This window comes from Dipodomys merriami, unplaced genomic scaffold (genome assembly GCF_024711535.1).
Source record: "Dipodomys merriami isolate MVZ:Mamm:240054 unplaced genomic scaffold, mDipMer1.0.p SCAF_2, whole genome shotgun sequence".
Classification (NCBI taxonomy): domain Eukaryota; kingdom Metazoa; phylum Chordata; class Mammalia; order Rodentia; family Heteromyidae; genus Dipodomys; species Dipodomys merriami.
Genome location: NW_027203381.1, coordinates 13,688,462 through 13,832,640, shown reverse-complemented (window position 1 = coordinate 13,832,640; position 144,179 = coordinate 13,688,462).

The window sequence follows — 144,179 nt, the reverse complement described above, 5'->3', positions numbered from 1 at the left end:
ATCTCAAGAGACAGATGACTGATAGGCACAGATTTATACCAATCATATGGAGGTACGAGTGGCTAATTGGTAACATAAAAGAGGGATTCAAATTAGTAGTCCAGGTAGGTAAAGTAAACCATTGCAGTATGCCATGCATTTTTTCATACAGATACATATATACATATACATAGATAAACAAATACACATAGCCACACACACCACAAAAAGCTCATGACACAGATAGGATCACTCCTCGTGTTCCACACAAGGAAATACAAGCCTAAAGGTTTCAGTCACTTACTGGAGACGCAGAGCTCAGAACAGATGGAGCCAAAGTTGAAAGTAAGAGTTTGCAGCTATTTCAACGTTAGTCATTCCTTCAAGGTCAGTGATTCTCAAACAGAGGTTCCCCAGCCAGTCAAATCAGCACCTCCTAGGAGTTTGTTAGAAACACACCTGCATCTCATCAGAAGTTCTGGAGGGATGCCCTCAATCTGTGTTCAGAATCCTTCTGGTGGTGCTGAAGAACATTCAAGTTTGAGAATCATGGCTGTAGGAAACAAATTATTATTATGTAGTTAGGGACATCTCAGATCCAGTTCTTCTAATCCTGGGGAGATCCAAACTCTAAATTCCCCTCTAAACGTGTTCAGCTGAATAAATAGGTGTTCTGTCAACACATGTCCACACAGGAAATGAGGAAGGATGTGGGGTAACACATACCTTCTACCTTATGCTTGATCCAAAATTATAGGCAACAATTTCGTCCCTCTACCCCCACCTCTTTTTGGAGAAAGATGGCATGGTTTCTCTTTTTGCTTCAGTCAGTTCTTCTAAGGAAATGTGGTTAGAAATGATTTTTTCCCTCCACCCAGAATAATGGCTCATGCCTATAATTCTTGCTACCCAGGAGGTGGAGATTAGGAAGATTGTAGTTCTGGCTCAGCCCTGTTAAAGGTTAGCAAGACCTCAGCTTAACAACAACAACAACAACAAGCTGGGCATGGTTGTATGCACCTATAATCTCAGCTGCTCAGGAGGGCTTAGGTAGGAAGATCACAGTTCCAGGTCTGCCGCAAGCAAAAATGTGAGTCCCTGCCTAAAACAACTAAAGGTAAAAAGAGCTGAGGCAGGACTCAAGTGGTAGAACCCTTGCCTAGCAAGCACAAGACCAGTTCCAACTCCACTATTATCAGAGAGAGAGAGAGAGAGAGAATTTCTTTCCCCAAATCTAAGCCTAATTCTCAGCTCAGAATCAGGACTCAAAAAAATCATTTTGAAACTACCTTTATTCTTTCAATATTTTATCCCAGACACCAGCTAGAATTTTGTCCATGTGTGTATGTGTGTATGTGGGGTGTCTGAAATTGATACTAGAGCTCTATAACTCAGCAATATTTCTATGTATAGGATTATTTTGTCAACTGAAGTTTGAAAAATGAAAGTAACACTTTCCTTCCAAATAACAGGTGATATTTATAACTTAAGCAGGGTAAATATTTTTCTAGGTGATAAAAAAATTGTAGGCTAGAAATAAGGCAATAATCAGACTTGATCCTGATTAAAATCATATTTGTTCAATCATGCTCGCTCTTCTGGTGGATGGATGACAATTGAAATGCCGGCGAATATTTATCTACTGTAACAATTATGTTAAATTAATTCATAATGTTCGCTCAATAATGTTGTTTGCATATACTCCTATTGCTAGGAAAGTGCTACCTGATTCATTTTCTGCACATCAAAATCCAGTAACTTGATATAATTATATTATCCTCTGTAGATATGCTGATGGGGGCTCTCCGGCACATCTCGGAGGAAGGGGAGATGAGAACAGTGGGTGACATCACTTACCATATGTTCAGCAATACCTCCAGCTCAGAAACACAATGGGCAGCGGTGAGTGTGTTTACGCCAGATCCCTTCAGTGTTAGAGATAGGCTGCACTGTCGATTCATGTTGTATTCATTTCCTACAAATTATATTTTCTCTTCAGCTTTTCTACAAGGAAAATAAGAAATGCACAAGTGTACCAGACTTCGTTTCCCTCTTCCAGGGAAATGTGTAAACCAATGGAAGCATTTTGTATGTGAAGTGTAGTAGGGATTTCTCCCAAGTTCCGAGGCCAGCAGATTGGAAAAGCAACAGCCTCCATTGTTCAGTCTGCAAAGAGATCTGCCCAAGGATGAACAGGACAAAGCTTGAGGGGATTCTGTTCCCAGGATTTGATCCCTAATTCTAGTCTGTCAAGGAACTTTCTTTTTGGTGGTACTGGGGTTTGAACCCGAAACCTTATGCTTGCGAGACAAAAGCTCTACTGTTTAAATTACACCTGTAGCTCTTTTTGCTTTGGTTGCTTTTGAAGACAGGGTCTCACTTTGTTCTTTTCTTTCTAGGACCACGATCCTCCTATTTATATATCCTGCCATATCTGGATGACAGGTGCTTACCACCATGCCCAGCCTTTTCTTTTAAAATAGGGTCCTATGAACTTTATACTAGGGCTAGCCTCAAACTATGATCCTTTGTATCTCAGCCTTCTTCTGTCAAGGAAATTTTTATGCCACTGTTCACAAGTTCCACTTGCTAGCTGGAATAATTATGTCATTTCGTGATGTAGGCCTCCAATTAATATTGAAAAGGCTGCTGCTCTCATTTTATCTAGTGTCATATTCATAAGAATTTAAAATTTGCTAATTTGATTTTTTAGATTAATTCAATGAAAGAAAATGTTGCAGCAACAAAGAATGTGACATCATCTTCAGATATGTAGGTTGTGTATATATTTCAGTTCTGTTTTCTCTAGGTGAGTACTGTTTCTCTGCCCAGCTTTTCATTCAAGGGATGACTCCTAACACCTGTGAACATATGGGCTTAGCCCTGCAAATGCTGATAAAAACCACATTATCTGTCTGCTTCACTGTTAATCTATGAAGGAAGCCGTGCACCACTCTCTGCCCTACCGTACCCTTAATGGAAAATCAGCAGGGCTGTTCACAAAATTTCCTAGACCACAAAACGGTCATATTAATCCCAGCACTTTAAACAATTTCTCAAGATTCACTTTCTTCTCCTTGACAACGATGTTACAGATTTCTGATATACTGATATACTGATATTCTGAGGGGTTAAAGCCTATGGCTTACCAGTGCTGCAGTTTATTAAATAATCACATTGAAGCACCCACCACCTTTAACTCCAGTTGTCTTAAAATGGTACAATGCAAGGAGAAAATTAGACCCTTTTACTATCTTGCCACAATGTTTTTGAGGTGTATGTTATCACATACCAAGATAACACCTTGCAAATAAATGGATCTTGAGTATGTTTTAGAGGAAGTCATTGACCTAAGTAGTCTCTATCATGACCAGGCTGTTTGAAGAATTTTGCAATTAAAAAGATATTAATAACACATTTACTTTTGTTTCTACAAAATGCTGTTTTGTGCCGGGCCCCGGTGGCTCACACCTGTAATCCTAGCTACTCAGGAAGCTGAGATATGAGGATCATGGTTCAAAGTCAGCCCGGGCAGGAAACTCCGTGAGACTCTTATTTCCAATAAACCACTAGAAAATCAGAAGTGGTGCTGTGGCGCAAGCGGTAGAGTGCTCGCCTTGAGCTGAAGAGCCCAGGGACAGCGCCCAAGCCCAGAGTTCAAGCCTCAAGACCGACCAAAAAAAAAAAAAAATACTGTTTTGTAATTGACTCAAGGTATTTCTCACAAAATTGTGTGTGTATGTGTGTGTGTATGTGTGTGTGTGTGTGTGTGTGTGTGTGTGTGTGTGTGTGTGTGTGTGTGTGTGTATAATTTATTTTTGTCAGTTGTAGGGCTTGAACTCAGGGCCTAGTCACTCTCTCTGAGCTTTTGCACTCAAAGCTAGCCCTCTACCATTTGGAGCCACAGCTCAGCTTCTGGTATTCTGGTGATTAGTTGGTGATAAGAGTATCTCTGACTTTCCTGCCTGGGGCTGATTTTGAACCATGATCCTTAGATCTCTGCCTCCTTAGTAGCAAAGATTACAGGCATGTGCCACCAGCACCTAGAAAAATTGTATATTTTTACAGACCGTTTAGGGAATGACATCTCTGTGCTACAGACAATGGGCGTGGTGATGGCGTGGTGATGGCTGAGTCAGTGTCCTGCCTACAACAAAGCAGTTGCCTTTTACAGTATCAGCTCTGGAGGACAGGCATCTGTCTCACTGACAGCCTGCAACTTGCTTTCAATGATTACTTGTAGTTGTCAAACCAATAAAATAAAGGCTGAGGTAGAATCAGAGGAGCAGACATGAGTGTATGCAAATGCTAGCAGCTAGATGCGAAGAGGAAAGATGAGCCTTGTGTTTGTACCTCCATTCCTATGTGGAAGCCTAACGTGATGTGACTGGAGGTGGTGCCTTGTGAGGTAGCTACATGTTAAAAGTGCAGGCCTCTCCATTGGATTTGGTGTCCTTGCAGCAGAGACCAGGCAACACTCTAGCTAGTTTCCCAACACAGTAGACCACAGAAAGAATATCTACAAACCTGGAAGAGGCTCTCATCTGAAACCAGACCAAAAGCTGGGCGTATAATATTACCTACTCAGAAGGCTGAGACCCAGTGGACCTTTATTCAGGGCCAGCTCAAGCAGACAAGTCCAACAGATTCTATCTCTAATATAAGCAGCAAAAAGCCACGCTGCTACTTTTATGAGATGGACTATCTTTTCATATGATTAGGAGACATTTTTAGGTCCTTTGTATGTGAATCATCTATTTGGGCTTATTTTTCAGGGGGATTTTTCCTTGAATTAAAAAAAAAAGTTCATTGTAAAAAAAAGGCAAGCTGGACACATGGCTCAGGTGGTAGAGCATCAACCAAGTAAGAAAAACTGAGCAAGCATGTAGTAATGATTTCAAATTGAGTACTGACACTCTTCCCCCGAAAAAAAATAACAAAATAAAAGCTAAAAGATGCTGCATCAGTCACTCTTGCTGTTGGACGTCCCAACTTGGAACCTCTAGAATTCTGCAGGGGGGATTTGTTGTGCAGCACCTTCTGCAATAATTTACTACAACAGTCAGAACTAAGATGGTGGGAGAATGCTGTGCTAAGTATGGACAAGAGAAACAATGCCAGCATCAGCCTTATGGTCCAAATGAAGCCACGGTGGCTGGCTGGGAAAAACCATACTCAGTATGGAAGGAAAGTCAGGAGGAAAGTCTAGAGGTTGGTTCCCATGGAAGTTCTTGAGGCAGCGGTCTGGGAATTTCTTCACCACATATACACTGAGAACTCATTTTCTGAGGGGCGTTTGCTGGATACTTGATAGATTCAGAGATGTGTGATGATGCTCTCCAGGAACTTTTCAGGCTTTGTGGGAAGCTGAGGCAGGTTCAGAATGGCTGAAACAAATATGCATATGGCTTGTTGGCTGCTTATCAGTTATACAGATGAAGGACATTGTTGGAAGCCCCATACCTGTGAAGAGTCTGATGATTAAGCTGATGTTTAAGGAAGTCTGAGGCCCTGAGTTCAAACCCCCTGTTACATGTGAAAAAGAAGAAAAGAAAAAAAAAAGAGTGAGAAGTTTAAAACACAAATGTAGCAAAGGGCTACAGTAACATGCTCTGTAAAGACCCTAAAGACATAGAGTGCCTTACTAATTCTCTTCTAGCTCCACAGTCCTCTTTGCTTTTCTCCTAGTACATCAGGCTTCCCCAGGGCCTTTGCTCTGGCTGTTTACTCTGTTTTACACATGTTTCCCAGGTATCTGCAGTACTTAGTTCTTCCTTCTATCAGGTCATTTCTCTAAGATCATGTCCCCAGAAAATCTTCCTTAATCCTTTGTCTGTTTCTTCATCTAGTGTCACCTAGAACAGAGACTAGTATACACATTTTTTAAAATGGAAAAAAAAGGAAATTGTCTCAAGAATAGTACCTCTACGGTAGGTACCAAAATATTGACCAGTACATTCACAGAAACCTATTCCATCTTTGAAAACATGCAAGCAAATACATTCATATAAGAGCAATGGTCAGAGATGGAGTTTTTCCCATTTCCTGGGCCTCATCTCCCTGTGTAGATGGTATTCTGCTAGGGTCTTTCTCTCCATGTTTCATTCCTGCAGGTTTCTTTGATTAAAATTTGAATGACATTACTGAGCATGCTCATTTGCTCTCAAAATCTTCTTTGCCTTGGCAGATGCCATAGGACACCAGCATCTGGTCTACTTGTTCACACACTCAGCTGAAGTTAGACCCTCTCTGTCCAACGCTAGCCATAACAGAGTGGATATCTCTGCTCATTCATGACTGAAGTACTGGGGAACTTTATGGACATCTCACCTAAAACCGTATTTTCTCACCATCTGTTTATTGCTTGGGTCTGCTTTTACATTGGGATTATATTGAATCTGTAGATAAATGTAGGCCAAATGAACACCATAATGAATCTTTGACAGATAGATTTTATTGGAAATGTTCTTCAATTTTCAGTGTAGAGTTGTTGTGAAATTTTGTGATAAATTTATCCATTTATATCAGATTACTAATTTTAAATTTTGAATTGTTCCTGTTAGTGCTTGGAAATGTCACTGGTTTCTGCATAAATTATCTTCTGTATTGCAACCTGGAAAATTTCTTTCCTACTTGCTTTTCCTTTTTTTTTTGATAGATGCCTTCATCTTTGCTATAGAGGTGATCATGTCTTCTGAGAAGAATTTTATTTCTTTACTCCCAGTTTTAATGATTTTTATTCCTTTCTTAGCTTTATTATAATGTTAGTGTCATTGGCTATGATATTAAATGGAAAATTGAATAGAAATGGTGAGATGGGGCATTTTTACTCTGTTACTCATTTGAGAGAAAAACATGCAGTTTTTCACCATTGAATATGATATGAATCGAAGCCTTTTTCATAAATTCCTCATGAGATTATGGAATTTTTTTGAATATTTCCAGTTTATCAAGAGTTTTCTCTGGAAATTAATGTTGATACTTGTCAACATCAAATGAGTTTTCTTTAAACTTTTGTCTGGCTATGGTTAATACAATTGATTTTATATTAAAAACAATGATATAAACCAGACTTGAATTCTAGGGATAAACCCCACGTGATCATGATATATTGTACATTTTTATGTATTGGGCTAAAATTTGTTTAAAATGTCTACATCTGTGTTCTCAAAGGATATTGGTTTTCTTTTCTTGTATTTTTTCATCTTTTATTGCAAAATCAACCTTCTCAACAAAAATGTAGGTGCATATTAAAATATTATTAACTAAAACAACAATGTTGTACAATAGATCCCTCAAGCTTCTCTTCTCTAACTGAAACTTTGTACTTATTAAACATCAAATCCTTCCTTTCCTCTTCTCATATACTGGGAAAGCATTCTGTTTCTGTAAATTTGATTATTTTAGATCCCTCATTTAAGTGAGATTATAAAGTATTTGTCCTCTATGGCTGGCTTGTTTCAATTTAGAAAGTTCACCAGGGCATTTCCTTTTTATTTCTTTCTTCATAATACTCAAGTTTGAACTCAAGGCTTTGCTAAGTTTGAACACAAGGCTAAGCCAGTACTCTGTTGTTCAAACCATGCCTCTTATACTTTCTGCTTTTCTCTTTTCTAAGATAGGCTCTTGCCTTTTCAAGGTTAACCTGGACTGATGATGTCTCTAAATCTCAGTTTTCCAAGTAGCTAATATTTCAGCTAATATGACAGACTCAATCCATTGGCACCTAAAGCACTTTTTTTTTTTTACTGGTTAAATAATATACATTATAGCTCTATTCCAAAAATCTATTTGTCCATCGGTGGCCATTTAGATTGTTTCTATGTCTTGTGGACGTGGAAATGTAGATTTACCTTGATCTTAATTTTAATTTTTTTGGTACATAACCACAAGTAGGTTGCTAGATTATTTGGTGATTCTATTGTTTTACTATATTTTGAGGAAATTACATACTATTTTTCTTGGTAGCTACATCAATTTATAAACCAACCAAGAGTTTCTAAGAGTTCTAATTTCTCCATACTCTTCCCAGCACTTTAAAAATCAGTAATCATCACAACAGGTGTGAAATAATGTTCCTGTTTGCATTTCACTGGTGATTAGTCTTGCTGAGAATCTTTCCACATCTTTCTTGTGTTGTGCGTCTTTTTTATAGGCATGTCCATTCAATTCCCTTGGTCATTTTGTTTTGTTTTGGATTTTTTGCTACTGTTGACAGTATTTTTTGCATATTTTGGATGTGAACTCCTTATCAAATGTTTTCTTTTGTTCAGTGTTAGATTTCCCCTTTATTTTGTGGACTCTTTCCTTTTTTCATCAGAAGCTTTTGAATCTTTTTTTTTTTCTAACTCAACATGTCAGTATAAAACATTTTACTTTGATGTGGGTCTACTTGTCTAATTTTCCATTTGCTGCTTATGCTTGTATTTCACAACTCTTGGCTAGGACTCAATGTTTGAAGCATTTCCTCTATTTTCTTCCAGGAGAATTGTAGCTTCCAGGTCTTACAAACAAATATCTAATCTACATAGAGCTCAACTTTTTCTGAATGGTATAACGTAAAGGTCCAGTTTATTCTTTACATGTAGCTATTCAATTTTCCCAATACTACTACTTGAAGAGATCATTAATTCTTTACTGTGCTTTCTTGAAATACTTATTCAAGGTGAGATGACTATATGCAACATGCATTTTTTCTTATTCCATTGGTCTCTTTTTAAATTTTTAAATTTTTTATTTTTTTGTTGGTCATGGGGTTGGAACTCTGGGCCTGGGTGCTGTCCCTGAGCTCTTCAGCTCAAGGTGAGTGCTCTACCACTTGATCCATAGTGCCACTTCTGGTTTTCCTGGTGGTTTCTTGGAGATAAAAGTCTCCAGGACTTTCCTGCCTGAACTGGCTTTGAACTGCAATCCTCACATCTCAGCCTCCTTAGTAGTTAGGATTATAGCCACCAGCACCCTGCTTGGTCTCCTTTTATAAATATGCATTCATACCAGTAGTATGTTGTTTCAACTACGATAGTTTGTAGTATATATTGAAATGAGATAGTCAGATGATCTCAACTCATCTTTTCTCAAAATTTCTTTGACTATTGAAATAATTTTGTGGTTCCGTAGGAATTCTAAGGTTTTTCTTTCAATATCTGTTAAGAAAAAAAGTGCCATTGGAATTTTGAGTTGACTCAGTGGAACACTTTGAATACCTTGGACATGTTAATAATGTTGAGGTTTTTAATCCATGAACATAGGATTTTTCCCATATATTTATAATCTTTTTTAACCCAATGTTTCACAGTATTCATTGTGTAAGTCCTTCATCTCTGGTTAAATTTATTCTTAACCATTTTATTCCTTTAAAGCTATTGTGATAGTTTTTTAAAATTTTATTTTATTTTATTTGTGAACATACTGTATAGAGGGGTTACAATTACATGGGCAGGATAATGCGTACATTTCTTACCAAGCATTGCAGCCTCCTCCTTTGTTTACCCTTCACATCCCTTCCCAGCTTCCCCCCTCCCCCCCCAATCCCAATCCTTCTCCTTCCCCCCCTACCCTCCCCCACAGACGTTGTAAAGCTCGTTTTGGACGTGACAACTTGTACTTCTCATTGTTGCAACAGGTCCACCTGTATCCTTAAACAACTGGTTTTTCCCCATCTCCTCCACAAGTTCTACTGACATCAAATATAGTGAAAGCAGGGGTTATAATGTGGGGGAGGGACATACAAAGCAACAAAGAGATAATCTTATAAATGCGTTAGAAACACATGCCTGAAAGAAAAAAACATTAAAATACATATCTAAGGGTTCATTTTCCTGACCTCACATTATCTGACCTTTTCCGCTTGACTCATACATATACTAGATATTGCAAATAAGGGAAACCATGGGACCTATGTTTCTTTGGGCCTGGCTTACTTCACTTAATATAATTTTTTCCAAGTTTTTCCATTTCCTAACAAATGGGGCAATGTCATTCTTTCTGATGGAGGCATAGAATTCCATTGTGTATATATACCACATTTTCTTGATCCATTCATTTACTGAGGGGCATCTGAGTTGGTTCCATATCTTAGCTATGGTAAATAATGCTGCAATAAACATTGTTGTGCTGGTAGCTTTAGTGTGGTCTTATTTGTGAACATTTGGGTAAATGCCCAAAAGTGGGATTGCTGGGTCATAGGGGAATTCTATGTGAAGTCTTTTGAGGAACCTCCATACTGCTTTCCAAAGTGGTTGAACAAGTTTACATTCCCACCAACAATGAAGTAAGGTTCCTTTCTGTCCACATCCCCTCCAGTATCTGTTGTTGTTAGAGTTCTTGATTTTTGCCATTCTAACTGGGGTGAGGTGATATCTCAATGTTGTTTTGATTTGCATTTCTTTTATGGCTAGGGATGTTGAACATTTCTTCATGTGTCTATTGGCCATCCTTCTTTCTTCTTCAGAGAAGTTTCTCTTTAAGTCTTTCGCCCACTTATTTATTGGGCAGTTGTTTCTTTGAGGATTTGTTGTTGGGTGGTTTAATTTTTTGAGTTCCAAGTATATTTTAGATATGAGACCCTTGTCCGTTGTATGGCTAGTAAAGATCTTCTCCCAATCGGTGGGCTTTCTATTGATCTTGCTAGCTATGTCATTTGCCCTGCAGAAGCTCTGCAACTTTATGCAATCCCATTTGTCCAACCTTTCTTTGATTTGTTGTGTTTCCGGGTCTCTATTCAAAAAATTTCGGCCTGAGCCAAGGAGACCTAGGGTTTCTCCTATTCCATCCTGTAATGTTTTCAGAGTGTCTGCTTTGAGTTCAAGGTCTTTGATCCATTTGGAGTTGATTCTGGTGCAGGGTGATATATAAGGGTCTAGCTTTAGTTTTCTACATGTAGTTAACCAATTTTGCCAGCACCATTTACTGAAGAGGCTGTCTTTCTTCCATTCTATTGTTTTAGCTCCCTTATCAAAGATTAGATGGCTATAGGTCTGTAGGTTCATTTCTGGGTTTTCAATTCTATTCCATTGGTCCTGAGGTCTGTTCTTATGCCAATACCAAGCTGTTTTGATTACTATGGCTTTATAATAGAGTTTGAAATTTGGTATTGATATTCCTCCAGCAGTGTTCTTTCCGTTGAGGAGCGTTTTTGCTATTCGGGGTCTTTTGTTGTTCCATATGAATTTTTGGATTGCCTCTTCTATTTCCTTGAAGAATGAGGTTGGAATTTTGATAGGTATTGCGTTGAATTTGTAGATAGCCTTGGGAAGTATTGCCATTTTCACGATGTTAATCTTTCCAATCCAGGAGCATGGGAGGCTTTGCCGTTTTTTAAGTTCTGTGTTGATTTCCTTTTTCAAGATTTTAAAGTTTTCATCATAGAGGTCCTTCACTTCTTTAGTTAAGTTAATTCCTAGGTATTTTATTTTTTGAGGGGCTATTACAAATGGAGTTGCTTTCCTAATTTCAGCCACACTTTTCTCATTGTTGGCATACAGAAAATCCATTGATTTTTGGGGGTTAATTTTATAACCTGCTACTTTGCCAAAGTTTTGAATCAGCTTGAGTAATTTGGGAGTGGAGTCTATGGGATTCTTTAAATACAAGATCATGTCATCTGCAAAGAGGGAGAGTTTTATTTCTTCTTTCCCTATTTGGATCCCCTTTATGTCTGCATCTTGTCTTATTGCTGTAGCTAGGCATTCTAATACTAGATTGAAGAGAAGTGGAGAGAGTGGGCATCCTTGTCTTGTTGCTGAGTTAAGAGGAAATGGCTTTAGTTTTTCACCATTGAGTATAAAGCTGGCTGTAGGTTTGTCATATACAGCCTTTATTGTATTGAGGAATGTTCCATGGATTCCTAATTTTTCCAAAACCTTCATCATGAAGGGGTCTTGGATCTTGTCGAATGCTTTTTCTGCATCTATTGAGATAACCATGTGGTTCTTATTCTTGCTCCTGTTGATGTGATGAATAATATTAATTGATTTGTGTATATTGAACCAGCTTTGCATCCCTGAAATGAATCCTGTTTGATCGTGGTGTATGATTTTTTGGATGAATTGTGTGATAGTTTTTTTTAAATTTCCCTTATTATAACCTATTTCTGAATGTTGATTTTATATCCTCCCCTTCCCTGGATTTGGAAACATCTAATAGAAGGTGAGTGTGAAGCTGAGATGGGGAAAAGAGGAAAATCTACTCAGACATGTTGTGAAGCAAGTTGGCTGTTACAAAAGAAAGTCATGGATTTTCAGACCTAGAAGTTCACAAAGTCTTAGTTTGGCATCTGGGTAAGCTAAGTTTTAGTTCATAATACATTCCTTTCAACTGCCTGTTTTTGTGATAAATGCACACTATTTTGTCAATTAAAAAAATGAAAACAGGGACTGGAAAGGTGTTTCAGTGGTAGAGTGCTTGCCTTGCATCATGAGGCCCGGGGTTCGATTCCTGAGCACCACATAAGCAGAAAAAGCTGGAAGTGGGGCTGAGGTTCAAGTAGTAGAGCGCTAGTCTACAGCTGAAGAGCTGAGGGACAGTGCTCAGGCCCAGAGTTGTTAATTGAAGATAAGAATCTCACAGACTTTCTTGCCCAGGATGGCTCTAAACTGTGATCCTCAGGTCTCAGCCTCCTGAGAAGCTAGGATTATAGGCATGAGCCACCAGCGCCTGGCTCCAAAGATATTCTTTTGGGAAATTATGATCTCCCTGTACCTTTAGATATGACACTATTAGTAACTGACCTGGGTCTCTTCCCCTTTACACTAAATATATATTAGTGATAACTACAAAAATGAGTCCCTTAGCTTTGGCAGTTATGGCAATATTGTTCATAGAAATAATGTGTATAAAATATTAAGAATTCAATTTTGGCTGTGGGATATGTTCATAAAAAGAGATACACGTAAAAAGATAACTATACATGTCTTTATTGCATTCAAATTATCTTAGAGTTGAAGTATGCATTTTATAGCATCACAAATTTATATGAATGCAAAACTGCATGCTGTTAAATGTTAGACATTCTGATTTTTATGTTGATTATGTGATTGAAATTACATGACTGATAATAATTTGGTTCTGGATCGATTATTTCTTTCAAAGTGAATTCATCATTTCCCTGACTGTGTCTGATCCTTGGATCCTTGGGGGTAAATTTCAGTCCAGCACGTGGGAATTTAGCTACGTGGGTCCCATTAGTGTGAATCGGAGTTTTGCAGTTAAATCCACGAGCTGAGCAGTTGCTCTTTAATGTTATTTTAATATTTAATGGTTATTGCAAGGCTGTCAAGCTGGGACTGTTTCAATGTGAGAGATTTCCAGAACTTATGAGGGAGATTTTAAACATCTATTCAAAGCATACTGCAATGTCCTTCGTTATTAGAGGAACATTCTTTAGGGGAGAATCAGCTGAATTCAAAAGAGTTTCTCTTTCATTGTGGCAAAATTGAGTGTAAGATCATCTATTTCTTATTTTTATAGATGATTCATTAAATTGCTTTCGCAAAATAAATTAGATACTAATTTTGTGAGATTTTAGTGGGATATTGGATGAAAGCAGAAATAATGTACATTTTGGTTCTGTGCTTTTGTTGTTGTTTATGCATAGACATCAGTGGGTTTTATGATTCATTGTTGAAAAGCTGATTCGCGTTCTTGACTTTCTTTAAAATTCTGTATGTAGAATGTATAGAGGGGCTTGTATGGGAAGAAACGTCTATGAGAATCAGCAGTCTATAGCATAGATCTCTTTATTTACTCATCCAAGGGGAGTCTGTCACGTCATGCCCCACAATTTGCATGCCTTCTTCTAGGAATGCAGTCTTTGGAAGGTCAGGATAGGCTGTAGTCCTATAGAGGAGAGGAAGCAGCTGGCCTTCAGTCCTCCATATTCTAATGGTCATGAAAATCTTACAGTTGAGCTTGCCCCAAGAATATCCCCCTGTATCTATCATCTCCTTCCTCCTTAAACTTTCCTCCTTTCTTTCATTCAACCTGTGAATCCGTGCAAGCTTAGCTTGAAAACAGTCTCTCACGCCATCTCTCCTTTCCCTGTAGCTATATTCTTTCATTTACCACTCGACTCCTTAATACAGCCATCCCCAAACCACTTTGTTCATGTCATGGTTATTGCAGGTGTCGCATCAGATGGTCATTTATTGAAAGTGCCTCTCTGCACACTGAGATGAGAAGTCCCTGGTGTCAGGTGCCCTGCCCCTTGCATCTTGGCATCAGACTGCACAGAATGATGGGTGCCTTAGGATGAATTGTATAGGAAAGCAAACAAATACACACCACACCACACCACACCACACCACACCACACACACACACACACACACACACACACACACACAGTACTACAGATTAGTTCTAGAAATTTTGACATAAAGATAAATGTTTCTCTTAAAATTATAGCTTTTTGTATTTAAAGTCTGTCTTTTTGGAGATAAAATATGGCTTTCTAAAGGCTGAAGCTACTTTCATAATACTTCTAGGAGTGTTGACTATTAAGGTTCTTATAAACTATTTTATAATCCATATAGAGCTATCATTACTACTATTCAAGCTCCAGCTGTTAAAAATATGACTGCTATAGGTATTTCTATAAAACTGGTTTTTATATTAAAAAAAAAAGAAAGAAATGTGCTTTATCCATATGAGGATTTTAATCCAGTGAGGTAAGTTTATCCTACCTTCCAAAGTAGGTATTTACTGACTTATTTTTGTAGACTTGTTGCTGATAGGAGCTCTTTTGCTTTGGTGATCATTTGATTTTTTTTTTGCAGGAATTTTCAGTAGGTTTTCTTTGAACTCTTACATTTATATAATTTGTAAAAAGAAAAAAAGAGAAGCAAAGAGGCGCTTTCTCATTTCTTCCACTTCATTTAATATGTCCATCCAAACATGATTTCTCATTCCACTCACAATGAGATGTGCTCTTTCTACCAACTGTAATCCTGGAGATAATCTTGGATTCAGGGAGAGGACTGGCAGCCTTCCACCGTGGGCTACTTTAAGACAGAGAAAAGTATTTTTCTCTCTTTCCCCTATTAATTTCTATCAAAAGCCAGCTTTACTTTCTTCTTCCCCAGCGGAGTCATTTCTGTTTGATTTCAATTAAAAAGGAAATGTCAGCATTTCAGATGCGCTGTGCTGTTATATGGTACACACTATTCTGACTCATTAGGGAGAGGGCAGCGTGTTCAGACGAAACCCAGGTGGGATGGAAAAGTAGATTTCTGTTTCGCGTTTTCATTAGAAATATAAATCAAAATGTATTCTATCAAGACCTCTACTTAAAGGAGGAATCTGCCGCAATACTTATGCCGGTTCCCATGTTACCACTCACTATCTTCAGTTTATCTGGACATTTCTTCTATTAGATCGTATTTTCCTGATCCTCCAGCTGAATTTATCTAGGAATAATCTTCCTTTCATTTCTTGTCTGTGAATACTATATGCTTTGGGGGAAAGGATAGTGCCTAAAGATGGATGAAGTACATTTGGTTGTTAAAAATTTTTGATGAAGGGGCAAGGGGTAGAGCTCAGTGGCAGAGTATGTGCTTAGCACGTATGAGTTCCTTGGCTAAATCTCTGGCACCAAGGGTGGGTTACAGTAACAGTGGGATTTGAGAGGAGTTTGGTGTTCCATGAGCAAAGGCCTATGTTTAGAGTTTTAGGTTTTTGTTGTTGTTGTTTTTGTGCCTGTACTGGGGCTTGAATTCAGGGCCTGTATGCTATCCCTTCGCTTTTTCATTGAAGACTGGCACTCTACTATTTGAGCCACAGTTCTACTTCCAGCGTATTATTTGTGCGTCTCTATGGTGCTGGGAATGAAAACTAGTGCTTTGTTCAGGCTTGGAAAGTGCTCCGCTACTTAGCTGCACCTACCACCAAATTATGCTTCTATTTTGGATGGTCTGAAACTTTGTAGAGAGCTGCGAGAGGCTGCACCTGGAAGATGGCGCCGGCTTCCGCCCTCCGCCTTCCCGATGGCAAGTGCTCTCTGTGGTAAACAACTCCTTATTTGGCTAAGGCAAAGAATCTGGCTTGCTTTTGCGCACCTGAACCTATTGGTGGTTCCCACGTGGCGTATCAGGGTTGGCTACCCAGCGGGTACTTAAGGCTGTGGGGAATTCTCCCCCGGGGTTGGGGTCAGAAGATTACTGAAAGGTCCTGAATAAACTGCAGAGAGAAGAGTCCGGTGTCGCGTCTTCCTTGCTGGTCGAGGCAGTAGCGACAAAACTTGACATATAAAAGAAGAAAGCCACATCACTCTGCTTCTCTCCTTCCTGGAAATGGGCATGTGAAGGTGGTTACAGGGATGCATTGGCAGGGATATCTTGACCAAGTTTAATAGGTCCAATAACACGGTCACTACTAAAAATTTCAACTAGAAATCCTTAATGTTTCTTGAAGTGTCAGCACTGAGAAACTGGAATCCTTTTTCACTTAAAAGCAAATAATATATTTTTCCAATTTCCTTTTTGCCAGTACCAAGCTGTTTTGATTACTGTGGCTTTGTAATAGAATTTTAAGTCTGGTATTGTTACTCCTCCAGCACTGTTCTTTTTGCTAAGGATTATTTTTGCTATTCAGGGTCTTTTATTGTTCCATATAAATTTTTGGATTGCTTCTTCTATTTCATTGAAGAATGAGGTTGGGATATTGATGAGTATTGCATTGAATTTGTAGATAAGCTTTTGGCAGTATTGCTATTTTCAAGATGTTAATCCTCCCTATCCAGGAACATGGGAGGTTTGTCCTTAGTTTAATTTCCTTCTCCAGGTTTTTGAAGTTTTCATCATAGTGTTCCTTCACTTCTTTTGTTAAGTTTATTCCTAGGTATTTTATTTTTTGTGAGGCTATTACGAATGGAGTTACTTTCCTGATTTCAGCTTCGCTCTTCTTGTTATTGGCATACAGGAAAGCCATGGATTTTTGAGGGTTAATTTATTCCCTGCTACTTTGCCAAAGTTTTGAATCAGCTCAAGTAGCTTGGGAGTGGAGTCAGTCCATTGGGTGCTTTAAATACAAGATCAAGTCATCTGCAAAAAGAGAGAGTTTAACTTCATCTTTCCCTATTTGGATCTCTTTTACATTTGCATCTTGTCTTATTGCTCTACCTAGGCATTCTAATACTAAATTGAAGAGGAGTGGAGAGAGTGAACATCCTTGTCTTTTTCCTGAGTTTACAGAAAATGGCTTTAGCTTTTTACCATTAAGTATAATGCTGGCTGTAGGTTTGTCATACACAGCCATTATAGTATTAAAAAATGTTCCCTGGATTCCTAGCCTCTCCATCTTGTCAACTGCTTTTTCTGCAGTTATTGGGATAATCATGCGGTTCTTATCCTTGCTCTTGTTGATATGATGTATTACATTAATTGATTTGCATATATTGAACTACTTTGCATCCCTGGAATGAATCCTGTTTGATCATGGTGTATGATTTTTTTTTGATGACTTGTTGAAGTCGATTGGCCAAAATTTTATTGAGAAGTTTTGCATCGGTGTCCCTTTTTGCAAGAGAAAACTATAAAGTGGAGAAACGTATTGTAGAGCTGAATTTCATAACGAATTTCAATCGCCACACTGCAATCATGTAGCAACAACACCTGAAAACGAACCACCACAATGACGTTGAACAAAGACCAGCGACCATTTCTTTGGTACCAAAAATAGGCTAGCCCATGTGATTGCCTCACGCAGGCTATAGGGGGGAGAGAAACCTGGGGGTGGCTTCTCCTGATGTTCAAATGTAGGGTGACAGTCCACTCCTCTTCCTGTGATGCATGCTGGGAGAGACTTCTGCTCACATGAAAGGCTTTCTGCTTTGTGAAATTGTGTGGCCTCGGTTACCCAGCGATTTTTCAGAGTATGCTGGTGCTAAAGACTGTGTCTTTGCTTGATGAACATGCCTGTCGAGCCACACTGACTTACCAGATATCCAACAAACGTTGACTGTGTGCTAGATATGCTATGCTGTGCTAGAAGGAAAAGCTACTTTGTCACCAGGGATCATGGGTTTTACAGAACAGTGCAGGGAGCAGACACATTGACGCACAGGTCATAGATGCCCCAGCGATGGCTTCCACAAGGTACGGTGGCAGGAACTCAGCAAGCTCAGCCAGGAGTCGGGAAGGTACCCTAGGAGCATGTAAGCCCTTCCTTCTCATTTAAGCATGTGTGAATTGCACAAGGGAGTTTTATGATGATATTTCCATACATGCACATGAGGTTTCTATCAAATGTATCCTCTCTATTACTTTCTTACTCTCCTCCACCCTTTGTAAAACAATTTTAATGGGCTCTATTATTTACTTTCATACAAGTGTATAAAGTACTTTATTCCCCTTTGCCTTCTTCCACTCTGTCCCTCTCCTGGCTCCCACACCCAACTTGTTCCCTTTTATATTCCTTTTTAGTTCAAGTTTATGAAAGTCTGGATTTCACATATAAAAAAGAGCGTGATATTGTCTTTCTGTTTTGCTTATTTTGCCCAACACAATGATCTCCAGCTCTACTCATTTTCTGGCAAATAATTCCACCCTTCTCCGTGGCTGAATAAAATTCCTAATCACTAGAAGCTTGTTGAGGAACAGGTTTCTGAGGACCTTCACTTCATGGTTGATACTTGCCTGAGATTTCACTAGGAGCTGGGTGACGTCACGAAGGAAGGTCACGCTTTCAAATATGTGGGAAGGGATTGGGAAAAAGTCTCACTCTGAGATACTTCACAATGTCACTTGAGCATGCACCTTCCAATGAAAACCTTGCTTTCTCTGTTTATGCATTCAAATGATAGTCTGAATTTGATTGAATCTAATTATTAAAAAAACATTTAAAACCATTTTGAATTGTAGCAACACAATTTTTAGTTACATTTTTTGGTTCAGAAATACAGTAAAATTATTTTTTAAATTATCTACTGAGACTCCTCTCTTTTACCCCATATTGAAAAGCTCTAGAAAATTTTAAACACTAGCTATGTACATTAGCTAAATTGAAAGTATGAGCAGTCTTTGCAAAATGTGCTTTTGGGGCTTTGTTTTATGTAAAATAAATGTGGTCATACAGTAGATTGAAATGGGAAATATTTACTAGGATCACAGATAAGTTATAAAATTGGTATGTTTTCCAAGAAACTGGTTTGCTGCCAGAGGGAGGTGCCTCACACCTATAATGCTAGCTACTAGGGAAGCTGAGATCTGAGAATTGAGGTTCAAAGCCATCCTGGGCAGGAAAATCTGTGAGACTCTTAGTCCAAATAACTACCAAAAAGCCTGAAATGGAGTTGTACTCAAGTAACAGAGTGTTAGCCCAGAGCAAAAATGCTCAAGAACAGGCCCTGAGTTCAAGTCCCAGGACTGGCAACAACAACAACAAAAGTTGATTAGGTCTATCATAGCAGCGATCATACACTTGCACAGGACAAGAGGAGGACATTCTTAGTTCTATGAGAAGGTAATGGACACATAGTGAAAATGCTGGACACAGCATAAAATCTATGACCTTATTGTATTTCATTTAATGATATTACAGAAAAATGATACTTTCTCCGAAATCTTTACTCATTTAAATTTGGAAAAAGAATTCATAATTCTACAAATAGCTGGAAAATTCGTGACAAGTCCCTGTCATGTATTTAGTAGGCTGAGCAGAAGGTCTGAGATCGAGACTCTGCGGCTGTTGGTGAAAATATAAAGTCATATTAATATTTAGCATTCTCTGGCAAAAGCATTGGTTATTAGGCATCTTAGAAAAACAAAGCCAAAATATCTAGATGGTGATAGTTCATGAAAGCTATAGGGAAGTCTAAAGAATAAATCACACTAGCAACTTTTATAGCCTAGTGGCAAAGAGTTTAAAATGTAGCATGATAGCTGGGTATCCATGGCTCATTCCTGCTGTAACCCTAGCTGCTCAGAGAGCTGAGAGCTGAGGACTGTGCTTCAAAGCCAACCCAGACAGGAAAGTCTGTGAGACTCTTAACCCCAATTAACCACCAGAAAGCAGGAAGTGGGGGCATTGCTCAAGTGGTAGAGCACTAGCCTTTGCAGAAAAGCTATGGGACAGTGCCTAGGCCCCAAGTTCAAGCTCTAGTACTGTCCCCAATATAATATATACAAATATTATATTGTATATATATATATATTTATACATAAATATTAAACTTTATTCAAGAGATTCTTCCTGAAAATAAAATGTAGGATACCTCAAAGCTTGAATGCTAAAATAAAATCAACTTTTTTTCTCATACATATAAAATTACTGAAACCTAGAACCTGAGTTTATGAACATAGGTATGCAGATGCCATACCATTTGGAGATTCTAGCAGGAGTTTGAGGGATGCAGTTCCTTGCTTTGAAAGCACAAAGCTCTTATTCACAGAAGTCCCGAATAGGCTAACAAAGGCATAGGAGTGAAATCTGTTACGAAAAAGAATCTCCTTACACTCAAGTGATAAACTATGCACAATTGAAATATGAGACAGAAGTCACTATTCTACTTGCCATAATCTTGGACCACATGGCTTTTGTGAAGCAAATGATTTCTAAGTGCTTAAGGTCAGAGTGGAAGTAAAGGTATTTTATCAAACTTGTTCAGAGGCAGAAAAATCCTCCAAGATGGATGTCATGTCGCCAGCTCATGTATCATTCTCAGAGAAGTCTTTCTAAAATCTCACCGTTGCTCACATCTGTGTAATTTAAACTATTGTGAACACCATTCAATGACATTTGTGTTTTCAGTCAAAGTGAGACATGTTAAAGACCTTAAACATTATTATAACATGCCATTAATTTCAAGTATAAGTAGCTGGAAAAAAAATGGACTAGCATCCAGGAAACTGCACTGGTTAGTTAAATTCTACCATTTACTTACTTGAAAGGAGCATGCTTTAAGAGTTTTATCCTAGCCAAGGAAATAATTGAATTAGAAAATTTTACTGCATTAACTATAATGGCATCAATTACTTAATCATGATCATGAAGAACAAGTATATGAAGAATTTGTTGATTGTATACTACCTTCATGGCAATGTACTAGGCACTGGTAATTACAAAATAATACTTGTGGCTTTAATCAATTTTCAAAATCCCAGAATAGCACCCCAAAAGACTCATTGTAAAAATAAATGTTCCTAATGAATTATATGAGTGTATCAGAATCATTATAGGATGCTGAAATTCAATCAAAATTTAGGGTGGTTCACTCATTCAGTCTATAGATGGCTAACACCTGCTATATGCTAGAAGTTCTTACCAGGAGTTTGGGATGCTTATATCTCTTCTTCTCTGGAGTTTAATATGTTATAAATTATAAAATGAAAGATTCAAGTTTGTGAGACCATATAGAGAGCTAAACTAGTGTGACAAAGGAAAGGAAGGCTTCTTGAAGGAAATGTACATTGGCTTGTGCTGAATGAGAGATGACTAAATAGGCCAAGATATGAAAAGAAGAGCAATCCAATGTGGTTCAGTGCACTGATGGGCATGAGCACATTGAACGGCTTGGTCCCGTGTGAGAATAGTGAAGAGAGCTCGAATGGCCAGGAAGCACCAGAAGAAGGAACGAGAAGCAAGATGGTACTAGGACCCACAAGACCGCATAGGACTTCAGAATGTTTTCTGTGTTTAAGTGTAATGGGAAGGAAATACGCAATGAGAGACAGTGACAAAACATGAACCATAGGGTAAAGAGAAAATGGTAGAAGCTGGTATGTTAGACAGGCTAGCAAACAGATAAATTAGAAGATGGTACTAATAGTCTGAGCAAGACATGAGAATCATTAGGATTTGGGTGAGGATAGTGGAGACTGAGGAGTTTTATCATTGTTATTATTATTATTATTATTTATTTTTCAAATCATCCTTCAGTACAAATGGGCTTCAATTCAAATGTTAGTTTTTAAACACAATGCATCTTGATCAATGTCAGAAGTTAACATTCTTGAAATTATTAAGCAGATGATGGTTCAAAAGCAAGTGTAGCTGAACTAAAAGGCAAAAGGAAGGGCATTCCAATGTCCCAAAGCCATGGAGAGAGGAAGCCTTTGTTCATTTGGTTCTGAAGCAGATGAGTGCCTTAAGGAATGCATGTTTGATGCTTGACTGAAAGTGTAGTGGATTGTAGCAGAAGTTAGTTCAGTTTGCAGTAGTTCTAAAACTTGCATAATTAGCCTCATTATGCTTCTTTGAACACTAATAATTACTATAATACCTCAACTGGTATGTTAGTAATTTTTTTTTGGTGGAGGGGTCCAGTCATGGAGCCTGAACTCTGGGCCTGGTCACCATCCCTCAGCTCTTCAGCTCAAGGATAGCGCTCTACCACTTGAGCCACAGCACCACTTCAGGCTTTTTTCTTTTTGCTTATGTGGTGCTGAGGAATCGAACCCATGGCCTCAGGCATGCAAGGCAAGCGCTCTACCACTGAGCCACCTTCCCAGCCCTATGTTGGTAATTTTTAATCTCGCCTTTTTGTTCCCTTAAGCCTCATGGTTGGTGGTGGAAACTTTTTGATACTACCACTTCTAAATCAATAGTATCTGATTTCAGTGACCAATTTTTGTCCTTCTCACGCTTTAGCTTAATTTAAGATCACTGATTTGAGTTGTGTTTCCCAATCAAAGCCTGACTTCTGGAGAGAGAATAGCAAGAAGAGTCAAAAGGCAATATTCAAAGAGACAATGGCGGAGGATTTTGAGGTTGAAGAGCTATGTCAGTTTTCAGGATGCAACAATCACAAAACATTCCTGGGTGGGATCAATAAAAAATAAAACCACTTTTAGGTTCAAGGATGTATATTGTCAAAAGCTATCAGAAGGAAATATAGATTACTTCTAAGAAATAAAGTTCTTAGAGCAGACTTCTTATAGGAAAACAGATGTGGGAGATGCTGAACAGTGTCCTCGAAGTGCTGCTGGAGAAGAACAACCTTATTTCAAAGCTAGATGGCAATTGATTCAAACTAGTGTGGGTGATCGGTTAGATTTGGGGTCTGAAGGAAAAATAATGATCATAAATGCCTAGATCTGTAGTTTAGGATTAGGCTCGTTGTGCCATTTACTGAGAGAAGGATTCTTGGAGAAATCTCATATTTAAACAAGAATCAACAATTAGCACAGGTTGGATATTGGTGGCTTTGACTTAAGAAAAGATTCAAATTCAGCAGTTGCTATCCATTTAAGGTCAGAGGAGAGGTCGAGGCTGTAGCTGACATTTTGCTATTTGTTCTCTAGATGGTAACGAGGTTTTCTGGTATATTAGATATCTATTGCTATATAAAAATTAACTCAACCTTGAATAATTAAAACAGCACTCAGCATTTGTTATTCTCAGACTTTCTGTAGTTAGGTATTTAGAACGGTTCAGCCAAAATGATTCAGGGTTGGTGGACCTTATGAGTTTTGTAGTTCAAATGTTGATGGGCAGTTCAGTCAGGAAGTTTCCCTGAAGATCAGCTTCCAATATGGCTCCATTGGGCAAGTTGGAGATGACTGTTGGGTTGGCACCTGGGACTCTCCCAGGTTACTTCAATGTCTCTTGATAGGGTAGGTTAACTTCTCCAGAACTGGTGATCCAAAAGAGCACAATGGACACAATGACTTTTATGACCTACTATAAAAAGTTAATATGTGATATCTTTGACCAATTCTATTTGTTAGGGAAACAAGGGATTAAGTCCAGACATTTAGTCCAGATTAAGTTTCACCTTTTGAGATAAAATTTGTTGAGAACTTTATAGGCATAATTTTTTTTACAATTACCATAATTTTTTTTACAATTTTTAAAAATTTTTTTTACAATTACCAGAAAATGTAACAAGTAGAGAAAAGGGCCTAGAGAGTAGTAGCAGATTTGAATTTGAAATTAAATCTGTCAGATTCAAAGTTTATATTCTTTCTACTTAAAGTAAATACTTCCATCTAGTCTGCAGAAATATTTGCAAAAATGGCCCAAGAGATAGTTTGGACCACAAAGCATCGGATGATAGAACCTTACCTTTTAATGATAGAGTTTTGAGCAATGGATTTTGAATAACATGCTTGGAATTGGACCTATATTAAGCTTCTAATAGTGGAGTATTGATAACTTGGTGGTAGGGAGTAACAAAGCAAAGAGGGCTAAACAAGAGATTGATTCAGTAGCCTAGACAGGAAATAAAATTTGAAAGCTAGTAATCAGAATGTAAACATAGTATTGTGCCAAAAAGTCCAACTGAACTTTAGACATAGACTGTAAAAAGAAGCAAAGATGATTCTAAAAAATGGAATCTGCATTCACATTAGTGAGCCTTATGGAGAGATATTTTATTCAGAAATGTGAGTCTCACTGTAGCTATATTGAAATTGAGATGCCCACATGACCTCCCAATGAAGATGTATTACACAAATAAACACAGGAAAATGGGTGGGATGCTGTTGTTTAAATGTATTTGGTGCTGGTTTTTGGAGAAAGAACCGTGAACCATGAATAGTAAGAAGTAACCAACTCTAGTATTTTTTATTTTATTTTTTGTCAGTCATGGGGCTTGAACTCTGGGCCTGGGTACTGTCCCTCAGATCTCCAGCTCAAGACTACCACTTGAGCCTCAGCACCACTTCTGACTTTTTCTGTTTATATGGTACTGAGGAATCAAACTCAGGGCCTCATGCACGAAAGGCAAGCACTCTACCACTGAGCCATCTTCCCAGCCTGATTCTAGGGTTTTGATGAGAAAGGAGAAGGCAAGAAAGGCATGACAAAGGTGAGACAAGAGTGTACTGTGTCAGCAATGAAAGGAAGAGAGAATTTTAAGAGGACATAGTAAGAGGCAGATGTATTAGGCTTTGGTCATTTATGGTTTTAGTTGTTGTTGAATTACCTCAGTTTTGTTGCATCTACCTCCAAAATCAACCTGTAGAAATAGCATGGTAGTTCTTGACTCTAGCTACTCATGGCTTGTCCTGAAAAGCTTTGAAGAGTTACTTTTTTTTTGTTGGTTGTGGGGCTTGAACTCAGGTCCTTGGACTTTTTGTTTTAGGGTTAACATTCTACCACTTTCAGCCACAGCACCACTTCCAGTTTTCTGGTGGTTAATTGGAGATAAGAACCTGCACTGGCTTTGAAAGGCAATTCTCAGATCTCAGCCTCCTGAGTAGTTAGGATGAAAGGCATGAGCCATTGGCACCCGGCTTGATGAATTACTTTTATCTGCATTCTCCCTCTTCCAGTATTTCAACAAGATGGACACAAAGGTAAAAGGAGAAAGATACCGACTAAAGTTTTTTTTTGGCCTTTTGGATTCCACAGGGTCATTTCTTTGGCCACATACAGGTGAATTTGTAGACACCAAGGTGATGGGACTGCTCATGAATGAATGGTACCCAACTGTTACCATAGCAAAGCTCATGTGTCTGTGATGCCGCCCAGCATGCTATTGATGTTATTGTAAACAAACAAGCTCAGGGAGAGATGATTGCCAAAAGAATAACTGTAGGTAATGAGCACAGTAAGTACTCTTGAGAGCCAAGAGTCTGAAATATGTGAAGAAAAATGATCACACGAGAAGGAAGCCAAAGACACGGGTCTAGGTTCAACTGCAGCATCAGCCTGCTGCACCCACAGAACTACACTGTGCCAGAACCGGGGGAAGAAGCTGAGTTGCTGGAACCTGTTCGGTGTGTATTTGTGGCATGACAGGTGAATCTGTACGACTTTAACAAGTACTGATGCCTTGGTCTCATTCCAAGACCTTCTAAATTGATTGGTCTGGGGTGCGGCCTGAGCACTGCAATTTAAAACAATTTACTGAGTTCTAATATGCAGCCAAAAACAGAAGCACTGACACAGGGCACAGGACAAGCATCATAAAATAAATAAAACAATGAGCCATTCCTGAAGGAAATGCTGTGTGTGTGTGTGTGTGTGTGTGTGTGTGTGTGTGTGTGTGTGTGTGTGTGTGTGTGTGTGTGTGTGTGTGTGTGTGTGTGTGTGATTGGGGAAAGAGGAGGCAGTTTAGAACTTTCTGGAAAGATAGGGGAACTTTTGACATTTGCCCTTATTTCTTCCAGCTTTGTCCTGGAACAAATAATGTCGGTCTTTGAACATTAGAGGCTCCAAATCTGGTCCAGATACCCTGAAAAATAAAACAAGGGCAGCTCTGAAGTCTTGAGCCTTTGAAGTATGGAGAAAACCAGGTATGGGTTCTCTAATATTGTGTGGCTTTTTTCTCTACAATCATTTCCAGATATGAGCACTGAACAACTTTGCAATACCTTTTAAAATAATATGAATATTTATGTCAAATATTTGTGTAGGAGCAGGCTGAGTGAAAATACTACTTGCAAAAATTATGATCGTAGCAAAGGTAAAAAATAATCTGCTCAAAAAAAAATCTGCTCATTTTGTTTGATTTTGTTCCATAGATTAGAGTGTGGTGTTTAGTTGAGTTCCAGTGGAACCTCTGAAGAGATGAAGTACCTTGGAGGGCAAGGGAACTTGTTCTCCCTAAAGCAAATTCTCAAATAGTGTAGATCCCTCAACCACAGCCATTTCTCATGGAGACTGTCTCCATGAACAATCTGGGCTGGATATGCTATGTGTTACTGAACTATAAAGCAGGGAAACTTTATCTTAATATTTTCCCCCTGACAATCTGTCTTTATTGGTATTTGCTCTGAAGAATGAAAAACTTTCTCTTCAATGTATTTAAATTTACACTTAAGGAAGTTTCAATCATTCTCTCCACCCTTCTATGCATTTTAAGATACCTGTAACTGTGAAATGCAAAGCTTTCCTCCTACAAAATTTTGTAAGCAGACAGAGGCAACAGGCAGAAGATATTTGGCAGGAAGAGGGGCTAGAAAGAGGGACACAGAAACTGTATTGGATCCTTCCTGTAAAATGATGTGCCATGGACATCTGGACTCACAGTTGTTCATGCTCCCCACACCTACATCTGGGATAGAATGTTTTTTTTTTTTTGAAGGGAAGTGGGAAGCAAAAAGTGGTATATTTAGTTCTTTGTCAGCTTTCAGAATTAAAACTAATTAGCCAAAATAAGAATTCTATAAGCAGCTTAAATCCAAATGGGAAATCCACACACAGTAGAAAGCTAGATCAGATGAATGCACAAGATTAAAGAGAAATAGTTATGTCCTATGGGATAAAAATGGCAAAACCAGAAGATTTTACAGTTAAGCTGAAAGATGCAATAAGAATAAGAAAAGGATCAAGACAAATATCCTTTAAGCAGATTCATGTCAAGCAAAACACTCAATCAGAAGGTTGGCAAGGGAAGACACAAAGAGCAGTAGAATACTTCATATACTAGATGTATCTGAGTACACAAATTCTAATCATGTCAATGTGGAAAAGAACACATCAAGGATCTGTCTGGCTATCATTATCACTCTGAGCATTTGTTGCTTATACAAAACTTCTGTTGCAAAGTTAACAAACAACCAAATAATAGTTATATGTTTAACAAGGTTCTTAATATACAAATAACATCTTACATGAAAAATAAGAGCATCAACTCAAAACTGTTGCTGATAAAGTTTTGTCCCCTAATGGTATTCAATGGAACAGAAATGGCAAATTATGTTACTAATATATTGATGTAGGGAATGAGTAGAAGTTGAGTATTTTATATGTATTCTTCCCTCTTCTCTCATATTTCTCTCTGTATGTGAGCATGTATATCTGTGAAAATATACCTGTACATCTTTCACTACTTCATGAATACATGTTTGGGAGGAGAATGAAGATAGAGTTCATCACTAGCAAAAAAAAGAGTTGCCTCAAAAATTCAAAGACCCATGACACACTGTTCTAAAGAGGTGCTGAAAGTAAAATCAAGCTGTAGACTAGTTTGCTTTCACACCAAACAAATCTATAGTGATGGTATTGTACAGCGTGTATGAACTGCACTTAACAGCCTTCTCAGACCCTTCTTTTACCTGGAATTAGCAACTGCCACCTCAGGTGCATAGACACAAGCATTCTTTTTCTTTTGATCCCCTCTTCTCTCTCTCTCTCTCTCTCTCTCTCTCTCTCTCTCTCTCTCTCTCTCTCTCTCTCTCTCTCTCTCTCACTCTCTCTCTCTCTCTCTCTCTCTCTCTCTCTCTCTCTCTCTCTCTCTTTCTTTCTCTCTCTCTCTCTCTCATGCATCCATATATCCATCCATCCATACTACTTTTCTTTTGTCTTCTGTAGCTTGTTGTCTGGCTCTTGAATATCCCCAAAGGTCCATGTGTTAAAGGCTTGGTCCCTCCTCCATTGGGAAGTGCTGAACTCATTAATAGGTGGGCCCACTGGAAGAAAAATTAAGTCATTAGGCACTGCATGGAAGTAGATATCGGGTCCTGGAACCCTTTTTGTCTCATTATTCACTTGCCTGGGCCAACCAAGTAAGGAGTGTCCTCTACCATGTACTCCCCACCATGACATTCTGCCTTGCCGAGAAGCAATGGGACCAAGAAACCAGGGACAGAAACTTAGGAAAATGCGAGCCACCACAACCTGTTTCTCTTTTAGTTTGCTCACCTCAGGTATTTTGTCACAGGGCTGGGAGCCTACCACTTGGCCAGTTGTGACTCCTGAGATTCCCACTCATTCTCCTCCTGCCCTAACTCTGTCAGCTTTCTGGCATCTGTCCTAGCAGCCTACTTGTCCCTTTCCTATTCCCCCTATTCTTACCACCAGAGCTGCTCCCACAGGTGCCATTGCTGATTGCCTTAGCCTCGGTCTGACTTGCTGAGGACAATCACTGATTTCGGCTGTTCTGAGATGTGGGAGAATCTCACCCAGTCCTGGAGCTGGGAAGGTGGCTCAGTGGTAGAGCGCTTGCCTTGCATGCATGAGGCCCTGGGTTCGATTCCTCAGCACCACATAAGAAAAAAGCCGGAAGTGGCCCTGTGGCTCCAGTGGTAGAGCGCTAGCCTTGAGCTGAAGAGCTGAGGGACAGCGCCCAGGCCCAGAGTTCAGGCCCCACGACGGGACCCAAAAAAAAAAAAAAAAAAAAAAGAATCTCACCCAGTCCTTTGTTCCGTGTATATGTATATGTATAACCTTAAAATAAAATCTATCAGTGGCCTAAAATGAAAGGAGGAAGCTAGGGAGAGAGAATGCCTTCATTATTATTTTCACTCTTTGCACTAGTCAGACTCAGTGCAGGGGACAGGAGCTGGCACATTGGGGAGCTATGACTTCTCAGGATACCAATGAAACTAGGCTGGTAGCAGGTTCCCGTCTTGTTGTCCTCAGTGGCCTGTCTTCCTGAGGCCTGCAGAGCAATGAAGGAATAATGAAGAAGTATCATACTTCTCGTCTTCTTGCTCAAATTTAGTACTGCTGCCATTTCCCCAGAGCTGTATAATTTAAAGTATTTTCTTGTGGGATGAGTATCCTCCAAGCAAACCAGCATCAAGCTTGGCCACACGGTTTCTTTTAACCAATGCAATGTGAGGGTAATGGCAATATGGTGTACTGTTGCTTGATTTTAGCCCTCTGTCATTATCCTCTGTCATGACTGTACAATGTCTCATCAGTGCAGATGCTGATTCATCACTCTATAGAAGAAGAATACAGCTCTGTAGCCACCCTACAGCTGACATGTGATTTGAAAACAGCTGAAGCAAACAGAAGGTAAGATGGGAAGAAAATGAATCTTTAAGGTGAGGGCCAGGAGATGGAAATAATTTGCCCTTTCCTATAGATGGTTTGTCAGTGTTTCAAGAGCCATTGCAGTTCCCTTACTTGTCCAAGGGAATTAATCCCCATTAAAGCATATGTGAAGGGGCTGAATGGTAATGCTAGGCAATGAAGACATTGCATACAGAAGGTATTATTTACATAGTTTTTGTGAGGTATTTCTTTCAAAGTATGATTCTTGAGCACAATAAAAATTACATTCTATGGCATTCTGAATGACATAAGCAAGAAAATAATACAGAAGGTAGAGATAATCAGATTGTTTTAAAGTTAGATACATTGGAATTTGTACATTAAACTGTACAATCAGGAAAGAAAAAGCACAATCTGTGTTTTTGTCTCTTGGGGAGGTTCTACAGTTGTTTAGGTTATACTACTTTAACTTTACCCCAGATTTAAATATACTTCCTTCTCAGAAATGTGTTCATATCCTACTGCTCACTGATGTGAATATTCTTACTGAGGGCCCATCCTTACTTTGTTATTTACTTATTGGTGGTACTGGTATTTGAATTTACACTTAAATTGCTTGCTCTTTTCATCCTCTACCACTTGAGACATTTCTCAGGCCTTTCTTTTTACCCATTATCTTGGAGATGGAGTTTCTCAGACTCTGCCCCCTCCCCGGCAAGGCCAGCTTTGAACCACAATCCTTTAGACTGCACACTCTTGGGTAGCTTGGATTACAGGCATGAATCATGAGTGCCCAATTTAGGAGATTATTTTTAAGGGTAAATTTTATTTCTGAAAATAACTATCAGCTATTATAAGTCAAGTTTATTTTTTAATCAAGTTTTGAGATAACCTAAACTAAAAGTTTTCAGGCTAAATTTCCTCATCTGTCCAACATGTTGGTTTGGGTTCGTTTGTGGAATGAATCTTCCCTTACACTCAGGAAGGTAAACTTCATATATTAAAATGTTTGATAAAATGAAATTAGCCATAATTTGTAGTCAGACTCTGTATCTGAATCAAAGGAGATCAATTATTATTTATTCATCCTTTCTCTTTTGAGATTTTAATTTTCTTCCTTTGAGTGCCATACATTACACCTGTGCCCATATTATCTCTAAGAAAGAAGCTAGTGATCAGAATAGAAATGAAATAAACCTAAATTTGTTATATATTAGTTGGTAGAGAAGGGGAAGAAATTGGTACTATGTGGCCTCAGGGCCGAGATAACTGATCTGGGAGTAGCCTTGGCCCAGAATAATCTAGAACATAATCCAGGGCTTATTTTCGAAGAGGAAACAGCCCATGAAAGTTTGCCTTTAGCAAAAATCAGGCTCCAATAACAGTCTCAATATGTTGGGTGGGGTCAGGGAGTAGGGGAAAGGCCAGAACAGAAGATACACAGAGGAAGAGGAGCACTGTGGAAAGTGGCATCTCTTACCTCACAAGTAGGCCCCAGAGCAGGGCCAAAATGCAGAGAACTGCCGCATTGGCTGGGGGAAGCTAAAATCAAAGAACCATGGAGATTGGAAGGAGGAGGATGAAGGTTTGTCTTAAGGCTAGAGGTTCATTTAATTCCACTGAATCCTGGATCTTTGGCTGATGAGTACTTTAAGATCCATCCATTAGACATTTTGTTTGAGCCTTCATTATATACAAACACGGCTGTGGTCACTGAGGATACAGCAACCAGTAAGGCACAGTCTCAAAGTCCATTTCAAGGCTGGAGAATTGAGTAACTAAGGAATTACAACCCAGTGTAATCTACAAATCAAATAGGAATGGTTCAGTGTAAGTAGGAGGTGGAATGAAGTGGGAATGACGCTGCTGATGGACGTGGTAATCAGGAATGGTTTGGAAGTTCCCCGAGGCAAATCCCAGCAGCCATTGAGTCATGATTTATTTCTTTAAGGTAGGCCCAGAATAAGGTAACTGAACTTCTCAGTGTAAAGTGTTAGTGACTTCAACTGGTAGGAGCTGAGTAACTCTAGGGATGACCTTTAGTTTTCGTTTTTTTAATACTGAGAATATGAAAGAACTGAGTTCTGGGGCTGGGAAGGTGGCTAAGTGGTAGAGTGCTTGCCTTGCACGCATGAGACCCTGGGTTCGATTCCTCAGCACCACATATGCAGAAAAGGCTGGAAGTGGCTCTGTGGCTCAAGTGGTAGAGCGCTAGCCTCGAGCTGAAGAGCTGATGGACAGTACCCAGGCCCAGAGTTCAGGCCCATGATTAACAACAACAACAACAAAAGAACTGAGTTCTATCCCCAAAGATTTCTGTTTAAGCAAAAGAAGTGAGTTGTCTTGATTTAGTGATTTGCTTATCTACTATTTCAGCATGCTAGTTTTAACTGAATGCCTGCCAAGTTTATGTGTAATGGCTACATTTACTTGTTGAGAGGTTTGTAAAATTAAGAGTGTATCTGAAATGTGGATGCTATTTGATGGTATTTCAAATTCTCTATGAAGGTTTGCTACACATTCCATTCTTTTTCAATGTTAGGTATATTTAATATGATTTAAGTTAAAATGTGCCATATGGAGTTTATTTCAGCTGTTTCAATGTAGAGACAATTGGACCAGAGTTAATAAAATATTCCAAGTACGTTTTTGTGATTGGTTTGCTTCTCTATGGAGTACTAGCACTATAATCTGGAGGAGTCCGTTTCTATGGAGTTCTAGTACTCTAGTCTGGAGGAGTCACTTTCTGTGGAGTTCTAGCACTGTAATCTGGAGAAGTCAGTTTCTATGGAGTTCTAGCACTGTAATTTGGAGGAGTCAGTTTCATTGGAGACTCACCAAGGCCTTATCCAAGTTTCTGTGCTCTGGGGTTGGGGATTGAGACTATGTTTTACTGAGGAAATGCCTTTTCTCTAAGACAGCGCAGCTATTGTTCTGTGTATCCAGAAGGCTTATGTGTTCTGATATCATTTTTTTGCTTTTCTGCTTTCAGTATTGTGTCATTAAAGAAATAAATGCAGACATCAGAATCAAATCACAGCAACATAAACCCCTTTGGGACACCACATTCCACAAACCGAATGGGGAATAAAATAGAACGAGACATAACTGGAGAAAGCATAGCAAATAGTCAGTATCATGAATATATTGAAACTAACGTGGGAGATTAAAGAGCAATTCCAAATGGAAGTAGTTTTGTTTGAAGATTTTTCTGAATAGAAAAAAACAAAGCAGCTACCACAGCAGTAAAAGCACTCACAGCTAACATCACGTACAAACCATTGAACGAATTTTTAAAACTTGTGATACTCCATCAAAGAGATGTGGTGTTCTGATTGGACTGGGCTAGTGTGGCTGCTATAGGACTATTACTACTGCTCAAATGTTTCAGAGTTTATCTCTTTCCATTATCTTATTTATTTATTTAATTTATTTATTTGTCAGTTGTGGAGCTTAACTCAGGGCCTGGGTGCTGTCCCTCAGCTCTTTTGCTCAAGGCTAGCACTGTACCACTTTGAGCTACAACTCTACTTCCTGTTTTCTGGTGATTAATTGGAGATAAAGAGTCTCACGGACTTTCCTGCCTGGGCTGACTTTAAACCGTGTTCTTCAGATCCCAGCCTCCTGAGTAGCTAGGATTACAGGTGTGAGCCACCAGTGTCCTGCTCCTTATTTATCTATTTGTTTTTGTGTGGGGACTCAGACTTGAACTTAAAGCCTTCTATTCTCTCTTTGGTCTTTTGCTCAGGGCTGGTGCAAAGCAAATTGGTGCCACACCTTCACTTCTGGCTTTGCACTGATTAATTAGAGATAAGAGGCTCAAGGACTTTCCTGCCTCAAGTAATAGAATTTTCTGAGTGGCAGCTCTGTTTTTTGCTTAGCCCTCTGTCATTGGCTCCTCATCTTCAATGCAAGAGAAAGTAGGGCTTCAGAGAACAGTCTTGTAGACAAGCTGATATGTGAAAGAAGCTTGCGTTATAACCAAAGTAATTACTTGGAGAAAGAAATGCCTCCCCATAGCTACTGGAGATATCTCTAATTTTGTATCAGACAATGCTAATTCTAATAGAACTTGTCATCAATAACTTTCTTTGGGCCAGCAATAGGATATCACTCTGAACAGTAGAATGTATCCCTGACAGAGAGGAGGAGCAATCAGTTTTTAATAATCAGGTATCTTTTCACCTTGATTTACACAAGAATTTTTTTTTTTTTGGTCAGTTGTGGGGCTTGAACTCTGGGCTTGGGTGCTTTCCCTGTGCTCTTCAGCTCAAGGCAAGTGCTCTACTGCTTGAGCCACAGCTCCACTTCTGGTTTTCTAGTAGTTTTATTGGAGATAAGAGTCTCATGGATTTGCGTGCCCAGGCTGGCTTTGAACTGTGATCCTCAGATTTCAGCCTCCTGAGTAGCTAGGATTACAGGCATGAGCCACCGGTACCTGGCAAGAATTCTTTAGGCAGGCTTTTGGATCTATCATATATTCTTAGGTTCAGAGATCTTAGTTTAATTGTGGGATGTGGGTTTTGGAAGAGGAGTGGTGATGGGGAAATACAGAGGACCCACAAAAGTTGAAGTGTCCTTGGAGCAGCCTAAAATTTCCTGTATTTTCAGCATCTCTAATTTTGGGGACATTCTGTTGGGCTAATTTTTGGCTTATTTCTTGCTGATTTTCTTTCACACTTTCTCCTCTTTGTCAAATCAGTTGATACTCCTATTTACAAACTTCCAACCTATAAGTGACATTTGGGGGGGGGCGGTTAACTGTTCATTCATTTTTGTTTACAATGGTGATAATCTTATGTCTATGTGCTCAATCCTCATCTGTGTTTACAGTGGAGTTTTAGAGGGAGCAGGAAGCAATGACTTAATCAATTTCAACTAGAAATCTCTAAAGCACATAAAAATGTCAGTGCAATATGATGGTCATTTTCTCTCTCTTTATGTATTAGAAAGTCTTTAGGGAGTAAGGCTGTTCCGGAATGTCTTTTTCATTGATATACACTGCAAAAGCTTGATTATGTCCCAAGGAAAGTTAGGGAAAACACCCGCCCCCATGCCTATTTGTATGATGTTATGAAGAGCATCTTGGGAGAGATGTCATCCAAAGAGAGTAGCAGATACAGTTGGTCCTATTATACCGACATGTTGGAGGAAAATGGGCTTCTGAGTACAAGAATCTATCTCTTGATTTTTTTTTCTGGTCTAGCTTTCATAGGCTATTATGTGATTTTTTATTGGGAGAAGAAAATTATCAACTTAAATAGAAATAGCTAAACCTTGCAAAAAATGTGGACAATGGAAATACTCCTTTGGGAGCCCCACTAGCCCAACTATAGCCCACATAGACACTTGACTTGGCCACTAGGTTGGTAACATGAGTATAGTAGTTTAGAACTTAGACTATAAACGAAGGGGGCTCAGATCATGTTCCCCTAGCACAATGTCAGAGAATTAGTATGTATTAGTACATGTTGATTAAATGATTATCTGGATGCTGCAACTGGCAGCCTTGCCATCATTAGAAAGAGCATCAGTAACAGAGCAGAAGAAATGACTGGAAGTTGGACTAAAAAAGTATTCAGCTGGGGCTCTGGAGTAGGAGGGACATGCTTTCTTATAGCATCATAACAAAGATCTTTGCAGGAAATCTCATGGACAAAGAGGAAAGAGCTAGAAAAATGCTGATGTTAGTGGACAGATTTTGTTCATGAAAGTCCTTATGGGCTGTCTTAGAAATTGTCAAGAAGTATTTGTTAGGAAGTTTCAATTCCTACAAGAGTAGTGTCATATAACATTCATGTTAAAATAGCATATTTCAATGGAAACTATTAAACCTGAATGGGAGCCATTGGGACATGAAAGTAACATCAACACTGCTGATGTAGCCAGGGAAGATATAACCGAAGTAATCTGAATTATATTCATAGTACAGATTGTAGTAGTCAAATTTGAAGTTGATCCTAATAATCTCTATCATATGACATTCATGTCCTTGGGTAGCCACTTCCAAGTTAAATTGGGCTTACTTAAGTTACCAGGGTATTGTAAGATAATAGGCTATGACTTCAAAGGGAAGTCATAAAAACTATCATGGCTTCCCTTTGCTCCTTCATGTGGACCAATCACTATGAAGAAGTAAGCTGCCATGTTATGAGCCTCAAGCACCCATGTGGAGCCGCTCACTTAGCAAGGAGTGGATACACATGTCAACAACCAAAGTGGCACCAAGGACAATGACCAGCTGGCCCTGCTCCTTCATCGTCTGTGCGCACCTGCTGCAGTGGGCATAAGAGGACAATCTTGGCTTGCCTAGGGATCCCTGTACCAGGCAGGGAATGGTGCAGCAGGAGGGCCTTCTTTTTCAGAACTATATTGTAGATCTCTGCAAGTACTTATGGCCAGATGTATTCCATCTTGGGGAACCATCAGTAGAATTCGGTAGAGGGGTACAAGTAGGGCTTTATCCAGGATTTTAGTATATACCCTGCCAGGATCAGAAAGCCACTTCCTTCTCTTGCAGAGGAAAAAAACTCTGGAGGCATCTATCCCTCCACCACACCTTCCTCCAGGGTCCATGACTCTTCTCCTAGACTCTTGGGGAACATTACAGACCTGCATATCATATCTATTACTTCATCAGTCCTGCAAGAAAGGTCTTTTGTCCAGGCATCTCCATGACTTTATGGAGAAGCTGAAGCTCAGAGATTTTAATTGATTTTCCCAAGACACAGAGAAAGTAAGTGGTAGAGCTGGAATCCCAGCCCAGCCCTGCATAATTTCCAAGCTTCATCTTTATCACACCATTGTGTATTTTATTAATAAATGCTATGCACAGTGCTGGATGCTGTGGTGGGTGCTCTGTTAGTTGTGAGTTCTACACCTTTCAATAACCCTGAAAAGCACGGTCATTTTATTTTGTACATGGGGAAAACTGAGGATAGAGTAGTTTGAAAGTTGGCCCATTTAAACCTCAGCCTATGGATTTGTCACATATTAGCATTTTGATCACCCTTCACTATCATATTTAAATATGCTTGATAGGTTATTATGTATTTGTATATCTACACATCTATATCTAGCTATATATAGATTAATCTGTGCATCTACAGATGCTCTTTGATTTATGGTATGGTTATGCGTTTATAGATGCAATGGTATGTTGAAAATATAGCAAGTAAAAAATGCATTTGATCTCCTAATCTACTGAAGATGATAGCTTATAACACAGTCCACTGTAGCATTGGGAACAGCTTGCTGCCACTGCCTAGTATTGTAAGATGGCGTCATACTGCATAGCACTAGTCCCAGAAAATACCCAAATCCAAAATATACAGTATTGTTCTACAAAATGCATATCACTTTCCCTCCAGCATAGATTCAAGGATTTGTAAGTTAAATCATCATAACTTAGACCCAATGATTTCTAAGTCACTCAATGCCAACAAATTTAGACTTCTAATTATGAACCCCTAAGTAGGGGATGATATAGGAAAATAAATTAATAGATAGCTAGGGGCCAGTGGCTTGGGAGGCTGAGAATAGGAGACCTACAGTTTGAGGGAAGCCTGGACAGCAAAGTTCAGATGTTTGAATGATGTTAACTCTCTCTCTCTCTCTCTCTCTCTCTCTCTCTCTCTCTCTCTCTCTCTCTCTCTCTGTGTGTGTGTGTGTGTGTGTGTGTGTGTGTGTGTGTGTGTGTGTGTGTGACTGAAGGACTTGTTCTCACAGGAAAACATGCTGCTATGTTCAGATACCACAAGACTCTATTTTTAGATAAGGTCTTATGTTTTTGACTGGGTTGGCCTGAGACTGAAATCCTCTCACTTATGAATTTTGTGTAGCTGTTATGACAGAGGTGATTCCAGCATGCCAGGCTTATTTCTTGAGATGAGGTTTTGCTAACTTTTTGCCTGAGTTGGCCTTGAACCACAATCTCTGACTTCTGAGAATTTGGGATTACAGGCATGAGCTACCATGTACATGTTTAAAATGGAATAACGTGAACTTTTATTACATAACTTCTAGTGATGATTTGAGAAAAGTATAGAGTCATTATCATGTTGTACCAACTGTTTAGAGATGACAGCTATTCTATTCTATAGGCTGTATTGTTAGAGAAGCCTAGATAGATAGGAGCTTTGGATTGAAAATTGGTATATTCTCACTCCCCAAATAAAATGTATACAACCCAGTACACAGACCTCCCATTCCTCAGCACATGCAGTTAAAGCTGGAGCAAAGAGAGCTTTTGTTAATAAATTACAGCCTCTTAGTTGAGAGCAAGAGCCATTTTATAAATCCCAGAGTTTCAGGAAAATGACACAAAAGCTACATCTATAGACCCACAATGGTCTTCACAAGTAAGTAAACCCTCTGGACACACCTGGCACTCAGTTTGGACGATTAATTCATTGATTGTCCTGATTACGAAGTTCTGACGATGGGCTGCTTTTAGACAAGTTCTCTCAGAGTTTCCTTTCACTCCTTTTCCTTTGTGCTTCACACTTTTCAGCACAGCCATGTTCTACTAATGATAAACTTTTGGTTCTCAAGACATTTCCTTTGAGCAAGTGGGACTTATCATTTACTGAAGTTGGAGTTGACTGAAAATTTAATTAACTTTGTGTGAGGTAAAGGAACTTGAACAAGATAGAGTATAATTGGCATCAGAGGTCAAAGGTTTCTCAACACAGAGGGAGAAAAATTTAGACATGTCTAACTAGAGAGAGTTGGAGATGAAAAAATGATTTCAAGAAGTACCAGCTGATAGGTTGAAGAAGTAACCCAAGTGGAAGAATGCCTAGTAAGCATGACCCCCTTAGCATCTAAACCCACTGCCAAAAGAAGGAGGAGGAGGAGAAGGGAAGGAAAAGGAGAAGTAGGAGGAACAGGAAGTAAATATCTCCAGATTTGACGAGAACTGTAAGTTCTCAGATCCAATGACTCTCAAGTATAAAAAGATAAAGAAATGATCCCATGACGCACAATCAAACCTTATAAAATCAATGGTAATAAAAATACTTAAAAATAATCTGAGGGGAGAAATCTGAGCTATGTGCTGCAAAACTAAGATAAATATGATATTAAATTTTCATCAGAAACAATGCATACTGGAAGATGGTGGAGTACATTCTTAATATAACAAAGGAAAGGGGGGAACCAACTAGACAGCCCACAACTAGACAGCCCAGAATTCTATAGTCACCAAACTTAGTTTTCCAATAATGAAGACAAATGACTTTTTTTTCATGCATGCATACACACAGCAAACATACATTATCAGGGGCCTCCAACACCCATCACTCAGAGCTATAACAAGAGCTCCAGAGAGCAGCCAGGGACAGAAACTGCAAGAGGCTAAGACTTTGGCAGAATCAGGAGAACTGAGAACTGGAAGGGCTGAAGGCAGGAGGCAAGGCAAGTGGGGTGGCGGTTGGGCTGTAAGCCAGGTTCCCTAGAAGAGTTTGGGAGAGCCTCCAGCTACAGAGCTAACACTCAAAGCCATAACTCCAGATAAGGGTGCTCTAAGCCCAGAGGAATAAGCCTCCACATTGAACATGTAGGGCGATAAGGCATTGAATTGGAAAGGTTGGAGCCATAAGCTTCTAGTACTCAAGTCTTAGAGCTATAAGCCTTCTGGGTTGAAATGTCCAGGCTGTGACCTTCTGGAGCTCAGGGCCACCAACACTATGCTAACAGTGCCTTGCCTTTCTGTGACTTCTATGTGAATAGAGCATTGGACCCCAGCAATCTCTGTGCAACATTGTGGAAGGGATAAAATGGTAAAGCCATTCTTGTTAACAGTTCGGAAGTCTTTTTAATAGTTCAAAGTGGGTGCCTGTGGCTCATGACTGTAATTCTAGCTACTCAAGATGCAGAGATCTGAAGATCACCGTTCAATGCCAGCTCAGGCAGGAAGTCCTTTTTATCTCCAATTAACCAGAGAAAGGTTAGAAGTGGAGGTGTGGCTCAAGGGATACACATCTTGAGCAAGAAAAGGCTAAGGGACAGTTTCCAGGGCCCAAGTTCAAGCCTTAGTACCTAAACAAAGAAACACAAAGAAAATTAAACACACACACACACATGCAAATATTTATACAAGCTTTATTTAATAATCCCCAAGTTAGAGCCAACTTAAGTATCCAATAACTGACCAGTAAAAAAAAATGCAGTACCTCAATTGCAACTTCTCAGTTATAATGCAATATGCACAACTGATATGTGTTACAACATAGACAATTTTCAAACTAATGAGACCATTATTCCACTCTGTCTCTTTTACAGTGACTGGTGACTCTGTGGCCAGTCAACAAATGAGTAAAATTATGGGTATAGAGAGACAAATATTGAACCATCTTACTACTGTGTGAATAGACCAGCAGCTAACCTCATAGGAGGAGGCAGCAGTAATAGGTTGTTATGAGAGGCTACACAGTGAGTGCTGGTGGGGGAGGGGAGATAGAAAATTGATGCAGACAAAGTCTTGATTTACATTCTACAGTATGGATATATATAAAGTACCATTTAAATACAGTTATTAGTTGCAATTAAAAATAGCATTTAAATGGAGCTGAGAAGGTGGCTCAATGGTAGAGTTCTTGTCTTGCATGCATGAGGCCCTGGGTTCGATTCCTCAGCACCACATAAGCAGAAAAAGCTGGAAGTGGCGTTGTGGCTCCAGTGGTAGAGTGCTAGCCTTGTGATGAAGAACTGAGAGACAATGCCCAGCCCGGAGTTCAGGCCCCAGGACTGACAAAAAAAAAATAGTATTTAAAGAAGATTTTTTTTGGTAGTACAGAGGTTTAAACTCAGGAACTCCCCCTTACAAAGTGGGTGCTCTACAATTTGGGCCATGCCCCAGCCCTGTTTTCTTTACTTAGTTTTAGAATAGCATCTTGTATTTCTGCCTAGATTGGCCGGTGCCAATGACAGGTGCATACCACCTTGTACAGCTTTTTATTGGAAATGAGGTCTTGTGAATTCTTGGCCCTGGCCTATCTTGAACCATGATTTGCTGCTCCTGAGTAGCTGGGATAGGTGTGAGCCACTGTGCTAGAAAGATTTCTTTTCTTTTTTTCTTTTTCTTTTTCCTTTTTTGGCCAGTCCTGGGGGCTTGAACTCAGGGTCTGGGCACTTTCCCTGAGCTTCTTGACCTCAAAGCTAGCACTCCACCACTTGAGCTACAGTACCACTTCTGGCTTTTTCTGTTTATGTGGTACTGAAAAATAGAACCTAGGACTTCATGCATGCTAGGCAAGTACTCCACCACTAAGCCACATTCCCAGCCCGAAAAGATTTCTTGATAGGATGTCCAGGGCACATGTGTAGAGTTACATGATACATGTTCTAAGCATACTATACTAATCATACATTTCACAAATGGGGTTTACCTACATTAAAGCTACCAAAATAAGAAATGAGAGCCTTTACCTTTCAGTGTCGCAGGGCTGCATAAGGAATGAGGATTCTTTATTATCATTAATAATAATAATAATAATAATAATAATCCAAAGGTGATGTTAAAGAACATGATTTTTAATTCCTTCCTGGTATAAGACATGAGCCTGAATACATTTGATCATTGTTAGATTGGGCGGCCGCCTGGTACCCGGAATGGCGGGAAGCACTTGGCTAATAACATCCAAACTCCCTTAATGTTGCTGTTTACTCCAGCCTAGCGTGACCAGCAGCAGGGTAATTGTGTTAAGTTTGGGTAAAATTGCTCTCATCACACAGACCCCCAGCAGGGCCCAGGAAGTTAGCGCTGCTAGACTGTATCTATTTCTGAACAGATATACACAGGCGAAAATGAAAAGGGAGGCAATCCCTTTTACATTTGGGACATTAAAAAGCCAAATGGACTTGCCTAGTGGTGTATGTCACCACTTACAACTCATTATTCAGGAAAATTGCAAGTTATTTTTGTGTGTAGATGCTACATATATATAAAATCATAGATAATATGTATGTAGTATCTATATGCATAATAGATATGATATACAGCATATAATATACAGCACATACAACATATATAATGTATGATGTTATATGCTATATGTAACACACATTTTGATATGCAATATAACACACGTATGATAATATAGGATAAATATATGATATGGTGTACATAATGTTATATGTATATATCAGACTTGTGGTTATAAGCACTCCCAAATTAAAATATCATTCTTGTAGTACTTTTCGAAGTGTTTATTGTGTCTCAATCAGGAAAGTATTTGTCTAATTTGGAAGAGCTATATTCTTACATACTTGAGAACAATGTCAGAAACCATTATTGAATCAGGAGTCAAAGTAAAACTAACAGCGGATAACTCTGCCTTTTCCCACCTTCCTGAATAATTTCAGCTCCTGTTCTAAAAATAGGGTGCAACAAAGATGACTTCCGGGTGTCGTCTCCCACATATATCCCAATTGTCTCTATCTTTGAATTAAACATATACACATATATTATATATATATATTCAAATGAATCATACATTCCAGAAGGAACTTGTGTCTGTTTATCCAGGACAGGTAGCATTCTGTATGGCAAGGATCAGAAACGTCACTTTGTATTTTGGGCTTAGCCTGTTCTGACTCCAAACCTCTTTGCTCATCAACACAAGCAGCAGCACTTTGGGTGGTTTGTTCCCATGTCCTTTTCCTTTTTCTCTTGGGGTCCATGCGCTTCCCTCTCTGCTTCGGTTCTCAGCCAGTGGAGCAGGAGCGTTGTGTGTCTGTCCGTGGCGGGGATGCGTGGATTTGACTCCGCGCGGCGCGGGGCACAATGAAGCCAGGAGCGCACGATGTCTAGCGAACCGCGTCTCCTTCCAGGACGGTCCAGGCGCTCTGGCCTGCCCTCCGCGCCCCAGCGGGGCCCCGTGCGCCAGGGGGCCCGGCCCGGGCGCCAGCTTTTCCAGGCAGCCGGGCTCTGGCGAGGCGTCAGTCACCAGGCTGGGGGCGGCTCATTAGGAGTACAGCGGGAACATCTTTATTAGCCACGGAGCGTGCGCCGATGTGCGCCTTCGCGATAATGAACGAAAGGGTTTGAACGAGGGAAGATAAGAGAAGCGAGGCTTTAACTGGAAGCATTCCACCTGGCTTCGGCTGCATTCTATTTAATTGGATGAGGAACATTTTCTGCTTGTGAAAACAGCCAAATGTCCCAGATTGGGAGTCGGAAAGCCAGGATTTGAGGACATCATCTCGAGTAATGCATGTACCTCCCTGTGTCTCCTCTACTACGGACAGCTCTGCAAACCGAACTTCGAAGAAAAATAAATCTTGTGGGCTCGAGTAGATTCAGAAATGCAAGAAGGATCATTTCAGACAGACAAGGGCGAAGTGGAGAACTAGATAAGTTCTTTTGCAAGCCTTTTGAAGTTACCTTTCTGGTATTCTCTTCCACTTTCAAACCTATGTCTTATGTCTGTGTGTTTATAACTACCACCTTCATTCACCAAAATCCATTCAGATGTGTGTAACATAATGTGAACAACCAGTAGGGCTGTCAGACTGAACAAACACAAGTAACTAACTAGTCCCCCACTTAAATTTCAAAATCACATGCACAGCCAGTCAAATTTTGGTTTCAGTGCGTCCCTTGGAACGTTATAGTGTTACCTATGACTCAGATTTAACTGGAGGATACCTGGTGTTCTGACAAGCCTATAAAGTAGTAGTTGGAGGGTTTATTTTTCAAGCGTCTCTAGAATTTAGCAAAGGGGACAGGGAAGGGCCCAGGATGGAGAGGAAAGAGAACTAGATGTTTAGAAGGAAGAGGGAGGTGGAGCAGAGGAGATGCTGGGCTTCCTCCAAGCTCAGGTGAAGCTCTGACATTGTCTGATAGGAGTCTTGGCACTTAGTATTTGGTTTCGTTTGTCGCAAGATCTTAGTTGCTAAGAACTGAAAACCACTGACTAGCTCTTCTGTCCTGTGGGCCTCTCCAACTTCACTTCACCCAGCTCTGGGCCTCTGGGGAATGACGATCTGTGGTGGGCTCTCTTGCCCTCTGGTTTATTGAAAAGCAAAAGGTGGCGAGGAGAGTGAAGGCAGTTAGATAGAAAGATGAGATCCTGGTACTTACTTATTCCCTTGGCTCTTTCCAATGGAGAATTCAGGTATTTGAAATTTTTAGGACAAAAAGAGTACAGGTAAAAAGAAAGTCCAATTCTAACCCCCTGTGGCTTGTAAAAATAGAAATGCATTTTTTCCTCACACACTAAACTTTTGGAGGTGAGAAGTTACTGATCCTATTTTACTTGCCCAAGGTCCTGCCTGTGTCTCTGAGATCTCTTGATATCTTCCTCATTGTTACTAGATAGCTGCTGAAGTCCCAGGCATCATGTAACTACTCAAGGCAGAAAGGAATGAGACAAGGAAGACAGTTCCAATGTGTAGCCCTTTATTAGGAAAGCAAACATTTTCTCACCATCTTCTAGTAGACTTTTACTTATATTTGATCCACAGGACTTGGTCCTGTCACTCCTGTGGGCCTATTGCAGGATATGAGCATCTGTATTTAGGTTTTCTTTTTTTAGTTTCTAAAGAATCCAAGAAAGAATTGGGAATGGCATTGGTCGAATCAAGTAGCAATGGCCAGGAGTAAATTACTTTGGTAAGGGACATCTAAGTCATGCCTTAGGATAAGGACAATCTTTGAAATTCAGTAGTTATTATTCTCTAAACTTGTGAGCAAGTTCATAAGGTCAAGGTACCTTACTTTTTAATATAAAAGTACCTATGTCTATTCTTTAACTTTAGTGAGAACTTAAAAGGCAGAGTCATCTCAGTGGCTTACTTCCCTAGTTATATTATATTGCAAATCTTTTCATACTTCCTTTAGACTTCTATTTTCCCCTTCCCCTGTTGACATATTTCCTGAGGATAGAGGTCAAGTCATATACAAAACTAACATATAACCATGGATAATAATTGGTCTAGAAATCAACCCCATGATTTTTCCCCCACACTGTTGTAAAGTCGCTATACTTGCTGATTTGCCTGTATGAACCTCTCTTATTTGTAAAAGAGTTATTCTGAATCTAGGTGATCATTTCAACATAGGTGATAGATAAAAAACATCCCCTGTTCTGGGCACCAGGGATTGATTGGCAGGTGAAGATGACACCAGCAAGGTTTCTGTCCTCCTGAAGTCTTTCCTCTATTGAGTGAAGACTGGCAGGAAGAAAACAGACAAGCAAACAAACAAAAAAACTCCATCAGTGATTGCTGCTCTACAGAGAAACCAAATAAAGTGAGGCTAGAATCAGTGCCCAGTGCCTAATTCAGGTAATGTGGTCCCAAAAGACTGCCAGAGAAGTAAGCATTTCTGTTGAGATCTGAAAGCTGAGAAGCCAGTCCCTGAGGGCAGGCTCTAATAGCTCCAGGAAGAGGGAGCGATATACAATGCAAAGGCCCTGAGGATGATCAAGTTGTCATGCTCAAGCAACAGAAGGAAAGCAGGAGAGATACTGAATGTAACAACCACTCTGGTTTTTTTTCCATGACTACTTCCCCCCCTATTTTGGAAAAGCCTGCTCTTGTCAACTCATTTCACAGCATGTTATTGACAAATTGAAACACCAAAAGTCACAGTCCTGCGATGTCTAAATACCTCTCCTTTTTCGCTACAGGCTTAGTGTCTGAGCAGGGAGATGGAGTTTGCGAAGGTTGTTTTGATTGCACAGTGCAGATGAGTATCAGGCCACAGAAGGGACTGCACAGGTGAGATCTCATGGTGCAATTCTATCTCTCCCAGAGGTATCGTCCCCCAGCTCGGTTATTAAAGAGCTGATCTTTAACACTCTAAAGCAAGTGCATTCCATGTATTTATGTCTTTGTGGTATGCATCAACTTGCTCTTCATCACATAGTATTGTTTGGTCTGCCCTTATGCTCAGTCCCCATCCCATCCAGCATCCTGGATGTGAGGCTGGAGGGTACCAATTCCCAAACACCATTTGTACGTTAGGCATCTATCTGTGGACTGGTAAAAGGGCTCTGCTGATGTTACACCCATCCTCAGTGAAAAGGAAACTGAGGCTAGTGAAGTGATTTTTAAAATAAGATTATGCAACTTAAAAACCTAACCTTGCCAGGCACTGGTGACTCACACCTGTAATCCTAGCTACTGAGGAGCTGACCTGTGAGGATCACGGTTCAAAGCCAGCCCTGGCAGGAACATCTGTGAGACTCTTATCGTCAATTAACCACCAGAAAACCAGAAGTGGTGCTGTGGCTCACATGGTAGAGTGCTAGCCTTGAGCTGAAGCCCAAGCCCAGAGTTCAAGCCCCACAACTGCCTCCTGCCCCCCCCCACAAAGTAACCTCTTTGGACAACTAGTAAATAATAAAATTAAAAGTAAATAAAAACTTTAAAAACTCAGTCAACTATCACCCATCAAATTGTCTAAATTAGCCTGATTTGATGGCTCACTCCTGTAATTGTAGCTACTCAGGAGAAAAAAAAATGTAGCTTAAAAAAAAGATGAAGTTATAAGTTCTCACATTAAAATGAATTTAACAAACAACTTGTGATACTTTTCTCTTGAGTTTCTTGTTTGTATTATACTTGCTTGGTAATGCATGATGTCTTACCTATGCTTGCTTGATAAATAAACCAAAAGGTACATTACTTTGTTTTCACCTCTCCTTTCTTCCTTCTGCTTCCTTGTTCAACCATTTACTGAGCACCTGTGGGAGGCTAGGTCCCAACATCAGGACAGGGAGGGTCCTTGTGTGGGATCCACATGAATAAATGATCCAACGGAGACCGAGGTAGCAGGCAGACCCATTGCTTCTACAGAGGGAAAGTCTCTTGAAGATAAAATAGGAACTCTGATCACTTCTGTCCTCTAGGCAGTGACTGCAGGTGGGTGGATAGAATTCTGCATCCACTCAAATGTTTATAGCAGCAAAATTTGTGAACTGTGTGTCTGAGGACTTGGGATGAGAGTTGCATTTGATGCTATCCACTTGTCAGACCACCAAGATCAGGCCATTTGAGCCTTCTAAGTGCACTTGTAAATCAAAGATGACATATCTGTTATCCCTTCCTTCCTTCCTCTTTCTCTTTCCCTCCCTCCCTCTTCCTTCCTTCCTTCCTTCCTTCCTTCCTTCCTTCCTTTCTTCTTTCCTTCCTCCTCTCCCTCCCTACCACCTTCCCTCCCTCCCTCTTTCCTTCCCTTCCTTCCTTTCTTCCTTCCTTCTCTTTCCCTTCCTTCCCTTCTACCTTTCCTTCTTTCTTTCCTTCCTTCCTTCCTTCTCTTTCCCTTCCTTCCCTTCTTCCTTTCCTTCTTTCCTTCTTTCTTTCTTTCTTTCTTTCTTTCTTTCTTTCTTTCTTTCTTTCTTTCTTTCTTTCTTCTCCTTTCTTCTTTCCCTCCCTCTCTCCCTCCCTCCCACTTTCCCTCCCTTCCTTCCTTCTTTCCTTCCTTCCTTCCTTCCTTCCTTCCTTCCTTCCTTCCTTCCTTCCTTCCTTTCTCTTTCTCTTTCCCTCCCTCCCTCTTCCTTCCTTCCTTTCTCTCTCTTTCTTTCTTTCTTTCCTTTCTTTCTTTCTTTCTTTCTTTCTTTCTTTCTTTCTTTCTTTCTTTCTTTCTTTCTTTCTTTCTTTCTTTCTTTCTTCTTTCCCTCCCTCTCTCTCCCTACCACCTTCCCTCCCTCCCTCTCTCTTTCCCTTCCTTCCTTCCTTCTTTCCTTCCTTCCTTCTCTTTCCCTTTCTTTCTTTCTTTTTCCTTTCTTCTTTCCCTCCCTCTCTCCCTCTCTCCCTCTCTTCCTCCCTCCCACCTTCCCTCCCTCCCTCACTTCCTTCCTTCCTTCCTTCTTTCCTTCCTTCCTTCCTCCAAGTGCCTTAATAAACAAGCAAACAAACAAACTTGGTGTCATACAGTTTCAAGCATCAGAGGCACAAAGATGAATGAGAACAAGCTTACCACATTGGCAGGAAGCGATGAGTTTAATAGATAAATAACACTACTACCTCTGAGTCCTCTTGAGAGTAATGCTGGTCTCTGCAGGCTCTTGGGAAGGAAGCAAAGAAAACCTGGGATGTGTTTTGAGATGGCATCCAACAAGGGCCTAGCTAGTGGTGGTAATAAAGATGAAAGATGGATGCTGAGTGGAGTAGCCTGCCTGAAGGCCAGAAAACAAAGCTTTGGAATTATATGGACAGCCCACTAGAGCTATGGGAGGGGAAAAAATCCATTCTCTGGGAAAGTCATTTCAACAGTTTCAATAAAAGAAATAATTTCATTATCATGATCTCATAGCGGGTTTGTGAACTTTTCAATTTGGGGGCTTAAGTTTAAACTGGCATACAGGAGTATGAACTTTCGGTACTTACAAAGATGTATATATTAGGATCCAACCCGAAAAAACACAATCGGGACAAAATTCATCATCGAAGGCATTTTTCACATTGTCCCCTCTCTCCCAAAATAGCTCTTCATGTAATTTACAAGATGTACACAGCTCCACTTCTCTCTGATTATTTCCTCTACGCTGACCTTAGCTTGAGCACCTCTTCAAATGAAAATTGATGGGTGCCATAGAATTGTCTCCAGCAGTGATAACCATTTACAATGAGAGACCATTCAAAATTAAAGATAGCACCATCTGCTTTGAGTTCTCTTCATACCTTCACACACAATGGGGTCCAATCACAGGAGTTAGAAAGTTCTAGGCCTGTAAATTCTCAAGAGGAGCTGGCTTCCTGTTACTACCACCCTGGGAAGAAGAGCTTGAAAGTCCTGAGGGTCCAGTGCAGCTCCCCCTGGGTGCTTCCTTTAGGATTTCCTGACACTTCCATTCTTGACACCCCTGGGAACCTGCTGGATATGCCTCCAGGATACTTTTCTCATAGATCTGACCTTGTGAGGGTTCCATGGATGATCGTACCCATCACCTGGCTTTGCAGACTCTGAGTTCTCTTGTGGAATCAGACAGGAAGGGAGTCAAGGTGCCTATGTAGAGGTGCCGCTTTCTGTTTTGAGCCAGGCAAAGCTTTGAACTCCAGGACCATGGCTCTCTTTAGTCATCAGAATTTAGGCACAGAATTACATGTCTGTGAACTCCAAGGTGGGTTGTGAAGATCAAGATGAGATCACTTGTGCAGCAACATTTTTGAAAAAAGATATAAAGTATGCTACAAACCCTTGCATGTAAACAGAGCATTCAGTCACACAACTTCATGGTTATAGCCATAATGCAGATGACACACAAACATGCAGATGCTTGTCGTACCTGCCCATCTCAATGTAAAGTGCGACCATACGTGGAGCACACAAGGATCATCATGCATCAGGCTGGAAACTGGGCTCTGTACTGAGTGCCTCATGTTCCCTGCAGGAATGGATATGTGGGAAATGCTCAATTTACTACTCCAAGGTCATCCTCTAGGGAACGCCAGACTTCCTGGTCCACTCTGGTTAAGTAAGACAGAAATGTCAGCTCAGAGTTGTTAACCTCTGCCTCCTGAACTTCTCATTGTTTTATGGGACTTCCATCATGCTTTGCCTTGATGGACCCCAGGAAACACTCTTTGAAAATCCAGGCCTTGGGTAATAAAAGTTGACCTTTGTCTTCCCTTTCTTTTCTAGCTGTGTCTTCTTTTTCTAAAAGAAAAAAAATCAAAATTTTATTATGGTTAAAAAGTTATACAAAGACACTTAAATTCAACATGTCAGTGTACAATGCATCTGGCTCAAGGTCCTTCATCTCTCCCAACCCCACCCTTTCCCTCAAGTTACCTGGCTCCGTTTTCACATATGTACATTGAACATTATGACTTCATTTACCTACCCTTCCTCTCTCCATTCATCTATCCCCACCCTCGCCTTGACATATTACCCTATGTTCCAAATCACACACCTTCACTTGGTGGTATTTGTAAATTTCCACTTGTTGAATGAATGTGCATACTGAGTGATCAGGTCTGACTTGTAGATGCTTCTCCCAATTTCCTTTCTTTTCCCCTTCCAATAGCCAATGGTCCTTGCAGGCCTCTGTAAGCATTTGCTTTACAAAAGTGGTGCATTTGGTAACAATGAATAGCGGTATCCCTCGAGCCTACTTCCGCATTTGGTGCTGCTGGGACTCAGTTTCCTTCACTGTCAGCTGTCTCTTGCTGCACTTCTGAAGTAGCTGTGACGTGAGGATTTGGTCTCATTTTTAGCTAAGACATTGTGTCGTGTCCCTAAACTGTTGCTATCCTATCCGTTAAATGAGGTCAGAGACTATTCTCTTCCTCTTTCTTAAAGATATTATGAAAATGAATGAGGTAATGTCTGCAACACCCTCTGGAAGACAGGTACTAATTACTGGATGTTATGGTAACATTGCTCTCACCTGTGTAATACATCCATTCTGTGTCCAGCTATGAAGGATGAGAAGGTAGGAGAATTGCAGGAGCAATTGCCCTTGAGACTCCATTTGGAGACCTTAATCCAGGCACTGCTGACTATCGAATCCACACTGTGGGTCTTGGCTCTGCTCCCATCTCTTCTATCTGCAGAAGGTTACAATAGCATAACACTTTTCCGCACACATCAAAAGAGTGTGATCAAAGTTAATGAATTTGTTTATGTGAAGTGGATGGATCCTTAGATAAAAAGCTTTGTAAAGCCCCCAAATATTATTTCAACCCCAGGTTTCTGTTTCTTTTTCTTTTCTTTCAAAAGGATATTCACTGTGTTTATCACCGTCTCAGGATTTAAAAAAAATTTTTACTCAGTTTTTATGTACAGCTGGATAATTCAGTTGAATTGTATTGTTTCCTTCTAGAGAGGTTACTGTTGAACATTTTCTGTCATTTATCTGCTTGCATATAAAGCAATAATCCAACAAACAGTCTTGGGACAATAGTCAGTCTTGATTTTTATTTTCTTTAAAGGGAGGTATTATTTTGATAAGTCACAGTCCTTTTGAAATGTGTTTATTTATTAACTCATAAGTGTTTCCCATCACCCCAGCACACACCACACCTGTGTGACTTAAATTAATTGGAAGCATAATATGAGGAGAAGTGAATAGCCTGTTTGTACTTGGATTTCAGCAAGGTTCCAATACTAGTGCAGGATATTTGGGATTTGAACTGTCTAGTACAGTTTTAAAAGGATATAGAGGAATGACAAAAGTCCATCTGCTATCCAGAATGATTTAGAGTTTTACTGGATAGAGTTTATATTCTGAACTTTTGAAGGATTGTTCCTGAGTTTGCCACTACCTAGCTGTGTGTCCTTGAGTAAATGACTTATTCTTGTGTTTTCTTTTCCTCGCATCTGTTATAGTTACTACAACAGACAATTGTGGAGAAAAATAAGGGATATAATCATGTAAACCATTTAGCACTGTACTGCTCAATAGGAAAGCCATTTGCGACATGTGACTATTGAGTGTTTGAAATATGACTAGTTGATTGCATACAAAAAAACCCACAATATTTTGGATAGTCCATGTTAAATAAAATAGAATATGGTATTAGAATGAATTCCACTTTTTAAAATAAAGGGTTTCCAGCCTGGCATTGGTTGCTCATGCCTGTAATCCTAGTTACACAGGTGGCTGAGATCTGAGGATCTCAGTTCAGTGCCAGCACAGACAGACAAATCTGAGAGATTCTAATTTTCAATTAACCAGAGAAATGCCAACCAGTGGAGGAAGGTATAACTGAAGTGGTAGATCACCAGCTTTGAGCCAACATGCTAAGGGAAAGTGTAAGGCTTTGAGTTCCGGCCCAACTACTGCCACAAACAACCCCTCAAACAAACAAACAAACAAAAATGTGTTCATTAGTAAATTAGGTATCATTTTGGTGGTTTGCATTTGTGCCTTGTGTTATATTTTTTTTGAGCAGCCAGATCCAATCTGGTGCATTAAAAATGCTTACAAATGCACTCTTTACTTACATCTAAACAAGAAAGACTTGTTTTAAATATCTCTCTATGGTCCAGTGTTTACTCTGACCACATTTAAAACACATCATGAAACCATCAGCCATGGTAGAGGTGAGCACTGTATTCAGATTTGGAGAAAGTGTCCTACATTTGCATTGGCCATAGGCATGCACTAGATGTGATCAAATCAAGGGTTTTCTTCAACAGTGGACTGAGTAATCATTGCAAACTAATTACAGCATGCATATTGCACTTTGCTTTGCATGAACAGCTTTCTACCAGCTGTTTCCTCTAGCAGTTGTTCATTTCAAGTAGGTACCAATGCTGTTGGAAGTGTGGGATATGAGAAAGCAATTTCAATCCTTTGCTTAAAATTGAAATCTATATTTTATTTTATTATTTTTTTTTACATTTTTTTCTTCAGGGCCCTACAGAATCTACATAGCTCTGAGACTCATTTAACACTCTTTCTGGTTCTTTTATCAGAAAAAATGTCTTTTGAAGATTATATAAAGAATGGTACAAAAAAAATCTCAAGTTTAATTAAGCTTCAGCAAAAAATATCCTTTAACCACTACATTTGTTTCTTGCTTTATTCTCTCATAGCCTGCAACTCTTCTGAAGTATACTTTCAAGTAGAGATTCAATCGAGCCATTTAGAGTAGTCGTTACTGTAGATTAAATAACTATTCCCATCTGGCTCATGAAATATATAATCTGTATTTCTCTCTGGATAATAAATACAGTAAGTAACTACTTACCATCCCCGAGGCTATCACTTTTGTCTATTCTGGTGGGGTTTTCTTTATTATCTATCCATGAGGCCTTTGTGTTAACTCTTTGCTATCTTCTGAGCTTGTTGCTATAGAGAAAGACATTGTCTGGTTCCTCTGATCCCAGCGGGCTTTGGATCTGTCAATGGTGACTTGGAACACTCCTATAGGTTTGTTATATCTATCCTATATTTTTAGGTATAAAGGCACCAGGGACACTTAGATCATCATCTCATGAATAGTCTCGAGGGCATTATTATAATCTTAAGAGTCTGAGAATGAGTCTCTTACAACCCATAGGTGGAAAACCTGAGATTCTAATGGAACCTGAGATTCTAATGGAGATTTGTTTGACTCTTGAGTTTCAACAACTTTAATACTAAGAAAGGGCTCCAGACAGGTGTGAATATAGGAAACATAAGGTAGAATGCTTATTTATGTAGGCTCTTACATCCTTGACATTTCTGATTGAATGCATTTTGGTGTATGTAAGACCAACCAGCAGAATAACGTGTGTACCCAATAGCTTCCAAAGTTTACAGATACTGGGGATGCATGCTCAAATGTGTGTGTGTGTGTGTGTGTGTGTGTGTGTGAGAGAGAGAGAGAGAGAGAGAGAGAGAGAGAGAGAGAGAGAGAGAGAGAGAGAGAGAGAGAGAGAGAGAGAGAGAGAGAGAGAGAGGGAGAGAGAGAGAGAGAGACAGACAGACAGAGACAGAGAGAGACAGAGAGTCAGAGACAGAGACAGAGAGAGATGGGTTTTTCATCACTGAAACAATTTTCACATTTTATCACAGCTTTGAAAGAACTAGAGCTTTTCTAAATATTCATACAAAATGAGTAGCATGAATAGTCTGATGTCAAAAATATGATCCAACATTCAAAAATTATAATAGCTGGTAAAAGACTTTTAATAAAGCATTTCTTGCCTTTATCTTCACTACATCTTGAGAGAAACTCCACATTCAGAAGGTGTTTTTACTTGGGGTTGGCAGATTGATTTTTCCACTTCTGTTCCTCTGTGAATTGACAACATAGGTACTTGACTACTGATGCCTGTTCCTACCACATAGTTTCACATTGTCTTGGACATCTGCTTACTTTACTGCTGGTTATCTACACCCTAGAACTCTGGGTCTATTTTCTGGAACTCTGGGATAAACATTTGTCCATGATAGTTATGTTGACTCCAACTAGGTTAAGAAGGCTAAGACTTTTAATGCTTTTCATGCAACTAACATGATGTTGTTTTCTGTACAGCTACCTATACTGAAAGTTAGTAGCAGAGGGGACAAGTAACTATAAGGAATAATAATGCTGGGGGGAAAAAACAGGATTTTAGTTATTATTAGAAACCAAAAGAAGAAGAAATGCCTTGTCTTCTTTCTCTGCCTTTTATTGGTCCTCCTCCCCTTCCTCTTCCTCCACCTCCTCCTTTTCCACATTCTTCTTTGAGACAAGTCTTTCTCCAGTGCCTCAGCTGCAACGTTCCACTGCCCTTTAGGAATATCTTATTTCCAGCCCACTCGCTTGGTCTCATAGCTTCCCACAGCACAATGATGTATATAAATATAATCCACATTTGCAAAATCCACAAATGTGAGTCATTTGGTCTAGAACAAGGACTTGAACGGAGCAGTTCAGAGTGAGAGATTTATGTTCTAATTGATGTTCCTAAAATATCTTTCCACGAACAGGAGGCCAAGATATGTTCTTGCTCTTCTTTAGTGTTATTTCGGATTTCGGCTCCCCATCCCCTTCCAGCCATGGAGAATGCTTGGATGGAGCACACACCCTTCCAAGGGGCAGACATTCTCTAAGTAATAACCTAAATGGCAACATGAATATTCTACTAGACAAACTCCCCCCACCCATTTTTATTTATTTATCTTTTTTTCTGTACTGGGGTCTGAATTCAGGTCCTGAGCTTGTTAGACAAATGCTCTACCATTTGATTCATACCCTTAGCCCTTCACACTTTCATTATTATTTTTTTTAACAGATTTTGCTTTTTGCCTGAGGCTGGCTTGCACTATGATTCTCCTGTTTATGCTTTCTGAGTCGTCGAGATGACAGGTGCTTGTTACCACACTCATTCTTTCATAAGTTGTGAGGGAGGGGTCTTATAATTTTTTTTCTGGCTTCAAACTGCAGTCTTCCCGATCTCTTAAGTAGCCTACAGTTACAAGTATGAGCTACTGTGCCTAGCTACAGAAAGACAGTTTGGACTCTGGGTAGTATCCTTGGTTATAGTATGAGAATACTGTAATGCTTAGTAGCTTCTATCTCCACTTTTTTTTTTTTATGTATCTGTGTGATACATACAGCTACCCATCACCAATGCTACATGTCATCGCCATTATTGGTGGAGAAAAAGCTTAAAGCCACTTGCCAATGTAGAAGGGTCATGTAATGTGTTCAACTGAGAACAAAATCACTACCAATTTTGGCAGTGGGGAGGTTATTTGCCGCTTAGCACTTACTCTACAATAACTGTGCTGTAAACCAAGAAATAAATATGGTTTAGTGATGTAGAGAGCAGTAAATAGCACATAAGGAGTGAGAATTGCTTTAATTTCCTCAGTACTTATCCAAAAGTCAGCAAATGTTCTTGAGCCCCTTTAAAGGGGGCAATGGATTTGGGAAACGGGCTTTGACTGCTGGTGTTTTTCAATTTGATTTTCCTTTTCACGTTCCAAAAGGCCCCCAGTGCAAGGCATTCATGTGAAAGCAACATGGAAAAATGAATAGAACTTCAGGAATAGAACTAATTTTCTTCATGGCCTTGTGTTGCGCTCACTATTAACTGATCAGTAGAGGGCTTAGTGCCCTCTACTCTGTCACCTTCTCTTTTCGCCATCTCCACTCTTCCTCCCTTCCCCTAATGCTTTAGGCAGTCCCATTCCTCTTGTTAATAGGTTGCATTCCCTACAGTCTGGCTGGGGAAGTGGAAGATCAGTATGCTGGTAGAGGATCCTTGCTGGTCTCCAGGAGGCGAGCAGAAAGGCATGAGGATAAGGCATCGCTCTATGATCATCTGATCATCTTCTTAAACCTTTGAGAGGTGCTGCTCCCATGGCAGATGGAGAAAGGTGTCCCCCAATACATGAGATTGTTGTACTGTGAGAAAACAGAGAAGCCACACTTGGAGAGGTCAACCTGGGAGTCTTCATTAGAAGGCCAACGACTGCTGAGAGACTCTTGTTGCAAAGACCTGCACCCCCCATCAAATACACTTAACACCGTCAGAAAACAGCCATGAGAGCAGGAGAGAAAAGAAAGAGCAGAAAAACAATACCAACAAACCAGATCGGCTCCAATGGAGAGCTGAAGTGGTACGCATGTTGACAGGAGGAGAGCCAAGTGGCAGGACAGGAGCAGACAGGAGACTCGGGGCATGGCATATCTCTGCCTGAGCTGGTTTGGGCCTAAATAAGGTCAGGTTAGGGGACAGGGAAGTCGGGAGTTGAGAGTTCACACTCAAGATTGGCAGGTCCAGTAACCTATCGTCCAAGTCCCCGCCCTGCCTGTAGGAATTCAGACATGTCCATCACTTGGGAAGTAGGACTTCCTGCCTCCACCATGATGACAAGATGGCCCACTTAAACCCCAGACTCTATCATCCAACACATGGCCAAGATGGTGCTGGTTACATTCCCTACTTCAAGATAACGAATGCTTTCTGTGTAAGCCTATTGAATAGGGGCTCCTACCTTAAGGTTCTACCCAACCTTAGAAAAGATGCAAAAAAAATTTAACATAGTATATCACCACCCCACATTGCAATTCCTTATAGAACCCGTTCTTGAATTTAAAAATAACTTCCTGCCCTACATTTTACTTTTATTTTTCTTTCCATTTAACTTACTCTTAGCAATTATCTTGACAGATTTAAGGTAAAGTACTTCATTCATGTAGTAAAATTTGATTGACAGTTTTAATGTGGAAAGAGGTTGAGATGTGACTTTGGCATTTATAAACTTCTAAGCTTTACATAGCACAAGCCAAACCCAAGTTAAAAAAAAATAGATCAAAAAACCACGAAAGTCTCCTTAAGTATTGCCGAGAGGAAACGTCTCTAAAATTAGACTTAGGTACTAAATGCCTACTTAAGTTTTTTGTGTATTTTAATGCACATTTGAGGTATTATTAGAGGTGTACATTTTGATAAGCTTTGACTAATGTAACCACTAACCCAATCACTCCAGAAAATTCCCTTTTGCTCTTTGGGATTCTGTCCCATCTGCCGACCTCCATAAGCAACCTCATAGGAAGCAGCTAGCACAATCTCTCACTGTAGATTAATTAGAAGAGTTCTGTAACTTCACGTATTCAGATAGATACTATCCTTTGTGTCTGCCTTATTTCTCCCAGCATACTATTATTGAAAGTCTTCCGTACTGCCTAGCCTATTGTTTGCTCCTTGTAATTTAGCATTAAGATACTTGATTGTATCCATCCACAGATTGATAACATGCGTGTTGTTTCTAGTATTGGCTATTATGAACAAAACTGTTGTACATTCATGTACAAGCTTTTTCGGGGGGCATGTAACATTCTTACATTCTCTTATGCTTCTTCTAAGTGAATCTTTCTTACTCATATCTTGAAAAATAAGCTCTTCTCTTTTTGTTTTTCAAGTATGCCTTCGTTTACCCTGTTTTAGACCTTGGTACAATCATGTAATATGTAGTCAAAGTTTCTTTCAATTCATATAATTTGGAATTGCAGTGTGGGGTTGGCCTGGGCAAAACCACGAATAGAGTACCTGCATAGCATGTAGGAGGCCCTGAGTCAAAATTCCAGTACTGCAAAAAAGAAGGTAAGCCAAACCCTGAGAGAAAAGTTTTGCAAAATATTTCTTTAAAAAAACTACTGTTTTTTTAGGAAATTGAAATAATCATATTCAATAGCAAAAAAATGATAGCCAGATAAATTGACAACACTTCGATACTTCACAAAGAAGATAAGTCCAGGAGAAAGAGCTGAACATAGTTGACACTAGAGACATGTAACAAAATCATGGTGAGAGACTATTCCACACCCACTACAGTGGCTAAAATTAAAGACTGACAGCAACAAATGTTGGCAAGGGAGCAATGCCACCTCAAATTCCATACATTGTGGTGTGGGTGGAGAGCGCTAGAACTGGTTGGAGAAAGGGGCCCAGCTGTTTCTCATACAACGAGGCACGGATCAATCCGTGCAGTTGGACTGTAGGTATCTACCCAGGAGTTGGGAGAGCCTACTCCATGACAACTCGTGGGAGAATGCTCAGAGTATAACTCACAGCACCCAAATCGTCCAAGTGCTCATTAATAGGCAGATGGAGAAACAAACTAAGGCTTGTTCATAAATGAAATTGCGTCAGTAATTAATTAATTTTTGGCAGTATCGGAGTTTTGAATCAGGGTTACTTGAGCTCCTCTGCCAGCTGTTTTTGCTTTTGTTATTTTTGGGGTAGGGTCTTGCATTTTTTGCCTGGGTTTACAATCCTCCTCCTTACACTTCTGTGTGGCTGGGTCTGCAGGTATATAAGTGCCATGCTTGGCTTGTTACTTGAGCTGCACTCCCACTAAATTTTTAGCCAGACCGGCCTCAAACCATGATGCCTGAGTAACTAGTATTACAGAGGTGAGCCACTGTGCTTGGTCTTACCAGTGGTAGTTATATATTTATTATTATTATTATTATTAAATATTTTTGTTGTTACTCTAAAGATGATGTACAGAATAGTGGCCATTTTGTAAGACAGATAATTAGTGGTATTTTGGATGAGCAGAGTTTGCAGGTTTTAAAAGTGAAATCTAACAATTTTTACATTTATTGTTATTGTGTGAACCTGAAAAGAAGAAAAAAAAAACCCCACGGTTTACAAGCTTCCAAGTCGTAAGGATATTCTCTTAGGTTTTCTTGTGTAAGTATTTAACTTTATATTTAGGCCTCTGACTTATTTCTGATGTTTTATAGACATCCCTGCTTTTTTTTTTTTTTAACATTTATTGCAGCATCAATTCCTGAAAATCTTCCATTTCCCCCACTCAATTGCTTTGGCATTTTGATGGAAGTTAACTGATGGCATAAATGTGGCATTCTATATTCTATCCTATTCACCTAATTGTCTCTTGACCACTGCCAATGCACGATGATCCGTAAGTGAAGTAGTCTTAATTCCTGCATCTTTCTCTATTGGGTTGCTGGGGTGGAACTCAGAGCCTCACCCATGCTAAGAATGTGTGCTTCCACTGAGCTACTGCATTCCAAGCCCTTAGTTTTGTGTGAAAGGTCTATGTAGTCCAGGCTAGACTTGTACTTACTATCTTCCTGTTTCTACATCTGGAGTTCTGAGATTACAGGTGTGTATAATCACTCCCACCACAGCTACTTTGTTTTGTTCACTTTTGCAAAAAATTTGTTTAATATCCAAGTCCTTAGAATGTCTGAATGAAGTTTGGAATCAGCTTGGCAGTTTCTAAAATAGATACTGATGAGAATAAATTAGGTTAAGTTCATGGTGTGGATCAGTGCACAAATTGCTGTGTCTTCCATCCATCCAGAGGGCTTTCTTTCCATCCATTCAGGTTTCTGTGCGTATTTGTTCAGTGGGGAGATCTTTTCATGTTTTGAACCTATTTCAAGTTGATGACACCTATATCATAAAGATTAATTTTTAACCACTAGTCTTGTGTCCTCAAATTTGTTATATCAATTTAGTAATAAGGGTTTTTTTGAGGGGTTGTTAAATTTTTGTACATAGATATGTCATTTCTAAAGGAAGGCTTGCTTGCAGTTTTCTAACTTGTTTGCTTTCTATTTTTTATCTTGCCTTATCTCACTGGTTAAAACACAAGTACAATGTTGAATACCAGTGCTGACAGTCACCAGATTGCTCTTCCTCCCTACTAGGGAATTTGCCATTCAGCCTCTCATCAATAATCATTACCTCAGGTTTCTCTGTTTTGTCAGGACATGTTTGTTAGTTCCATTTTATTCCTTGTTTTTATGAGTTTTTTTTTTAATCATGAAAGAATGTTCTATTGTTTCATGTACTTATCCTGCAAATATCAAGAAAACCATAGGTATTTCTTTTCTATTTTGCTAAGATGGTAATTTATATTGATGAGTTTTTGCCAATGTTGCATTTCTGGGTTGAACCCCAATCTTGCCATGAATTAATTTTTTTTTGATGTTGCTCTATCCTACTTTTCACGCCTTTTCCATTTTTTACTGGGAAGTAAAGTGAAGATTCTTTTTTTCTTTTAATTTATAGTGGTGTTATGGTTTTCTCAGCTTCTGAAGTCCTAGAAAATGAGTAATAATTGTCCTTTGTTTTTCATTAAGATTGCCAGTAACTTTTCTTTAAGTGTGTGATAAACTCATTAGGAAAATAAATTGGACTAGCCTTGATTTTTGGTATAGGCATCAATTTTGGAATGAATTTAATTTTTTAGCTATAGAGCTATTCTAATTCTTTATTCTTCTGGTAAGAATGTACTCTGCTAGTTGAACTATGTTCCAATACTTTTGTTGTAGTTTTTTTTCTTTTTTTTAAATTTATTTTTGTCGGTTGTGGGGCTTGAACTCTGGGCCTGGGCGCTGTCCCTCAGCTCTTCAGCTCAAGGCTAGCACTCTACCTCTTGTGCCACTGTGCCACTTCCATTTTTCTGAGTGTTTTATTGGAGATAAGAGTCGCACGGATTTTCCTGCCCAGACTGGCTTTGAACTGTGAACCTCAGAGCTCAACCTCCTGAGTAGCTAGGATTATAGGCGTGAGCCATGGCACCTGGCTTGTTTTAGTTGTTTTTCAAGTACAGTATCACATTTATGTCCAGGTCAGCCTGGACCATGACCCCATTTATTTTCCCTTATGCCTGAGATGGCAGGCACATATCATAATGCCTAGCTTTTATTGGTTAATTGGATCTTGTAAACAGTTTGCCATGGCTAGCTTCGAACTCTGATCCTTCCAATCACTACCCCCTACATCGCTGGGATTGCAAGTCAATTCTTTTGAGCAAGAAATGTATCTTGAAATAATGTGAATGTGAATCCACTTTGAAGAAATGATACAGAGAAAAATTAAGTACTCTTTATCTGACTTCTTCAAATGGTAATATGTCTGGCAAAATGGTAGTCCAATGTTAGGTTTAAGATAAGGATATTTGGCAGTCAAGATACAGACCAACTCATCACCACAATGGCCCAGATTCCACTTTTTCAATGGAATCTATCCTCCTTCTTTCTGCTTAGGCTTGACCTTATCTGTCATTTTATCACTTCAAGAATATTACATATATTGAATCAGGCAGTGCATTACATTTTATGGTTGACTTTTTCACTCAGCAATGGTCTCTTGAGATTGTGGCTGCCTGCATTAATAACTGATTCCTTTTGTAATGCTGAGTACTCTGCCATATGTTTTATTCCCAAGAAACAAGGAAACAGATTTTTCCAAAATAGTTGTACCATCTTACATTTTTCACTATTGATTTTTGTTTTGTTTTGTTTTTAAGAGATTCCTGATTTGTTCATTCATTAAGAACATGTTTTTGGGGTTAGGTATGTGGCTTAGTGGTAGAGTGCTTGCCTCGAATCATGAAGCCCTAGGTTCGATTCCTCAGTACTACATACATAGAAAAGGCTAGAACTGGAGCCGTGGCTCAAGTGGTAGCATGCAAGCCTTGAGCAAAAGAAGCTCAGGGACAGTGCCCAAGCTCAGAGTTCAAACCCCAGGGACTGGCAAAAAAAAAAAAAAAAAGAACATGTTTTTGTTTAATCATTTGAAAACATTTTCTTTTTTAAATTTTTCATAAGGTTTTTATTGTGAAAATACTGTACAGTGGGTTTCAGTTACATGAGCAAGGTAATGAGTACATTTCTTATCAAACATTGTTGCCTCCTCCTTTGTTTTTCCCCTACCATCCCTTCCCTCCCACCTCACAATAATTTGAACACATTTTCTTTTAGTCCTTTGAACATATTCACAGTGGCTTCAGTAGTACATTCACCAGCCAAGTATCTGGGCCATTGACAATTTAGTCTATTGATTACTTTTACTTTCTAAATATTGGATCACATTTACTTATTTATCTTTCATCTCTAGTAAGTTTCATTAAGTTCTAGACACTGTATAGAACACTATATTCTGCTGTCTTCTTTTGAAACATGATGATTTGATATACTAGCAACTTCAATAATTGATCATCCTATGCTGTGTCTACTGAATATTTCATTAGACTTGATTTTTCTGCAAAATTCAAGGGCTTCTGAGCATTTTTTTTTCTAGTGGGGTGCTTTCCTCATGAGGATTTTTCATTGGGATGACTTCACCACAGATATTTTCAAGTCTTGATGTTTATTCTGTTGTGAAGTGATTGAAAGAAAGGCCTACAGTAAGACATGGTCTCTATTCTTATCATATGAACTTTGTATTATTTTCACTGAATGCAATGTGACATTAAATGCTGTATGATTTTAACACGATTTCCACACTCTGACTAGTAGATAATTCAATTCTTCAGGCAATACTTAATTTCTAGGGTGTTTGTTCCTGTCTTAGAAGCCACCCGTAGTGTCAAGCAGGATATAGGCCAAGAACCTGTAGGAAAACCCTGTCCAAATAAGTAGTGTTCTCACTGGCCTCATTTCCATCTGCACTGGTGCTCTTTCCTTAACATTCCAATACTCTATCTGCTTTCAAACACTCCTTTGCCTCTCTCCTTTCTTGGGCCCACCATACTTGTTTGATAATCTAGTCTTTTAATCTACAGATGGGAAGTCACCATCTAGCAGATAGCACAGAGAGCTCTTCTTGTGAGTCATCCAATTGTCAAGGACCATAATCTTAACATATGGTTGCTTAGTTTCCAATGGATGCAAAAATTTGTCCTATTTCATGATGGTTTAATGTAGGAGGGCTTGCCTGGTACTAGCTTCTCTACTCAATCACGACTAGAGGTTACAGACAAGAGCTCTTACTTTATCCTCTTTCGTATTTCAAGTAACCTATTTGCTTTATATGATCTTACCTACTCTATGGAGGCCACAGTGCAAATTGCCAGATAAAGGATGACAGCATACAATTCAACTGATAAACTTTTAGAACTTTAGCGTTTAAAGGAATGTTGGTTTTTTTTTCTTTGGTGTTTTTTTTTTTTTTTAATTATTCCTTGATTCTAACATTTTCCTGTGATACACAAGGAAACAGGTCTAGAGAGACTATATGATTTATCCAAGGTTGCACAGGTTGTTAGTGATTTAAAGTACCCACACTCAGAGGCAATAAATACCATGAAACTGTACCATGCTAATGAGTGGAAGTTGCTTTATCTGTGTACTATATATGAAAAATAAAAGAATTCCAATGCTAAGCATTTTAAGAGTGTAAAGATTGCAAAAGGAATGCTTAGCCTGGGTAAACTGCTTTCAAGTTTTGAAAATCCCTTTAGTCACGTGCTTTTACATGAAACATCAACTGTGCTAATTATAGAAGTCAGATCTACTAACCAAATACTTTCTATATACAAAATTGCAAATAATAAAATGAAGTCATGATATAAATGAGCTTTTGCCTTTCACTAAAATAGTAAATACTGTTATTTTACCACCTTCATCTAAATTGAAACAAAAATAAAAAGTTACCATCACATTAATTGGTACTTTAGTTTTATCTATGGTATTTAAATAAATGTATTCTGCATATTTTAAAAATTGTAAACTCCTACATATGTCTCATTATTTTATTATTGTCTCATTATTTTATTATTTATTTTGGTAAACTTTTCTTTGTAGAATATTTTTGCTTAATGTATCAGAAGATCCTTTCTTTAAATATATCTGAATGGTATACTTTAGAAAGGAAAGAAAGTGATTTGAACATTTTTCTTAAAAGATACCAGTAGGGCTGGGGTTCAACTCAGTGTTAGAGCACTTGCCTAGTAGGTATAAAGCTCTGGGTTCAATTCCTACCAGCAGGAAAAAAAAGTCAGTCATAGAAACCGATAACAAAATGAAAGGTATAGAACTTACTGAAATTAAAAACGATTCCAAGTCAATAATATTAAATAATACTGTGAGCAGAAAACAAGATGTTTTTATGAAATATAAAATCTGTTAACATAGAGAAAACCCAACAAAATACAGTTTGGAAATACAATGAAAAATCATCCCTATCTGGTCATAATAAAACTTGGTAAAACTAAGAATTAGGAGTTGTGTGGGCCCTTTATAGAGAAAATAACTCTACTGAAAGACATTAAGAAGGAATTAGAAAAGAAACTAACATTCAGAGATGGGGAGCTCAACATTGTACCAATGCCAGCTCTCCACAACTAATTTTTAGATTTAATACAATTCAAAAATAAAATTGTGGTGCAATTATTTTTTGAATTCTGACATAACCCAGAATTAAAAGGCAAATAATATTGTGAAGAATGAAAAGAAATGACAAACTTTGAAGCAGAAAATGTAAATTACATTTGAGAAAGAAAAACTTAAAAATGTTTAGTTTTGTAGAGCTTTCCATAGAAAGGATGAATAGAAAAAACTTGAGCCATGCACAGGCAATTGACAAAACAACTAGCCAAAGCATTTAAAAATCTTTTATTTCACAATCCAAAGTAGACAAATTAAATTACAATGTGAATAAAACTTTAATTTGTCAATATAACAATAAACCCACTCACTCCTTTTAGCTCAATAACTTTACTTTGGAAAGTTATATTAAGGAAATACAAAACTCTGGAAGAAACTCCTGAAGATTTCAGTACAGTAGTGTTTACAACAGACTTGCTTGTAATGAAACTTTACAATTAAAAAATGCAATGATATATTTATATACAAGATATATTTTGTCTTCCTCTTCTTGCTCTTTTCCTCTTCTTCTTTTACTTCTTCCTTCTCCTCCTCCCCTCTTCCTCTCCTTCCTCCTTTTTTTTTTTTTTTTTGTAGTGATACTGGGGCTTGAAACTAGGGCCTTAAAATCATATTTGTTTTTTTACTTTTATTGCTGCTATTCTACACTTAAGTCATGCCTTTGACCCAGCTTTTTTGCTGGTTAGTTTGGGACAGAATCTCCTGGGCTTTTCTGCTTGGACTAGCTTTAAACTGAGATCCTCAAATCTCAACCTTGTGAGTTGTTAGGATTATACCCATGAGCCAGTGGTTCTGGGCATAAAATATTCTATGGTATATAAAATCTTTCTTATAAAGTTGTTTTATTCAATATTATTAATTAGATTTAGAAATATAAAAAGTAATGAACTCAAAAAAATCAAAACCTTTAGCTAAGCTGTTACTGGGGCCATATTTATAGATATTCTTTGGTAAATTTTTTTCAAATGCATATATGAATTTTGTCTTTATTTTTACATAGAAATGGAGATTAATGAACAAATAAATAATAAATATCTTGAACCCAAATAATGAAACCATGGAAATATATACATGTATAACTACCATTGTAGAAGTACACATTCCTAGAGAATGTCAATGCAGATAAAATCATGAAGCTAAAGTTTCTTAAGAGGATATATAAAGTTTCCCAGAGGATATTTGTCAGTATTGGAGGCCATTTCAGGTGGTCATGACTGTGGGATGGGGGAGGTTGGCATCTACTAGGTAGACACCAGAGAAGTAGCTAAACATTCTACAATGCACAAGTCAAAGACTTATCTAGCCAAGTGTCAATAATGTGGAAAGACCATGAATTTAGGCTTGTGAGAACTGCATCTCTCTCTCCAATCTATCAGCTATTTTGTGACCTTGGGAATAAACACAATCCTGTGCCTATGTTTTCTTATCCTCCAAGTGGAGCTAATGTAATGCTTAAATGGGCTAGGTGATGGCAAAAAGACATTGTGCGACAAGTGGAGAGAACACGTGTAGTAAGGTGTTTTGGAAGTAAATCCTATTTGAGAGTAAGGAGTAATTATATAAATAATGCTAGTAATTACTGGCATTATTTATTTGTTTTTGCTTTGAAGCAGGCTTACAGGATTTAAATGTTGCACAAAGGTTTTAAGAACTGTGTAAGTCTCACACTGATTTAAATATATCTCCTGTTTTATGCATTAAACACAGAGAAGAGACTTACTAGCAATCTATAACAATGGTTATTAGAAGGTGAATATATATTTCAAGCACAAGTTACCCTACCCCTCGTTGATTTGGAATATTTGGATGTCACAGAAACAGAATTTATTTTCTGCTTGGTTATATAGATGTCAGTTGTATCTTAAAACTCATAAAACTACCAACATGTATTCTTTTTAATAAAATATTCTAGGTTTTACATTTATTTTTAGTATTTGATCTCAGTACCTCCTCATTTCATTCTGTCTTTTCACTCAAGGCTGATGCCCTATCACTTAAACCATGCTATCACTTCTAGATTTTTGCTGCTTAACTGGAGATGAATGTATTGTAGGTTTAACTGCCCAGGCAAGTTTCAAACCTCAGTCCTTAGATTTCAGCCTCCTGAGGAACTAGGATTATAGACACGAGCCACTAATACACAATGAAAGCTGCTAGATTTTTTTAATTGTGAAAATACTGTACAGAGGGGTTAGAATTACATGAGCAAGGTAATGAGTTCATTTCTTATCAAGCATTGTTGCCTCCTCCTTTGTTTCCCCTTCCCATCGCTTCCCATCTCCCCTCCCCCCCACTGCCTGCCCTGCGCAAAAGTTGTGAAGTTCGTTGTTTTTTGACATGTCTTGTACATCTCTAAAAAGCATTTTGTGATTAAATTATTCAGAAATACAGAGTCAAAAATTTGTTATAGGATTCTCCACTCATCCATTTGTTCCATTAAATAAAATAAACCATACTGAGGACACATGGATATTATGTCCAGTAACCCAACAGGACACGACAGCAGTGTCTGACACCGAGTTAACCACCATCATTGCCCCAATCATTAGGGTCAAAGCTCTGTCTTCAACAAGGCCTCATTAATCTGATTCTTTTTGCCTTCTTTTCTTCCAAGGGTCACTCTTTTCTTCCTGCCAGGTAAATTCCTATTCATTCTTCAGATGTCACCTGGAGGTCAACAGAAGTTTAGCTAGGTTTCTGCCATCTGTCCATACAGCATGCTGTACTTCCTTGCTACACACATCACCTTTATCATTGATTCTTTGTTGGGATATGCTTCTTCCTTTTCTGAGCATAAGCTAAGGTAGAGAAAGGGGAGAGTGGAACCCTATATGCCTAATTCAGCATGATGCACTTTGTCCTTGGATCCATGCTCAGGGCATGACTGGATAAAACAATGCATGATATGACTCCAACCCTCTTAAAGGGATAATGAAAGCTGCTTAGTGTCAAGCCTCATCAGAATGGAGACAAAGAACTACACTGCTCCTTTGGCCATCACTGCTGTCTACCTCATGGAGACAAGGAATCCCACACTACAGGCTCACCCCACCTAGTTCAGCTGTTATGTTAGCATGCACATTTTGAGAGCTGACTACCTCTTAAAATTTTTTTACATTACTTTTTTTTTAATTTTAAAAACATGGTGATAGAGCTGGGAAGGTGGCTCAGTGGTAGAGTGCTTGCCTCGCATGCATGAGGCCCTGGGTTCGATTCCTCAGCACCACATAAGCTGGAAGTGGTGCTAAGGCTCAAGTGGTAGAGCGCTAGCCTTGAGCTGAAGAGCTTAGGGACAGTGCCCAGGCCCAGAATTCAGGCCCCACAACCAAGAACAACAAAACAAAACAAAACAAAACAAAAACAAAAAAACCCCAAACATGGTGATATTGCTTTTCCTCTTAAAAATTTTGCATCATTTTTATTTTAAAAACATGAGGATACTGTCCTAAACATACATAATAATGTCTGAAAATAAATCTTGACTTCTTTCTAACATCTAGACTAGAATACTGGTTTTCCTTATTTGTGAAATCAAGAGTTTCCATATAGAAGCATTCAATTAAAACAGGTGAGTAGACAGATACAAATTAAAATTGGTACATAAAATTTTAGATATTGTGAACACTCCAAATATATGATTGATTATAGGAAATAGTGTTAAAAGTTTTTTTAAGTAATATTTAAAATGTTATTTCCGCATATGTATACAAAATTTGTTTAAATTGCTATATAAACCTGTTTGGTCCAAAGAAGAGATGTGAAGTATTTCTACCAATGAAAGAACAGTTGGCATTGACTATCCAAAAGTCTTCCACTAAGTCTAGAAAATCTAAATGTAGTTCAACCACAAGCTGGATGATTTTATCCTTCGGACCATAAGAGATTTTCAGAATCACTTTGAATTTTGAAACCCATTGAATATAGGAGAAAAGAACACTGAACCTACTTCTAGTATCTCAGCTACATTATTGTTTATAGCACAAAAATCCTTCCTGTGGCTTGTATAAAGTGGATATGAGCATTTTCTACCTCAAGAGCACTTGGTAACATTTAAGTAAGCTAGAGGTTTTCATGATCATTTATTGTAGGTTGTCCAAGAGGCATACTTATGTTGTGAACAAGATGGGAGACGCCGGTGCATGGGGATGGAGGGCAGCCCCCCTTCCACACTAAAACCAGACACTGAAAACGGTAGTCTTCCATGTTCCTACTTGATATGCTAGCCATGCAGCAGTGACCTTCTCGGCTTCAGGAAGCACTGATAGAAACTAAATTCTCTTCCTTTGTCAACTATTATAGTAGAGTTGGTTTCCAAAGTCTTTATTCAACTTTTGGCATTTTTTGTTTTTTCCCATTCTCAGATCTCAGCCTCCTGAGTAGCTAGGATTATAGGACCTCAACTCTTAAGCTAGAAAAATTTTCTCAGTTTTATTTTTAGCATGAGGGATGATAATGCTTACTGTGAAATGAAGTGACATGGTATACCAGGGCATATAGGCCATATATGGTCTTGGTGAGGTCACTCGGGTAGGGGTAGGCTCTTAATCCAATCTGATGGCATTCTTACAATAAGGAAGAAGTTAAAATGAAAGACAGTTCAGAGAAAGACTAGCTTGTGATGACAGCGACAGAGATGGAAGCAGTGTAGCCATAAGCAGAGATCCAAGCATTTCTGGCTACCGGGAAAAGCTGGGAGAGTCCAGGAAGGCTTATCTCAGGGCTTCAGAAAGAGTAAAGTCCTTTCCACCCCTTCAGTGCAGACCCCCATTCTCCAGAACTTGGAGAGAATCATTTCTGTTTCAAGTCAGTCAGTTTGTAGTTAGTTCTGTTATGACACCCTGGGAAATTAACAAAGTAATGATAAAACCATAGATTTTTGTACAATAGAAATTAACATACATCCATGCTCTTTCTTATCTTTTCTAGGTTCAACTCCAACTTCTCTAACAGCCTTCTTAATTCTCATGCTTTTTTTGGTAGTAATTTTATTGGTCTTTTCTTTATTTTCTTTGTTTAGGATCTGATGTACTAAATCATCGGTTTATCCTCTGGCATGCAAAAAAATATTGGATTATAAATATGATTGAAATGATTATCCAAACAAAAGGTCCAAGCAAACAACAAACAGAACAAAAACAAGAGGCAAACTTCTGAGAGGTAACAGAGGACAAATTCTCCTTCTGAAGTATGAATAGAAGAGTAAATAACATGAAGACAAATAGAAGTTGGATGTGAAAACCATTATTTAGAAGAGGACATAAGTGAAGCCTTTCCTTGCCCAATTCTAGCAAGCCTATGTTTAGGAAGGGAATTTTTATATCATAATTTCCACATGCTCAGTATAGGAGACGAATTAAATCTCACTTTTTTATGATAAGTTCCTAAATGTTGTTCACTTGCACATTTTTAGAAAGACTAAGGTTAGTTATTACAAGATAGGTGTAACATTTTGTGGAGTGGATCTCTGAGACACGACTCCTATTTTTGCCTAGTCCCAGGGAAAAGTTTAATCTGAAGAAGACACAAAGTTGTTGTTGTTGTTTGTCAGTCCTGGGGCTTGAACTCAGGACCTGAGCGCTGTCGCTAACTCTCTCGCTCAAGGCTAGTGCTCTACCAATTTGAGCCACAGCACCACTTCCAGTTTTCTGGTAGTTAATTGGAGTCTCACAGACTTTCCTGCCTGGGCTGGCTTCAAACTGTGGTCCTCAGATCTCAGCCTCTAGAGTAGCTAGGATTCCAGGAGTGAGCCACTGGTGCCCTGTTGGCACAAAGTTTTATGAGGAGAAAAAAAATGAGCTGACCGTGTCAAACACATGAGTCACACAGGACTCTCCTGGCCTCCTTCAGGTCCTGGTGGAGCCTGATTCTCCCCAGGTCTCAGGTTTACCCTGGCAAGCTGGATTCCTTTGGTATTTCTGTAGAACACTGGAAGAATTAGTCTTAAAGAAATATGAGCTATAGAGACACATAGTCTAAATGTAAAATGTGTGTGTGTGTATGTGTATGTGTGTGTGAATTTCCAGTTTATCACTCTGGTCATATTGATATTTAATTCATTTTTAGTAACAATTTATTAAAAAAAACACTGATGTGATTTCTTTTATGTTTCTTGCTTTCTTCTGCCTCTTCCCTCCTTTACTTCATACAGTAATGAGAAGAGGAGGAGAGGCAGGGCCTACAAACAAAATAAACAATTCTAGCCTTCTGTTATAATGAAAGCAAACTCCACGATGCTCTGGGTCACAGGAAAACATTCTGTAGCCCTTGAACACAAATATCTGTCAAGACATTGCCTATCATTGTTTATGACTATACTAAAAATCACCTGATGGTAAAGTGATAGAATATTTGTTTGTTGCAGTCCTGGGAATGAAACCCAGAGCCTTGTCCAACTAAACACTCTTAACACTGAACTAGACACCCAGACCCTGATATATTCTTAAGACTGCTACTGTTCTTAAGATATTTTATGAAACATCAAATATGCAGATAGATTTAGGAGTTAAAAAAAATGGAATAGGCTCCTGTAACGATACCATAACACACAGATGATGAATCAGATGTAATACTTGTTTACCTTAACCTCAAGAACAGCTGTGTTCTTGAAAATTTTATCATTTTACTTAGCAAATACTTATTAGGTTCTTCCTATTTGTTAGGCATTGTCTTAAGGGCTTTTCAAATATTTACTTATTTAATCCTTTTAACATCTCTATGACATATGCATTATTATAACTAGCCCTAATTTAAGACAAAAAGAAAAAAACACAACTGAGGAGTGGAGAGAAACTCATGAACTTTCCCAGGGTTATACAGCCAGTTTGGCTCAACGGTCAACGTTCTTAACCACTGGGCTATGCTATCCTCACAAATCGCATCTTTGTTTGTAAAACTTTTTATGTGTGCCTTTTCAGTCAATGAAATCTGATGATGAATTTGAAACACAAAAACCTGTTTGCTTAAGTGAAATTTTGCCCATCAAATTTATCTTGTACGAAAACTTCTTTTTCAGAAACAATTTCCCTGAAAATAAGCTCTATGTAAAATTTCCAATCTCTTTGTAATAGCTACTAAACATAAACATACAGATTTTTTTGTCTTTGAGGAAAAAATGATTTTGTTACTCAAATACCTAGTTTTCTTTCTACCATAAAAAATCATAGTCTTATATCTGAAATTTTATTTGAATATGCTAAATTTCTTTTTCATCTATGCTTTTTTTGAATCAAGCAATATGGAATATTAAAAAGTACTGGCTCTTCTATCTCCAGCAATACACACACACACACACACACACACACACACACACACACACACACACACACACACACACACACACACACACGCCTACCTTGTTGAGCTTTAGACTGGGTCTTCCCTTAAGAAAGTTAAGCTTAGATGGAGTTGGTGGGTTGAGTAGCACCTGTAATTCTAGATACTGAGTAGGTGGAGATATGGTTTGAAGCCAGCCTAGATTATTGAGATTCTCCACTCCCATATCAACAAATAGGTACCTATTATCTCAGCTATTTGAGAGGTTATAAATAGGAGGATTGAGGTCCAGGTCAGTTGGATAAAGACACAAGACCATATTCTAAAAGTAACAAAAGCAGAAAGAGCTTGGGGATGTGGCTCAAGTGGTCCAATGCCTGTCTTACAATCCAGGAGGCTCTAAGTTCAAATCTCTGGATGCCAAAAATAAAAGAAAGAAAACCTTATACATATTTCTTGTTTTCCTTTCCCTTGCCAAGTTGCTTTCCAGTGGAGGAAGGGAGTCATCATGGGAAACGGTTTTATGTCACACCCACCGTTGCTTTCAGTGTCTGTCAGGGTCACTATGACTAGATGCCTCTATTTATGACTTAGGGACAAATAGCAGATATGGGTACAGACAGTGCATACCACACATAAAATGCAGTGCTTAATTTTGACTCAAAGGCACTTTTGTCTGGTTGGTGTTGCAAAATTTGGGCAGTTATTCTTACAGCCAGGTGACAGTGACATCAATCTATCTATATATGAAAACTGTTGGAGAATTATAGAAAATATGTCATTTCCAGGTATTCTCTTTTCTATGCTGTGTATAGAAGCTTTTCCATTGTTCTTTGAGAAAGTGGGTGCCATGACAATGATTGTGCTTTTCCAATCACTATTCTAACCATTAGAAATTTAGCCAGAATTGCTGAAGATGTGTTTGCTGGTAGAAAATAAAAAATAGAGCTGGAAGAGTTGGTTTCGAACTCCAGACTCAAATGAAACCAGAGAAACAAAGGAAGAAAGAAACAAACAGTAACACCTGCCCTGGGTGCTCAGCCCCCACCTTGAAGGTCCATTCAGCAATCACAAACCTTGTCTTCCCTCCCTTGGGACTGTGGGAGTCAGATGACTCAATAGGACATCTCTGGGAACAAGCTCTTTCTTTTAGTTGGAACAACAACAGCAGTAGCAAACAATAATACATAATAATGGCCGAGGGTGGTGCCATGATTAGATGACCTCATCCCCACTGTGATTTTCCTTTAGGGCTTTTTGGGAAGCTCCCAAGAGCTAATTTACCTGACCAGTTCTGGAACATTCTCCTGGAAGGACAGTATCTTGGTCTTCTTTTTCTTTTTCTTTTTCTTTTTTTTTTTTGGGTCTGGTCGTGGGGCCTGAACTCTGGGCCTGGGCGCTGTCCCTCAGCTCTTCAGCTCAAGGCTAGCACTCTACCACTTGAGCCACAGCGCCACTTCCGGCTTTTTTCTTTTTGCTTATGTGGTGCTGAGGAATCGAACCCAGGGCCTCATGTATGCAAAGCAAGCACTCTACCACTGAGCCACCTTCCCAGCCTCTTGGTCTTCTTTTTCTAAATGGATAGTCATCAGAAGGGAGCAAATGCAAGAGAGATCATCAGCAACATTCACATTTCCACTACGTATGTCAAAGGAAGACAATCCAACCATAGTCCATCTCTATGTGTGAGCAGCTGAGGAAGAGCCCCTGGGTTTTTCAAAGGCATCTTGTTCCATAAAGAGCAGCGATAATTAACTAGCTTATAGAACAGGCTGGTTCTGCATGATTTTAGACAATGGCAATTTTCTCACGTTAGGAGTTACCTTCCAGTAAACCCACTGATGGCCAATAGACACATGAAGAAATGTTCAACCTCCCTAACCATAAAATAAATGCAAATCAAAACAACACTGAGATTCCACCTCATCCCAGTTAGAATGGCTATAATCAAGAACTCTAATAACAACAGATGCTGGAGGGGATGTGGACAGAATGGATTCAGGCTTGGTTGGTTAAATTGATTGAGGTCTGAGAGACAACAATTCCAGCTGTTGAAAAGATACCACTGTAGTCAAATATCAGATAATCTCCCTCCCTTTCTTGAGGAGCCCTAGGGTGTAGGGGGAGGGGGGAATTAGTAACATCCAGGCCTATTGGGCAGCCTAGGCCTTCTGGTTTCAGGACTTCCGGTTTCAGGACTTCCGGTTTCAGGGCTTCGAATGCCCCCCGCCCCCCCCCCCCCAGGACACCTTCGTGGTGTAGTTGCCCAGGTTGCAGACTAGATTCTCCAGGAAGAGGCATGGAGAGGAGGTCAGCAGGTGGAGGTCTATCAGAGATTGCTCCGGGAACCCACACATGCAGAGAATGGTAAGAAGGCAAGATTGTAAATGGAGTGTGGGTTTGTGATGCCATTTCTTTTTTTTTTTTTAACACAAGAATTTCTTTTTTTTTTTTTTTATTTTTATTGTGAGAATAACGTACAGAGGGGTTACAATTACATGGGCAAGATAACGAGTACATTTCTTATCAAGCATTGTTACCTCCTCTTTGTTTCCCCTTCACATCCCTTCCCATTCTCCACCACCTCCCCCCACCCAATCGTTCCCTCCCCCCCCATTTCAATCTAAGAGGAGGTTGGAGAGTGGAGGATTTTTTTCAGAGTTTCCTACATTGGAGGAGGACCAGGCAGAGCTTGAGACATCTATTCATTAATTAACCCAGTTGATTAGTTAATTAATGGGTTCTATGGGGACAGAGACCATCACAAAAAGGATAGGAGTTGAAGGTGAAGTTGGTAAGCTTACGAAGAGCATCGTAATGTTTCCAAAATGAGTCAGATGGTCAGTAGATCAATCTGTACTTGGGATGCTGGGTATTTACTGAGCTCATGACTGCCTGGGCAGTTATAAACCTAAAACCCATGTTAACTCCTTTAATGCTCACAACTTAGCGATGTAGGCATCCTGGCCCCCATGTTTTTATAGATAGGGGTATTGAGGCAATGCAGACAGGAGGGAGAACCAGCATACTTACTGGAAGGCTAGGCTCAGGGCCTGTTCTCTTGATCACTGTCATATATTGCCCTTCTTGGAATGTGTGTATGTGTAGTCACTGGGGTTTGAATTCAGGGTCTCAGCTTTGTTGATCAGGGTTGGTGTTCTACCACTTGAGCTATACCTTTAGTCCAGCACTTTTTGGCAGTTAATTGAAGATAGAAGTTTGAGAATTTTTATGCCCAGACTGTTTTCAAACTGTGATCTTCATATCTAGCCTCCTGAGTAGCTAGGATTACAGGTATGAGCCACTGGCATCTGGCTTGCCTTTGGCTTTTATGCATGCTTTGCCAGGTTAATATGAGTGGATTCCATCAGGAATGGAGAAGGGCAGTGCTACCTGTGAAGAAATAAAATATTTGGATGGGCGAATTGGCTCGCTATTGGAAGCAATTGGTCTAGAAATGAATAAATTCTAGGATACAGATGAAAGCATTACCTGTTGCAAGGAGAAAGCATGGGATGTCCATTGATCAGGAATGGAGATGTATCGTCTTGTCTCTAAAGATCCTCCCTCAAGATACGAATTTCCTTCTTTCTTTCTTTCTTTCTTTCTTTCTTTCTTTCTTTCTTTCTTTCTTTCTTTCTTTCCTTTCTTTCTTTCTTTCTTCCTTCCTTCCTTCCTTCCTTCCTTTCTTTCTTTCTTTCTTTCTTTCTTTCTTTCTTTCTTTCTTTCTTTCTTTCTTTCTTTCTTTCTTCTCTTTCTTTCTCTCTTCTCTTTCTTTCTCTCTTTCTCTTCTTTCCTTTTCTTTTTGTCAATCGTGGATCTAGGACACAAGGCCTGGGCACTGTCCCTGAACTGCTCAAGGATAGTGCTCTTCCCCTCAGTGCTATTTATGGTGCTTAGCTGGAGATAAGAGTCTCACAGACTTTCTTACCTGGGTTGGCTTCAAACTGGGATCCTCAGATCTCAGCCTCCTAAATAGTCAGGATTACAAGTGTGAGCTACCAGTGTCTGGTGCTAATTTCTTTTAGTTACATACCCATCACTTCCATCCATGAAGTGGTTCTCGGTCAATTCTAGATTCAGCCATCCTAAACTTGACTTTTAAAAAAAAACCATAACCTTCTGAGTTTGCATTTCTTTGTTTATAAAATGGGATGAAAATTGAAAAAACAATTTATTGGAAGTATCTAGCCTTGTGACTAGTGTCCCCAAGATCTAGATACTTGTGCCTTTTGTTTTTGTGGTCTCTTCTTCTTTCTTCCTCCCATCCACATAAAAGAGATATACAATAAATATTTAATGAGTATGTAAGTTAAAGCCATCTCAGTATAAATGTGCAGAGTCCTCTAGGTTTTTTTTTTTTATCAAGAAAATGAAGCAAATTAATGTATTCCCAAGTGTCTCCTCATTCCATTCCATTCTGGAGCAAATGCTGAGTGGCGCATTGAGGCTCAGTCCGACCCTGCGCTGACAGACACCCCTTCAGCGGTGTCAGCACTAGACACCCACGATGACAATTAGGACAGACAACAAACAAGTGTAAGGAAAGAAGGCCTTAGCAGCGTGAGCGGCAGAGTAAACAAGCAAATGGGTACAAAGAAATCAATCACAGGATCTCCATCAATAGTCAGTGTCATCCAGGGGCCATTATCTGTGGGATGCAGCCAGGCCAAGGCTGCTGTGGCTTTCCCGGACTGTCTAATTCTTTCTGTAGTATTAAGGAAAATAATTTCACCTCCTTTCTCCTTTCAGTTCCACTAATAACAGCTCCCTGGTATTGAGTATATACTGTGCTATTTACGTCACTTGATTTTAATGGTAAACCCAGAAAGTAAGCCCTATTATTGGTTCAATAGATCCAGTGGGGAAACTGAGTCGCAAAGGGGTTGGCCTAAATCTGGAATTCAGCTTAGAGCAGATTGATCTGGGGTTCATGTGAATAAAATGCCAAGTTTTAGCATATCTTATGCTCTAGAAAGATGAGTGAAATTCCCCAGAATGATTGAAGCAAAATTGTTAACAGAAGTTTGGACTGAGGTTTGCAGTCTTTGTTTATAAAATCTGAACGGTGCTGTAATTGTTATGTGTGAGACTAAGGCAGCCCTCCTCAAATGCATCTCACTGGAAGCATAGTCTTGATGCTTCTCAATCTGTTAGATGAAGTGACCTAATATATCCTTAATACGATCGCAAAAATTGTGAATCAGGGATTCATTACAACCATACATGGCTCATGTCAAGCTGGCAAGCTACCAGAACAGTTTTATAGATTCTCCCAAGCCTGGGAGCTAATGGAGCCAGCTCTGGAACCACCCAGGAGGACAAGGAAAGCTTCAAGACTAGGTATAACTCCCTCTCCCCCCCTGCACACCTGCACATCATCAGTGAAGACATTAAGAGAGCAGCCTGCCATCATGTCTGCTTATTGTCAGCGCTGAAGATGTATTGACAGTGTTGAGACAGGCTGTCACAGAAGGAAGGGAGGCCAGATTCAACAACAAGAACATCTTCCCCATTGGAACTCAGTCCTTAAGGCACTATAGCAAAGCAAGATGCAAGGCAGGCCCGTGGATGTAGGCAATTCTCCACCCTGCCTACATAGACACAGAGGAAGTCCTCAGTGGTGATGTTTAGTAAAGAGATGATTCCTTCAGTGAGTGAAAACCCAGAATGTAAGTGGGTGTGGGATCTGTTTTGAAAGGTAGTAATCAATCCTCAAATCAATCCTCCAAAGCCATACAGAGTCTCCATTGGCAGAGCAGCTCATCTCTGGATGGGGAGAACATGAAGAATTCATAGGGCATTATTTTTGGAGGAGTCCAAGTTATATGCTCAGGAATATGGCATTGACTACATGGACTTTTTCATTTTTCCTTCCAATCCTGGGGCTTGAACTCTGGGCCTGGGCATTGTCCTTGAGCTTCTTTTGCTCTACCACTTAAACCACAGCACCACTCCAACTTTTGTGAGTAGTTTATTGGCGATAAAAGCTCATGGAGTTTCCTGCCCAACTTGACTTTGAACCACGATCCTCACATCTCAGCCTCCTGAGTAGCAGGATTAGAGGTGTGAGCCATTGGGGTCCGGCCCCATAGACATACTTTTAAGGAACTATCCTAAATAGATCAACAATATTTTAGAATGCACATTCTTCCTGATATAAGTGTCTTGGTAGATTATGGACTGGCCAAAATAAATGTGATTTTAGAATAGTTGATAATTCAGGTGATAGGACACAAATAAGGCAAATGTATACAAGTTCAGTAACTAGGTAAAGTGAGAGAGGAAATCGAATACGTATGTGTATGTGTGAGTATGTGTGTGTGCACACACACATGTGTGATCCATCTGTACCTTGAATGTGATCCATATTAGCTGGGAGTGTTCCAGGTCATAAGCAGAATAGGTGCATATACACCATTGGTAGGATTGGTAGGATTTAGACTGTGCTAGCAGTAGAAGAAACTCTGAGATAGCTGGGATTATAGAGGAGCACCACCGTGCGCAGCCTAATAGAAGGAAACTAGCAAACACAGTTGTACAATCAAGATGTACACTGAATGGATAGAGGGTGTGGACCTGTGAGGCCTGACATGACAGAAGGAGAGGTAGGTTGCCTTCAGCTGGGTTAGAGGGTGAGATACCAAGCAGAATGAGTTGGAGGCCCCAGATGTGACAATCACCCTGCATAGGTGATGAATGAGCCAAGCTGGGAACAGAACAGGTGGGAATATTATAAGGAATATTAACAAGAGCATGATGAAAGAGCTTTAGCAATTAACTCCCTGGGAAGGAATGGATTCAAATCATAAAAGACATTGTGGACAGGAGATATTTTTCCATCTGACCAATTAAAATATGCCGGACACACTTGTACTGGTAATCCCAATGTCTTCCCAGTTTACGAGGTGTTGCATTAGAGCTTTGTGTTCATCCAAGTAACTGGGAGAGGAGGTGATGCTTCTTTGGCTTTTAGTCAATTGCTGGCTGTTCTCACTTAGCTACGTGCCTCGATCTTTCATGAAGCTATTATATTATAGAAGAGCATCACCATTCCCAGCCTAATAATCTTTTAGAGAGGGATGGGTCAGTTGTGTTGTTATGATCTGTTTGGTTTCCAGGGAAGGGTTAGTCCTAAGGCAAAGGGCACTTAAGATCACTGTAGACTGTGTCCTGTAATTCTGTCCTGGTTCTTCTCCGTCACCATTTCCCTTCCTTCCCCCTCTCCTCTTTTCTCCCCTCTTTCCCTTCTTTCCTCCCTTTTCTTCTATTTTCTATCCTCTTCTACTCTCCTTTCACTTTTACTTAGTCTACCTTCTCTTCTCTCTGACTTCTGGTTATCTGTTATTGTCTATTGACATCATCTTACGTCTTTGATATCACCCTGAGATAATGTAATGGCTGAGTTCTAAGGGTTCTGATTGTCCTCATAGGAAGATGTGTCTGCCTCTGGGGTCAGGTGCCCACCCTATCTGTGGTGTTGATCATCTGAGATGGGGTGAAGGGAGGAAAGAAATCATAGCCCAGTGAACGGTTGGGCTGCTGAAGGGAAGAAGAATGCTTAGTAGACATGTGCAGGATATATTCTTGGGTTGTATTTATTTTCAGAAAGGAGGAATCCATTTCTTCCTGGAATTCATCTACTTTCTTGCAAACAAATGAAAACAAAACGAGATAGAAGCAGAACACACAGAGTAGGGGCAGAACACAGACCAGAATGGTAATGCCAGTGAAGGGACTGGCACAGATGAGAAGACCTTTAGTGCCATTGATATAGATTCTACTTGGGTCCACATTGGACCCCATTTCTGGAATGTGCAGAAACTTCAGTACAAGGCTGTAAAAATGATAAGGAAATGGACTTGTGGGAATGACATCCCAACATGCACCAGTGCATGGCGGAAAAGGAAATAGATCACATAAAAAAAATTCCTCGGAGAGCTGGGCACAGTGGCTCCAACCTGTAATACTAGCTACTTGGGAGGCTACCACTGGGAGATTGAGAGTGAGGGCCAGACTGGGCAAATAAGGTTTGAGAGACTCCATCTGAAACGGTGCTGAGTGTGGTGATCGGCACCTGTTATTTCAGCTATGGGGGAAGTGATAAGGGTAGGCACAGTAGGAGGACTGAAGCCCAGACCTGTCTGGGCATAAAGTGAAACCCTACCTTAAAAATAACCAATGCCAAAAGGAGCTGGAGGCATGGCTCAAGTAGTTGAGCATCTATCTAGCATTCCAAAGGCTCTGAGCTCAATCCCCGCTACTGCAGATGAATTAATGAATGACTATACAAGAAGCTAAAGAAGAGAAATTTAGGCCTTGATCCAAACAATAATGATTCTGTAGTTAGTAGGTTAGTTACCAATTATTCTTTCATGATAAGAAGTTGGAACTTGACTTTCAAACTCCAATCTTGGTCAATTGTAATTTTGTGTAGGTAATTAGGATGAAGATTATTCTAGAGCAGCTCTTCTTGAACTTGACTACACTTTGGAAATGCCCAGGAAGCTCTGTAATGACCGGCTCCTGGCTCAGAACAGTGATATCATACAGACTACCTGGGAATAAGGCCTTGCCTTCATTGTTTTTGTTTTTGTTTTTAATAAAATATTTACAAGGGACTCAGTCAAGATTGGGAGCTACTGTTCCAAGAGTATTTTGTTTTTATTCCATCATGTGGCTGTAGATCTTTTTTATAAAGTTTGTGTCGTTTTCATAAAGGACTGAATTGAACAACTTTTTCAAAGCAGGTTTGAGAGAATGCCCGCCATTTAGATGCTGGAGAAAACCAAGAAATGGTTTGCCCTGAAAGTCTGAGAAGGTGCTGTACTCTGCTTTATAATACTTAATAGCAGATTACAGGCTTTGAGAAGTCCTGCAGTACAGAATTCTACCTAAACAAGTACTACCTACCCAACCCTCCTTCAGGTTATTTTTGTTCTGTTTTGTATTTTTAGTTTTTGTGCTGGTACTGAGGCTTGAACTCAGCTCCTGGACATTGTCTCTTAGCTTTTTTGCTCAAGGTTTGTGCTCTACCTCATGAGCCAGAGCTCTACTTCTGACTTTTTTATACTATGCAAAACATTTTATTGTCATCTTTAATAAATTGTACAAAGGAATTGCCAATTAACAAAAATTAGTTTATGAATACAAAATATCTTGATCAATGTTGCATCTCTTCCCTACCAACCCTCCCTCACTCTTCATTTTGCAGGATATACATTGGATTCTTGTCTGAATTTTCCCCCTCTTCTCTTTATTCATCTACCTCTTTCTCCTTGACACTACCCAGTTGCTTTTGAGTACCTGCTTTCTGGTGTTTTATTCTGCTGAACTTTGATTTGGACTTTCTAAGAAATTACACTATTTGAAATATACATATGTGAAATATATAAGAAATATGTATATGTATATATACATATCTGATTTTTCATTGGTTAATTGGAGATAAGAGTTTTCAGATTTAGCCAGCCTAGGTTGGCTTCAACCCAGTCTCAGTCTCCCAAGTAGCTAGGACTGCAGGCGTAAGCCACTGACACCCAGCTCTTTCTTTAGTTTTGAGTGATGTTTGAGGCTCACAACAGAACTGAGAGGTAGAAGAAGATCCCACATGTCCCTGACATCCATGTTACCAACATCCACCACCAGTGACACCTGTGTTACAAATGTCACCTGCTTATCCCAGAAAGTGCATCATTTACACAAGGACCCAGTCCTGGTAATTCACAATGAACATGGCTAGGCCAGTGTATAATGAGCAGGGTCCACTGTTTGTATTACACTGAAGGATTCCTGTACCTCTTTGAACAATATATGTCAAGCCATGAAGAACTGTTTTTCTGCACTTGGAAATCAGTGGTAAGAAGTTTATTGTTAAATATGGTTTCACACAATGAGTAGATATTGCTGACAGATGCAAAGAAGATTCTAGGCAAAAAACAAGACATTGTATTTGAATGGGACTAAGACTAAAAAAAAATGATGACTGGAACAAGAAACAGCTTATTTCTCTCTCACATAAAGATATCAAAAGGCTGTACTATACAGATGGTTAACAGAAATCTTTGTCATCCTAAAAGGAAGGCTTTATCCTCATACTGAGAAGATGGCTGCCGTAACTCTAGTTGTCATGTTTTTGGGTCCAGATAAAAGAAGGAAAGAAAAGAAACAAGGTAAATGGAGTCACCCATCTGAGTCTACCCACTTTAAAGAATATTCTGAGGAGCCTGAAGAACCCGAATGAATCTTGGGCCCAACTTTATAGTGCATGCTCTGCCCTGCCCTTCCTCTAGCTGTGCCTTAACTCTGAGAATTCTTTAATCCTCTAAGTGAAAGTAAAATGCTCACCAGGAGCCCATTTTGCCAATGCTGTGGGCACAGTGGACTACCAGTCCAAGTGGCCATGAGACCACTCGTGGGTTTACATGAGTCTATTCCATGTTTATCTTGCTGTGAGCAGAATGTTTCACTTTTCACTCATGGGCCTGACAGTGGACAGGGTAATGAGATGATTCTGGGATGTGAATGGACATGGGTGTGGATGGCAGTTGGTTTTGAGGACTGGAATGCACACCCACATGTGCCCTAGAAGAGTTGGGGGATAGAGGCAGGAAGACAAAGGTCAGAGGTCATTAACTGCCTCACCTGATGGGTTGGAACTTGAGCGAGGCTAGGTATTCCAAGCTTTCCAGATGTTATGAAGGTACATTTATCTAAGTGGGGGTAAGTTACTCCCATCAACATGGGAAGTAATGCTACCCAACAAGCTAAGAACTCAATTGCCACGTAAAAATGTTTAGACTGGCAATGTGTGCATCTCTAATTCCTCCATTCCTCCAAAAGTTAGAGGCAGGCTTTCACCATTCCTTGATCACCTTATCTGCAAGAGGGATTGGGAACTTCTTGAGGCTTGATTGTGTGTGTGTGTGTGTGTGTGTGTGTGTGTGTGTGTGTGTGTGTGTGTGTGTGTCTGTCTGTCTGTCTCTCTCTCTCTCTTTCTGATAGAAGATAAACATAATGGGTATTGAAGCTGGGCAGACAGCCAGTGGTCTAAGGTACTTGAGTACCTGTATTGATGAGGGATGTTGAAAGGAAGATTCTCTTTGCTTTACCTCCCCCCACCGCAAAGACTGACATTTGCAATCCTACCATAATCTATTGCAAATGCAGATATAGAGAATTCATAAGTCAAACTGAGTGGAAACATATATAGCAGTTTTGCAACAGGCTTTTCACTCAGGGAAAGGTAAATAGCCAATGAAACAATAGATGGAGAAAGGTACACTCCTTGAAGGTATGTGTATAGGAACCCAGTGCTAATACATGTAGTGGATAGGAAATGTGGCAGCTTCTAGAAGGTTCTCTCAGTGATCAAAGCCTAGAGATTTGGTCAGGAGCTCAAGCCAGAACAAAAGAATTTAGGATGGTGTAAAGGAACTGAAGATCAGGAGTGAGACACTCCATCACTAGTCAAACTTGGGGTATTAGATTGAATCTTTGCATGTTAAGTATTCTCATTTCATTAGTAGATGTTAGTCCATAGCAAAGTTTTGGGTTTTTTTTTTTTTTGGTCCTGGGGCTTGAACTCTGGGCCTGAGTGCTGTCCCTGAGCTCTTCAGCTCAAGGCGAACACTCTACCACTTGAACCACAGCACCACTTCCAATTTTCTGGTGGTTAATTGGAGATAAGAGTCTCATGGACTTTCCTGCCTGGGCTGGCTTTGAACCACAGTCCTCAGATCTCAGCCTCCTGAGTAGTTAGGATTATAGGCCTGAGCCACCAGCACCCGGCTATAAGCAAAGTGTTTTTAAATAAAGTTAGAATAGATCTGAAAAGGAGCATTTAATGTGATGTTGGATAATTAGCATAGAATAATTTTCTTCCTGTCTGTTGATCCCTTGGGTAATGGATGTTAACAAAACAAGTCAAAAAGATATACAATCTGCAAACATCAGTAATTAATGTCTATGATCTGTGCATAGCGTTAAGATCGACTGAAAAGCACACATTTCTTTTTAAAAAATGCTTGCAATTCTTGTGATCCTTTAATAGAATTGTTAAGGAAGAAAGACAATCTCTCTCTGTACTTCTCTAATGAGGAACACAAAAATACAACATATAAATAAAGGCATGGCTATTGGATGGTGGGAAAGCTATATGTCTACAGTAAAGACGTGTTTCTTGCATGAATAACTTCCTAAGAATCTGCTGAAGAGGTGGTTTTGTATCAGGCTGAAACCCCAAACCAGCATCATTTTAATTTGCTGAGCACCTGTGAAGCAGTACAGCTGCAAGGCCATGGGAAAACAATAGGAACTATGACAGTTCATTAATACAAACCAGCAACTGGATTTATTTGGAAAAGTCATTGATATAGAATTACCCTAGAGGATGCGAATGGCATTCCTGAAGCCAGCTAGCAAACAGCCACCCAAGTCATAGATGCGTGAGCATCACTTGAAACCCAATAATAATTTGATAATAATTACAATTTATTGTATATGTCAACAGAATAACAAATGTGTAAATTGCTGCATTTGCTTCAGGAAAGTGATGGGTTGTTGTTTTTTTTGTTTTTGTTTTTTTTTGTTTTGCATGTAAGGTTGTCTTGTTCTGGAAAAAAGAATCAAGATGATGCTGTTATCTCTAAAGTGATTATTTGTATATTCATAGAAGGAAAATGTGGAAGCGTGCATTTCTGTCTAACAACTCATAGCCTTAAAAGAACACTGATAAATAATCAAAGAAGTTGTTGATGTCAATCAAGTCATCACCATCAAGGGTAAGGAGTGACCACAAATATTAGGGACACAGTAACTCGTCAACAAGCTGGCTTGTGTAAAATGAAAGGTATTGACAGATGTGGAGGCTGAGAAATGGATCTGCTAACCACTCACTTTTATTGCAAACAGTAAAATGTAACCCTAGAAAATGGGAGGAAAGCAGGATTCTTCTCTTATATATTTATAGCATCTGGAAAAATCTCAGTATTTGGCCCAAACGCAGTAAGTTGGTTCATGGAACTTGTCCCCAGCCCTGAAACAGGCAATATTACTTAATAACGTAGGAGCTAATGAAAAGAATACTCCCACCATGCTGTGGGGCCTTCTCTAAATGGAGAAAACGCAACAATCCTTCTGCTGATATTTTAAGTTTGATTTTCTGATTTCTTTTAGCACCAGCAGGTAGAATCCCTGGGACTATTATAATCTATAGAAACAGATGGCCGGACTAGCTGGTGGTCCAGAGTTAATCGTGTGTGTGTGTGTGTGTGTGTGTGTGTGTGTGTGTGTGTGTGTGTGTGTGTGTGTGTGTGTGTGTGTGTGTGTGTGTGTGTGTGTGTGTGTGTGTGTGTGTGTGTGTGTGCGCGCGCGCGCGCGCGCGCACGCGCGTTGAACTCAGGGCTTCTCACTCTTGCTCAGCGTTTTTGATCATGGCTGGTGTTCTAGAATTTGAGCCATGCCTGCAGTTCATCTTGTTACTGGTTAATTCCAAGCTATGAGGTGAGGCATCAATGATCTATGATCTTTGTCTTCCTTCATCTCTTGGTTTTTGTCTGCCTGGCTGGCTCTGAATTGGCATTCTCAGAGCTCACCCTTCTGAGTAGCTAGGATTACCAGAGTTAAAGTGGCCACCAAGGACATGCTGAGTGGGGACTGGTGAGCAATGTTACTTCCTGAACAAGCAGCACAGGAGAGGGTTAGAATTGGTTTATTCGGAATGGCTTATATAAAAGAAATGACCAGGAATACAGTCAGAATATCCAGCATAGAGATGTGAAAGTGGAAGTCAAAAATTGAGGGAATGGGTGGGGTTTGAAAGATGGGGAATATTATAAAAGAGATGACATGGATCATGATGCATTGTACTCATAAACTGGCACATTGAATTGAAAGCCCTTTGTACAACCACTAAAAGTTGATGACAATAATAAAAAGATGACCTAATACCTACACAAGCCAGATACATAGTTATATAACACTTAGCACCTAGTGCAAATCAACAGTTTCAAGATGGCAGCAGCAGAGTGATGAAGCAAATGGGGACCCATTATAATTGAGAGTTTCATAAAGCCAGCCCTGAACGTGAGGGTTCTTTGGATCCACTCTAGCAACTCCTTTGTACAACTACTTAAAGACATTATTGTCATCATCATCAACATCATCATCATCACCCTCTCATCATCCTCATCAAAAAGATTGTATTATTAGCTGGTTTTCCTGAAGGAGAAACAATTCTAAGAGAAAGTAGATTCTGGAAGGACTAGTAGTCCAGTAAAGACTGCAATAAATAAACATCCTTACAGCATTCAAGGGAAAAAAGCTTTTATTTGGAGAAAGTTTTAACTATTGTTTTACTAAGAAGATAAATTTATTTTTAACTTAGCAAATATATAGACATATGGTAAAAAAATTATAACAGGCAAAACAGACACTTCAATCCTTCCATTTCTCTCAGAACTTTGTTCATTTATTACAACGATCACTGTTGTCTCTCACATATCCTTGTTTCGGATCACTTCTTACCTACCCTTCTTTAAAAAAAAAAGATTTTTGCCTGCATTCATTGTTAAATGGATGGGACCATACTGTGTCTTTTTATTTGAATTTATTATTATTATTTTTTTTTACAAATTTGATTGTACAGGAAGGTTATAACTCACCATGTCTGTCTAAAGGTCCTAGGGCTCTTGATAAGTCACCCTTCCCATCATTCTCCCCTGTCTGGTCTTTCCCCAGACACATCTCACATTTCCTCCTCCTTGATCACATATGTACATTGATTGTTCTTGTTGTGTTGATCCTCTACTCCCCTTTTCCATTCATCTACCCCTCCCCCCCCCACTGTCTCCTCTCTTTACTATTTCACCTCAGCTCCCTGATATCTCTTTTGCTAAACTGTTGCTCAGAAGGTTTACTCCATGAAGTTTCACTCAGGTATACACTGTCCAGACTTCAGTCAACTAAATCGCATAGAGATACATATGCCTCTATGTGGGATTATATAGGAATGTGTATTTTGTCTAACATCCACCTGTGAAAGAAAACATGCACCCTTTGGCTTTATTTTGCTCAGTGTGCTATTTTCCAGATCGGTCATATGTTTAGAACACCAGAATTTTTTCAAAAGACAATTGCAATATTAGAAAACATGCTACTACCAGAGTATGAGGATTACCCATATTCTCTTAAAGTCTTAGAATCACTCCTGCTATTTCACCCCACCAGAATTGACCGTCCTTCTTTAGAGACCCCACAGAACATGGGTGGTGACTGTCTCTCGTCTGATTTCGCCAGTTGAAGGCCCTGGCTGACCCTTTCTTAGGCCTGGTTGAACTTTTGTGTGTGAAGAACGTCCTGTCTCTCACCCTTCCTGTTTGCGTATGCCTTTACAGTATGATAAGACATAGTATTTTCAAGACCAAAGAGAACTTTGTCCTGTCAGAGTCTAAGAACTCCCTGAGCACGCACTTCACTCTCCTGTCATGCTTTCCTGAGGACCGGGCTTTCCCAGCCTCCCAATAGCTTCTGTTGAGATAAGCTGGAGCAAATTCAGTAGCAGGTTTGCCCCAGTATCACAGGCCCTCCAGCCTCCTAGGGAGGAAGGAGTCATTTTAAGCCCACCTAGGGGTTTTGTAGTAATACTTTATCTGTGTCACCCATATCTCCTCAAAGTAGGGGCAAACCAAACCACAGTGCTTTATCAGGAGTCGTAATTCCTTACATCTGTCTTATCACCATGATGACCCAGCCCTGCCAGAGCTCTGAGGGATCTGTGTCAGGAGCTAGTGGTCTTATCACCCCGGAAGCTCTGATGGTTGGGGAAGGTTTTAATTTCCAACCTGATGTTTTTCCTGATAAGCTTTTAACTTTTCTAAGAGGCCTGGCTTTATTGGACATGGTTTCACTGTCTAGGAAAGATCTTAGATTTCCGTAGCATTGATGGCTGAAGCATGTACAAAGTCATAGGTGTGACTGAGTGTTCCTTGTGTTCCAGAATCCAGAATTATTTCACTCTGCTTTCACTACTATCCTGAGAAAAAGATTCTAGTGCCATATTATAAGTGAGGAAACTGAGGCTGTACCCAGGGAAATGGCATCAGTCAGATGTACTATGGACTTTGAAGCCTAAAAATTGAGGGGGGTAAGATGGGGGTAGGACCTTAGATACTGGACCTGGCTGCCTGAGCGGCTCTACCACTACACGTTGTGTGAACTTGGTCAATTTACTGAACTGGGTACCTTAGATCCTCATCTGAGAAATGGATTGGTAATAGTACTTATTTCTTGGTATGCAGAAAAAATATACTGTGTGAATGTGCACATATGCATGTACAGACACATGCGTATACACACACACACACACACACACACACACACACACACACACACATACACACACACACACACACACACACACACACACACACACACTCTTGGATTAATGTCCACACTGTTAATGTTAGCTATTGGTGATTTTCATTTCCATGAATAACTGCTGCCTCTTGGAAACAAGAGGTAGGGTTGATGCAACTGTCTTGATGAGTCAAACAAGTAAACATAGAAGATAGGAGAAACTACAGACAAGGTGTCATTGTTCACTGGTATGGTTGTATGCGCTCTTGTTTGCTCTCACTTCTTTTATTTTTCTGCAAGAATACCCATATCCTGTCCTTCCTTTGACTTTGTACCCTTGAATAAAAAACCTTAAACAAAAAACATATTATAGCCACAGAACTGTAAAGTTTTAGTTACCTATGGAATTTTTGCCTTGGTACAGCCCTTCTTCACAAACACATATACAGACTTGTAACACACACACACACACACACACACACACACACACTGTTCCTATCAATGTTGTATTTTTTGTGTGACTTTTAAATTAATTGAACAAAATAATGGGCTTCATTATGATATTTTACAAAAGATACTTTCATACATTCAATATTCTATTCTTAAAATGGATTTCTGGACTATAGATTTCTGCTTTTGTAATTGGATTCCTTAAACGATTGAATTACACATAAATTTTATTCTCATTTTACTTTTTCGCTTCAGCTACACATTTTTTTATCTTGTTCAATAATTATACTTGTCATCATTACATGTATTGTTAATGTTTTTGTTTTATCTTAGTTTTAACACTTTATTTATAAGAACCAAACAAAACTATAATTTCACTAACCTATTCTGCTCTTTTGTGTGGCACATATTTTATTTTTTCCTTTGTTCAAGTTATATATGATATGCTGATACTTTAATTGATATCCATAAAACCAGGTCCAGAGGCTGAGAACATTTAAAAAAAAAAAGCAGCAGCAGCAGCACACCCCCACACATGTGCACACACACATTCTCTCTCTCTCTCTCTCTCTCTTACATACACATGCCTGAGCTTAGGCTTACCCACTTCCACAGGGGTTTTTCCTTTTCCTTCTTGCTTTCTTTCCTTTTCTCTCCACTGTTTTCTCTACACCCCTCCCTATACTCTCTGTCTTTATCTCTGTTTCTTTCTCTCTCTCTCCTTCCTAAGACTCAGTTCCTCTCTTTGTTATCACAGGTGTAGTGGCTTGCTTTCATGAAGCCAAATATTTGTCTCCCTCACAAACTCCTACACTCTCAAGGCCTAGCCATGGTCATAAAATTCACCTGGTTCAACTGCTCTTGCACCGTGTGAATCTCCTACGCTCTCCTACAGAACCCATTTCCAGTGCACTAAGACCCTTATATCCCAGGAAGTCCCTCCGCATCTCCCCATCTACTGAAGATGTTGCTGTGGCCAGCTGCTCTTGGCTGACAGGGAGCGTACACTCTCATAGCTTTCAAGCTGTTTAATGGTGAAGAGCCATTTTCAGTATGTGTGCAAAAAGGTTCATGTCTGCATTCCCTAGAAAGATTTTCCCTACAGATTATAAGAAAAAAGCAAAAAAAAAAAAAAAAAGAAAAAAAGAAAAAAGCAGATGTGGAATCTATCTAGATTTTTCTTCCCTTGATAGGAGTTCTCTTGTATATGTGTCCATGCATGTGTGTACATACATGTACAAAATTGAGTTCTGATTGTAATACACCATTTGAAATGGTGTAAATGGTTAAATAACTCTAGTAGATCACTAACAGAAGTATGCTTGAGAGCTATTTAAAAGATGATGGTAATATGAATTCATCAACAAGGAAAAATACCCAAGACATACTTTTGACTGAAATGACATGTTGCAAAACAGCGTGAATACTATGGTCTCATTAACATAGACTTCATATATGTAAATATATCTTCATCCTTAATTCAATTATGAAATAATCAGTTATGTCAATGTATACATATATATTCTTATATATCAACTGATAAGATGCTTTTATATAATTTTTTATATAACTCATATATGAGAAAACTTAGTCTTTAGAGTGTCTAATCACTGGCTTCTGGAATATTCACAGAGATGAAGTAAGCACCAGCATTATCAAATTTTGGAACCCTTGGTGAAAAACTGGATACAAAGAAGTAAGCTGGGCACTGATGGCTCATACATGTAATCCTAGCTATTCAGGAGGCTGAGATCTGAGGATCACAGTTCAAAGCAGGGAAGTCTGTGAGACTTAGCTCCAGTTCATCACCAAAAATAAAAGTTGGGAGAGCTGTGGCCAAGCAGTAGAGCACAAGCTGTGAGCAAAAACAATATATCTCAGGGACAGTGCCCAAGCCCTAAGTTCAAGCCTCAGGACCTGCACAGAAAGGAAGGAAGAGAGGCAGGAGGGAAGGAGGGAGGGAGGGACAAAGGGACAAAGAAAGGAAGGAAAGGAGGAAAAAAGGGAGGGAGGGAGGGACAAAGAACAGAAAGAAGCCCTGTGCCCACCGGAAGTTAGTCTTCTCACCCTGGTCATTAGCAACCAATAACTTGTTTTCATTCTCTTTGGATGGGCCTTTCTGGATACTCCTTAGAACTGGAATAATATATGTGACTGTTCTCAGTTTTATTTAAAATTCCTTTTTGGAACCATCCCACAGTTGGTGCACATCAAATCTGAAGTGTTAATCATATGAATCACTATAGTAAACCTGCTAAGGGGAGCTTCAGCTCCTGTGAACAATGTTGTCCTTTCAATACACAGCTTTTTATTAGTACTTACTAAGTAAACAGCATGTACCGGTTGCTCCTTATTAGAAATCTTTTTATTGTGTTTAATCAGATACAATTGTTTGTCTTCTGGTATCAGAGTTTGAACTCAGGGCCTTGAGTTTAGCTTGATTTCTTGGCTGGTGCTCTACCACTTGAGCCATTCCCTCAATCCAGCTTTTTACTGGAGTCTCTTGGACTTTTGTGACTGAGCTGACTTTAAACTGAGATCCTCTAGATCTCAGCCTCTTGAGTAACTAAGATTACAGTTGGCTTTATAGTAGATTTTTCAGACCAGCTTAGCTAGATGTGCATTTATTTTATTTTATTTTATTTTATTTGAGAGCTAGATGTGCATTTTTATGTGGGATAAAAGTTCCAGACACTGAGCATTTCTCAAATGCTTCGAATACATGCAAATCATTCATTAGCAGGATTAATAACTGCAAAGATTTTAACAATTATGAAGGGCAACATAGCATGTATTACTTTATAAAATAACGTTCTTGCATTGTTCAGAGTTCATGTTTGGGTGTCTACGATATGAACCAATTTCATTGAATAAATATTTTTTTGAGAAAAATGCAGTTGTACCTATAGCCATACATTCTTCCTTTCGATATATTTTGTCTGAGAATCCTGACTGAGCTGTGACCTGTTATTCTGCTGTGATCAGAGTAAAAAGCCCGTTATTCTGAAATACGGTAGCTTCCTCTGTGGAAGTAAGCCTCAGTTAGTGACTAATCCAAGAGAGTGTTAAGTCTGAAAATCAATAAAATAGTAAACAAAAATGAACCCTTTTAATTTAAGATCAAAGGATTTCCTTCAGAGCTGGCTTCTAACACATAACTTCCGATACATAGAAGTGAGGCTCTGACTAGAGATAATGCTTAACATTAAGCTGGAATACTCATCAATGAGACTTTCTATCAACAGTCATTTTACTCTGGGGCATAATGAGTCTGTCACACACTTGGGAAATGACAGCAGGCTCCTTACCTAGCATCAGACATGAAACAGAGCATGACTGCTGACTGGAGAAACATAAAGAGGGCAGACGGGCTGTAATCCCGGGAAATATTGTAAGAGCAGGTAAATATTGATGCAAATAGAGAGATGAATCTGTTCACTTCAGAGACCTTTGTTTGGGTAGATTATGTCCTCTTTACCCCAGATTCCTCTCTCCAGTCCCCCTGAATGTGACGGTATTTAGACAGACCCTTGAAGAGATGAAGGGAGAACACCGTGGCTGTCATGGTGGTGGTCCCCTTTCTTTAACACTTTTCCTTCAGACCTTTTTTTAAAACACTTTAATTTTTAAAACACTCTACTGACTTTTCACCTCTGAGTTTTTCCTCCATCATTTTCTTTCTTCTGCATTTCTAACTCATACATCTTTCCTTCCCTAAACTCCAGCTCCAGAATCTGACTCAAGTCTGCAGAATGTCCTTTCCTCACATCCTGTCTACCCAGAACCTGTTAGAACCAGTGAAATCCTCCCTACTTCTAATTGGAGGAAGATGACCCCAATGGAGAGAAAGCACAATTCCATTTACATCTCATTGTATCCCAGCCATACTCTCTGTCTCAAGAGAAAAGCCAGCCACTGACAAGATTTGAAATATAGAGGATTTGTGCAGGGTGCACCCTATGCAACTCCCGCCCCTGTACACATTACCACCTCTAACTGTGGTTCACTGTAACTGGAACAACCCATGACAGCAGGTAGAAGCTTATGGGGTCTAGAGAAAGCGTGGGGGAGAAGGAAAACATGTTTCTAAGAACCTGGAGGCTTGGCATGATGAAGTTTACAGGTAATTGGCTGGGCATTCTGTTGGTTCATTATGCATTTTGAGATTGTAGGGGAAAAAAGCCAAAATGAATAAGGAACAGAATGAAATCAGAAATATGAGCAAGAGCAGGTGGCAGGAACATTAAATGTAAAGGGATAAAGTCTGTTGGGAAATAGTTTTTTTTTATTTAAAAAGACTTGGGTTTTTTTTTTCAAGGTCAGGAAGAAAAATTGATTTCTAGTTGGATTAGCATGGCTCACACTTGTCATTGTAGCTACTCAAGAGGCTGAGATCTGAGGATCACTATTTGAACCTAGCCCAGGCAGAAAAGCCTGAGGACTCTATCTTCAGTTGACCTGCAAAAAACCTGGACTGGTATGTGGCTCAAGTGGCAGAGCTTCAGCTGAACAAGCAGCATGAGACTCTGGGTTCAAACTTTAGTACAAAAAACGTCAGCCTTTTACACATGTTCATCCTATGGCCTCAGTGCATGGAATGAGAGAACTACAGAATTCATGCTGGAGACAGGCAGCCATTCCCAGACCTGCTTGCTCCTTTGCTGCTATTTCTTCTTCTCTTAACTATAACATCAGCCATTGTGATGTCACTGAATTCAGCCTCTGAGAGCAACCTGTTTGATCCATGACTAGCTTATTTGCTTCTGAAAACACAGTCTTTATCTTGAACCCTTTTTTTTAAATCATGCTGATCTATAACCTTCTCTGTTTGCCACTGATGATGATGGATATGCTTATAATGCTTTGATAATTTCTTGAAAATCTATGAATTATATTTCAATTCAACACTGGAGTTTGATCATTTGGTTTAGCTTTTTTCTTTTTTTTTCCTGCAAAGGTCGCATATAGACACACGTCTTTAACTATGACTTGTTTCTTCTATTTCACATAAACTCCCCAAACATCTGGAAAATTCTTAGCCAAACAGTTCAAGTGAAAGTTTAGGATCACACTTTCTCCCTCATCCTCTCTCTCCCCTTCTCCCTCTCCTTCCCTCCCCATCCCTCTCTTTTCCCTGGCGAGTCTGAATGAATCTCTGATGGATCCTTAGTTCTTAGGAAGGTTTACTAAGTACAGCTATACAACTTAGGCTCAAAGAAAGACATGGCATCAGATAAAGTGAAAAGAAAAAAAGCATAAAGCAAAATAGGAGGCCTGGGTTGACATTCTGAGCCTGTTGCATCCTCGTGTTTGTGGAAGTACACTGGTCCTTGTTGTGGGACACGTGTTAGTATATGTTCCAGAAGTTTCCTGAGTCCCTCACAAATATAATCTTGGGGAAGTTCCTGGAGCTACAGTGGAAGCAGTTGATGCACCCTGCAGGGATGGGTAATTGAGCTATTTTGACACTTTACACAAACATGTTTCCATGAAGAGAAATACTCCCGATGCAAACAAATGATGGAAGGACATTTCATTGTCACTGAACTCAGTGTGGAAGTAGGTGTTTAAACAGCTCGTTCCCCACTGGCTATTTAAATACCTATATAGCGAATTAGTTATTCACCAGGGGGAGATGTTGGAGAGAAGTAAAAATGATACAATTAAGTTACAAATATAGGAGATCCAGTCCAAAATCTCCCAACTGTCCTCTTTTTCTTCTTTAACGAGTGTCATTATATTTTGATGTGTTTAATAATACAGCAGAGGTTAAATGAAACATGAAAAAGGGATGTACATTAAAATTGAGATAACTCCTCCTTCAGTGGAGTGGAACCCAGCAGATGTAGCCGCGCACTGTAATTGCTGCCTGTTTCCTGTCAGTCTGATTAAGTTGCATTGTCCCAGCTCCAAGTGCAGGAATCAGAGGCTTCCCATCGGGCACAGCATGGGATGACGGGCTGAGGTGGGGGCCTAACTACAGGCACCTCCTGCTTCTCCCGGTAATAGTGTCGACATACAATATACATTGATGACATATAAAACCAATAGGCTGTGGAGTGACTTAGGAGCACACTGCACTCCATCTCCTCAAAGTTACATCCCAGGAAGAGCAAATCAACAATCACATCCTCTCGTCAGCTCTGTCCTGAGAACGGCGACTCGAACGTTTATTGCTATTCATTTTTTAAACAATTATCTTCAGGGAGTTGTCCAAAGGAGTTTCCTTTCAACAGACGAGTTTATAGATAGAACACATTTTCATCCATCTCCCCCATCTCTCCCTCATCCACCCACCCTCTCAAGTGACCTGGTCCTGTATTCCCATCTGTACATCAAATATGACAACTGTATTCACCCACCATTCCTCTCTCATCTTCTCTCCCCTTCACCCCTGACTCCTGACAGATCATTCCAGTTTCCAGGTATTCATTTTGTTATGGACTACATCAGTTGTTCAGAGGAGCTGCGCCATGAAAACCCTCCCCTACATATACCATTCTTTGAGTTTGTCAAACATTTGACATATACTTCCATTGAATCAAAATTCCACCAGATCTGTAATCCCTCCACTGTTTGGAGCTCCTGCTTCATCTCAACTATGTACTGTGCTTTCTGAATCTACTCGAGCTGGCACACAAGGAAGTCTACCACTGTACTCGGATTTGGAGGGGAGAGACACCAGACAGTTTATGATCCACTTGGGGAGACAACAGCAGCAGAACACAAAACAATTAGACCACTATAAAGAGATCCACTGGGTGAGCAAGAGTTCAGGGAAGGGACACCGGGGTGTTGCCTGCAGTCGTGGGAGCGAGGGTTCACGGAGAAGGGACTTGAAATCTGTCTTCACGGATGGGTGCGGAGGAAATGAGGGGAGGCATGGAGGCAAGGCATGCCACACTGTGCAGCCATGGTGATCTGAAGTGCCCGCCACACAGAGAGCAAGGGAGAGCTCGTGGAACTGTGTCCATGGGCAGCTTAGAAATGAAGAAAATTGTTGCTGTTGTGGTTGTTTTTTTTTTGGGGGGGGGGGTTGACAACAAACGCAGAATGATGCAGTGACGTCTTACCCTCTACGTGGATAAATGCAGGGATGATACTTGTCCATGGAAGCTCTCCCATGGATTGATTCTCCCGTGAGGAGCCTCCGATGTGCATTTTCATATTTAATTTAACAAAAATCATTGGTGGCAAAGGACATGGTTGAAGAGAGGAGAGGAAAGCCATCCTTTCCTTTGGATATTTGCTCTGGGTGAAGTGCTTTGATTGTTGTTGCTGTTGCTGCTGTTGTTATTGTTGTTGACCATGTGAGAGAGATCTGTGAATATAGCTAACACAGCATATGGTGAGTGAATCGAAATAGGCTCGGTCATGTTGGCAGCACAGAGTCACCTAGAGGACGGCATTAGGCAAAGACCTAAAGGATATTTTATTCAGGAATCTCCTCAATGTGCTTTCTGAATGGGGCTGAGAGGGAAGAGATTCTCACAGAAGTAATTCAGATCCCATTTGGATGGGTCTGGGAAGACCTTGTGTAGGGATGTCCAGAGGAGAGAGGAGGGAAGGGAAGGGAAGAGAAATGAAGGAAAGGGCAGAAAAAGGGAGGGGAAAGGACGGGACCAAGAGGGAAAAAGGAAGTGAAAGGGAAAGAAAGGGAAAGGAGGAAAGGCAGAAGGGAAGAGGAGGGGGAAAAGAGGAGAAGCGAAGGAATGGGGTGGGAGAGGAGACAGTTGTCAGGCCTCAACATACTATTTCTTGCATGCAAGGTTTGACTCAAGTGTCACTTCAACTTCATGTCCTTATGTGGTATTTTTCAACTGGGGAAACTTGCAGTCAACTCTTGTATGTCAACAATAATTCAACTTGAAATCTAACGAACAAACTTTAGACTTTGCCAAAAGACGAAGAATAATCCACCATCCAGTCAGGACTTGCACTCGATAAGGCTTTGAAATAAGTGGGTAATATAGGTGTCCACTAAAGTCATCCTCTCTTCCTTGGACTCCTTGTAGCACAAGTCACTTGGCTGAGATTGAGTGTTGAAGCTCAGGTGGAGAAAAGCCCAGTTGATTTAGATGCTCTCCTGATGAGAGCCTGTCACTCTAGGTCTTACTGATTTCCTAGCATTTCTCATCCTGTATGCCTAGCGGCTTCTAGGGGTCCTCAATAATTTCCAACTCTACACTCTCAGGAGAGCTCACCTATGCTTACAGTAAGGTGCTACAGGATTTCCCAGGTAGCAGCTGCTTCTTATTCTGTCCTGGCTATGGGAGCTGGCTTTGTGCTTCTTCTTATTCATCATGTTGCCTAGAAGAGGACTGAGCTGAAGCTCATGGTCAGCTGACATGACAGATGGATCTTCTACCCTAGGTCTCAGCCCTGTAAATGCTTTCTGCTTCTGCCAGTGTCAGCTGTAGCCTGCCACTGTGGACCAAGCATCACCTTGCCACAAACACCAGTTTTTGGAAAGTCAATTTATATCTTTGGCTACTGTTTTGATTCTTTATGATTTTGACATCAGTCATTGGTGGGAATGGAAATGATGGAACCAAAGGATAATACCAACTTTTTTTTTTTTGGTCTGCTTGTTGGTACTAGGGTTTGAACTTGAGCCCTTGAATTTGCTAGACAGGAGCTCTGCTACTTAAATCATGCCTCCAGCCTAGACTTTTGTCAGTTAATGGAGAGGGAATCTCATACACTTTTCTGCCCTGAGTGGCATTAATATGTAACCCTCCAGGTCTCAGCTTCCTGTGCAGCTAGGATTGATTATAGTGCAAGCCAACAGCACCCATCCACATTGTTAATCTTAAGATACTATTAGGAGAGCCTCCCTATATGGAAATCTTTTTTTTTTCCAAACACAAAAACAAACGAAAAGGGAAATAATATCTCCATGTACAATTGTGTTCATGCATTACTTATAAGACAGGTTACACATTATTTTATTGTTTTTATGGAGTTTAATATCAGGGATGGGACCATCTTAATGTATGATTACAGTTACAGGCCAAAAGGACACAAGTAGAACCAAGTCTAAGAGAGAGGCCAGAGCCTAGGTGTCCTGTGCCGGGTCAAGAGGGACTGTCCCTCTCTGGGCACATAGCAATGTGTTCACTGATCAGGAAACTCCACAGAGCTTGGTTTTTCTTGGGGTTTCATTGAATAGGCATGAGTGATTAAGTCACAGGCCGTATGATTGAACTCAGTCTTCAGTCTCCTTTCCCTCTCTGGAGGGAACTACCAAGCATCTGAAAGTTCCAACCCTATAATCATGAGCTCAGGCTTTCTGGTGACCAGCCCTCAAGCAAAACCCCTCCTGGGGGGAGGGAGGCAGGAATGAGACTCACCTCATTAGCATAAAAGAGATACTGCTATCATTGAGGAAATTCCAAAGCTTTTGAAGCAACCTGTCAAGAACTTGCTACAAAGACCAGACAAAATTCCTTATTTTATCACAGGTAGATTTGTGAGACTTTAAAACCGTAGGGCATTTTTACTTTAATTAAAAGAGAAGTTGTTAGTCTTTCTATGTTGGTGGTAAATATATGGAATGTTGACTAGATAAGAATATGGTCAGTAGAATTGTAGTTTGTTAAAGAATTCTATCTTCAGGTTTTTGATGAATGGATTAGCTTGAAGAATGAAAATTAAATTGGGCCAAAGTAGGCATGTCTATCCAATTTTCAGATGGCATAAAACTATGAGGGGACATCAAATTGTTTGCAAGTCAAATGAAGATTCAAGCACATTTGCCTCAAAATGCCAAAGTTTGTGTCTTTATAGCCACTAAGATTCAGGTATCTCTGCTTTCTTCTCTTTCCATTCTCAGCATTGTTATATCACGTAAGATAATTGTGGGAGAATCTGCCACCACATTCACCTCAGGCAAGAAGAAAAAAAACAGGAGTACAGTATTTTCTATTGCTTTCCTCTAAAAGCCTTCACAAACTTCTCACAAACTTCTAACTCATGGGCTTGATCTTAATTGTGCAACTGCAAGGGAGAATGGGAAATCTACATTCCGTTTTTTTCCTTTTGGCTGATTATAGGTATATCCTCCTAAAAAAGAAACTAAACAAAGAAGGCCAAAATGAGATTACAAATCAACAAAGGAAATGCTAGTAGGATGCATAAATCATCATGATTTTATATTAAGATAAGTTCAAAACATTTTTAAAATGGTCGGATGTAGTGAGTGGTCAGGGTTGTAGTCCTAGTTACTCAGGAAGCAGAGATTGGGAGGATCATAGTTGGAGGCCAATCTGAGCAAAAAGTTAGTGAGATCCCATCCCAATCAATAAGCCATGTATAGAGGTTTGTGTCTGTAATCCCCACTATAGGGAAAGCCATACATAGGAGAATCATTGTCTGAGACTAGCCCCAGGTAAAAAAAAGTTAGACCCTATCTGAAAAATGACTAAAATGCAAAAATGGGTTGGGTACCTGGTTCAACTCGTAGCAAGCATAAGACCCAGAGTTCAAGCCCTATACTGCCATTAAAAAAAGTTTTATCCATTTTATTTTTACATTTGTGAATGTTACAGGTAAATGAATGTATGGCTTTCTTGCCACTAATGTTTAAGTATTTTATGAACAATTACTAAAGTGTTATCTTTACAACACATTAAGGTATAACCTGTGCCTAAATTTTATCATAAACATTTGAACTTATCTGAAGGAAATTCTAAAACTTAATTAAAGATCAATTAGTAAAACTTGGATAGATGGAGGATTGTAGCACATTTCTAAATTGGAACGATCAGTTTTGAATAGGCCTCAATTTTTCTCAAATTTGTTTGTAGATTTAATGCCATGCCAAAGGGAAAAGAAATCGTAGAATATTTTTGAGAATGTGATACAATGATTTGAAATTTCCTCTAAAGAGGGAGCCAGACCAAGGAGAAGAGAAGAAAGAAGGAGGCATTGTGTTGGCCATTGACCTACTGGACACAACAATTCTTTTTAATGATAGAATAAATAAAATACAGCAGAGTGTCTGTGACAGAGCTGACAGATACACAGCAGAACGAAAGCCCAGGCTGTGGTGGTTGCCAGAGGCTGGGGTTGGGGGAAGGGATGGCGAATATTAGTTATTTTTAAATCAAATGTAAAAACAAGGGTTAGTGTTCCTGGCTCAAGTGATGGAGCACCTGGCCTAGCAAGTACATGGCCTTGAGTTCAAAAGAAAAGAAAAAAGAAAGGAAGAAAGGAAGGCAGGCAGGCAGGCAGGCAGGAAGGAAGGAAGGCATGGAAATCTAAGAAATACAGTCTATGAGGTAACTGATATAAGACATTTCAGACTTGTGAGAATATATATATATATATATATATATTTTTTTAAAGAGTTGATGTTGTGGCTGATGCCTATAATTCCAGCCATGGGAAGGCTAAGATAGGAAGATCTTATGTTGGAGGCCAGCCTGATTGCATAGTAAAAGTCTATCTCAAAAGAAGAAGCAACACAAACCGCCATAACCACCACCACCAACAAAAAAAGGTGGGGGTTGAATTTTTGATAATGTAGTTACTTCTTTACTATATATGCATGGATAGCTTAGAGAGTTAATTATAAAACAACACCAAAAAAAACCATAGACTAGTGTCTATTTAGTATTGGAGATGACAGGACTTTTCTAGATATTCAGGAAAAGGAAAAAAAAATCACAGAAGAGCATTTTCATATATTACATTTCATGCAATGTAAAATTCTGCATATCAGAACATCACCTAGTTCCAGGCTGGGCTTCCTGGTGAACTCCACACAGCAGTTACATGAGTTTCTGTCCCCAAACACCAGAAAACAAAACAAAACAGACAAACGGGAACAAGTACAAAACATACATGGCAGAATCGTAGCAGTGAAACACATTCTTTAATAAAAGTCCATAATAAAAAGATGTTTGATCAGAAGAAAACAAGTACAATCCAATGTGTGTTTAGAATATGTATGAATTCCTCACAGTAGTCTTACTTTTAAAATGTATTATGTATTTAACATTGATTATTACAAAGTATTTGAAATACACTAGAAGAATGAGAATGAGTGCAATAAACATTATGACCCTTGTATTTGTTTGTAAGTCAAAACCCTCCAGCCTCTTCAACACTAGGATTACAGGCAGCAGCCACCATATTTGGCTCTTTTTAAAAATAATGCATATATTTTTTCATGCTGAAAAACTATTATTAGTTATTTTATAGAATCTACTTCTTGACTTTCCTTATTCTTTGTTGGTTGGTTTTGTTGTTTTGTTCCTGTTTTTACCTAATTTGGGTCTTGAATTTGCTAGACAGGTACCTAATCATTAAATCATTATTGACAGAATTGACAACCTTTATCCATCTTTTTTCTGAGGCCTTTACTTCCTCATTTTTAGAGCTAGATGTCATATTTTCTAATTACAAAATGCTTTTCTTTAATTCTAAACTTCCTATATGTCCCCACATGAGGAAATCTGTTAATTATGATATCCTAAAATAATCAAACATTATTAAGTTACTAAATTGCCTTTTTTTTTTGGTTACACATTTAATGATTGGACATTTGGAAAAGTAAAGTCTCAAAACAACACTAAACTCCTAAACCACCCAGGATAGATTCAACCAGAGAGAACAACGTTTTGTTTCATTCCATGTCTGTCATGTCATGTAATCTGCTTTTATTCTGCATTTTAATCTTTTACAATCCAAATCACTATGTCAAGAAAGAAATGGCAATTTCAAGGTCAGTCACCCCTGGCACTGGACTGGAAAAGAAAACAATCTTGAGAAATGGGCCATTCTGAATTTCGGGGGGATGACCAGACACTGGGCGGGGGGAGGCTCTGCAGGGGGATTCAGAGCAGCGCTGGCAGAGGACAGAATAGTGGGTCACAGTGGGTCAAGTTTTCAGGACTCCCAAACTCCCAAACTCACACACATGATGGAACCCAGCAAGATTTCTACCCAGGACCCAAACAGTACCATTCTTATAGCTAAGTTGAAGCAGAATTGGCAACGATCTCTATTTTTCTACTAAACTAAATTTTATCTTGAGTTACCATCCTGCATAATACAGAATCTGGTGAACATCTTGACCACATGTATGTGGACATGTAGATGTATATGTAATACATGTACATACATGTATACACAAGTATATACTTGTCTCATGTTGGGCCTCAGGTGCTCTGGGAACACTTCTGTCATGCACCATGGGCAGGGTATATGTGCTTGGGACAGTCTTTCTCCCTATAATGACGCCTTGCACTGCTAGAGACCTCTTGGCTATTGATCCATGGCTAAGCTCTAGCATTATGACAGTCCCTGGAATTCCTCATCATTTCCTCTGCCTGGTGATGGTTACACCCTTCTTGTTTCCCATCCAAAGCTGGTTCTTGGCTAAATACCCCAATACAACCTCTTCCCAAATGTCCTAGACACCCCACCTGTCAGATCCCAGAGGGATCCTGATTCCCTTGTCCCCTGTCTGCTGGGCGTGGCCACTGGACAGTCAGTAGCACCTCCTGTCTAGCAGTTATGAGCTGACTTCTGTCCTCATGTAATAGGACACCATTGATGCTCTGTATTATCTGGGGGGGAAATAACTTCCATAAAATCTAGTTTGCTCCTTTGATTTCAAAATTTCTGTCACCTAATTGCATGAAGAATTTTGTGAAGCAAATGAGTAAACCAGGAACGCATTCTACAGAAGAGTGATAATTATTCAAGTGAAGAAAGAAGATGTAAAAAACCCAGGAAATCAGCACTACTGCTTAATAGATTACTGAGTTAGTAGTGTTGGTTGATAGTGTTAGAATGCTACTATATACACAGAAAAAGAGGGAGATAGATATTTATCTGGATCTTAAAATAGTTTGTGCCCACAAGGGAGGTTCATAGTTGCTGAATGAACAGAGTTGGGCTAATGAAACTCCAAATGGAACTTATGGGACAGTCTTTTTTTTTTTTTTTTTTAAGTCATGGGGCTTGAACTCAGAGCCTGGGCACTGTCCCTGAGGTCTTTCTACTCAAAACTAGTGTTCTACCACTTTGAACCACAGTGACACTTTGCATTTTCTTTTCTTTTTTGTCAGTCATGGGGGCTGAACTGTGGGCCTGGGCACTGTCCCTCAGGTCTTCAGCTCAAGGCTAGTGCCCTACAACTTGAGCCACAGTGCCACTCCTGGCTTTTTTTCTGCTTGTGTGGTGCTGAGGAATCAAACCCAGGACCTCATGCATGTGAGGCAAGCGCTCTAGTACTGAGCTAACTTCCCTGCCCTCACTTCGCATTTTTGAGTGTTACTTGGACATAAGAGTCTCATGGGGACTTTTCTGCCTGGGCTGGCTTTGATCTGCCATCCTCAGATCTCAGCCTCCTGAGTAGCTAGGATTACAGTGGTGAGCCTGCATTGCCCAGCTAGGACAGTCCTTTTTCACTCAGGTCAAGTTCATTTGCACAGATTTTTCTTCAAAAGAAAATAGGAGAGCTGTGAATGTAGCTTAGAGTGTTTAGCAGGCATGAAACCCTGGGTTCAATTCCTCAGTACCACATAAAGAGAAAAAGCCAGAAGTGGCACTGTGGCTCAAGTAGTAGAGCTCTAGCCTTGAACACAGAGTGACTTAGAGAGCCCAGGCTCTGAGTTCAAGCCCCATGACTGACCAAAAAAAGAAAGAAAGGAAGAAAGAAAAGAAAAGAGAAGAAAGGAAGGAAGGAAGGAAGGAAGGAAGGAAGGAAGGAAGGAAGGAAGGATGGGAGGAAGGAAGGAAGGATGGGAGGAAGGAAGGAAGGAAGGAAGGAAGGAAGGAAGGAAGGAAGGAAAGAAGCCAGGCCCCAGTTGCTCACTCGTGTAAATCCCAGCTACTCAAGAGGCTGAGATCTAGAGGATCATGATGAGAAATCATCCAGGGCAGAAAAGTCTCCAAAATAACCAGTAAAAAGCCAAGCTGAAAGTATGGCTCAAGTAGTAGAGCACCAGCTCTGAGCAAGCAATTTGAGGGAAAGAAAATAGATGTTCAAGTTCATGTCAAGTTCAATTACAGTAAGTTTTTCTCTTCTTGATTGTAGGATGACAGGTTGACTTACAATACTGGTCTTCAGCTGGGAGTCATAAAGACTTCTACATCTAGATTTTCGTTTTAACATAGTTATAATAGCAAAATAGGAACCCACAAACATCTAACAATAGAGAGTTGTGTTATATGGGTATGATGTAAAATTAGACAGTCACTGAAAATAACCTGAAACATTATTTTTAGTTCCACAGGGAAAATCAATACAAAGAACAGAATGCAAATTTTTGTACAAATAAGTTCATACCAAGGCTTTAAGGAGAGTCACAAAGATGGAAGGAAATCACCAAAAAAAAGTGATTAACTCTTGTGGGTAAGAATAGGGTGAATGTGTTCTCTCTCGGTTATAGCATATTGTCTTATTCTATACTTATGCTGTTATCTATGATTCAGCCTGTATTACTTGTACAATCAGGAAAAAAAATCATTATTTTCAAAGCAAATCTTTAGAATAAATCTTGCTTTTGATAAATCGTAGTGTGTTTAGAAGTAGAATTTCAGTTCTAGGCCAACTCAAGCACCCAAGAAATAATTAATTTAGGGCAGGGCCAAAACATAAACAACAAATAGTAAACTGGGCAAAAACCTACTTGCACTTAGTTTAAGAATGATTAGAAATCTCTGTTCAAAAACACTGAAGAAATAGCATTCCTTTATTGAAGCCAGCCAAGGGTTAAGCGAGGACATAGACATTTGTCTTTTCTTGAAGCCATTTGTGTTCACCTGTGCAAAAGTTACCCAGGAGGCATTTCACACCAGCCTTTGCTTCCTACAGTTTCTCAAAGTATTCTTGTTTGCTCTCAAGGTCAAGAAGATTCTTGATGTGGCAAAAGTTCCCATTACTGTTCTCTTCCACCTCCCCAGACTTCGTTACTTGTTCTTCTAAGCATCTACCTGTGCTTTCTAGGGAGTCACAGTAAATCTCCACAGGTGTGACAATCTGTGTCTTTCCTCCAGACCCAGCCCTAGGCAAAATGGTCAAAGAGCTGAGGCTCCTTACCACCCCCCCCCCCTTCCCCTATTGTCTGGTATCCTGCTACTTTCTCCAAATCAGTTTTCGAATGTTTTAACCACATTGAATGTGGTTAATACTGAAGCATCTTCTACAAATCCAGCTTTCAGTGAAGGGCTTTTACCCCCCAGTGCTTTATTCCATTGTCACAGCAACCTTGCAAAGGTGCTTTTGCTTCATTTTACAGAAGAGGATCCTGAAGCCCAGAGAGGTTAAGGAAGTCACCAAAGCTGACACAGCAGATCAGAGACACTTTTGATATTCACCCATAAAGTCTGCCTCATTTGAGAGCTGTGTTCAACCTGCTCAGTTGGGAGAGTCAACATGTAGGAGTATCTTCTCCATTCTTTTATTTATTTTTCCTGAAAAAAATATTTGTACAAAGGGCTCACATTCACCACGCTTGCGAGTACAGTGCATCCTGATTTCTTCATGCTCCTCCACTGCCCCAGCTCTGCTGGAGTTACCTGACTTCTTACTCTTAAATGCAAGCCTACAGGTTGTTTTCCTGCCTTACAATTAAAATCCAAATTGTTCTTAAGTGCAAAATAGTCTAAACTCTTTAAAAGTCTTTAAAGAATAGACATTTCCAGAAAAAATATGGACATGCTTAATTGTATGTAGTAGTTTTACCAGTTCAGATAGAAATTGACAGAATGAATTGATGCACTATTTAGTTTGCTTAAATTGTCACACCTTCTCTCAAAACAAAACACATAATAGATAACAAGAATATTCACTGGCTAGGCTTTCAATGGCTTAACATTGCTTCCTCACTCATCCAAAGTTTTCTCCCAGAAGGCAATTAAGTTCCCAGCTTCCTTCTGTAACTCAGCGAGATTTAAAAACACTAATTCTCCAGGAATTCTTCCTGGCCCCTGAATCAATTCCAATTCTGCTCCTAAGTAGCTGTACGTTCTTGGGTGACTTACTCTGAACCTCTTGAGATACAAGCTTCTCATCTGTAAAAACCCAAATTAAAAATATTACCCTAACTCTGGAGTTGTGAGGGAATTAAATGAGATAATGTAAGTTAAGTACTTGGTATCTGGGGGCAGCAGTAGGGGGACTCAGGAAGGAATTCTTTATTGTTAATCAATCTCTTGTGTATTCCTAAATTCTCTATTTAATGCTAACTGTGTATTACGCGGTTTCTTTTGCTTCTACCCTACTCTCTCCCTCCCCTCACAGATACTTTATATGTATCTATATGCCTGCTATTCCTAAACACTTTTCCAAGTCACCTTGCTTTTCAATCATGAGTTCTTTCTTCTTCTTTTTTAATCCTACAACAAAGGAAGGACCCAGACATGAACAGGTATTGGATAAAGCCATCAATGCATCTTTTTTATCTAGTCTCTCCTACTTACTCCCTCCATCCCCAAACAAACAAGATACAAACATTACGTGGACTAACATTGCCCCTCTAAAAGCTGTCATTTTATGGTCCAAAGAATGGTATGGAGATAAGTCCAGTGAAAGAAGGGAGAGAGAGAGAGACAAAGACAGAAAGACAGACCAAGAGGTGGAGAGGAAGTGAGGGGAGGAGAGCGAGAGGGGAGAGAGGAGGTTTGGCCTTTCTAACTTTCTGATCTTCCAGACTTTTCTAGCTTTCACAGTGCGGGCCCTTGGAGTCCCCTGTGAGGACCCGCAAGGTTTGAAGAGTCAGCGTTATCAGGATCAGGCTTCTGGAAAAGCCTGGTCAGTAGGAAACATCTCCAGTGAGAGACATGCTCTAGGCAGAAATGCTACCATGAGCTGGGGGAATGGAATCTCTCCCATCCAGTCCAGAGTTCATGGGATTGCTTTTACTGCCTAGATTATGAAGACTGATTCTCTCCGTGGTAACAAAAAAAAAAAAAAAAAACAACCTCCCAAACTAGAAGATGAAAACCGTCCTTCTGGAGGACAGCTGAAGATCCAGCTTCACAACTAGCACCTGGCCCGCGAACGCAGAGGCCGCAGGTTAGGGCAGTGTCAGGCGCCCCGAGCGCTGACTTCCCGAGGAGGAGGGGGAGGGGGAAAGGGGTGGGGGGTGACCCCCAGGCCCTAGCCGTGGGTCTACCAGCACCTGGGGCGTCAACTTCGCTTTATCTTCCTGGGGCTCTCCAGAAAAACACAATCTCCCTAAATCATCTCGGCCGAAGAAGGCGGATCCTGTGTTGGGGGATTGATCCGGGAAGGACCACGTCTGCCCGCCCCCGGCTCAGATTCCCGAGCTCGGATTTCCCGTCCCTTGGATCTGCAGACGCAGCTGTCCCCGGGGCGCTGGGGGGCCCCACCCCGTCCCCCGACACCAGGGAGGGACATTCTGCGGCGCTGCTGTGTGAGTCCCGGGCGTTTGCGTCTCCATGTTTGAACCCTGTATGTTGGAAAGGAAAAAAGCCCCCCCCCCCGCCCCCTGCACAGGCCCTTTTCCTCCGCCTGCGCGCGCCCCGGCTGCGCCCCCGGCTGCGCCCCCCGCCGGCTCTTCCCCAGCATCCCCACGTGCGCTCAAGTGGCTGTGCGGGGCCGTGGACCGGTGACCGTGAACCCCGCTTCTGCGGAGCTCCCTTCCAGTCCCTCCTACAACTTCAGATCGGTGCCCCCCCACCCAAGCTCCCCTGAGCAGCCCCAAGCACCCCCCACACAGCTGCGCTTCGGTTCCTGGGGAAGCCCGGCCGGCTGCCTGCGCACCCCGCGGCGGCGGGGCCCGGGGTCCGCCTCTGCCGGCCCCGCCTGGCACGCACGGCGCTTGGGCGGCCGCGCGATCCTGGGGGCTCCGGCTACTGGGGTACAGCCGTCTCCCTCCTACCCAGACCCCGGGAGAAACCCGAGATGTGGGGACCGTCAGCAGCGTTCCGTCTCCCCCAGGTGTTCGGTCCCTTCACCTGCCCTGGAGTGTGCGGTCCCTCGCGAGTCATCCCTGACCTCTCCAAGGTGTGGGCTGCGGTTCAGAGTTTAGCACTGAACACGTGCAGGGGACGCCGAAGAGGATGGGGAAGCGGATAGTGAATGGGGGTTTCAGGATCAGGGCGTGTGTGTGTGTGTGTGTGTGTGTGTGTGTGTGTGTAATTCACTGAACAGTGTGACCCAGGCTCTTAATTTTCTTCTTGGAACCCTAACGAATGTATGCATAAAACAGCACACCACTCGCTTCTATTTCGCCTGCTTGAAAGTATGGAGTAGGTTAGAAAGCCTCATCGTGTCTTCCAGGACACTCTTGATTTTGCGATGGGGAGTTTTGAGGTTCAGGATCAGGATGGATTAGGATGTGTCTTTAAAGCCCAAGGAGGAGTGGGGTGGGGGGTGGGAGGGATGATTAGGTGGAGGGTGAAATATCAGAGCTGGGGGTGAAGGAGGGGGTCTGTTTTCTCTAGCTTTCACAGATTGGGGCAATCACACCCAAAATGTCACTGAAACACAGAATCAGAAGGGCCAAGTGTTTGGTTTATTTACTCTTGGAGAACTCTTTGTGCCATGATTCTATCCACTAATCTTGCAGTCGGACATATATTTTGATGTTTCTCTTCCTTGTCTCATATTTTCAGTCCTGGAACATGGGGGTGGTGGTGGGGGCAGGGAGGAGGAAGAAGAGGGAAAGAGAAAGTAATCCTCTCTTTCAATCTCCTTGATCAATGTGGAGAACCAAGGCCTATCCCTCCCCTGTGCTAAATCCCTCCCATTTTCCTCCATTGTGATTACAAGTGGAGTATTGGGTAAAATGCAGGTTCAAATTTCAGGGCTGAAGAGAGCAGTCTCTGTCTTTCTCCCTCCCTCCTCTCTCTCTCTCTCTCTCTCTCTCTCTCTCTCTCTCTCTCTCTCTCTCTCTCTCTCTCTCTCCTCCCTTCCTCCCTCCCTCTCTCCCTCCCTCCCTCCCTCCCTCTCTCCCTCCTTCTCTTCTCTTAATAGTGGCACTCAGAGGGACATCATTGCCTTGTATTTGACACAGGAGTCTGAATAGACCACATGTTAAAGCCGGTTTGTTGGAGGCTGACTGTAGGTGTGTCCGATAGGAGAAATGTGGTGCATTCCTCCAAAGGAATCTGAAGTATTTTGGTGGAGTGTATTACCTTTGTTTACCTCAGTGAATCAGTGTGTGTGTGTGTGTGTCTGTGTGTGTGTGTGTGTGTGTGTGTGCTGTTCCCCACCCTTGAGCTGGGATGCCAGAGCCAACCTTGTGTGAGAGGGGGAGAAAAAGAAGGAAGATGTGTTAGCTCCCCCTGGTGCCTTGCTGTGTTCAGTCTATCTGAACGCAGGGAACATGTCTGTCTACGCAGCCTAAGGAAAAAAATAAGTTATCCCGATTATTTTCCTTTAAGAGGGCCGCGTCTGGGATGCTTAGTCCACCAAGAAGTGGAGGCTTTGGGCCTGCATTTGGAGGGGTTGTGGGATTTGTTGGAGCAGTTAGAAGGAGGAGTTTGGCAGCACCCGCTTGGGGATGGGATTACTCTTAGGATCAAACTGGATTACCTCTTTTCCAGGATTGTTCTCTTGATTACAGTCATTCATGTGGGTAGTTTTCACACATTTCCGTTTGCTTGAATAGACACACAAAGGTATCATGGGGAATCTAGTATCTACCAATTTGATGGACAGGGCTTTAATTCTAAACGATTAAGTCCCAACTCAGTTGTGTCCTGTACCTATTATAATAGAGTTCTCAACCTCACCATGTCATTAAAATCAATGGGACAGCATTATCCCATTTCTGTTGCCTCTTATGTACATGTAGGGCTTTGGTGAGATTTCTTTTAGAATTTGTAATTTGTGTGTGTGTGTGTGTGTGTGTGTGTGTGTGTGTGTGTGTGTGTGTGTGTGTTGGTACTGGGGATTAAACTCAGGGCCTGAGTGCTGTCCCTTAGCTTTTTTGATCAAGGCTAATTAATATAATTAATACTCATTTGAGTCACACCTCCACTTCTGGCCTTTTGGTGGTTAATTGGAGATAAGAGTCTCTTGGACTTTCCTACCCTGGCTGGCTTTGAACCTCAATTTTCAAATCTTAGCTTCCCAAATATCTAGGATCTACCAGCACCTGGCTGAGTGTGTAATTTTGATGGAGTGGAATATTGCAGCCCAAAGTGACAGGAGGCTCAGGGATGAAGCCACAGTAAACTTCACTTAATCTAGTTTATAAACACAAAAGAATTCTAATCTTTTATTTCCCCTAACCTACCCTCTTTATCTCTTCACTACAATCCTTGCTTCCTCAGCCCTGTGACTCTCCCTTTCTACCCTTCCACCCAGCATCTACAACCCACTCGGTGTAGGTAAGGTTTACCTCTCTTCATCTCTTTTTTCCTAGCCTTTCTAACCTATTGTTTGTATCTCCCAGTGGGTCCTTTACTGTAATTGGTAAAATCCACACAGGCTTGTATGCTACCTCTGGCCCCGAATCTGAGCTTCATAGGAAATGGTAATGGCTTTTGTTTGCTCTGTATCTTTACACTGCCAATGCATGTAGATATCTTTAATAGTTCTCTGCTCAATGAGTAAACTGAAATAATCACAAGAGATTTTGTAAATCTAAAAAAAATTTCTTTTAGGACTCCTGTTGTTTAAGTGAGAAAAAAAAAAGATCAAATCAAGGAGCCATTTCTAGGATTTATGTTGATTTTTTTTAATGTTTTGCCCCCACCCCAAAAGGTTTTAAGGTAGGATTTCAATGTGATGAAAACCAGACAAGACTGTTAATTTTGTTCCTTCAATCTCTAAAATTGTACAGTTCTAGGTCTCAAGTTAAACAACAGAGAATATTTTTTAAAAAGATAAAAAAATGCTTTCCTCGTTATCATCTTAAAGATTAAAAAAATCAGGGATAAAAATTTTCAGAAATATTCTTCTGTCTTCTTTCCATATCATACACACACACTCACACACACACACTCACACACACACACACACACACACACACATATACTTACACTGCAACCGCACTGGCAAGAAACATAGGTTGTTTAAAGTATAGCTATTCAACTGTCATATAAAGTGAAATCTATATTTTCTCTCCCTATATGACTATATATTTAACATCTCTATGCATATGTGTGTGCATACATATGTATATGTTATATACACACACTCCACATTATTATTTCAAAGGGGATTTTGCTCCTTCTGGCTAGCAGCAATAACTAGTCAATATTTACACTCTTGAATATCGATGACATGGTGCACACACAGGAAAGCTGTGCAAAATGTCTCCATTTTCAAACAGAGTTTTAATTATTTGTAAAGACTTCAATTGTTCGCTACTGAATGTCATGGATTGGTCTTCACAGTGTGAAATGTGACTGTCCGGGACCCCCACAGTATTATAAATAGGCTTCTAAAGCCGGGTTGATTGATGTTTGGCATAAAACGCTATTCCTCTGAGCACATATATTCCTTCTGTTCACTGTTTTCATAGAAAAATACCAGGGCTGATTTTTTATTCAAATCTCCAATTTATGCAGGGCTTAAACTACTAAATACTTAAAGCCTTGTTCAGATCTCTTTTTTTCCTCCCTTTTTCTGTTAGGTAAGTAGCTAAATCTTCCGCTTCAACACAAATAAGAATTGGAGATTTAGCAGATTCCTGTGAGGAAGAGAAAAGAGTTTATTAATTATACTGAGAATCAAATAATATGCTTCTTTGACATTAATGTTCTATCTTTCTCCACCTCATGTATCCTATGGGACAATTCTGAAGCCTTTATCGGGGTCTAGATGACTGCATTTATGGTCCCTTAGAAGAAGAACTTAATGAATGGCATTCCCGGTCAAAAAGAGAATTTCAGATGTTTTAAGGTTTGAGTAGTTACTGTGAAATGATTTTTTTTTTCTAAGTATGTCTCAGGGATTGCAATATAAAACATCAGGGACAAAAAGCACAATAAAGTACCTTTTCATGAGTTTTAATAAACTTTTAATACTGATGAAATGTAAATTTTTTCTTCATGACTCTTATCTGCATTTGACAGAATCCTTGAGAAAACATTAAGTATCCATTTAACACCATTTACAAGATATGGTAGAGATTCCCTGCAATAAAGAATGATAAGTGATCTTCTTAAAATTTTTATATTGACAATACTAAAACCAAGTGCTTTGTCCAGATTCAGCTGGTTCTGGCCAGAGCCTGTTTTGGTCTATTTACTAAAGGTGCTCATGTACTGCAAAGATGCTACATTAGAAACATATTCTACTTGAATGCAATTTTGAAACTGCTGTTATCTGATTGATGACAATAATGTTAATAATTGGTATTACAGTATTTATTATATGCCAGACATTGTGCTTCACACATTCTATATATTATTGCATTGGGATTTTAGAACTACCCCATGAAGGGAATTACATTGTTACCATCATTTTAAGGGTTAGGAATTGGAAACATATAGAGTTAAAGTGATTTGTCTAAAGTCAGCTGGTTAGTAAATACTATAGTAGCAAATAAACTACAGCAGTCTCACTCTACTATGCAATATTCTGGAAGTCAGCAAACTTTCTCTACCAGGAACCAGATAGTTAAACTCTTTAGGTCCCGCAGCTTTTGTCACTATTCAGCTCTCTGACTGCATTGCAAAAACAGACCTAGATAATATGTAAATGAGTTACATAGTTTTGTTCCAATAAAGCTTTGTTTAAAAAAAACACAAAACAACACAAGGTGGGCCAGATCTGCACTGTTCTACTCTGTCTGCATCCTCAGTCAGAAAAAGCCAAGTCAATGGGCCTCATTTTGAAACAGATAGGTCTCTGTGCTGGATCTGTCTTCTGAACAAAGACTGTGAACCGAGATCCCCAAACACTGCTTCCACCTTGGTCTTTGCCCCTGACACAATTGCTGAGGACATTTACAATAAACCTACAAGAGTGGGGGTCTTGGGTTATTTCTTCAGTCCTCCTCATTATTGCATTGCGCTTTGCAAGTAGTTTAGCTAAGCCCGAGTCCAAGGTTGCCTGGATTTCTGGAGCCCTCATGTCACTTACCCTTATAGGTTAGATGACTTTGCTTTATTTTCCCAGAATTATTGGAATCCTGACTTTCTCTTATTGCAATCTCTGTAGTGTTTGGTTGGATTTTTTTTTTTTTTACCTGTTCCTAGATGTGTGGTGATTCATTAGTTTTCTAGTACAGGTAGGCCTGAATATGTGTTGTATACTCTCAAGTCCCTCAGCCATGCATCCAAGAAGTGTGTCCCATGCTCCTATTGGCTGACATCTCCCGTGCAGGCTTGCCTCTCCAGGCTCTATTTTCACTTGCACCTGGGTCCTCCATGCCTTCTATTCAGCATGAGCATGTATTAGGAAGTAGAAAAGCTCTCTCCCCCTTGATAATATCAGCTACATTGTCCCCCTACTCCCTTCAGGTACTGTGTTCTTCAGGAGAATTTAACTTCTTAGATAATGAAACCTATCAGTGGAGGCCAGACCACCTCAGAGGACAGAAAAGTCTCCTTGTATTCTCTCAGCTGTCCAAGAAAATCATGGGGGTCAAAACAGCTTTGTCTAAAGTAAGACGCTTCCTTTCATTTATACTATAAAATTAAGTAGTAGAGTTATTGTTATTCTAAGTTACACAAGGATTTAGTCACTTCTCTAAAATGGCCAGATATTGGGAACACTATTTTGGTCAGATTGGCAAAACTAATAATGCAATTAGATGAAAAAAAAAATCAATCTGATAGTTAATAATTAAAAAGAATCAAGACTAAATCTTAGATGTCATAGGAGTAGCAATGTTTTCTTTCCCCTTTCATTTAAACATTTTTTTAAATTCAATTTTATTGTAGATCTCAGTGATGATTTTTGTCTTAATAACTAAGTAGGGTTTTTAAACTTGAAGGAAAATCCTCTGGTCGCGGATTTAATCCTTGAAAATCAATCACATCTTTTAAAGTCATTTAAATCATCATGAGATGAAAGGGCTCTTTGGTTTCAAAGCCAAATAAATAATTCCTTGTCTTGAGTGTAACCAAAAAGGAGTGATTGTAAGCAGTGACTCCTGCTTTTATGTAGATTATAGTGTCACCATGGAGATAAAATTAACACATGGGAGACAATTACAACAGCTCAACACTCTGGTAGCCAAAGTCTATGGTAGCGTCTAGTGTAGAGAAGGATGAGTGAGCCCTGGAGAAAGTGCTATGTTGAAAGCAGTGGAGACTGTAGAGTCCCTGATGGTTTTACATGGGGAATGACTCAGCATGAGCTCCTTGGGGTTAAAAGTGGCTAAATCTTTTGAATAAGTCCAGTGCAGGCCAGCCAACTCAGCATACAGTAGGTGTTTTAGAAAGTCTGCTTAGCGGGGCTGGGAAGGTGGCTCAGTGGTAGAGTGCTTGCCTTAAATGCATGAGGCCCTGGGCTCAATTCCTCAGCACCACATAAGCAGAAAAAGCTGGAAGTGGCTCTGTGGCTCAAGTGGTAGAGTGCTAGCCTTGAGCTGAAGAGCTGAGGGACAGCACCCAGGCCCAGAGTTTAGGCCCCATGATTGACCAAAAAAACCCAAGCCTGCTTAGGATGTAAGTGGAATTTTAGGGAGATTAGCATGGCAGATTTTATCCTGAAGATTGGAATAAGAAAAAAATGATGGTATCTGTGTGTGTGTGTGTGTGTGTGTGTGTGTGTGTGTGTGTGTGAGAGAGAGAGAGAGAGAGAGAGAGAGAGAGAGAGAGAGAGAGAGAGAGAGAGAGAGAGAGAGACAGACAGACAGACAGACAGACAGACAGACAGACAGAGAGAGAGACAGAGACAGAGAGTGCTAGTCCTAGCTTGAATTTAGGGTCTGGTACTATCTATGAGTGTATTTGCTCAAGGCTAGCACTCTACCATTTGAGCCACCCCTCGACTTCCAGCTTTTTTGAAGGTGTAGATGTGGTTAACTGGAGATAAGAATTTCACAGAGTTTCCTGCCTGGGCTGGCTTCCAACTGTGATCCTCAGATCTCAGCCTTTTGAGTAGCCAGGATTATAGGCGTGAGCCACCAGCACCTGGTTAGTGGTATATCTTTGATTTCAAGAAATAATCCTCTATAAATGTATTCTGGAAATAGAACACATTTATAATGTGAGAAGGTTCACTGGGACAGCTTCATGCATGCTCACAGAATGTATTCTTTGAATATGTTCACTCCCGCCATCGTGTCCTCATTCCATCCCTTTCTCTTGCCTCCTTTTGCAAACAATGTTTGGTGGACTGTACTGTGTTGCTGTGAGATATATGGTTATTTTAGCTATATACTTTATAAATGATTGAGAACATGCAATGTTTGACTTTTTGAACTAGGCTTACCTCACTCAAAAAGATGAGCTCCAGTTCCACCCATTTCCTACAAAATGATATAATTTGTTTTTTTTCTGGAAGAGTAAAAATTTCATTTTATATATATATATATTATATAATATGTAATGTAATGTTCCAGTACCATGCTCTTTTTGTTACTATAGTTTTATAGTATAATTTGAAATCTGATGTTGGGGCAACTCCACGATTGCTCTTTGTTGCTCAGGTGTACTTTTTGGTATTAATGGTCTTTTGTACTTCTATATAAAATTTCAGGTTGATTTTCCTAAAGATTATTTTTGCCAGAACTTGTAACAATTACCAGTACTAGGTCAGTACTAGGTCAATTCTCAAGATATACCCAATAAACACAACAAATTTGTTCTGGATATCAATTAGAAAGCTTCACGATTCCTCTAATATTCCAAATATTGTAGAATTGCAATTTAATGCAAACAAATGCATCCTTTTAGGCTGAAGTATTGAATAATTGTAAGTGCTACTTTTAAGAGCTTTTCATACGGTGAGTAAACTGAGCATGAGAGTCAGCTCTCATTAAGGAGCTTGACCATACCAGCTATCTGTATGATATTAGCCTTTGATAATGTCAGTAATGAGCATACATTGTGAAACCAGGCAACTTCACAATGGAGATTCCTCCCATTCAGTGGTCAGCAGTAGACAGGGCTTGAGGGGATGGGTGGGGTTATGAAAGATGGGAGAGAATGACCAAGGTGCATTGCATTTGTGCTGGACATGCATGACTCACGGAAGTTAGTGTGTGGAAAGAAGCTGAAGTAGAACTTCATACAGTCACACCTCTGTCACCTGGCAAACGACCAGAGTCTTTCTGCCCATAATTGTTCCATTTCTCTCATTACATGAGATGTGTTTCTTAGCAATTTACATAAAAGATGGGAAGGTTGACTACATTTAAATTTTTGAATACCCATAGTACGATTAATGAGGCTTTTTCTGCCCCTCAGGTAATTGCATTATTTGTATCCGGGGGACCTCTCTTGCCTTTTCTGACTTTTTTTCTCTCCTTCAGTACTAAATAACTAGACAGTGAATCACCCAACACAAAAGCTAAAAATATTTGGAAATTCTCTGCTATTAATATGTCAGAAAGATTGGGCTGCATATTTGTTGAACAAGTTTTTCTGCTTTCAAAGACTATTCTAGTCCCCCAAGAGCAGAGTAAGAGAAGGACAGGAAGGTAATACACAAAAGGGGAGCTAGAGCAAACCCTAGGTCTCTACCAGGAAGGTACCCTGCTTCTTTCTGTGAAATTCATAGAAGCACCCAGCACCCAGTAGTTCTCTCATTGCCAGCCCACCAAGGTCATCACTCAGTACTTCACACTGCAGTTTGTTTTGCATATTCCCTAATCTCCTCCCCAGATGCCAGGATGGGACTCAAGATGGTGATGGGAACACCAAGAAGCCCCTAATCTTTCCAAGGTGGCTTTCCCTGGAGTAGGAAAGACATCTTTCATAGCACAGAAGAAATGGTGGAACCCATTGCATTGTTACTGTATGTTTTTGTGAGTGGAATATCTTTGAGGAAAAAGACTGCCCTTTCTATCTTGCATACTCAAGAGCTCAGTAGTCATTGGCAGAGAGCTTAATCAGTGTTTGTAGAAGGAATAAAAAATTGACCGACGTGTTTAGAGATAGAAGGTAAAGGAAGACAAAAGAAACGCTAAAGATGTCAGAAGGAGGAGGAATGGTTATATGAAGAGTTGATGTGAGGGGGGAGAAGAAAAGACAGATCTCCAAGGCAGAGCATGGAGAAAGGGATGAAGTGATAGACCACGAATCTCTAAGACATTGGGATGAAAAAGAAAACCCTGCCCCTTAATTCCCATAGTTAGCACCAAATTGATCTTATTTCTCATTCCAAGTGTGAGCCAATCCCATTTAAGATCATATGACATGTCTAGGAACTAGTAAAAAAGAAAAGTCTGAGAAGTGGGGCTGGGAAGGTGGCTCAGTGGTAGAGTGCTTGCCTTGCATGCATGAGGCCCTGGGTTTGATTCCTCAGCACCACATAAGTAGAAAAAGCTGGAAGTGGCGCTGTGGCTCAAATGGTAAAGCACTAGCCTTGAGCTGAAGAGCTGAGGGACAGTGCCCAGGCCCAGAGTTCAGGCCCCATGACTGACAAAAAAAAAAAAAGTCTGAGAATTAATAAAAGATACAATACAGGGTGGTAATTTAATCTTTTAGCATTCATAGCCAAAGGGGGGAAAAAAGAAAAAAGGAAAAAAGAAAAACCTTACAGTTATGATCAGATAATTGGGTTATAATCCAAAGACAGAATTCTGCTGAAAGACTGTATCCAAAACACCAGCTAGAATGGTGTGCTTATACCTTTGAGTGGTTTCATAAAAATTCATTCACTAATTTTCCTCTTCTGTTCATTCATTGACTCCTTTAGCAGCATGAGAGAAACTCCTCTATGTGGAGATGCTGGTGGAATGCTGAATGTCCCAGCTGAATAGGATGTGGTTCCTCTCAGAGCAGTTTGTGGGCCAACAGAGGGCACATACACTGAGATTGCTTATCATGATCATCAGGGTGCCTATGGCTCATTCAGTGCACTGGGCCATCCTGAAGGCTGAATGCTGGAGACCTGAGTCACCGATCTCTCTCTACCTTGTCCAGGTGGATCTCTTACTGACTGCTTTCCTCAACACTCTGGCCACTCTCTGCCTGGGACTCCATGTAGAACCCAAACTCTGTTGGTTCTTTCCCATAGGAGCTTAGATCTTGCTCCCCCCCTCCCTCCACTGAAAACACAGTTAGACCTTGTGTTCTGAATTGACCTCTTCCCCAACCAGTATCACTTGGTTCCAATTGTTGCAGATCCAGTTTGACCTTGATATGACCTTTGGACCCTGATTTGGGATTCCCTGACTCAACTTATTTCAGGCCTTCCTTGGCATGGAGGTCAGACCTTCTTCTTCCTCCTCGTTGCAGCTTTCTCCGCCTGCTTGTAATGTCACACTCCAGGTCTCTCCGCAGCCCGCAAGCCAAAATCTGTCAAAGGCAGCCTTACTCCCTCTGTCTGCCAGCACCCCAGCGTCTCAGTTTTCTGGAATACCTCTGTTGCCAGAGAAGCTCCAGTGGATGGATGCCCTTCAGGTGGGAGGAATGAGTTCTTGCTCCTGTCAGGGCTAGCCTAGCAGTGAGGCCTCCAGGGCCTATGAGCAGTCAGAGGAAGATTGGCAAAATCAGATGTAATATGCTACCCATTCATTAGCATCATGATGTGGCTGTCAAATGCTTTGTGCCTGTTTCAAGGGAAAGTGTGCATTAAATAATTATTAGATGGTGTGTGTGTGTGTGTGAGTGTGTGTGTGTGTGTGTGTGTGTGTGTGTGTGTGTGTGTGTGTGAAAGGTAAGAATACAAATCAGTGTTTTTCCATTTCTTGTTTTGATCACCAGGTCATGTTAATAAATTGCAGCATTATGCATTTTGTGAACTGTGAATGGATCTTCATTTAGAATGTGACAAGTTTGAGATGAAAATGTTATAAACATTGCACACTTGTGTGTGTGTGTGTGTGTGTGTGTGTGTGTGTGTGTGTGTGTGTGTGTTTTAATGCTAGGGTTTGAAATCAGGTCCTGGACATCGTCTCAGTTTTGTTCTCAAGGCTGGTGCTCTACCACTTAAGCTGTAGATCCACTTCTGGCTTTTTGGTAGTCAATTGGAGATAGGTCTCCTGGACTGTCCTGCCTGGGCTGCTTGGAACTGCTCTCCTCAGATCTAAGCCTCATGAATAGCTAGGATTACAGGTGTGAGCCACCAGTGCCCAGCTACATTCCACCCTTGATTGATCTAAGCATTAGGATTCTTTTCATTGATACACTGGCTTGCCAGCACTTTTCTGTGTGTGAGCATCACAGAAACAGGAAGTGGTGCTGTAGCTCAAGTGGTAGAGCACTAACCTTGAGATGAAGAGCTGAGGGACAGCGCCCAGGCCCAGAGTTCAAGCCCCACGACCGACAAAATAATAATAATAATAGAACACAGAAACAAGAAACCACAAAACTTCTGAAGGAAACTTCTCTTCCAACTGTTGTATTTTAGAAACCAGGTAGCTATTTCAAAACCAGTGGTCTTTATCTCAAATCTTCAACTGTGTTCAAAGAAACAATAAATAAATATCTTTATTGTTAGCAGGACATGACTGAAACTTCAAAATTTTTGACAGATGGAAGAAAAAAAAAACAATTGTGAATCATCAGTTTGTCAAACACCAGCAAATGTGGGCTGACATCTTAATAGGTTTCTGATAACCGAGGATGCAGAACTCATGAGATCTGAGCAGGAGCAGATAGATTTCCAGATTAGGAGAAATAGGCTCTGACTGCTAAAACCAGCTTCACACATTCAGCGGCAGTCATTAGGTTGCTGACTTTTCTGATACCCGGGAGATGCTTGTGCTAGGAATAAATTTCTATGTTGAAGCATTTGACAAGCCTTAGTTCCTGATGTCTCACACTCAAGCCTTACTTTATAGTCACATCTGTTAGTTTAAAGCATTTTTAGTTTATTGAAGAAGCCTTCACAAAGACAAAACAGATGATGAGAATCTCATCTGTCAAAACTGTTATTAAAACCAGTAACAGTGTGAAATTTTGTTTAAATTGAAAGCATCATTTATTTTTATCAAACATTTTATAAACAATCACATTTGAGAAAGATTTGGGGGACCTGGAGAGCCCTCAACAAATTCAGCTCATTATGTTGCTTTGTTTCATGTGTAGCTCAGAAGATGAGGCTGACGCTGCTTCTCTTCTACTTCCTGTGACACCAGAGGGGCAAGGACACTGCCCAGGAGTTAGGACCTGAGCCCCCCTTGGTGTGGGAGTGAACAGGAAAGAAGCAAAGATTAGAGGTAGGGCCTGGAAGGTAACACGGTCCGTCATGGTAAACAAAGGTCATGCCCAATTGGACCTTTTTCTGATGGATCAGGTGGTATGGTATGGCTTGAATTCTGCAGTCTTAGGGACTTAGGGACTTAGGGGCTTAGGGAAAAGAGTGGAAGGGAACAGAAGATGGTCCCTTGCAAAGATTAAGCTGGATTTCCTGTCTTTTTGCTATATGCAGACAGCTGATTTCTTCTTTCCCCTCCCTCCTCTCCCCTCTCCAGCCCCCCCCCCCCCCACCGACCTGCTGCTGATATCAAAGGGTGTGTTTCACAGCCAGAAGGAGTAAAAGACCTTTACACCCAGAACAAGAGCAACAGCCAGTGCATTCGGGCAGTTCTTTACTCAATCCAGATGTTTGGCAATGTGGAGACAAAACATCCGACACTCTTGGCTATTGTGTAGACTCAACCTTAAAATATACAAAAGATCTAGTTTCACATTCTCCACTGGGCCTCATAGATCTTTGGCTGTTTGGCATTAAGAGCTTGGAAACAGGAACCATGTCCAAAGGAAGTAGAACAATGTGAATCAGAGATTCTTTCAAGTAGTGACCTTTCTTTTCTCTCTCCAGGTGATATTGTACTTTATCTTCTGCAGGGGGAAGGGGGTGGTGTGTGAAGAATCCCTCCAGGATCCCCACAGGAGGAATGAGGGGGATCTCAGAATGGTGGCACACAGAAGGGGAAAGTCTCTAGGGATCCTCAGTTGCTACTACTTATCCTTTGCCGAAAGGGACTGGCCCAAGAACGGGTGGAGATCCCTTTCCATCTCTTCCCTGTCAACCTTCCAGCCATCTTCCGCTGTGAAAGGAAAACCCTTTGCTCATCCCTGCTAGGGCAGGTAGCTCTCATATTGTCCCTTCTTCCACATTAAAAGAACTGCTGGGATCTGTGTAGCCTACTGAAGCCAAAACCTGTCTGGGTCTCATGACCCATTTTACATAATTTCAAGCAGAGGAAGGTGACATTTCCAGATTCACTTTGAAAATAGCAACAATATGTTTTCTAGAAAAGGAAAATACATTGGCATTATTTATATTTTCCTCCAATATTTCCTTAGGATCTCTAAAAGAAACATTTCATTCAGCTTTGCCAAGTCAGTATGCATTATGCACCTCTGTTTTATTTTTATTGTAAAGCCCAATATCTTGAACTCTAGTAACATCTGTTCTGCACTTTCATTGTTTCTTTTCTTTGGGCCATGTGCATATTATAGAAATGTCTTGTAGTCTTTACTCCTAAAATCTTAATTTCACAATGCTAATTAATACCAATTTTGTGTACTCTGAACTACTTGTAGACAAATCTTTTTTATTTATTTACTTTGTGTCTTCCTCATCATGAGTTATGTACATCATTTGACCCATAAGCTTATTCTTCTCATGATAAGATGTATATTTCCACTATAAATTTACTCACAACATTCAATAATTGTAGAATCAAAGTTTATGATAGATTGATACAATCTGATCAAGTATAGATTAATAATTTTTTATTTTTTAGATTAACAATTGTAATAATGATTCAACCCATAAAAATTTGATGACTTAGTATAATATTTATAATATTTATTGCGTGTGTGTGTGTGTGTGTGTGTGTGTGTGTGTGTGTGTGCTGGTACTAGTGCTTGAACTCAGATCTCAGCCTCCTGAGTAGCTAAGATTGCAGACATTAGCCACCAGCACCTACCTTGTGTCTTTCATTTTTATTTTATGAAGTAACACGACATAAAAACGTGACATAAAAACAATTTGAATTCAATTTCTATAATATTGTTATTACAGAGAAGTGTTATCAAGTGGTCAAAGCCTTTTAAGCATCTAATTTTAGTAAGCTAAAATTCCATAAGAAACTGGGTATCTATAATCCTAGTTACTCAGGAAGCTGAGATCTGAGGATCATGTTGCAAAGCCAACCCAGGCAGGAAATTCAGTGAGACTGTTATATCCAGTTAACCACCAGAAAGCCAGAAGTGGAGCTATGGCTCAAGTGGTAAAGCGCTAGCTTTAAGGGACCAGTGTCCAGGCCCTGAGTTCATGCCTCAGTACTGGCACAAAACACAAAACAACAAACAAACAAAACCTTCATGAGAAAAGTGGAACAAAAAATTGAATGCAAGGGAAAACAATAGGAAGTTTCTAACTGTTGAAGAAGGCTTTGTGTGTTTTGTAAATGTACAGGAACGATGGGATCAGACTATGATGAGCCTCAGTGAGGGTCCTGTTTCCCAGAGAGAAACTGAGCTGAGTTTATTGGAGGTGGATTCACTTTAAGGTGTGGTGGTGCACGCCTGTAATCCCTGAACTCAGGAGGCGAATGAAGGAGGATGGGACTTAGGTAGAAGACATGGAGGATCAATGTTCTGGAAAGGAAGGAATCTGGGTAACAGTTGGCCTGAGCAAAGCTTCCGCTCGTTCTCTGGTCCACGTGTCTGTTGCTTGGCACAATGCCTGTTATGTCTTAGGTCTCAACATGTAAAGATCAATTGGTTTGCAACCTGAATTCCTTTTGCCTCTGCAGAAAGAGCACTGAAGCTCACTGTTGGGTGTCATGGTAGTGTGTGCCTTTGAGGTTTTCTGTGCTCTTACGAGGCTGATTACTGTCTCTCTCTGACACTGGGGGTACCCAGTGACAGGCGGAGCCAATGCTTCAATTGGGAACCATCTTCGCTGATGAGCTTCATTAGTTTCATCATTGATTACAATTATCTAGCATTTACAGATGTTGTCCAGTTCTCCAAGTATTCATAAAAACCTGGCAAAGATCTCACATATTTGGGAAATGTATTTATGTGCTCTTGGAGCTTGTCTCTCATCAGCTGCTTCTCGGGGATCTTTTGCCATCCATCATATGCCTTCTTTGCAATTTAAACAACTATCTTGGCCTTCAAAACTCTTAGTCTATGTTAATATCCATCTCTCCATTCTCATAGCCCTGTAGGTAGAGGGTTTTTCCAGTCTTGGTTTCGCTTTTACACTGCCATACTACTCGAACCAACTGTCAGGTATTTAAAAACAATTTCTTTTCCACACAAGCTACTGCAACCCTTGAAACTCAAATATGAATAAGCAGAAAATAGATATTGTTGTCCTATTATGTCTTCCTCAATCTCTGACTACATTCTCTTATTGTATGTCCTTAATAACTTTGGTTTCCCTTTCATTTCATCTTCTCTTCCTTTCCCGTGGCTTTCCTGGTGATTCCTGCTCTAGCTCCTCTTGTCCTTCCTAGGAGATTTTGTTTCTCCTCAGAGGTTTGGCTGATGTCTCTCACATTCTTCTCTTCATATGATGACTCACATAATAATCTGAGGGTGTCAACTCCCATTTTTCTGCAGATGAAGCTCTGGTCTAGAACTCCAGTTCTCCGGGTCTTGCTTTGTGAGCATCTTCACCTGCAGCTCTGTTTGGGAGGGTTCCATGAACCACTGTTTGAGGTGTCCAGTCTTCCTATCTGTGGTTATTTGGCCTAAATGGATGTGTTACTTACATATAAGAAAATCTTGAGTTTCAATAAATACATAGCCCACCAACTTAGTACAAATCACATTTCCATCATTCTTTTTAGTACAGACACACATCCTTTTTCCTTTCTTTGTTCTTTGTTATTTTCTTTGTTTTTTCTCTCTCTTTCTTTTGGTGCTGATTCTGGCAAGAGTCTGAATTGCTGTACTTTACCTTTTTATACTCAAAGCTGGTATTCTACCACGTAAGCCATAGCTCTACTTCTGGCTTAGTGGTAAAGGTCTCATGGACTTTTCTGCCCAGACTGGACATAAACCTCAATCCTCACATCTCAGCTTCCTTTGTAGTTATTATTACAGGTGTGATCTACCAGAACCTGGCTCTGCCATTCTTAAAGTTTCTTTTGTGCTCATAATCAGCCCATTCATAATCACTACCACCTGAGTTAACCATTAATTTGTTTTAATCAATTAGGTTGATCCTACCTAGAGTTTGTTTCATAAATGAACTCACATGATATCTATTTTTTTGTGTGCCTGGCTTTTTTTTCTGTTGAGAATACTATAATTTGCAACTCATCTATGTCATTGACAAAGCTAATAATTTGTTCTTTCTGTGTTGTTCAGTTTTAGATTCTCAAATGTATTTAACCGGGGTTTGGTTCTCCAAGTCACCTGCTGGTGGACTCTGATTTTTATGATGCTTTTAAATAAAAAAATTAAAAGTTGGAAAACAATACAACTTTATTTACAAGCATCATAAATATCAAAGCTGAGCAGGGTGCCAACGGCCCACACCTGTAATCCTAGTGACTCAGGAGGCTGAGATCTGAGGATCATAGTTCAAAGCCAGCCCTGGCAGAAAAAGTCTCCATGAGACTCTTATCTCAATTAACCACTCAAAAACCAGAAGTGGCTCTGTGGCTCAAATGGTGGAGCACTACCCTTCAACTAAAGAGCTCAGGGATAGCATCCAGACCCTGAGTTCAAGCCCCACAACTGTCAAACAAAACAAAACAAAACCACATAAAAGCCAAAAGAACACTGTTAAACTAAGGAACATGTTTGCAAGAGTGATTTGGAAAACAGTTGGAGTTTTTAGTAGGTACATATCTTCTGCATGATCTAAACATTCCATCTCTAGACAAGAAAAAATGAAGGTATTTGTCTACACAAACTGTTACATACCAACGAGTTTGCAGGAGCTTGATTGATAATAGATAGAAACTTGGAACAACCTAAATGTCCACCAGCAGGTGAATACCATCTTTCTTGTTGGAGAACTTTATTGAAATAAGAAAAGAGTTATGACAACTATGAATTCAAAACCTCACACTCTTCCTTAGCCTTTTCTGCGCAAGCCCCAGTGCTTTACCAGTTGAGCCACAGCTTTTTAATGGTAAACATTGGAGAAAAGAATCTCATGGACTTTCCTACGTGGTCTGGTTTCAAATCATGATCCTCAGATCTCAGCCTCCTGAGTAGGACTACAGATAAGAGCCACCAGCAAACAATAGCTATGCTTTTACTGAGAAGAACAAATAGTCTTCCATAATAGTAGCCAGCATTTGGAGCAAAATATATAGCAAAAGCAAGCTATTGCTCCATTGGAAGCCAAGCCAAAAGACGAAGGGGCAAAAGGGAGCATAAGTACAATGTTATTGTCACTCTTGTTCCAGAAATCCATTGTTATGAAAGAGTAAAATAAAAGCTTGGTTAAATTATTACAGACATGTGCCATCCTATCTTTAAATGGTGTCTCTTGGAATAGCCATCATTACTGAAGATGTTTCATAGACAGGTTATCTTTTCTGTTCAGAATGATAAGGAAGAGAACATGCAGCCAAATGAAATTATCTGAGTGGCAGAAACATTCGCATATAAAATAATTTATAGTGTGCCATAAATGTTGTTAAATCTGGGGCTTGTACAATGGTGAGTTATGAATTCAGCCCCGGTGAATGTTTCCTTTACAAGACATAGTGGGAAACAGCCATTAAAAATACTAGCGTCACTATTTATTCAAAGGTTCCACATCACCAGAATAAATTGCCTGAGAGGAAACATCTTGTTCATAATGATTTGGAATACAGAGCTTCAAATTTCATGTACTGAATGTTTGGCTTTGTAATAAGGAAGCATTCATAATATATGTGTGATATTTGTTAGTGCTAAACATATAGCTAAAGGTTTCACGAAAGGACTATTGTACACTTGATTTTACAATAAACAGTTAAAGCTCCTGCAGTAGATTGGATGCAACTGGAATGTTTGCTTAGATTTAGCAAAGAGAAATAGTGTAAATAATTCACAAGGCATAATTTGATTCAATATTTTTCCTGGCATATGAGGTACCATGGACCAAATTTTCTGTTTCCCATGTAGCTTTGCTCTTTCTTCAAGTTGGAGTTCTTTTTGTTTGTCATTCACCTCTGGGGTCAACTTGAAAATGAGTTTAGAAGAGCAGCTGATGGAACTATGGGATGGGGAAAGGAATCTAAGAATTCTTCACTTTTTTTATTTTATATTCTAATTTTGGTGCAGGTACTGGGCTTTGAATTCAAGACCTCAAGCTTTTGCTTAGCTTTTTTTTCCACTGAAGGTTAGTACTCTACCATTTGATTCACACCTCAAGTTCTAGCTTTTTTGAAAAACTAGTTAATTGGAGATAAGTGTCTCTTGGATTTGTCTGTCTGGGGTGGTTTTGAACCACGATTCTCAGATCTCAGCCTCTGAGTAGCTAGCATTACTGGTGTGAGCCACTGGCACTGGCTCTCCTTGCTTAGACTTTGAAGCTCTTGAGATACAACTCCTTTAAAGAGGATGGTAAAAAAGAAGGCAGGTCAGGAGAGCTGTACTCAGATAGCACCCATGTCCTCCTAGACAAAGGGCTTTGCATAAGATATCTCCTATCATGTGTAATTAGGCAAGAAGTTTCATGCAAGGGGAAAAAAAGTAACTGGTAACTTAGCATCACTACGTGTTGATCTGGGATTACTTGTGCATTACTAATTTAAACCATGATCGTCAGAGCTTTCCTTGGGAGTTATTCTGGGCTTTGCATCTCTTTCCCTGCCCTGACACCCTGGGCAATCTATCTTAAGGCAATCAGATTCCAAAGAACACTATGAGAATGCCTATAAGGAAAACATGAAGGAAAAGTCCGACTCCCTCTCCATAGCCATATTTCATAGAACTGTAAGGGATGGGGAAAGGGATCTAAGAATTCTATATGGTGCTGCCAGAACCACCTTCCCTCACCTACCTACTAACTTTGAAAACATTTGTTTGTGTCTTCATCTTTATATAAGTTACTGGAAATCTAAACTTCTGTTTAGATTTGAATGGCCCAGATTTGAATGAAGCGCCTGGATAGCTCTCTCTTCTTTGATTTTTAAAAAAATCGGTCTTTCTTTAGAATTCAACACAAACAACTGTTTGTAAATTGGCATGAGATAACAAAATAACAGATTTTTTTTCCCTTCAAGAGTGAGTTATGTTAAAAGAGGTGTCTGAGGTTCCTTTCAACACACACACACACACACACACACACACACACACACACACACACACACACACACACACACACAGACAAGGACAAAAATGGCCCTCAAGGTTACAGAAAAGTAATAAATAGTTCAGACTGGTTGATATAGATCCTTAAATCAGAAAAGAAAAACAATTGTTTGAAAAAAAAGTCTGCATTGGGACCACTAATACTTTAAAAGAAATGCTTCCTCATCTGCTTTCATGTGTGGGAAGCAGAGAGAATGTAATAAACATGTAATAAACCTTGTTTCTTCCATGAATGCTGGATAAACGTGACACAGTTTCCAGAATCTCTGGGACCAGCAGACATGAATTCTAGTCTTGGCTTTGGTATCTGTCACTGGTAGATTTGGATTAGTTCCTCTGATCAGTTCCTTATGCGTAAGGAGATGGAATTGTGAGGAATGGTTCTAAAATGCCTTCCAGCCCTCATCTCTTCTCTTCTTCAACCTGAGTATCTCCTGAGTTTCTGCCTGTCAGAAATAGGCAGAGTTGAGCTATCAGATTCCTTGGAAGAAAGTTGTATAACTTGGAATAGGAGCAAAATTCTTCCCACAGGGTAGAAGGGCTTGCTAAAGAGCGGCACGTGTTCTGCAGTCAATCAAAATGCTGCCAGTTCAGCCATCGGGACCTGCTCCTGCGCTCTTATGCACACTTCCTTGTGAAATCTAGTTTTGGCAAAAACCCTCCACCACACCTATATATACTTTCCCATAGGTAATCTAGCTGTGTTCCTTAGCCTCCACCAGACCCCAGCCTTGTCTGACCACCTGGCTAGTCTTCAGCAAGAATCCCTTTCGATTGGTTTAGCCATTATCCCTTTTAACCTACACGCCCTCTTTGTAGTTTTCTGTCCCCTGTGCTGTACACATTACCATGTGTCATCCCTTTGTGATGGTCATGAATGAAGCTTTCCTTACTGCCATTCAACACACATCCGTCAGCTTACTTTCCCTTTAACAGGAGAAGGAAAATCCTGGGAAGGAAATAATCTGGAAAGGGGACATGTTTTAATTACAGATTCTCCATCATCAGCTACCAAGCCTGTGTGTATGTGTGTGTGTGTGTGTGTGTGTGTGTGTGTGTGTGTGTGTGTGTGTGTGCATGTATGTGTTGGCCCTGGGGCTTGAGTTCAGGGCCTGGGTACTGTCCCTGAGCTTTTTTTTTTTTTTTTTTTTTTTTTTTTGCTCAAGAGTAGCACTCAACCATTTGATTCACACTTACACTTCTGGCTTTTTGGTGGTTAATTGGAGATAAGCGCCTCAGGGACTTTATTGCCTGGGCTGGGTTTGAACTATGGCCCTCAGATCTTAGCCTCCTGAGTAGCTAGGCTTATAGGCACCAGCCACTGTCACCCTTTGATAATAGTATTTGCTTAGTTCCCCCCCCCCCCAACAAGGCCAATGTCTCAGTTCTTGACAAAATGCCTGTTAAGATGTCATTCTATACATCATACAATTATGACATTGATCCCATATATGTGCGCGTGCGCACACACACACACACACACACACACACACACACACACACACACACACACACAGCCACATTATATGGTAACCAGAAGCTTTCCTAGACCACAGGAAAGATCTTTGGTGGTTTTACCGTGTGAGGCTCATTGTGGAGAGAAATGGTCTTCACAGCTGGAGCTCTATAGATCACTTTAGCTTTAGCGTGGCCAAGCCATCCTGTGCCCTTCTTTCCCCTGAACATAGACGACAATCTCCTGAAACTCCCTCTTCCTACTCTTGAGTTAACACAGGAAAACCAGCAACCAATCAGCAGCCGGTCAGTCCAAGACTAAGTTCATGTAGGTAAAGAATAAAACACTTAAATGAGATACCAAAAAGAGGGCAGCAGGTAGACTATCACTTTATACCAGCAAGGAAAATGCAGGCGTTACACCAAGATTTCCAGAGTCCATGTCTTGAAGCCTTGTTGGAATACACTGAGAACTCTCCCTAGTGACTATGTGGAAACTGGAACACACTTGGTTTGAAAGGAGTGGAGTATAATGGGAAGTAAGTGAATAAACGGTGGGGAAAAACAGGCACAGAATTCAATGTATATGTGTGAAATAGATCTGTGTAACTTGAGGGGATGAGTGAGTAGGGTTGGGACAGATGGGGGAAGAGCAATGGAAGCGGTGGCACTGATCAAGATGCATTGTACTCATAAATCAGCATGCTGCAATGAGATCCCTTTGGGTAGGATTCCCTGCAGCCTTGCATTTTCCCCTTTCCCTCCCATTAACCATGAACTTGGGGCTTGAACTTGCTCAGAGGCTCACATATCCACGGGCTCTCTGACTCACTGCTTTCTAAGACAACAGTCTGATTTTCCTTGGAGTGTGTCCATTCAGGCATTGACCACCACTGAGCCTATTTAGCTTATAAAACCTGACAGTTTCATAGCCAAAGGTGGGTTAAGAGGCAGTTCATCAAAGTTCAAATCATGATAAGAGATCCGGCCTGAAACGGGAGGCTGAAGTTGCCATAAAGAGAGGTATTTTTTTGGGGAAAGGTCGGCATGTTTATGGTTCTGGAGGTTATGTGAGCTCAGTCTTTCCCCTTCAACATCTGCCGCAGGTGCCGGGGAAACACTGCTTGTATTTTTGTATGAACACGGGTGTAAATAATGTCCACTTTCAATAAACTTTTAAAACTGAAACAGCTGCCATACATGGCTTAAAAACAACTTGTGACTTCCTGTAAGTCTGAGGTGACCTTATCACCATTCTCCAGTTCAAATGCAGCCCCACCTCCTACCCCACCCCTTCCTAGTCTCCAGCCCCATAAAGCTCAGAACCCTTGACTGGCTGTTTTTTTTTTTTCTTCTCACAAATATGGGAGAGACAGTGGCTTTAAGAAACAAATAGGTGATTTGTCTTAGATTCCTGGAGGTGGTGTTGGAACTAGAGCATTACCAGTCTTCTGATAAATACCCACTCTGTTTTATGATTTTTAAACACTTTTTTTTTCTTAAAACATTTATTTTAAAAGCAAGCAGAGGGTCTTTTTCAAAATGCGGGTTAGCTGTCTCTTTTTTTTGTATGTTGTTTGTTAGGTGTTGTAAGCCACAACAGGGATGACTTTATCTTTAAAATTTTTGTAGGATTCCTGAAGAGCTGACCTAGGGCAAGGAACAATCTAGAAAGCCAAATGCATGTAATACATACTAAGAGTAGCATTTCTGCATGTTAAAACAATTTTTTTCCCTAGCCACATGGGATTTTCTTTTTCTTTTTTCTTTTTTTACAATCCCAACAGATTTAAAGGCTGAGAAATGCTTTCCTTCCATAGAGCTAACTGCAGGGGCTTGCGCCTCGCATTTTAGGAGCAGTTAGCCTGAAAGAGACAATGACTATTCTCAACTCTTGATCAAAACAAAATAGCTTACCTTTCTAAGGATTTTATTTCTATAGATAGATATGAAACGATGGAACAAAATAACTCAAAACACTGTTGTATGTCTTGTGCCTTTAGTGGGTGTTTATAGAGACTCTTCTTTTTTTAAGAGAGAAAAAAACTAATTTATAAACACTAGTTTATTCAACTTACAGTACTAGAGGGTATGAGCCAGGTATCACGTGAAGGTCTTGGCTCCATGGCATCCTATGACAGAGGTGAAAAGGAGAGACAGTGAGCACAAGATGGGATATATATATATATATATATATATATATATATATATATATATATATATATATACACATATACATATATATTCATGGGATATGTATACACACAACACACACACACACAACACACACACACACACACACACACACACACACACACATATATATATGTATATACATATTCTGCCCATGGCAGCTATATGTCACTGTGAATGCATACACAACTCCATAATTTCAAGCACTGGTCATTTGGAAACCTGTTGAGGTCTTCAGCTCTTTCAAATATTGGCATATTTCAATGCATGCCATTCTTCCAAGGTTGTGGGTTTGTGTGTGTGTGTGTGTGTGTGTGTGTGTGTGTGTGTGTGTGTGTGTTTGTCGGTTGTGGGGCTTGAACTCTGGGCCTGGGCGCTGTCTCTCAGCTCTTCAGCTCAAGGTGAGCACTCTACCACTTGAGCCACTTCCGCTTTTCTAGTGGTTTGTTGGAGAGAAGAGTCTCACTGACTTTTGTTCCTGGGCTGGCTTTGAACCGCGATCCTCAGCCTCCTAAGTAGCTAGGATTACAGGCGTGAGCCACTGGTGCTTGGCATTTTTTTTTTTTTTTTTGTCCGTTGTGGGGCTTGAACTCTGGGCCTGAGTGCTGTCCCTCAGCTCTTCAGCTCAAGGCGAGCGCTCGACCATTTGAGCTACAGCGCCACTTCCGGTTTTCTGGTGGTTTTTATTGGAGATAGGAGTCTCACGGTCTCTCCTGCCCGGGCTGGCTTTGAACCGCGATCCTCAGATCTCAGCCTCCTGAGTAGCTAGGATGACAGACCATTGGCTTCCAGCTAGGACAACATTTTAAAAAAATTATCTCCAGGGGCTGGGAAGGTGGCTAAGTGGTAGAGCGCTTGCCTTGCATGCATGAGGCCCTGGGTTCAATTCCTCAGCACCACATAAGCAAAAAGAAAAAAGCCGGAAGTAGCGCTGTGGCTCAGGTGGTAGACCGCTAGCCTTGAGCTGAAGAGCTGAGGGACAGCGCCCAGGCCCAGAGTTCAGGGCCCATGACTGGACCCCCCCCAAAAAAAATTATCTCTAAATAGTTATACAAAGGAGTTGACATTGAACAAGGCAGTTTATGAATATAATGTATTTTGGTCCATGTCATTCAACATTCTCACCCATACTTCCCTATTCACCCCATCTCTTACGCTTATCCTTAATTTTGTAGGATATACATTGAATTCTTGATTACATTCTCCCCCCCCCCCCTTTTCCTCTGAGTAGTTGTCAGGTTAAGTACATTGAGTGAAAGTTAATTTATGTAAATCCTCAGTTTATGAGGCCTAGGATCTCTCTTCCTGGTGATTGAGCTCAGTGGTTCTCAGCTAGGACAATTCTGGGCCTCAGAGGACACTTCCTAGAGACATTGGTGGTTGTTACAATTGGGGAAAGGGTGACATTATGTATAAGTCACTGTTCAGTCATCTGTCAATTTGTATTTGGGTTGTTTCCATCTAAGGCTGTGGTGAATGGTACTGTTACCAACACGAGTGTGAGAATTGTTATCCTTCAGAAACGGAATTGCTGGATTACATAGTGTTTTCTTTTCTTTCTTTCTTTCTTTTTTTTTGGAATCATCATAAACCTTCCGGTAGTAGTTTTACCCTTTACATCTTCAGCAGCAGTATACAAGGGCTCGCTACCACTTTTTTCTCCTCCATCGTCTTCCCACTTCTTTTCCTCTAATTCCTCACCTTCTTTTCCTCCATTTCTTCCTCCCTCATTCCTTTTCCATTTATCTTCCTCCCTTCCACTCTTCCTCTTTCTCCCTTTTCCTTCCCTTACTTTTCCTTTTTCCTTTCCTTTCCCTTCCCTTTTTCCTTTCCTATCCTTTATTTCCTTCATTTCCTTTCCTGGGATTTAGCCCAGGCCCCCTAGGCCTCCCAGGCCTACCTGCTATGCAACTGCTCTAATCCCAGCTGCCATACTCCCAGCTGGTTTTATTTCTTTATAATTTTGTTGGTCTTCTCAATGAAGCTCCTCCAGCCACTTGTATTTGAAATGATAATAATAAAAGCAATCATAAACTATTGCTAGGTATTGAACCAAAGGCCTTCCACATGCTAGACAAGTGCCTATACAAATACATTCGCTCCCAACCTTACATTTCCCAGTTGGTGACTCTCAGGGTTAAAAGCAAATTACTTTTGAATTTTAGTGATTTTCTTAGTAATCTAATTGAATTTCCTCGTCTGGTTTAACATAGTTTCATTGCTTCTCATAAATCCTTTACATTTTTAGACTGTCATTTTGTCCACAAAGCATTAGTATTATTGTCTTTTAAATTTTAATATTTATGTCATTTATTGCAAATGCTTTATTGATTTAGCTACAGACTGAATAGTGTTCTTTAATAATGGCCATAACAAGCATAATTGTCATTCTTCCTTTCTTTTTTACTGAGTGAGAATACATATTACAATAATCAAGTATGATAATAGCTGTAGATTTTTGAAACGTAGCCTTAACCCATTTTCTACACTTAGAAAAAAATAATAAATTTTATTACAACGACATATCATCATAGGTTGAGCTAATAATTATATTTTATCTTTATTCAGGTGCCAAATTGAATTGTTTTATTAACTCTGACCCATCTTCATGATTCTAGGATAAGTTTCCCTTGCCTTTTATTCTTTTATGTTGAATGTCACTGTGGAGCCCAGACTGGCTTTGAACTCTTGACCTTCCTACCTTAAGGATTACAGGTGTTAATCGCTATACCAGGCTGCTCATTTTATGTTTTCATTTTACTAGATTTAATATAGTTATAGAACTTTCACATTTACATCTGTGAGTTACACTGATACATACCTAAGTGTCTTTCCTGAGGGGTGTTTGATTTTGTTATTGGGAATTTTTGCTCACTTTGTGAAGAGTTGGGGGCATTTGTTGTTGTTGTTGTTGTTGTTGTTGTTGTTGTCATCGTTGCTATTGTAAAATATTGTAATAGAAATTGATCTTGAAAGATAAAAGAAAAGATAGCGGGAAAGCGATTGATCTTTCACTACACTTTCATTGTTTTTTATAGCAATTGCTCTAGTTAGGTGTGGGATTTTGGAAACCTTTCATGGTTAAATTTTGAGCATTTTTTTCACAGATAATGAATCATTTAATTTACATCTTCAAATATATTTGCATAAGCCTTGTACAGTGGGCTTTAAAATTTATTTTCTTTATACCTAAGCCTCACTCTTCATTTATAATGCTATTTGTGGGTTTTACTTTTTGCTTCATTTTATTGGCCAAAGATTTTAAAAACCAAGTAAGCAAATTATTTTCTTTTCTAATTTATATCTCTATTGCTATCCTCACGTCTGAATTCATCTTATCAACACTTGTTTAGGAAACCTATTTGGCCTTCTCTAGCTTACTTATCTATTTCTAACCCTTTCTTGCTTTTGCATGAAATTTCAAATGCCCTCAAATTTAGATATGAAGTTTTCTTGGTATCATTACTTTATGAATACTTTGTAGAACCAATGATCAGTTTCTCTTTCATCTGACTAACTTAGATTTTGTAAAAAAAGAAATTCTAGCAGGTAAATTGCAGTTTGACTGTTTTCTGTTGCTGACACTTAATTTTATTGTATCCTAGGTGTAAAATATGATTTGTATGATTATTACTACGGAGAAAACCTTTGTAGAATGTTTTTTCTGGTCTAGGATATCATCTGTTTCATAAATGCTCCTTGGTTATTTGAAAAAGTGTTTTTAAAAAAGTGCTTTTCTTATACAGTTTTTTGCATATTTATTAAATGGAATATGTTAATTGTGAGATTGAAATCCTCAGTTTAGAGGGATTTAAAATTTGTATTATGATATTACATTTATCCATTGGTTTTGAATTGCAAACATATTTTGTTTTCCACAATGTAGTTTGCTAGTTGGGCGTTAAATGCACTGCGTTTGCATCTCCTGTATGGATTGCACAGTCTTTGTCTTATTTAATGCTTTTTGCCTCACGTGCTGTCATGTTATAATTCCTGCTTTCTATCATTAGCATTTGCCCATGGTATCTTTGTGCATGCCTTTTCCATTTGATCTTTCAGAATCATTTTGTTCTAGACGTATCTCTTGGAAACAGATATACCTGGATTTTGCTTAAAGAAAAACTTAATCTCAAATTCTCTATCTTTAAATTGAGAAATTTATCTGTTGCCATTTACTAGGAAAATGAAAACATTTGGTCTCATTCTGACATTGCTGTTTGCTTTCCTATTTTTATGTAAATGAGGTAGGTTTTTTTTTACCCTTTCCTGGAGTGATCATATTTTCTTTGTTATTTTTCTGCTTCTTTACCTAGATCTTATTCTTATTTTGTTAGTAACATAGTTAGATGTGTTCCTTTTAGTCAAATTTCCAACATCAATCAGTATCTCTATTTCCCTAAGGAAGACATGGTGGGAACTTTTCTTCTTCTTCTTTCTCTCCTCCTCCATTACTTCCTGACACGTTGACACAGTAGAAATTGTATCTTAACCTTGTGGATATTTTTATTTTTTACATCTTGCCTGTAATTTACAAAGAATTATTTCTCAGTAATTGGACTACACTGAAAACACCATTATGAATAATTATTTTGATTTAATTGTAAATTTTATGTATTTTTCCTCCTCTTTGGATTCATTTTTAACTTTTCTGGCATAACACGAATAACTTCTTGAATAACTTTTCAATAAGGCTTTGTGGGTGGCACATTTTCAGAGTCCTTGAATAAACCCAAATGTCTTTCTTGAATTATTGGGCATAGGAATGGAGTCCTTAAATCCTTTTACTCCTGAATGTTGAAGCGATTTCTTCCCTGTATTTGAGGAATATAAGTTTGATTATTGTTTGAATGAAAGAATCAAACATGCATGAAGTCAGTACAATTCAGTCTGCAGGAATCCAGAGAAGGTAACATTGGGAGGAAGAAGAGAGAAAACTTGTTAGGGTAGTCTCTTTGAAGAGTACACAATTAAGCTGCATAACGAAAAAGAGCAGAAATTTACTAGAAATTTGTAATATTTACCTACACTGCATTCTGTTCTTATGCAAATATATTTGACAGAACTAGATTAAGTAACTTTAGATTAGCATTTTGTAGAAGTTGAAATAATTATATTTTCTTCCAAATGTCAATCTTATTCATGTTCTAGTATTTTAGTATATACCAATTCCCTTATTAGATTTTTCAGCACAGAGATCGGTAAATTAAGGTCCACAACTTGCTTTTGTGAATAAAGTGTCTCTTGAACAGTTCATCGAATTCATGTACATATTGGACAACAGCCAGGTTTTGTAGTTATAATCAATTGCCCACAAAGTCTCAGTTCTACTCTTCGGGCAATATGAATATGTTTCAAATAGCGTAGCTAAGGTGGTCTCATCTGGACTGGTTGCTTGTGCACATCATGGATGCAGAGGGCTGGCAAAGTATGGCTACCCTAACAGTCTGAACCAGGAAGTTTGCGGCTTAGTGCATGGGGCAGCCAAACCCGCCAAACCAATTCTACCAGGCTCAGAAAGTCTCTAATATTTATCATCTTGCTCTTTGTAGAAAATGTGTGCTTACCACAGTTTTAGAACATTCCTGACTGCATAAATACTCAGGACTCAGTTCAGTTTCCTGTAAGTCAATGAAGGTACGATACTCTAGCAAGACTAGTGATTGCTATGTTGATCTAAGGTCAAAGATCTAGTTCACCAACACTGTATTGAAAGAAGTTGAAGCTTTCTCCCAGTCATTAACTGTCCATAATAACGTATCCATCCAATGATTTGCTTCTTCTAATTTTGTTTCGTCCTTGTGTGAGAGGAGTTGTGCAATTCAGCATTGCGGTTTTCCTTTCTTTGACTGCACGATGGGAGAAAAGCTGGCGTGTTTTCTAATGTGCTGTTGTGTGGGCTCGGGCTGTTGATTGCTTTTGGCCTAGGTGCTGTGTGGAGTTCCAAGGTTTGGCTTTGTGAGCGCTGCCTGGCAAAACAGAAACATTTTGTGAAATTTTACAAATGTCACACACACTCGCACACACATACATTTTAAATTGCAAAATTCTCCCCCTTGGCACACAATCCCCCCCCCCCCACATTTTTTGTTCTTCATAATAAATCGTTAACGATCTTCCGTTCTATGGGAGTGTCTCCACGGATCTGTTTGGTTTTGCATGGCAGAAACTTGCAACGAATAAGTCCTTGGAAGCCAGGGTGTTCTGATGATTGAACCTTTCTGAGAAATTGAATATGATAGTTGACGCCAAAGAGAAAGCAGCTGTATTTCAAGTGCCACTGTTCTCTCAAAGATTTGTTTCCCCCCAAAACCCAATTTTCAAAATGGTACCAGAGAACTTGACCTCTTACTAACATATGCAGAACCCAGACAGACAATGAAGAGTAGAATTTAGACAGAAACTGGGCAAATTAAATTTTTGTCATGCATGAGTTAAAACCTCCAAGAAACTGTAGCAAGAATGCTTAACCTCAGCAATAACATTTATTGGCATATTTTAGTCTTCTTCCCATTATTCATAGCTAAGAACATTTTATAAACAAAATCATTGATTTTAAACCAAGAAGTCTGTGGGCCACAGTTAAGTTTTTCCTTATGGTGATTCAAGGTATTGTTGAGGATGAAGCAACATTCAATTGAGTAATTAGGGTCTCCAAGTATTCTGTCATTTTTTTTTAATGGTAGTACTGGGCTTGAACTAAGCCTAGTGACTTAAGCTCTATCTTTCAAGATTGGTGCTCTACTGCTTAAGCCATGCCCTACTTTTTTGGTCATCCATTGGAGATAAGAGTCTCACAGACTTTCCTCCCAGGTTGGCTTTGAACCTGCAATGATCAGCTCTCATCTTCCTGAATAGTTAGTGTTACAGGTGTGAGGCACTGGTACTTGGTACCAGGCTTGTCAGCCTCAAGCTTAAGGGAAATTTTGTTTGATTATTCAAATTTGCATCTATGTCTCTGGTGTTAGGCTATATTTTAGAATTATCTGGTGCTCTAATCATCCAGGTATTACTTCTAACAATGATTGCTATCTTCACCCCTTCAGCTTGACCTTCGGGGCCCTTGCACCTGTGAGCCGCCATCTCTGGCAGTGTTGATTAGGCAGTTCTGGCCACCCCATTGCATGGAGCCCTGGACTTTGTGCTTCAGATCTTTCTGGCCAGCAATCATCGTACAGCCTTCTGGATCCAGAGAGTGCAGGAGCCACCAAGCCAAATGGGTCTGCTGTAGCTACACTATTTGCAACACATCGCATAGTCTAGAAAGCAGACGGTGCAATTCAGAAACGAAAGAGAAAATGTAGTGCCTTTGTTTTGTCAGTAACAGATCTAGTTTTCCTCCTAAGCCCCCAACTGTTGGGGTAAAAAGAACCTCAGTGTTCATGTTCCTACCTTCCAACAGCACTGTAGGTAAAGCTCCCAGTTCTGCAGTGATTGCTCACAATGTCTCGTGCAAAAGTTTGATTTCAAAGTGTGTCTTCTGGAGCCAGGGGATTAAACCATGACTTTGCCATGAGAAGCTCTGGGATTTGGCTAAGGTATGTTGCAGCTTGTGTCTCCATGTGTTCTCCTGCCTAAACTGGAAAAAAAAAATCTTTCTCTTCATCCTCTAATTTGGTGCCTCTGACAGCATATGGCTCTTTAAAGTTAATCAAAATTAGGTAGGGGAAGTACTCAGTTTCTTAGTGGTGCTAGCCATGCTTGATGTGCTAGGTGTGCTGTTCAACCACCACGTGCACTAGGTACTATGTTGGAGGGCACAGGACAACATGTCCACAATAGCGCTCCATTGGAGAGCTCTAGTCTACATTCCAGGCTAGCAAGTGTATTCATACGTGTGCAGTGCCTACAACAATACCTGGAAAGTACAGAAGGTTCACTGTCATGATCACCATCACCATCTTTATCCTTCCCTCCTTTCCAAAGTCATTTTCAAAATGACAGTGAGGTCCACTAGAGAATTATCAGATTACTCAACCTGCAGTGTTGGTACTCATGCTTTATTTCCTACGCTGAGATTTCTTACTTTCAATAGAAAGATCTCCATCAGAATGGCTGCAAAAGTGTCAGAGTAGACTGGGTCTTTTGAGTCGCTTATGAACATTTTTTTTTTTACTGTTTCTGTGTCTCATTTTCTTTATCAGTGAAATGAGGATAATAATAGATAACACAATTCCTCAAAGGTTATTGGGAGATGGATGGTTGCAAGCAATCCATGAGTGTGACCTGGCATTAGAAACTTTCACAAAGTGTTACCTCAAGATGCTTTGTGTTCATCCACTGACATGTTGAAAATGAAAACCTTTGTACAGGTATTTAAAGATAATAAAAAATAAAGAAAGGTATCACCTAGAATCTTCTAGGGGAAGTGTCTGACTCAATCTTCTCTGTGTGTGGGGGGATGAGGTGTCAAGTATCTCAGCCTTTGACTGGTGAATGGGCCATTGGCTGACCAGTGGTTTAGCAGGTTACAGGGTGTCTGGGGCTATGCAATGCTTTTGGGGTACGTGGTCTTTTCATGGCTCTAGAGGGTCCTTTAGACCCAGTGCCTTTCGATCTTCCTCAAGTCTCCCTGCTAGGACTCTCTTTGTGTCATCATGGCTGAGCCTTTTCTTCTAATCTTTAAACTCCTGAGAATAAAGAAACTCCTGGGCTCCTTCTATGTTGGACAGACAGACTGATTTTGAAGTAACTTCGGTAGGTCTGAAACAGGAAGCAAAACATAACCTCCATCTTTGGTGCTCTCTGACATGCTACAATTCTCTTCCTCTGGTGATTTTAGCTGGGAATTCTGCGAGTCTTTCCTTGGCAAAAGGTCCAACTCCATCTCTACAAGGATCCTCTTAAAGGGTGTAGGACAAGTCCCAGGAGAAATAAGATTCCTCACACAAACACTCCTTAAGACTGGCTTATTCCAGCAAGTCTCTAAGATCCTCTTAATCATCATTACCTCCCTAGGCATAGATTCCTGGTGAATGACTCTACCACCCATCAATTAGCCATGGCTTGAAGTTAGAATGAGGTTTTGGCTATGACACACCAAATTACCTAGTCCATGGATGATTTTTGTCCTCAACAAGTAACTGGGACTGTGAACAAGTAGAATTATCAGTGAAAGAGGGGCTGGGAAAGTGGCTCAGTGGTAGAGCGCTTGCCTTGCATGCTCGAGGCCCTGGGTTTGATTCCTCAGCACCACATAAGCAAAAAGAAAAAAGCTGGAAGTGGCGCAGTGGCTCAAGTGGTGGAGCGCTAGCCTTGAGCGGAAGAGCTGAGGGACAGCGCCCAGGACCAGAGTTCAGGCCCCGTGACTGGGCCCCTCCACCCCCCCCAAAAAGAAATATCAGTGAAAGAGAATAAGAGAAACCCATCAAATACTCTGGGATAAGAGTCAGTGTTTTTGACCACTGACTGTATGTAGGACACAAAAAAGGAAAGGTTGAAATGTAACTTCAAGGTATTAAACCTATTTTCTGGGAATCCAGAATCTAGCAAACTCTTTTCTCTCTTAGATCCTTTCCTGAAGCCTAGGACTCAGATATCAGCAATGTAACAGCCTTACTGTTGAACTTTTGGAGTTGTTTTCATAGGTTCTAAGAAGGCAGATGGTGACATTTATGACATTTAAAATGATATACAAACAAAACTATGGGAAACATTCAGGTAGTAATTTGGACATCTTATCATCAACAGTTGAGTTTTTTTTTTTTTAAAGGTAAAGCTACAATAATTGAAATCAAAGCAATCCATCTTAGGAATAATATATCCTTATTTTTCTTTTTACTTAATCATTTAAGGTGCCATATCATGTTCAGGGAGCCAGTGTATACCCTGGGAAGGTAAGTTGCCTTTCTCTTTCTCAAAGGTAGATTCACATGGCTTTTAAAATTTGAGGTTCAGCCTTGAAAGAGCGGTATGTTCCAAGTGATTATTATTTGATGGCGAGAAGACCTTGATGAATAATTTTCAGAGCTTTTTATTTTGTTAAAAAATCATTGCTGAGGCAGTAGTAATTATAGATCCCAAAGTAAATGAATGAAATAAATGTAACTATCAGATTTAAGGATAAGAGGTTAAGCCTCATAGTCAAGTGATCACTTTTAGTAGTTGTGGGGAAAATGTTAAAATAACTAAAGGAGGAACATATGGGGAACTACCAGCAGACCAATTCATGTGTTGCAGCTATTTAACTGAATTACAAATGCAAAATGCATTCTTTTCCCAGTTTCATTTCATTTAAACCCAAATGGCTATGCGAAATGGTGTCATACACCTGGTAAAAAGCTTTGCTTTTGAAAAAAAATCTTATCACTTCACCAAAGTGCCTGGTGTTGGACCAACAACAGCATTCTGGTTAAAAAATGAGTTTATCCACTTTTCAGTATATTTGCTTCCATTTCCACAGGAAAGCTTAGTGCACACACACACACACACACACACACACACACACACACACACACACACACACACACACACACACACACACACACACACATACACTCAAGTAATTTAGTCCTCCTTACCGTCAGAATCTGTTTACATCAATGAAGACGTTACTCATTTTTGGAAAGTACGTGAGGAGAGTGTTTTTCCTGCCCACTTAAAACCCGTAGGAACAAGGAGTAAAGAGACATTATTTGTTGTTAGATACTGAAGACTTTGTGGTAAAACAGGAAGAGGCATCATTCCTAGTGGCTAAGATAATTTAACCACCGAGAAGAGGATCAAACTCCACAAATTGGAACCCCTGAGTTATATTTGAGAATGCAACAAGAATAAAAATACAAATGACTTTTTACTTGAGGCAGGACCAAAAAAAAAAAGAGTTCTTTTATAATAAAAACACATGGCAAGTGATATTTGATGCACTGGAGGACATCAGCTTCATTTAGCTACAATGAATTATATAAATGGGACATTGGAAACCATTGACCCTTGAACCACATATGGTACCCACTTGTATTTTGTTTGTTCTACTCACGTTTTAATAAAATTTTTATTGGCTACCAATGTTAAAAAAATTAGGACATTCACACGAAAATTCAGAGTTTTAGTTCTTCTTTTTATTTTTCAGAAGAACTCAGCAACCTGTATTTCTACAAGGTGCTAGCTATGGATTTGAGACCAACTGCCTTTCCCCAAACCTCTGAGCTGCACTCGAGTACCAGGGAGCTAGCAGTGAGAAGTCCTGATGCGAAGCTTGTGCCTGGGTGATGTTCCCCTTGGGTGCATAAGGCAGCTCTCAAAGTCAAGCTCGAGTTACTAAAACATTAAGATTTATGTGTGTGTGTGTGTGTGTGTGTGTGTGTGTGTGTGTGTGTGTGTGTGTGTGTGTGCACAGCTATGCAAACATATTCTTAATTTTCTTTAAGTAGATTTTCTCTTTGTGAGTTACTCTCAACAACTCTGATTTTTAAGTCCTTTTGGATAGAATTAAACAATCCGATAATGTCATTTGTTGGCTCTATTCACAATTTACTCCTGGACCCAGCCCCCAGGTGGCTTTTTAAGTGAAAGCACTTAATTACTTCCTACAACCTAAGGGAATGTGAAATTGCAAATACAGCTAGATTACTAAAGCACATGTTTGGTTCATAATTTGTATCTTCTGCTCATTTCCTTCATGCAATAGTTGAAAATAGGCAGGCTTAGAGAGCAAGGGGACACTTTAACAATACATCATGTCAACTTAAAAAATAAGATTTATTAATTTATACTTAACACAGACAGTGGGGAAACAATGAAATACATCATATAATTTAATTTCCTTATGGAACCCCATATTTTTCAGGAGTTATTTTCTAGAATGGTGAGTTTCTGATTTTATATATATATATATATATATATATATATATATATATATATATATATGTACACATCCCTATGGACTTGTCCATTATTTATGTGATCTGTAGCCTAACACACATAACTAAGAGATGACCAATTAGCCTTATATATTAACTAGTATTATAAACTCCCAGTAACCAGAGATTTTATTAAAGTATTTTATACTTTAAGTATTTTTTTCAAGTACAGTTTAACAGCTATTTTGTTATGAAAATCTTGGACTATTAAAAAGTTACATTAAGTTTTTAAAAAGTGATTTTTGAATGAAAGGAATTCCAAAAGCCAAGAAACTGAAAAAAATATTGCTTGTACATGACCTTTTCCTCCATGAATTACTCAGAGATTTGATTCATACTTTCCAAAATAAATTTTTCTTTGGCTTGGAAATAAAGTGTAATAATTTTTTGGTTGGGAGCTGTTGGAGGATACTTAATTTTTTTTTTCTTTTGAGAACATGAGGAAGGAGAGAGATTAGGGCTCCCATAGAATACTACTTGTTATCTTAATTATGGAGTAGGGGTTCCGGTCCATAATTACTGAAATGATGTATCCAGATCATTCTGTTCTTTAGGTGCTCCTTTTTTTTTTTTTAACTTTCTCTCCCCAGAAAGACAGAAATGTGTTCTCTGAACTGAAAAATCTCTCCCTATGTCAGTTATGATTTGTCTTTGGGGGAGAAGGTGACGTGAATGAATGCAATGGAATATATAATTTCAGTTAGGAGCTGCAGGTTCAGATAGGCGGTCTGAAGGCGATGGAGATGTGGAGGAGGTAGGAAAGGTAGAGGAGAAAGTGTGGGCTCTTGGGTAGTCATGGCCACTTCCTTGATTTTTCCCTGTAGACTCTCCTTCCAAAAGCAAAACAGAACTCCCGAGCTTTCATAGATGGATGAGAATAGAGGGGGAAGAAACAAGGGGAGGGAGTTTTTTTGGATGCTGTGTGAGGAAGGGGGTGGGGGAGAAAAAGATTGGAAAATGTTGCAAGCATTCTGTTCATGTTGTATTACTTAGTGCCGTCTTGTCTCCCCAGCCCACTAGTCTGGAACAAAAGTCAGTCTCAAACACAACAACAGACACTGGGGAACGCTCCAACAAAAGATCACCTCCCAAAGAACACAATGGCTCTGGAAACTGAATGCCAGCCCCAGGAAGCAGAAATCCTGCAGAGACATGCCAGGGCCTTGCAGCGTCTCCCTCCTTGAGTCTCCAAAGGAACTGCTAAGGGGTCAACAACGGTGAGGTGACCTAAAGGAGGTGTGAGGCTGAGCTTTAGGTGGGGTGGGGTGGGGTGGGAGGGACTGGACACTTCTCCTACCACCTGGGCTGGTGGAGGCATGGAAACACCCCCAGTCCTGTTGCAGAAAAAGACAGAGGAGGACTGTGGCTCAGATCCACAGCTGGAGGTGGGTCCGTGTTTTTCCTTTTATGCTTTTTTTTTCCTCTTGGAGCTAGAGCAAACAGAGGGCCCACTTGGGGGGGACGGCAAGCAAAAAGTAGTTCATGATTGTCTTGCTTTATACCGTTTCCTCCCAATAAAATTCAATGACAGCTGGAAAGCTGGCCTCACCACTGGCCACCAGGCATCCAGGAATGCCATTATCCTCTGATACGGCTTCCTTGCTGGGGTACATCCCTTCTGTCAACTCACTGTTGCTTACCAAATCAAGTGCCTGTCCATTTCCCTTGAGTCAGATATTGGTGGTAGAGGAATAGCACTTACTGCTTGACCTTGAGTAGCTATTGGCATTGTGTGTGTGTGTGTGTGTGTGTGTGTGTGTGAGACAAATGTTTGCACTATAACTAGAAGAACAGAAGCCCATTGGACAGGCCCTGGGTTCAGGAAGGACTGTAAGGCTCAGCCAGGGTGGTAGAGAAACTGTCATTCATGAAAGTAGCCGGTGACGAGATCATGGTGATGCCATCCAGATGTTGCTGAGGAAAGTCTTCAAACTCTTCATTTCACCAGTGTCTAGAAACAGGTCTATTTTGACTCTATTTTTACATATGTCTTGGAGTCAGCATTGCCCATGTGATTGAACTTGATCATACATTGCCTGGAGGTGATCTGCTCCCATCAGAGAACTTACCACCATAAAAGCTGGAGGCTGCCGATCTACCCATCATCACCCATTAGTGAGGCTGTGACCTCTGAATCCTGGTTCTACCTGAAGGCCTCTCTGCGCAGCCTCAGTTACCTCTGTTCTATCCAAGCTCTCCTCCCTGTGTATCCACACACTGGAGCAGCCTTCCCCCTTTCCCACTCACTCCTGCTTCACTGATATGGGGACAAACTTTCTGGATCAGAGATCTCACTTTGTTAATTCACTACTCAAATCTATCTGGGGAGTCTCACAGAACCCAAAATAAAATTCTAACTCATTGGCATGATTGAGAAATATTGAACAGATAACCCCACTAAAATATATATATATATAGATAGATAGCAAACAATCCTATTAAAAGATATTCAAGTATTAGTAGTCATTGTGAAATGCAAATTTAAAAGCCTGTGAGCTACTGCTGCACAACTACTAGACTGGCAAAAATGAAAAGATTCATCATAGGAAGTATTGAGGAAGCCAGGAGCTGGTGGCTCATGCCTATAATCCAAGCTACCCAAGAGGCTGAGATCTAAGGATTATGATTTGATGCTAGCCTAGGCAGAAAAGTGCTTGAGACTCTTATCTCCAATGAACCACCA